Source organism: Oncorhynchus clarkii, chromosome 4 (genome assembly GCF_045791955.1).
Source record: "Oncorhynchus clarkii lewisi isolate Uvic-CL-2024 chromosome 4, UVic_Ocla_1.0, whole genome shotgun sequence".
Classification (NCBI taxonomy): Eukaryota; Metazoa; Chordata; class Actinopteri; order Salmoniformes; family Salmonidae; genus Oncorhynchus; species Oncorhynchus clarkii.
Genome location: NC_092150.1, coordinates 71,944,129 through 72,051,773, shown reverse-complemented (window position 1 = coordinate 72,051,773; position 107,645 = coordinate 71,944,129). Strand labels below are relative to the sequence as shown.

The following is a 107,645-nucleotide window of genomic DNA, read 5'->3' as shown; positions in this document are numbered from 1 at the left end:
TAATGACTAATGATCCATGCTTTCTGGGAATGCTATAAAGTCCGGGAGTTGTGGGCATAGCTAGAATGTTGGCTGTCAGAAGTATTACAATGTAAAAGTACTTTTAAGCAGTCTGTCTGCATATTTCAAGACATGGCATATGGGGATGTAGTTACATACCCAATGGACTGGACAATTCTCTTATCACTCATCTTGAAAAAAAGGTATACTAAAAACTTAGAAATCAATCAATTCACCATCATTAACACAGTGGAAATATCAAATTATTTATTTTTTACAATATTTTGAAATAGCATGGGCTGCCAAGAAAATCTAATTGATTGTCAAACAATGCAGGCACTAGGGATGCAGGCACTTGGGATGCAGGCACTAGGGATGCAGGCACTAGGGATGGGGGTGTGAGCATAGCTGTCTGGGCAGATTAGATGTAGTTATTGTTTGTGTTGTGTCTGTAAATTGTTGTTTGTATGTATACGTTTGTATATGGAGTGTGGTGAAAAAAACAATATATTTTTTTGGGGAAAAAATATGACACAAAAAAATAAGTGTGTGTGTGTGAGAGAGAAAGAGTTTATGTTTATTAACAGTAACTGTGTGTAACTGTGTGTGTTGTGACTGTGCCAAATTAAGCCTGTTAATTATATATTTCCACATACAGATATGTTGTGAGAGAGCAAGAGAAAAACTTCTCACAGCCCGGACTCTGGTCCTCCATTTCCCTGACGTCTGTCAGCATCAGACAGTGTTCCATACTAAAATGTATTTATCCCTGTGTAGACCTACACGATGACGTCTAAAATTATTGAATAACTCCTCTGACCTAGCCTATGTTCTGTTTTATTTATTCATTTCAAAGTTGGACTAATTTAATTTTGGAGGATGATGTCGGTGTATGGGCTATGCTGCATAATGCGACTTCTCTCCCCTCTCTCATCAGGTTTCTGTCTCGTTCCCAATCCCATCTGATGCTGCAAGGCGTGCCGTGGCGCACTGGCCTGGTCCATGTGATAGCGAGGGGAGGAGGGGGCCCTAAAACAGTTCGCTGACACTCTTGTTTCATCACTTAATAGCGCGACTACCCCGGAGCGGTCCTAGGACGCATTTTTGGCGCGTGGATACATACTTGGTGTCGCTTACTACCTTTTGAAGTTTTGTCGCGTTTGCGGTGGTTTCGGGGCGAGCACGAGCCAAATCAACCAAAGAGGAGATAGAAGTGCGGTTTTCACCATGGGAGCACAGACCTCAGCGCAACGTGACGAAAAGAGCCAAGAGGATGCGTCAGCCGAGGAGCTAAGCGCGGAGGTGAACGCGATTTCGGAGGGGGATAGCGTTGTCGACGCCAAGGTAAAAGTATACATACCCTAGTACAGGCCATTTTACAGCTGACAATGTCATTACCTGCAAGTTTTCCACAGAGAACACCGGGCGCATACCCACCTGGGCAGTTCCAACGAGTTTGTTTTGATATATTAACAAAGTGTAAATCTTGGGCATCAATGTCGCATTTTTTATTTATTTTTTATCATAAACGATCGCTGGTGGGATGCGCGGCAGTTTCGCTGAGTAATGCAATGTGCCTGTGCCCGCAGCAGTGAGCCTGTCTGTCTGTGGGTGGTAGCAACACCCCCGAAAATTGTCTGCGGTGGTCACGATTTACTGCTCAATACCTGGTCTCACGACATCAACAGTCCCTGAGAGCCTTTCAATATTGCAGCATGGATTTCCTGCCTGTGATGTAGAATGATAACAATAATCATAAAATAGATATTTAGTAAACATTTGTAATCATATTCATAATCATGATAATAACAAACATGCAATCACAATACAGGCTTCAAAATGTTGTTAAATTATGTAATGCAGAATATTATGGCACCCCCCCAAGTTGATTGTCTTGGTCTTCAGGTTTATACATCTAGACAGTTTCCCACACTTTTTGAAAAATATTCTAAGATACCCTGGAAAAAATGATGAAAAACATAAAAAAGATTTTGGCCACCTTTTGTCTATTTGTGTCACGTTGTCACATGATAATGCCATGTTGTTGATTACAATGTGCTTGACCTAGCTGCTCATACATAGCTAATTAATTGAGCAATGTGCTGGTCCCATGTTAGTATGTAGGGTGCATAATTGCCACATCTATGTTATATTGTGAACAATTAACCACGGATCATGTTGACAACAACAAGGTCAATATGACGCTGATTCTGCTGTGGTGGACAGTGCAGCGCTCCAGACTTAGCAGTGGGAAGGCATGTGTCTCTATTTGCACTGTATGAAAAGAAAATAACAAGAGCGCCTGGCTGGTTTTGACTTGAGATCCTTGAAACCATTGTACGGTCACACACAGACGCACACACACACACACACACACTTTCATTTAATAAGGCATAACAATTTGTGTTTTACTATGGCTGGTGTTCTAGAAGCCAGGTCGGGCACTGTGTGTGTCCAACGATCTGCTGCTGGGAGCTGCTGATAGGCATGAGGGATGTTTTTTCTACTGTAAGATGAGATGAGTTATGGATGTATTGCTGCTGTGTTAATGCTCTTGTTGGCTATGTGTGAATAATATAACTTTGGAATGACTTCTGCTAATGGCTTGGCACATTTGGCCACCTGCTGTTTTTGAGGCACCATTAAAATATATTGACCTTTCTATGGGTAGAAGGTCAAAGATCAGTTTTTAGTTTATCTTTATTCTGTTGTATTTGATAGGTCAACAGCTATATCAAAGAAGATGGAAATATTTCCCATCACTGCTGAACAGCAAATCCATAGTAAATGTCACACTTTCAAACATACATTTTCACCCAAATGTGTTGGAGAATTGGATACAGGAGCCAGCTTTAGTTTCAAGTTTTAATGTCACGAGCACAAGTACAGTGAAATGCCTTTCTTATGCAGTGATGATGAAGGTAATGATTTTCATGGTTTCCCCATCTAAAATGTTTCCCATCTAATTTCAAAGTCTGATTGGTTTAATGCCCACCTAACGAACTGGAGAGCACTCTAAACTTGATTAGATCAGGAAGAGATCAACTTCTCACTGAAGTAGCTATGACTTGAATAAACACCTATTCATTTTCAGACTGAAGTGAAGTTCATCAATGGCTTGAATGTGTCATTCAGACCTTCAGACTGACAGTTATACAGCCCTTTAGTGACTAAAGGCTCATTGACTGCATGTTTTGTGGCAGACTATATCACCTGGCCTAGGGCCTTCTATCTCAGGGCCATCATCGTCGGGATCCAGACAGCTTTTGAAGTTTGCTGTTGTCTTTAAGCCTGTCTTGTGATGTGGGGTTTGGCTTACCTCATTTGTCATATAATTCAGGTTTACCTGTATCCCAGAGATTCCATCTGACAGAGTAGTGCCTCATGGTCTGTTATTACATACAGTTGAAGTCGGAAGTTTACATACACTTAGGTTGGAATCACTAAAACTCATTTTTCAACCACTCCACAAATGTCTTGTTAACAAACTATAGTTTTGGCAAATCTACTTTGTGCGTGACACAAGTCATTTTTCCAACAATTGTTTACAGACAGATTATTTCACTTATAATTCACTGTATCACAATTCCAGTGGATCAGAAGTTAACATACACTAAATGTACTGTGCCTTTAAACAGCTTGGGAAATTCCAGGAAATGATGTCATGGCTTTAGAAGCTTCTGATAGGCTAAATTACATAATTTGAGTCAATTGGAGGTGTACCTGTGGATGTATTTCAAGGCCTACCTTCAAACTCAGTGCCTCTTTGCTTGACATCATGGGAAAATCAAAAGAAATCAGCCAAGACCTCAGAAAAATAATTGTAGACCTCCACAAGTCTGGTTCATCCTTGGTAGCAATTTCCAAATGCCTGAAGTTACCACGTTCATCTGTACAAACAATAGTATGCAAGTATAAACACCATGGGACCACGCAGCCGTCATATCGCTCAGGAAGGAGACGCGTTCTGTCTCCTAGAGATGAACGTACTTTGCTGCGAAAAGTGCAAATCAATCCCAGAACAACAGCAAAGGACCTTGTGAAGATGCTGGAGGAAACAGGTACAAAAGTATCTATATCCACAGTAAAGCGAGTCCTATATCGACATAACCCGAAAGGCCGCTCAGCAAAGAAGAAGCCACTGCTCCAAAACCGCCATAAAAAAAGTCAGACTACGGTTTGCAACTGCACATGGGGACAAAGATCGTACTTTTTGGAGAAATGTCCTCCGGTCTGATGAAACAAAAATACAACTGTTTGGCCATAATGACTATCGTTATGTTTGGAGGAAAAAGGGGGAGGCTTGCAAGCCGAAGAACACCATCCCAACCGTGAAACACGGGGGTGGCAGCATCATGTTGTGGGGGTGCTTTGCTGCAGGAGGGACTGGTGCACTTCACAAAATAGATGGCATCTTGAGGTAGGAAAATGATGTGGATATATTGAAGCAACATCTCAAGACATCAGTCAGGAAGTTAAAGCTTGTTCTCAAATGGGTCTTCCAAATGGACAATGACCCCAAGCATACTTCCAAAGTTGTGGCAAAATGGCTTATGGACAACAAAGTCAAGGTATTGGAGTGGCCATCACAAAGCCCTGACCTCAATCCTAGAGAAAATGTGTGGGCAGAACTAAAAAAGTGTCTGCGAGCAAGGAGGCCTACAAACCTGACTCAGTTACACCAGCTCTGTCAAGAGGAATGGGCCAAAATTCACCCAACCTATTGTGGGAAGCTTGTGGAAGGCTACCCAAAACATTTGACCCAAGTTAAACTATTTAAAGGCAATACTACCAAATACTAATTGAGTGTATATAAACCTCTGACCCACTGGGAATTTGATGAAATAATTAAAAGCTGAAATAAATCTTTCTACTATTATTCTGACATTTCACATTCTTAAAATAAAGTGGTGATCCTAACTGACCTAAGACAGGGCATTTTTACTAGGATTAAATGTCAGGAATTGTGAAAAACTGAGTTTAAATGTATTTGGCTAAGGTGTATGTAAACTTCCGACTTCAACTGTAGTTACAACATCTTTACCACATGTAGGATTATCACCCAGTGGTAATGGCTCTGTCACAGGTAGTGACATACAGTATGGATGTTTTTGGGAGATTAGGTGGTATGTAGATGATTTTGGTAGATGAGGTGGTATGTACAGTGGGGAGAACAAGTATTTGATACACTGCCGATTTTGCATGTTTTCCTACTTACAAAGCATTTAGAGGTCTGTAATTTGTATCATAGGTACACTTCAACTGTGAGAGATGGAATCTAAAACAAAAATCCAGAAAATCACATTGTATGATTTTTAAGTAATTAATTTGCATTTTATTGCATTAAATAAGTATTTGATGAGAGATGAGGTGGTATGTAGATGGTTTAGAGAGATGAGGTGGTATGTAGATGGTTTAGAGAGATGAGGTGGTATGTAGATGGTTTTGGGAGATGAGGTGGTATGTAGATGGTTTAGAGAGATGAGGTGGTATGTAGATGGTTTTGGGAGATGAGGTGGTATGTAGATTGTTTGGAGACATGAGGTGGTATGTAGATGGTTTAGAGAGATGAGGTGGTACGTAGATGGTTTAGAGAGATGAGGTGGTATGTAGATGGTTTAGAGAGATTAGGTGGTACGTAGATGGTTTAGAGAGATGAGGTGGTACGTAGATGGTTTAGAGAGATGATGTGGTATGTAGATGGTTTAGAGAGATGAGGTGGTATGTAGATGGTTTAGAGAGATGATGTGGTATGTAGATGGTTTAGAGAGATGAGGTGGTACGTAGATGGTTTAGAGAGATGAGGTGGTATGTAGATGGTTTAGAGAGATGAGGTGGTATGTAGATGGTTTAGAGAGATGAGGTGGTATGTAGATGGTTTAGAGAGATGAGGTGGTATGTAGATGGTTTAGAGAGATGAGGTGGTATGTAGATGGTTTAGAGAGATGAGGTGGTATGTAGATGGTTTAGAGAGATGACGTTGTTTAGAGGGGTAGATTGGCAGTAGGAAAGTGTTCCAGGGAATGCCTCTCTTCTCCCTCCACCACCTTCTCTCCTCCTATCTTCCGCCTCGCTTCCCCCTTTCCCCACCATTAGTGCTCAGAAGTAGGTCAGGGGCGGTCCAGTGCTGAGTATGTGCTCCCCTAAACACTTCCCTACCTCCAAAAACATGGCGTGTGTCAGTGTGTCGAGAGATAGCGTGTATCATGTGGGTGGAGTGTTTGGATGTGTGCGTGTTTGTGTTGTGTGTGAGAGAGTGTGAGTATGCGTGCATGCTTGCTTGTCTGTTTGTGTGTGTGTGTGTCTGTGTGTCTATGGGTGTATTTATGAGTGGAGGAACATACACCAATGGGACACTTGATCCCTCAGACACCCAAACTTTGACATTTAGTTTTTGTCCTCTTCTATGAACTTTGCTAATTATTTTGTTGTTTATTTTTTATTTATTTTCACAAAATGTTTCCTCTATTATTTCTTACAACCGACAAGAACTTGTGAACATCAGATTGGCATTTACTTACCCTACTCATCAGTTACTTACCCTAATCATCAGTTACTTACCCTAATCATCAGTTACTTACCCTAATCATCAGTTACTTACCCTACTCATCAGTTACTTACCCTAATCATCAGTTACTTACCCTAATCATCAGTTACTTACCCTAATCATCAGTTACTTACCCTAATCATCAGTTACTTACCCTAATCATCACTTACTTACCCTAATCATCACTTACTTACCCTAATCATCAGTTACTTACCCTAATCATCAGTTACTTACCCTAATCATCAGTTACTTACCCTACTCATCAGTTACTTACCCTAATCATCAGTTACTTACCCTAATCATCAGTTACTTACCCTAATCATCAGTTACTTACCCTAATCATCACTTACTTACCCTAATCATCAGTTACTTACCCTAATCATCAGTTACTTACCCTACTCATCAGTTACTTACCCTAATCATCAGTTACTTACCCTAATCATCAGTTACTTACCCTAATCATCAGTTACTTACCCTAATCATCAGCTACTTACCCTAATCATCAGTTACTTACCCTAATCATCAGTTACTTACCCTAATCATCAGTTACTTACCCTAATCATCAGTTACTTACCCTACTCATCAGTTACTTACCCTAATCATCAGTTACTTACCCTACTCATCAGTTACTTACCCTAATCATCAGTTACTTACCATAATCATCAGTTACTTACCCTAATTCCTGCATCAACTTCGACTCATCTGCTCTGGGATCTCTCAGTAATTCCGACCCAATTTTCGGGCTACCCAAGAGGAAACACCGGCATTGCAGAGGCAAGCAGGGGGATCCTGGTGAGATTAGGGCGAAGGAAAAACTGTCCACCTCTTCCCTCCATTCTACAGGCCAATCTTGATAATAAGATGGATGACCGCCGATTGCGGATTTTCTACCAACCTGACTCTTGAAACTGCGATATTCTTTGCTTTTCTGAAACATGGCTCTCGGACAAAATACCCCCCCCCCCCCCCCATGGCTATCCAACTCATTGGATTCTCCATTCACCGGGCGGACAGGACAGTGGAGTCAGGGAAATCGAGGGGGGAGGACCAGCATGTGCCACCAGCATGGTGGAAGTGTCGACCCACTGTTCACCCGTTTTCAGCTGTTATCGTGACTGTTGTATACATTCCACCTCAGGACAAGAAAAATAACACGCTGGCACTTAAATAACTATATAAGGCTATAAACAAGCAAGAAAACCTACACCCAGAGGCTTATTTTCGGGTGGCTGGCGAGACTTTAATTATGTGTTACTGAGACACGTGATGCCCAATTTCCGTCTCCAATGCCACTAGGAGTGATAAAGTCCTAGACCACTGTTATTCTACCCACAAGCAAGCGTTCAAGGTCCTCACTCGTTTGTCATTCTGCAAATCAGATCATGATTTAGATTTGATTTGATTTGATTCCGTACTCCTGCTTCCTGTTTGCAAGCAGAAACTCAAACATGAAGTACACATGACTCGCTCCATTGAGAAAGGGTCACCAGAATCAGAGATTATGCTACATGACTCCTTTGCAAACGCTGATTGGAATATGTTTCTTGACTCCACCAATAACATTGACGAGCTAACCACCTCTGTCACCGGCTTCATATAGAAAATGCAACGGCGACGTTGTCCCCACGGTGATGGTTTGCTATTCCCCAATCACCCCAGGTGGGGAGGTTAGGCAACATCACCTCCGCCACACTGACCCTCAACATAGGAGCCCCACAGGGGAGTGTGCTTCGTCCCCTCCTGTACTCCCTGTTCACCCACGACTGCGTGGCTGCGCTCGACTTCAACACCATCATCAAGTTTGCTGATGACACTACGGTGGTAGGCCTGATCACAGGCGATGATGGGTCAGCCTACTTACTGGGAGGAGGTCGGTGACCTGGCAGTGTAGTGCCAGAGCAACAACCTCTCCCTCAACGTCATTAAGACCAAGAACCTGATCTTGGACTACAGGAAACAGGGAGGTGAGCACGCCCCCATCCACATTGACGGGGTTGCAGTGGAGCAGATCAAGGGCTTCAAGTTCCTTGGTGTCCAAATCACTAAAGACTTCAAATGGTTCAAACACGTGAAGAAGGCGCGACACAGCACCTCTTCCCCCCCAAGAGGTTGAAAAAGTTTGGCATGGGCCCTTAAATCCTCAAAAGTTCTACAGCTGTACCAATGTGAGCATCTTGACTGGCTGCATCACTACCTGGTATGGCAATAGCACCACCCTCGAACGCATGGCGCTACAGAGGGTGATGCGGACAGCCCAGTACATCACAGAGGCCGAGCTCCCTGCGATCCAGGACATCTATATCAGGCAGTGAGGAAGGAAGGCCCGGAAAATTGTTAAAGACTCCAACCGCCCAAGGCATAGACTATTTTCTCTGTTTCCGCACGGCGAGCGGTTCCGGTGCATCAAGTTTGACACCAATTGGCTCTTGAACAGCTTCTATCCCCAAGCAATAAGACTAATAAATGGCTAACAAAATAGCTACACAGACTATCTGAGTTAACTGTGTATTTTTATTGACCTTTCATTTGTATTTTTGCCCTGTCTCTATGCACACTCACAGGGCCTATACACTCACACAAACCCTCACTCCATCATCTGCTCACTCACACATAATATGCACATACATTTATACTGACTCTACACACACACAGACACCCACTCACATACTCACATGTTTATCTTAAATCCTGTTTCCTAGTCATCTTACTCTATACATATCTACCTCCATCACTCCAGTATCCCTGCACATTGTAAATATGGTTTTGGAACTGACCCTGTATATAGCATGCTTGCTTACTTACCTATTGTGTTATATTTATATTTATGTTCATATTTCTTATTTCTTGTTTGTTTTTGCTAGTATAGCATTGTTATGGATTATTGCATTGTTAGGTTTTGAGTTTGCAAGAAAGACAGTTCACTGTAATTGTGCCTGTGACATTAAAAACATGAAACTTGAATCTCTCTCTCTCTCTCTCTCTCTCTCTCTCTCTCTCTCTCTCTCTCTCTCTCTCTCTCACTCTGTCCCCCCCTCTCTCTCCCTCTCTCTCTCTCTCTCTCTCACTCTCTCTCTCTCTTTCTCTCCAGCTCACTCTCCCGCTATCATTCCCTCACCCACCTCCCTTTCTCTCGCTCTAGTTGGGTGGGAGCCTACATACATTGTTTTGCTACTGACACACACAAACCAGCTGTGTCAGTCAAGGAATATATGTAGCATAAACATTCCTTGCATAGCACCATCCACCCATAAAGACATACATGCATTCATATAAACACTGTTTCCACTTTCCTGTGTCAAGCTACACGTAGCGCCCAATAGAGGATACCCACTGGCTCTCAGTGGACATGGATAATAATGTTATGTAATGTAATGAGCGGATGCATAAAGGCCCATACGTTCCTTTATAATGAGCACTGGCTGATCTGGCTCCGTTATGACACTGATTATACTGTTTAGGACTGATGGATGAGTCAGGCAGGGAGTGGAGGGGGTGAGGGGTGGGAGGGGAGCGGGGCATGAGGCCAAACAGAGGAGCCATTGAGGATGGGCTGAGGGGGACAGTGTTGAGGCCCTGTGTGTGCACCGGCCCAAAACAGCCAGGATGGAGAGACCCCAGTAAGGGGAGTGTTTTGGGTAGGCAGGGGGGGTGGAGAGAGTGCGAAGGAGATAGAGAGGAGAGTAGAGCGAGAGAGAGAGACATAGTGGAGTGAGAGAGGGACCTGCCAGGGTGACATAAAGACATGAATCAGGCGATTGTTCCTGGTCCCCTGATGACAGTAGGGGTAGAGAGTGAAATGGATTCAGGTAAAGAAAGAGTCTATAATGGGGGAACTCCCATCTCATCTTCAGCTTTGGGTTAATGGGAGAGTTTTGACTGAGTAGGAGTCTGCAGCTACATCCCAATACTCTCACAAGGCCTCCCTCTTTTTCTCGACTCATTCTCTTCATGACAACTGTTGGAAGGACTGGATAGGTTTCAACCATATAGCATTAACATAGCCAGTCCTGTCAGATCTTTGGTCACAAAGGAAAGGTGATGTGATGAGAGGTTGCTATTGAATGTTATAAGATGTTATACATTATTCCGTTAAACCATGATAGAAATAGCTTCTATGCACAAAACAGAATGCACGTGCAACACGAATACAGTTAATTTGCGATAGTCTGATACCTTCCTCATGTGCATTTCCAAAAGCGATCAGTTGTTCCCCTCCTCACATATTTTAGGTCTCTGTAAAGATCTCTGTCTTAGCTATTTATCTTCAGTAAATCCTTCTATAACTCATGGTTAGCCCTACAAAACCACACCATGCATAGATAATTGTAAGGTGATTATTAACCTTAGAGGTGTGGAGATCTATCGACATGGACACTAGAATGGTGATGTGCAATTGGGATTGGTCCATTGGGTGACAACAGGAAGGGGAATTAGGGAAAGGGAGTGTCCCAATCGTTAAAGAAAGGATAATGCAGTTTGGGAAGGGAAATAGAATTTGAATTCCCTTTATCTTATCTGATATGCTTATTTTCTCTCTGATTGAGAGTATTGTTATCATTGAACGTGTCACATTTGATGTAAGCTAGTAAAGCTATTTTGAGCAAAAATATAAACGCAGCATGTAAAGTGTTGTTTCATGAGATGAAATAAAAGATCCCAGAAATGTACCATATGCACAACAATGTGCAAAAATGTGTTTACATCCATGTTGGTGAGCATTTCTCGTTTGCCAAGATAATCCATCCACCTGACAGCTGTGTCATATCAAGAAGTTGATTAAACAGCATGATCATGACACAGGTGCAACTTGTGCTGGGGACAATAAAAGGACACTCTAAAATGTGCAGTTTTGTCAGTGAATTAATGTTAATTTCTCGACAATAAGCCACCTCCAACGTCGTTTTAGAGAATTTGGCAATACTTACAACCGACCTCACAACCGCAGACCACGTGCAACTAACCCAGCCCAGGACCTCCACATCAGGCTTCTTTACCTGCGGGATCGTCTGAGACTAGCCACCCAGATAGCTGAAACTGTGGGTTTGCGCAATCAACCAAATTTATGCACAAATTGTCAGAAACCATCTCAGGGAAGCTCATCTGCATGCTTGTCATCCTCACCAGGGTCTTGACCTGACTGCAGTGTGGCATTATAACCGACTTCAGTGGGCAAATGCTCACCTTCGATGGCCACTGGCACGCTAGAGAAATGCTCTTCATGGATGAATCCTGATTTCAACTGTATGGTGTCGTGTGGGCGAGCGGTTTGCTGAGGTCAACATTGTGAACAGAGTACCCCATGGTGGCGGTTGGGTTATGGTATGGGCAAACATAAGCTACGGACAATGAACGCAATTGCATTTTATTGTTGGCAGTTTGAATGCCATGACGAAATCCTGAGACCCATTGTCGTGCCATTCACCCGCCGCCATTACCTCATATTTCAGCAAGATAATGCACAGCCTCATGTCGCAAGGGTAGCCATCATCATAAATAAGAATGTGTTCTTAACTGAATCTGTACACAATTCCTGGAAGCTGAAAATATCCCAGTTCTTCCATGGCCTCCATACACACCACACATGTCACCCTTTGAACATGTTTGGGAAAATCTGGATCGACGTGTACGACAGCGTGTTCAGTTCCCACCAATATCCAGCAACTTCGCACAGCCATTGAAGAGGAGTGGGACAACATTCCACAGGCCACAATCAACAGCCTGATCAACTCTATGCGAAGGAGATGTGTCACGCTGCATGAGGCAAATGGTGGTCACACCAGATACTTACTGGTTTTCTGGTCCACGCCCCTAATGTTTTAGAAATATCTCTGACCAACAGATGATTAACTGTTTTTCCCAGTCATGTGAAACCCATAGATTAGGGCCTAATGAATTGATTTAAATTGACTGATTTCCTTATATGAACTGTAACTCAGTAAAATCGTAGAAATTGTTGCAAGATGTGTTTATGTTTTTGTTCAGTATACAATGTTACAATGGGAAGAGTGTCTTCTCTGTGTTGTTTTATTCTTTTATGTGGACTCACTGTTTTGTACAACCCCCCCCCCCCTCTCTTAATGGAGGCGAAATGGGAAGAAGCTTGTGTGTAATTAGAGTTTGTCCTCCCTCCATCCCCCTATCTTGGCCATATCAGATCCACCGCTAGCTCCGCTCTGAAAAGAATGGACCTGTGTATTTGGGTTTTAAAAAATGAGAGGAGGCTCTCGTTCTTTTGTCCGTTTCTCACCTCTCGCTACCTCTGACAGGGATTACAATTCCATTACATGATAATGAGTTTCTGGGAAATAAACTAAGAACATTACAATCTGAAAGATCAATTCATATGATGATATAAATTAGATTATGATCATTTTAAAGTGTTCCTGAAATAGGCTTGCCTCCTGTTTGGAGACAGTCCCATCATTGAGACAGCATGAATGTGTTTCTGTGTTTTTCTGTCAGCTATATTGAGTTATAGGGAAACATCACATGGAGGGCCGTCTGGTCTGTGGCTCTCTAATCTAATAGGTTGTCTTTTGTTCCGGGCCTGTTATATTTCACACACAGACCTGGACAGGCTTATCTGTGGATTCTCCAGTCCAGTTGACTGGTTATTCATCTGGTTATTATTGATAGATTGATCGGTATCTTTGAAATTGATGTATTGTTGTTGCCTTTTTACTGGGATTAAAAGTGAGGTGAGGCACAACATGACATAGTTACAATAAACTGCTTTGACTTGAAGTAGGCCCAAAAATGGTCTTGTAGATTAATGATTATGTAATGTACAGTAGTACGCTATCATTTAAAGCTGGCATTTTGAAGTAGGCCTTGCAGACAAGTGCACCTCTGTATGGGCACTCCGGGCTGGTTTCCCCACCGGACGCTGGAACAATTTCTATTCAAATCTTCTGGAAAACAAACACATCGCTATCCTCTTTCATTCTTGGAGAAGGGAAAAGGCAGCGCTAGGGATTCTGGTGGGTGTGGGGTATTCTATCTTGGCAGCAGGGAACTGTTAACTAATGCAATGTTCCTACACTGATGGCTGTGTGTATTTACTATAGCATATACTCTTTCCCATACCATTAGTCATGCTGTTGTTATTCAGTTAGACTACAGTATACAACTAGATATGTTATACCTTAACTTTAGCTTTGGGGTTTAACATATTGTGTTGTAAAACACAGCCATTTACAGCCATATATCTCTACATACACGGTAACCCAGTGAGCACACCGATTTTTAAAAACCTTAATTTAACCTTTATTTTGACATGGAGTCATGTTGAGACCAAGGTCTCTTTTTTCAAATGAACCCTGCAGAATATAAAATCACAACACATCATATGTACAATATGACACAGCAGCAGCATGCCCCCATGAAGAGAGGGGAGTCATGGCCAGGGAGACATGCTCATCATTCCTAGTTTCCCAGAGAGATTTGTGTGGGATATGATAAGGAAACCGTGTCCCTCTCCTCCGCTATGGTTCCAGTCCATTTAATAAGTAGGAAGAGAGGAGCTGAAATCGTCAAACCACTCAGACTCCGTGGTGAAGAAGGCACAACGGCAACTCTTCAACCTCTTGAGGCTGAAGAAATTAGTCCTGTCCCAGCGGGCCCTCACAGTGTTTTACAGTAGCACCATTGAGAGCATACTGTCGGCCTGGTACAGTAACTCCACCACCACTGACCGGAAGTGTACCACCCCAGTGTTTTACAGCAGTAGCACCATTGAGAGCATACTGTCGGCCTGGTACAGTAACTCCACCACCACTGACCGGAAGTGTACCACCCCAGTGTTTTACAGTAGCACCATTGAGAGCATACTGTCGGCCTGGTACAGTAACTCCACCACCACTGACCGGAAGCGTACCACCCCCGTGTTTTACAGTAGCACCATTGAGAGCATACTGTCGGCCTGGTACAGTAACTCCACCACCACTGACCGGAAGCGTACCACCCCCGTGTTTTACAGTAGCACCATTGAGAGCATACTGTCGGCCTGGTACAGTAACTCCACCACCACTGACCGGAAGCGTACCACCCCCGTGTTTTACAGTAGCACCATTGAGAGCATACTGTCGGCCTGGTACAGTAACTCCACCACCACTGACCGGAAGCGTACCACCCCCGTGTTTTACAGTAGCACCATTGAGAGCATACTGTCGGCCTGGTACAGTAACTCCACCACCACTGACCGGAAGTGTACCACCCCAGTGTTTTACAGTAGCACCATTGAGAGCATACTGTCGGCCTGGTACAGTAACTCCACCACCACTGACCGGAAGCGTACCACCCCCGTGTTCTACAGGAGCACCATCAAGAGCATACCCCCCCTGCTGCTCCCCCTATGGACATTCTACCCCCCCCACATATATTTATTATACCCCCACCCCCAAATTACATTTATCACTGTTATAATTGTAAATATGTATTTATTATTATTTTATTGTTTCATTCATTCACTTCTCTTTTTGACCAGCACTGTTGGAGCTTGGAGTTTAAGAATTTCACTGTACCATGCGATTACATCTGTGATAATGAGCATGTGATTAATAAACTCATCTAATTTAACCTAAAAACACACCCATTTTCCCTCTCTATCTCCTTATCTGTCTTTAAATATTAATCTACAATCCTTTCCCCCGCCACTACCTCCCTCCCCTCTCTCTCTCTCTCTCTCTCTCTCTGTCTCTCTCTGTCTCTCTCTATCTCTGTCTCTCTCTCTCTCTCTCTCTCTCTCTCTCTCTCTGTCTCTCTATCTCTGTCTCTCTGTCTCTCTCTGTCTCTCTCTCTGTCTCTCTCTCTCTGTCTCTCTGTCTGTCTCTCTCTCTCTCTGTCTCAATCTCTCTCTCTGTCTCTCTCTGTCTCTCTCTCCCTCTGTCTCTCTCTCTCTGTCTCTCTCTCTCTCTCTCTCTCTCTCTCTCTCTCTCTCTCTCTCTCTCTCTGTCTCTCTGTCTCTCTCTCTCTCTGTCTCTCTCTCTCTGTCTTTCTCTGTCTCTCTCTCTCTGTCTCTCTCTGTCTCTCTCTCGCTCTGTCTCTCTCTCTGTCTCTCTCTCTGTCTCTCTCTCTTTCTCTCTCTCTTTCTCTCTCTCTTTGTCTCTCTCTCTCTCTCTCTCTCCCAAGATGTGATGCGTTATTGAGTGGCACAGGTCTGGTCAGCGGGTTTGGGCTTTTCACGACACCCTGTGGAGTGCTAGCTAGGGCCTGTCTGGACTAATCAATCATTCTGATTGGATGCTCAACCACAGCAGGTCTGCTACTTCTGAACAATCAATTTAATGTCTGTATTAAAGTCATGGCTGGACAAGAGGCTGTGTTTTCATTTTATCTCAGCTGTTATTGCTTAAAGTTTAGTTGTAGACCAAAGTTTGACCAAATGTATGTGTTTACTAAGAGATGAATATGGAATAATATATAATATATAAATATTATCCAAATATTAACGCAACATGCAACAATTTCAAAGATTTTACTGAGTTACAGTTAATCTAAGGCAATCAGTCAATTTATATAAATTCCTCAGGACCTAATCTATGGAATTCATATGACTGGGAATACAGATATGCATCTGTTGGTTGTGCAAACCCACAGTTTCATCGGCTGTCTGGGTGGCTGGTCTCAGACGATCCCGCTGGTGAAGAAGCCTGATGTAGAGGTCCTGGGCTGGCGTGGCTCCACGCGGTCTGCGGTTGTGAGGCCTGTTGGACATACTGCCAAATTCTCTAAAACAATGTTGGGGGTGGCTTATGGTAGAGAAATTAACATTAATTTGGGTTGTGTGACAAAACTGCACATTTTAGAGTGGCCTTTTATTGTCCCCAGCACAAGGTGCACCTGCGTAATGATCATGCTGTTTAGTCAACTGTCAGGTGGATGGATTATCTTGGCAAAGAAGAAATGCTCACTAACAGGGATGTAAACAAATGTGTGCCCAGAATTTAAGAGAAATAAGCTTTTTGTCCATCAGTAAAATTTCTGGGATCTTTTATTTCAGCTCATGAAACATGGGACCAAGACTTTACATGTTGCCTTTATATTTTTGTTCAGTGCCTTAACAATCATTATTTGCATGTGTAACGCTAATACTCAAATTAATCTGCAATCATCTTCTCCTTAAGTCAGATTCACTCCAGATTTTATATTTAGACTCATTACATCAGTCTATCGGGATTTTTAGAAAGAATTGTTGCTGCATTCAAAAATGGATGTACCTATAGATGCACGTTAGCACATATGCTAATGCAAAAAATATATTTTCATGAACCATTGTTATCCAACTGATCTTTTGTCCTTTCTGTGAAACCCGTTCATTGCTGCTCTATTTGACAGTATGTTTCCTGTGTTTAGGTGTGATGTTGTGAAAATGGTTTTGCATGGATCAGGATCACAAGAGAGAGCACTGATTAATCTTGTTTGTTTGTTTGTTGTTTGCTTTACCTTGCTCTTTCTCCTGCACTTTGCACTGTTCTCTACGCATTCCATCAAATTAAAAGTATTTGACTTGTGAATGAGACATTATTGCATTTTGCAGACATCATCCTTCCTTGTTCTTTCAGTATGGTGTTTGAAACTCTCCGGTGCAGTTTTGTTGAGATGGAACAGGCCAATATTGAGGGAGTTGTTGTGCTGGAGTGGTTGTTTGTCAGGAGGTGGTTATTTCTCTCTCTTTGTCTCTCTCTCCCTCACTCTCTCTCCCCCTCCTCCCTCCCCCTGACGCAGGCGCTCTGTGTTCTCCACTGCGGCGGTCCGGCCCATCATCTGAGGCCCAGAAACTCTCATCTCCAAAAATAAACCCACACCACCATGCACTCATCGCCCCTTCTCACCCTTTCTCTCTCCCTCTTCTCTCTCTCTCCCTCGCCCCTTCTCACTTCTCTCACCCACTCTCCTCCCCTTCCTCTCTCTCTCTCTCTCTCTCTCTTTCTTTCGTGCTACCACTCTCTCTCTCTCTCTCTCTTCTTTCGTGCTACCACTCTCTCTCTCTCTCTCTCTCTCTCTCTCTCTTTCTTTCGTGCTACCACTCTCTCCATGTTCCATGCATTTTTTAGCACCATTGGTTCGGATGCAGCTCAAACTGTTCTGGTGTGATGTAAGGGTGTGTGTGGCGGGGAAGGGGGGAGGGGGGGGGTGTCTATAGGACAAACAATGATTCGTAACTCGGGACCCTCCCATGATACTGTTGTGTGGTATGTAGGGGCGTGGCGGATTTGTCCCTCTCCCTCCCTCCACTGTGAAGTCACTGGGATGTACTGTATTGATCAAACAGCCCGTTCATCTATCAGCCCACCTGTCAGTGGATCTGTCCCTAAGGGAGTGTCTGTGTAAATCCTGCCGCCTTGGAAGTGTACAGAGGAATGGGGAGACTCCCACCCTAGAGAACAACATACCAACAAGCAGTTGGTATGGCAACTGCTTGGCCTCCGACCGCAAGGCACTACAGAGGGTAGTGCGTACGGCCCAGTACATCACTGGGGCCAAGCTCCCAGCCATCCAGGACCTCTATACCAGGCGGTGTCAGAGGAAGGCCCTAAAAATTGTCAAAGACTCCAGCCATCCTAGTCATAGACTGTTGTCTCTGCTACCTCACGGCAAGCGGTACCGGAGCACCAAGTCTAGGTCCAAGAGGCTTCTAAACAGCCATAAATCTCCTGAACAGCTAATCCTGAACATCTATTTAAATGGCTACCCCAGACTATTTGCATTGCCCCCCCTCCATTCAGCGCATGTGACAAATAACATTTGATTTGATTTGATTGTGGTTATGCTTTTGCTGAGCGAGGGAAACGGATACACGTACAGTTTCTCTTATAGAATAACTTGTCTGTCTAGGACCGTTTTCACATTGCCGATAGCAACATTTTTATTTTGAGAGATTCTCGAGAGACAGTACTGTTGTGTAAACTTGTGAAAACGTTGACGTCTCGAGTTCTACCTCCAGAGGGTGAGCACAACACTTACCTGACAGTTGCCCCCATCTGAGCCGGGCATTGTAAACAGAATTGTCTCGTTGAGATCAACACTCCTACAGTATAAATGGTAATATCATGAAGAGTTGCTTGCTAGTAGCTAGCTCGTTGAATAGTTTGCAATGCTTAGCCTCCTGGCTGGTGGCTACTGTGACATTTACGGTACTTTTGAGCTGCGAAGCAAGAATGTCAACCGATCCCTCTCTCGGCTCATGACATTCCCGTCGCTAATGTGAATTGAAAAGTGTATGTCATATTATGGAAATTGACATTTCGGGATGATAAATCTATTCAGTGAGAATAAGTACTGTACACAGGTCTGTTGATACTGTCTTTGTTTGGATGAGAACACCTGACACTTGGTTTACTGTACTCTAGTTAGTTATAACTGGTAGTTTACACTAGTGATTACCGTGCAGGCTGATATTATGGCTTTAGGGAAAACAATGTGATTTGCTTTAAAGGGCAGTTTACCAATAACATTGCCAAGCCTGCTTGTAGCTTAGCTGTTTTGTTCCAGTTTCAGGTTCCCCTGTTGGATTATGCTGGATCATTATAAGTGGTGCCTCATTAGGTCTAAAATTGTCTTATGATACAATAACAACCTATTGGAGGTGTGGTTTCTCCTTTAAAGTTCTAATGTAGTATCCACCAATACTGGTCCTGGAGGGAGGGAGGGAGGGAGGGAGGGAGGGAGGGAGGGAGGGAGGGAGGGAGGGAGGGAGGGTCAGAGTGGACAGGTTTTTTGTTGTGTGACAGTGGCTCAAGACAGAATAGTACCCCTGCTCTATGCGTCCTTATTTGTACCTAGTAGTTAACGTAAGGCCCATCTGTGGACATTGAAGCTTGTTACTTGGATGAAACAGTGACTTCAGGACACTAAATGGTAAAAGAGTGTTTGGCGTAGATGGACTGAAATAAGACCCCTGCTTTCTTACTGTTGACTTCCGTCATGTCTCCAGTAATGATGTTTGGAAACGGTTAGGACGAGAAGAAAGTAAAGTAGCAGCATATGAGAAGCAAGCGCCTGACCAGCCATCCGACAAACTAAACTACCATGAAATACATTTTGTTTGTGATTTTGTATCTTTTTACGGATTGAAATTGAATCAGGGAGGACTGGCGACTGGCTGGGGAACCTGCCGTGTCTCTCTCTCTGCTTTTATTTGATCTAATGTTGCCCCTGGCCTGGCGTTTGTAGCACTGAAGGAACGGTGTGTGCCCCTGCCACGCTGGAACAATCACAGATTGTTTTCCCAAAAAACTCCTCCTTATTGGACAGTGTGTAACACAGAACACTGTAAGACTCAATGATGAGGGCTGTTCACTTGTGTTCATATTCAGAGACGATCTAAGGTTAACAAAAGGGTTATTCTACTTTTTGTCTAGATCTTCGAGATCTTTCAACATGACAACATCATTGAGATGGGGAGATACAGTGTGGAGGTCTGGTTCGTGTTACTGCCTGACTCAGATAATCACATCCATGTTTTTTGTATCTGTAGGCTTTACAAAGTCCCCCAAATCTCTTTTCTCACATATGTGTTTAAAGCCCAACCAATCCACGTCACAGGAGATGCTAATCAGAGAGGCTGAAGACCCAGGAATGGAGGAAAGGGGGAGGTTTATTATTATTTCAGGGCAGTTCTATGTTAGGTCAATGGGGTCGAGCGCTGGCCAGTGTGGCCTGTCTGTGATCCTGTCCTGGTGGGTCCTGGGGGGTCCTGGGGGGTCCTGGTGGGTCCTGGAGGGAGGGTCGTTTTTGTTTGTCCCTGTGTGTCTATCAACAGGGGCGGGCTCCACTGTAGCAGCCGTTCAGTGGAGGTGCAGGAGTGGGGGGGTGAAAAACAGACAAATCGTGGGAGGTATAGACTGACAGGGTTCATAGGTTGGTGGGGGGGTTTGATTGACACAAAGACAGGCCGCTTTCGTCTAAACATGAACCTGGTGGGACCTATTGGCCCTGTCCAGATACAGATAAAGACAGGTGTACACACAGAGAACACATACAGTATGTCCTCCCCTTCCTCCCTCAAACACACAAACAAACAACCAGGCCTAAGATACTTTCAAGCTTGGGCTTGCCGGTTTAATTCATCCGTTTGTGTAGGGGGGAGCGTGGCAGGGGTTTGGTGTCTGTGGTTTAACTCATCCGTTTGTGTAGGGGGAAGCGTGGCAGGGGTTTGGTGTCTGTGGTTTAACTCATCCGTTTGTGTAGGGGGAAGCGTGGCAGGGGTTTGGTGTCTGTGGTTTAATTCATCCGTTTGTGTAGGGGGAAGCGTGGCAGGGGTTTGGTGTCTGTGGTTTAACTCATCCGTTTGTGTAGGGGGAAGCGTGGCAGGGGTTTGGTGTCTGTGGTTTAACTCATTCGTTTGTGTAGGGGGAAGCGTGGCAGGGGTTTGGTGTCTGTGGTTTAACTCATCCGTTTGTGTAGGGGGAAGCGTGGCAGGGGCTTGGTGTCTGTGGTTTAACTCATCCGTTTGTGTAGGGGGAAGCGTGACAGGGGTTTGGTGTCTGTGGTTTAACTCATCCGTTTGTGTAGGGGGGTGTCTGTGGTTTTCTATGGCTCATGTTGGGACGTGACTTTGCTAAGTATCACAGTACTGCAGTATTATGATTTGACATTAAACAATATAAATACAACTGTTCATGAGGCATCTGGTTTCCTTCGCCTCTCGTCATGTTTAACAAAGCTCTTAATACATCTTCAGGACACTAAAGCTAATTGTCAAGTTACTCAAATCTTCTAACTTCTACTTCTTGCTGTAAACGTCCACATCCCTGCTATCTTGTACCCCAAATCATCCCAATGCTCAACATAAACTATATAATAGCTCTATTGGGTTTATGTTACCCTCTCTGTAGGCTATTGGGTTTATGTTACCCTCTCTGCAGGCTATTGGGTTTATGTTACCCTCTCTGTAGGCTATTGGGTTTATGTTACCATCTCTGTAGGCTATTGGGTTTATGTTACCCTCTCTGTAGGCTATTGGGTTTATGTTACCATCTCTGTAGGCTATTGGGTTTATGTTACCCTCTCTGTAGGCTATTGGGTTTATGTTACCCTCTCTGTAGGCTATTGGGTTTATGTTACCATCTCTGTAGGCTATTGGGTTTATGTTACCCTCTCTGTAGGCTATTGGGTTTATGTTACCATCTCTGTAGGCTATTGGGTTTATGTTACCCTCTCTGTAGGCTATTGGGTTTATGTTACCCTCTCTGTAGGCTATTGGGTTTATGTTACCCTCTCTGTAGGCTATTGGGTTTATGTTACCCTCTCCTCAGGCTATTGGGTTTATGTTACCCTCTCTGCAGGCTATTGGGTTTATGTTACCCTCTCTGTAGGCATATGGGGGTTATGTTACCCTCTCTGCAGGCTATTGGGTTTATGTTACCCTCTCTGTAGGCATATGGGGGTTATGTTACCCTCTCTGCAGGCTATTGGGTTTATGTTACCATCTCTGTAGGCCATTTGAGGCTGACCACCATTCACACATTTCAGGGTTTGTTTGAGGAGATATAAGTGATTTTCTGTAATGGTGAATTAAGTGATATTTGTGGGAGAATGAGTTACTTGTTCCATTTGTCTCAAAGCAAGAGTCTCTCTGTCTGTCTGAATGAGCTCAGTCAACATAATCAAATTGGCTGCAAAGGAGTTGGATAATGATGGACTGAACGAGGACCTTGTCTTATATAAGATGTGAATGACTTTCTGAGAGCAAACTGGATAACCCAGTAAGTTGTCTTCTCAATCTCATCTTTTTCCACTTTATCTTCTCAGTCAAAGACTTTGTTCTTGTCTTATATTTCTCTCTCCCTCTTGTTTTGTTCTTCTTATTCTTTCCTGCCCCTCCATCTCTCCATCCCTCCCTCCATCCATCCACCTTCTCTTCTCTTTCCATCATAGTTTTCCATCTTAACTCCAAATAGGTAATTTTGTCGACCTCTACCCGAGTGTGTATGTTTTGTGTTTTCCATATATGGCCAATGTTGTCTGACTACAGCTGGAGTACAGAAACAGATATGATGATAAGACTGATATGTCTTATTTAAGATACTGTTTAAGAGGTAGAGAGAGAGAGAGAGAGACAGAGAGAGAGACAGAGACAGAGAGAGAGACAGAGAGAGAGACAGAGAGAGAGACAGAGTGAGAGACAGAGTGAGAGACAGAGTGAGAGACAGAGAGAGAGAGAGACAGAGAGAGAGAGAGAGAGAGAGAGAGGTAGAGAGAGAGACAGAGAGAGAGAGAGAGAGGTGGTAGAGAGAGAGACAGAGAGAGAGAGAGAGAGGTGGTAGAGAGATAGCACAGGCTATGGGAAGCCCAGTTATGTGAAAGGACATAACTAGATCATGTAGACTGGAGAGACCTGCAGAGAGCTCAGAGAAGTACACTTGGTTATACTGCATAAAAAATGGCATTAATAAATTGAACATCAGATGAAAAGTCACAGAATAGTGACATTACAGAATCACGTTAGCTAGTTATGTTAGATGTAATTTACTGAGTTACAGCAGTTTATAGAGCTGTATTGTACTAAATAAGACGCAGAGTTTATATCATTGAGCGTCTGTTAGGTTTGCTGTTACTGAGCCATGCTAGTATAATCTAGGTTTCTTATTGATGCTCTCTGTGCCAGATTGTAACGCTGCCATAAGCAGAGGGCCAGTAGATCACACGCTACAGACAGTGTTACCACAACAAACAGGTAAACAATAGCAGGAACACACACACGTATACACACACACATGTACACATACACAACACACACACAAAACACGCACACAAAACACACACACATATACACACACACAACACACACACAAAACACGCACACAAAACACACACACCTATACACACACACAACACACACACAAAACACGCACACAAAACACACACACATATACACACATCCATGTGCACGTGCATACCTGACAGATACATTCACACACACATAAGCATGGCACGGCAAACACTCCCACACAGACACAACCAAACACACACACTCAGAGCTGGAGAGAAGGAGAAAGTGAGAGAAGAGACTAGGCCAGGGGTTCCGCTAGTCTTTGATCCCAGGTATGTTATGAATGTAAGGGTCAGGTTTAATAGACGTGTGCTGGAGGTTAGGAGACATTAATGGAGCAGGGAGGGGTGACGGCAGATTGACATGTCCACTAAGAGATGACAAACGTGGGGGAACTGAACACACAGCCCAGGACTCCAGAGTGTTCAGGTTTTTGCTTGCTTAACACAACAAAACATGCAGATCCTCTGGGGGACTCTGATTGAGATGGACTTGTCCCTTGCCGCTTTCCTCGCCTTCTGTCTCCTTGTCTCCTCTCCTTCCCCTAATCTCTCCTCTCCCCACATATCGCTTCCTCTTTCCCTCTCCTCTCCCCTCCTATCTCCTCTTCTCCTCCTCCTTTGTTCCTTTCCCATTTTTCCTCCACACCCTGTTGGTCTCTCCTCTTCTTCTCTCCTCTCTCCACTCTGGGACTCTATCCTCACCATGAGTGAGGGCACAAGGTTAGCTCTATGCTGTAGAAGCTCACCAGCTATCAGGCTATCTACTGTTCCATGGCCTGCTTCTCCAGCTGTAAGGCCTGTAGTACTTTTCCTTTAAGACATGTCTGTAAATCTCAGATTAAACAACAGTATTTGCCAGATGGGGTGAATGGTGGTTTATGGTGCAGGCTGTTCTTGTAATGTCCTCTGTGTAATGTCCTCTGTGTAGTGTCCTCTGTGTAGTGTCCTCTGTGTAGTGTCCTCTGTGTAGTGCTCTGTTACTAATTCTCCCCTGTGGTTGGATGTAATATCTAGATGTTCAATCATCAGAGCCCATCTTACGATAAAATGTCTTGTCTTAGCCTATGTTGGGTGGAGGGGTAGGAGATCTTGGTCTCGTCAGGGTCTCTTTCTCTGTCTAACTGTATGTCTTCATCATATTGACTAAAGCTGCAGGGAGATGCCTCAGGTGTGGTTACCTGTGGATTCACGTTAGCGTGTAATTGTGTTTTCTGAGGTCAGGAGTTGCTTTGAAATCAGAGGGAGGCAGTGAGGAGAGAGAAGGGTGGTTCGAAATGTGTACAGTATTTATATGAACTAATATATTATGTCTATAAAATGGGAGTTTTTTATAAAAATTATTTAAAAAATGTAATAAATACATTTTTTAGGGGTGTAATTAGACAGCTGCATCACCCACAGCCCCTCCCTCCCTCCCACACCCCCTCTCCCCTCCCTCCCACACCCCCCCCTCTCTCCCTCTCTCTATGGGGTGGAGGGGTGTCTGTAGGCTCTGTAGAGTCATTTAGGGGACAGCAGCATGTCTGTCCTGGAGTCTATGCAACAATGAGAGAGAGAGAGAGAGAGAGAGAGAGAGAGAGAGAGAGAGAGAGAGAGAGAGAGAGAGAGAGAGAGAGACAGAGAGAGAGAGAGAGAGAGAGACTTAACCCTAAATCCCTGTAAGTTGCTCCGGATAAGAGTGTCTCCTAAATGATTCAAATGTAGAGTATCGTAAAAATGGGAGCTTTTACTAAGTACCTGTGTCTTTGTGTGTACAGAGGAAAGGGGTACACAAGCCTGCTGGTCAAGACCGGTGAGTTACAGAGAGAGAGAAAGTTGAGTAAGACAGGGCTCCAGAACCCTGACCTCTTATCTACTGTCAGAGGGAAGGCATCTCAGGACCCCATGCTGTGTGGGTGTGTGTTTCTGTTGTAGTAGGCACAGTCTTATTATACAACCCCTAAACCCTCTCAGGCATCCTAAACCCTCTAGCCATCCTCACAGGAACTGTATGACTTCAGAATGACCCCTAGGAGAGCTTGTGAGGGAGAGAAACGTCTAGCCTCTGACCATGTATCTCAGAACATTGAGAATGGAGCCATGGCGTTTCTAACACACCTCAAAAGTTATGGTATTTTTATAGGGGTGAGGTAACATGAAGAATAGGGAGTGTGGGGAGTGAACCTGGAGGGGTTGAGGTGAGGTTAGAGCAAGGATTGGTGAGGTGAATGGATTGGGAAAGAGAGAGAGGGGTGTGGGTCTGGTTGCCCCTGAGGAGTCTTGTGAAGAGGGCACGGAATGCTGGGAATGCCAATCATGAGGTAGGCCAGAGGGGGCGGGGTCACTGGAGGTCAAAGGGGCACCTGCTGGTCTCTACTTAAAGCTGATCATCAGGCCCCTGAGGACTTCAGAGGCCGTGAGTTAAACTACAGGAGCGACTCCATCTCCCATTCAGCAGAGATATATTTCATCATAGTTTCCTATGAGTCTCCACATTAAACTGACCTGCCAGTTTGCTTGGCCATATTTCACAGTCTCATTCCCTTCTCATTTCTCTCTCTGGCTCTCTCTCACCTCCTTTCTCCCTATTTTCCTCTCTTTATCTCATTCTCCTTCTCATCCTGTTGCTCTTCCTTTCTCTCTTTTTTTTCTCATCTTCTCTTTGTTGTGGCCAACTTACATCAGCTTGTAAGAAAGAGCTGTTTGTGATGGCCCTCTCTCTCTCTAAGCCCTAACCCTAGCACCAGCCCCAACCCTAGCACCAGCCCCAGCCACAACCCTAGCACCAGCCCCAACCCCAGCACCAGCCCCAGCCCCAACCCTAGCACCAGCCCCAGCCTAACCCTAGCACCAGCCCCAACCCTAGCACCAGCCCCAGCACCAGCCCCAGCCCCAACCCTAGCACCAACCCCAACACCAGCCCCAACCCTAGCACCAGCCCCAACCCTAGCACCAGCACCAACCCCAGCACCAGCCCCAACCCTAGCACCAGCACCAACCCCAGCACCAGCCCCAACCCCAGCCCCAATCCTAGCACCAGCCCCAACCCTAGCACCAGCCCCAACCCTAGCACCAGCCCCAACCCCAGCACCAGCCCCAACCCCAGCACCAGCCCCAGCCCCAACCCTAACCCTAGCACCAGCCCCAACCCTAGCACCAGCCCCAACCCCAGCACCAGCCCCAGCCCCAACCCCAGCCCCAACCCTAGCACCAGCCCCAGCCTAACCCTAACCCTAGCACCAGCCCCAACCCCAGCACCAGCCCCAACACCAGCCCCAACCCTAGCACCAGCCCCAGCACCAGCCCCAGCCCCAACCCTAGCACCAACCCCAGCACCAGCCCCAACCCTAGCACCAGCCACAACCCTAGCACCAACACCAATCCAGCACCAGCCCCAACCCTAGCACCAGCACCAACCCCAGCACCAGCCCCAACCCTAGCACCAGCCCCAACCCTAGCACCAGCACCAACCCCAGCACCAGCCCCAACCCTAGCACCAGCACCAACCCCAGCACCAGCCCCAGCCCCAACCCTAACCCTAGCACCAGCCCCAACCCTAGCACCAGCCCCAACCCTAGCACCAGCCCCAACCCTAGCACCAGCACCAACCCCAGCACCAGCCCCAACCCTAGCACCAGCCCGCTGCCAAAGATCTGTTGGGACTCTGATGCCGTGATGAGGGCAGAAAGAGAAAGCGTGTCTGTCTGCTCGTGTATCTTGTTAGCGTGGTAGCATGAAACAGATGTGGGAAGGTGTGTACTGTAGCTACTCTGTTATGAATTTGACATGATGTGCCATTAGTTGAATGGAGGAAAACCCTTTTTATGGTTTGGCTGCTGTCTTGACATGACAATGAATGGATTGAATAGTGTGGGAGACTGTGTTTTGTTACTGATTAGTATCTCTGCTATAGTGTATTATTGTTGGAGCTATCTAACAGTGCTGTGTTTCCTGTCTGTCTGTCTGTCTGTCTGTCTGTCTGTCTGTCTGTCTGTCTGTCTGTCTCTCTCTCTCTCTCTATCTCTCTCCCTGTCTATCTCTCTCTCTGTCTCTCTCCCTCTCTCTCTCTGACTGTCTGTCACTCTCTCTTTCTGTCTGTCTGTCACTCTCTCTCTGTTTCTCTGTCTCTCTCTCTCTCTCTCATGCTCTCTCTCTCTCTCTCTCTCTCTCTCTCTCATGCACTCTCTCTCCTCATCAGCTCCAGCAGACGAATGGACAGATCTCCATCTCCAGTTTGATTGGGAAGGTAGACGAGCAGACAGAGCTCCATGGCCACTCAGAGGACAACACGCTAACAGAGGAAGGTAAGAGAGAGTTGTATATTCACTATATATCTATGTGAATGTGTGTTTGTCTGTGAACTAGTGTTTATGTATGGAGTGTCTGTGTGCTTTCGATGTGCAGATGTGTGGGGGTGCGTGTGTGTGTGGGTGCGTGTGTGCGTGTGTGTGTGTGTGTGTGCGTGTGAGGGAGAATGTGTGGTATGGCCCCTGACTGACACAAAAGCAACCTGCCACCCATGTTCAGCCTCTGGCCCTACAGCTATGTCCTCCTGAGAGCCTCTTGATCCTTCACTAATCTCTCTGTCAACACTGAAGGGACACCTACGCAGTCTCCTATTGTAACAGGTTGCTCACACACTCACATATCCAACATACGCAACACACATCTGGACTGCATGGAGGCTCCGAGGAGTTGTTCTAGGTAATCCAATGTAAGACTGTGTGCAGACATGCCTATCCACTTAAAGTAGCCTAACAGTAATTTGTCTGTGGGGTCTTAAAACTAAAGCCAGGTAGAATTCCTCGCTCTTAAAGCTGAGTTTCTGTGGTCGGCATCTGGAAGATAGGGAGGAGACATACAGGAGTGCGGAATGCATAATACATTTTTAAAAATCTAGATAATCAGTAACTGACCCAACATCATTGGGTTGGGGGACATGTTTTTCCTATGATATCAGATTCATTTTCCCAGCGTTGTCATGGAAACAAGCCTGAACATTCCGCCATCCTGCTCTGGTTCGCCGTCTCCCTCTGTGTGTGTTTGTTTATTTACTTTAAGGTTCCTTCGTGGTCTCCCTCTATCTGGGAGGGCTGCAGGAGCACGGCTTCCCAACCTAAATATTTAGCAGGCCGTGACCTGGCTCGGCACCGTTTAATAACTCTGTTCAGCCAGGGGAAGGAGTAACTCTATACTACTTTAAACAGACAGATATGTCACATACCACACCGTCAAAAAGAATGTTTAATAACCTATTTAATGAAGCGATTCTGTACGTTTATCGAGTAACCGAATACCCCTCAAGACAGAGAGATATGGTATGTACGTAGAGAATGATTTGATGAGCTGAGCCCTATCCTATATGAATGTACTGAAATCTGATTTAATTCTGTAGATAGTCCTGTGGAAATGAGGAGGGTTGAGGTGAAAACATTCACGATGGAAAATATACATTTTCTGAAGTTACTTTGATAGGTTTTCTCATAAGTAATAAGGATATATCAAATGTGTCTTCAACCATGATGAAGATTGAAGGAATCCTCTTAAACAAGACTGTCAAACATACGGCCTGTGGGCCGGATCTGGTTTGGGGGAAAAATCTAGAATTGACTGCTAGGAATTAGACAAACAAATCATCCGTCCTCTGGACCTCGTTGAAGACCGGACGAATCCCCTGGGGCAAAATGAGTTTGACACCCCTGCTTCAAAACATTTGGCTGAAATGATACAGCCTGTGGCCCTTCAGGCCCACCTCCTGTATGTAGTGATATACCTCTTACATACCAAGACGTTTTGCTGCCAACTTGACCATGGCTCCAACTTTTTGCCACCTTTTCTTATATCTAAAAGGTATTGCTCACAACAAAGCTTGTACTTTTATTTCCACTAACTGAGGCAGTCATGAATGCGGTGAAGTTCTGCTCGCGGTTTAGTATGAAATGTAGCCATAATGCAGAGGCGGTATCGGCACGCACTACGCTCTTAAGCTGTTGATGGTTGCAAGGCAGCGCCCGTTACAGGCTGTTACCATCATCATGGTAGTTCTAAACTTTGCCAGGCATATCACTTGGCAGCATTACTTTGAATAGCCCACCACTATGCACTGTTTTCTTAACCTCATCTGGATGGATCCGGAGATATTTCCTGTGGAAATGATTATCACTGAATGACGGAAATATTTAAATGAAGTAGGCTAATATAATTAAAGGCATGTATCAAATGATTGCTTACTGACACTCCCAAAGTTATTTGAGGCAATAGCGTACCGGTTTGTTGTCAACTACATGATAATTATCGGACAGTTTTGATTGGCACAGTGCCATCGCGTTGCTTTGTATGTGGAAACTCATCTTGATAAATCAATCAATGTCAGATCCTTGTTTTCACTGAATCTCCATTTGGAAATTTGGTCACAGTCAGGCGGGTGGAATGTTGAGCGCTGTTCAGGACCAACTTTAGTCTAGTTGGCTCATTTCTAGGCACTATGACAGCAGTCTCACTCAAGTTGTGTGGGGAAAATATCATTCATATTTTATTCTGTAATATATTTCAGTGTATTCTTAAAATACTGTATGTGTGTGTTGACTGTGATCAGGGCAGGGAAATGTGGGTCTTGTCTGTTTAATGAACAAAATAACTAACTATATTTCATTTGCATGGAGCAGCCATATAGCCTAGGCTGCACAGACCAGTAGCCTAACATAATTCAACTCAAAATATTTTATTCTGTTCTTTTGAAAATACATTTGATTAGTCTTATAATGTTTCTTAGGACCTGCCTAAACAAATAAAACATGTATTTCTTTGTGATGGTGTATATTCAATGAATTTACTTAAGTAGATGCCCACCCACATCGACACACATGTACCCCACTCTTTAACTTGCCATCATGTGCACAGAAGGTATAAAAGGCTTATGCCCGCAAGAATGTGGTCAAATTCAGCCTGCTTGAAAAGGGCTCATGTAAACATTGCCCCATTTCTTTTAACAGGCAACCTACCGTAAATCCTATGTGAGAAGTGTAATAGATAGCTCTGCTTGTAACGATACATAGATATATGTGGGTTTATCTGCTGTACTGCACCAGGCGGGAGGGAGAACCTTTGAAGTCTGAATGTTTACTCTGTGGTAGCAGGAGAGGATAGTCTGTAGTCTCTGTGGTAGCAGGAGAGGATAGTCTGTAGTCTCTGTGGTAGCAGGAGAGGATAGTCTGTCGTCTCTGTGGTAGCAGGAGAGGATAGTCTGTCGTCTCTGTGGTAGCAGGAGAGGATAGTCTGTCGTCTCTGTGGTAGCAGGAGAGAATAGTCTGTTGTCTCTGTGGTAGCAGGAGAGGATAGTCTGTCGTCTCTGTGGTAGCAGCAGAGGATAGTCTGTCGTCTCTGTGGTAGAAGGAGAGGATAGTCTGTCGTCTCTGTGGTAGCAGGAGAGAATAGTCTGTCGTCTCTGTGGTAGCAGGAGAGGATAGTCTGTCGTCTCTGTGGTAGCAGGAGAGGATAGTCTGTCGTCTCTGTGGTAGCAGGAGAGGATAGTCTGTCGTCTCTGTGGTAGCAGGAGAGGATAGTCTGTCGTCTCTGTGGTAGCAGGAGAGAATAGTCTGTCGTCTTTGTGGTAGCAGGAGAGGATAGTCTGTCGTCTCTATGGTAGCAGGAGAGAATAGTCTGTCGTCTCTGTGGTAGCAGGAGAGGATAGTCTGTCGTCTCTGTGGTAGGACTAGCAGTGTATCAATTATTTGCTTGTTATTTAATCGATCCTCTATTTTTCCTGTCTTACACAAAAGCTGCTACCTAGTCTAGAGAAAGGGAGGGAGGGAGGGAGGCCTTCACCAGGAGCTGATAAAATAGCAGAAGGTTTGAGGGAAACAGAAGCAGGCATTCCTCTGATAACACAACATCAGAGAGAACACCCCAGCTCCACACATCACATCATAGGAGACCGACTCTACTCTTTACAGACCCCACACACTCTGTCTGACCAGGCTATTTACAATGTAATCGGAGCAGCCTAATACAGACCAGCAGCACACATCTAAACTAGTATAGACCAGCACAAACCATAATTACACATACCAGCTCATACCAGTTTATTGACCAGCATCAAGCAAAGAAAATATGAAGTGATGCTTTTGTTAGCATATCTCTTGTACCCACACACTGACGTTGTGGAGTTACCTACCCCAAAACGGATCATGACAGAGACAGTTGAAACCCAGCTCAAACTAGTCAGTGGTCACTGTGACTGCTTGCAACCTCTCTCAAGTCCCTTACACTTTCAAGTCCCAGAGGAAAGACAAACTCTACATTTGTAGAGTCCTGGTTTTGTGACACAACATTTACCTCAGAGGATTACGGAGAAAGGAACTAAGTAAATATTACATGGAGCTATGGAGGACTAGGCCAAAATAGCTCTCTAGGAGAGAAAGAGAGACCAAGAGAGAGATAGAGAGAGAAAGAGAGACAGAGAGACAGAGAGACGAGGGAAGAAGGAGAGAGAGGGACAAATCCACCACACCCCTACACACCACACAATGGTATCATGGGTGGGTCCCGAGTTATGAATCATTGTTTGTCCTATAGAGAGAGAGAGAGAGAGAGACAGAGACAGAGACAGAGAGAGAGAGACAGAGACAGAGAGAGAGAGAGAGAGAGAGAGACAGAGAGAGACAGAGACAGAGACAGAGAGAGAGAGACAGAGAGAGAGAGACAGAGAGAGAGAGAGAGAGAGAGAGAGAGAGAGAGAGAAAATAGGGGAAAAAATTAGGGAGACAAAAGGACAGAAAACAGAGAAAGCGAAGCTAAAGTTGATACCCTATTATGAAAGTGTGACATATTTTAACATTTACTGATAAATCCCAGTAATACATGGGAACAGTGGGATGTCTGGTGTGTGCGTGTGTGTGTGTGAGAGTGTGTGTGTGTGAGAGTGTGTGATGTCTGTGTGAGGGCCCAGAGGATGACATCAAGCCTGACTAATTCACTGGACAGAGTCAAACCTTCTCCTCCCAGGTGGCTGGCATTGTGCTAAAGAGGACATATGAAGTATTCTGGGGGTCGGAGGGGTGCTCTTTGTACAGGAATTTCAGGCAGTGTATGTGTGTGTGTGTGTGTGTGTGTGTGTGTGCCTTAGCATGTGTGTGTTGTACGCACTGTGTGTTTTGTTGTATTCACTGCGTGTGTGTGTGTGTGTGTGTGTGTGTGTGTGTGTGTGTGTGTGTGTGTGTGTGCCTTAGCATGTGTGTGTTGTACGCACTGTGTGTTTTGTTGTATGCACTGCGAGTGTGTGTGTGTGTGTGTGTGTGTGTGTGTGTGTATGTGTGCGTGTGTGTGTTGTGCTGAGTGTGTAACTGTAGTTCCCCTCCAAGCTGGATTGACTCAGTCAGACATGGCCTGGAACGGCTGCTGTGCTGTGGGACGGATGTTAGTAGCGTTGCCAGAACGTTCCATCACCCCTCTGGAAGGGACCTCTCCCCTCGGCCCTTGCTTTAGCAATGCTTCTCCTCTGCCAATACAACCCCTGCTCTCTCCAAACTCCCTGTACACTACGACTAGCTAACACAGCAGCAATCATGCAAGCCAGCCTCCAGCCTTTTCCTGTTGTTATTTTGCCAGTTTGTTTAACTTATTTTCCAATTGATGGAACTCATTTTTGTGAGAATTTTCTGTTAAGTGGCTTTTGTTCCACCAACATCTGTTTGCACGCATGATTTTGGATGAGTATTCAGTGTTGGTTTGTGTGCTATTATATGTACAAACACTATATTCACAGATGTCCGTTATGAAGATGACTTACTACAGAAAGCCAGTGAGCTCAAAGGAAGCTGTGAGGAATACAGGGTTCAAACAGTTCAGCTCTTAAATCCCCAGAGATCATCAGACTTTAACTGAATTACCCCTTTATCTACACAGTACATTTTACACAGTCATTTGTCACATAACATTTGTATTAGTATTTATTAAGAATCCCAAAGGCAGCAGCTACTCTTCCTGGGGTCCAGCAACATTAAGGCAGTTCTAGAGTGCTTAGATATAGAGACCCACGCCTGGATTCCGTGGGCGGCAAGGTAAGGGCATGTAAAGAGAGGAAGAATCTTTTGGAATGTGACGGTGTGCTTAAATCCATTGGAGACCTCTAGACATTTTAAGATATAGTGAAGTCATCACTTGTGGCTATTGGCCCCCCAGTTATTCTCAGACCCCCCCAGCCCTTCATCGTCTCCCAAACCACTCCTCTCTCATCTGTCCCATCATCAGGGCAGCCTATCTAACCACCCTCCCTAGCCCTAAGCTGATTTAAAATGGTGTTCATTGGATAGCAGCTTACAGGGCTGACCAGTTCGGCTATTTTTTGTGCTTTGTTACGCTGATCTTACAGCTTTTTAAAACATAATGTGTCCGACATCATTTCCTATGACAGAAAACAGCTTCTGGACATCAGAACAACGTTCACTAACCTCAAATTTTGGATTAACATTTCTTCTCTGGACGATCTGCTTACTCCAGTTCAGGCCCGGATATCCGGGACTCGAAAGAGGAAGAGGCTGCGAAAGAGAGGCAGGCGAGCGGCATTTTGACAAGACTATGTCAGCGAACAAATACACCGCCATTGCCCTCTGCTCTGTTGACGATCGTGTAGTCACAGGAGAACAAACTGGAGGAGCTCCGTTCAAGACTATTCTGTCAACAGGACCTGAAAAACTATGATATCCTATGTTTCTCAGAGTCGTGGCTTAACGAAGACATGAATATGCAGTTGAAGTCGGAAGTTTACATACACTTAGGTTGGTGTCATTAAAACTCGTTTTTCAACCACTCAACACATTTCTTGTTAACAAACTATAGTTTTGGCAAGTCGGTTAGGAAATCTACTTTGTGCATGACACAAGTAATTTGTGGGGGCTGGAGGGCTGGTGCGTGGAGGTGGTACCGGATAGACCGGACCGTGCAGGCGCACTGGTGCTCCCGGTCGCCCTGCCAGTGCGGCGAGGTGGAATAGCCCGCACTGGGCTATGCAGGCGATGCGCAAGGCTGGTGCCATGTAAGCCGGCCCAAGGAGACGCACTGGAGACCAGATGCGTAGAGCCGGCTTCATGGCACTTGGCTCGATGTCCACTCTAGCCCGGCCGATACGAGGAGCTGGTATGTACCGCACCGGGCTATGCACCCGCACTGGGGACACCGTGCGCTTCACAGCATAACACGGTGCCTGCCCGGTCTCTCCAGCCCCCCGGTAAACACAGGAAGTTGGCGCAGGTCTCCTACCTGGCTTCGCCACACTTCCTGTGTGCCCCCTCCCAATACATTTTTGGGGCTGACTCTCGGGCTTCCATCCACGCTGCCGTGCTGCCTCCTTATACCAGCGCCTCACCGCCTTCGCCGCCTCCAGCTCTTCTTTGGGGCGGCGATATTCTCCAGGCTGTGCCCAGGGTCCTTTTCCATCCAACTCATCCTCCCATGTCCAGTACTCCTCACACTGCTCCTGCTGCCGCTGCCTGTTACCACGCCGCTTGGTCCTGTTGTGGTGGGTGATTCTGTAACGGGATTCTTCCGTCGAAGGAGAGGCGGACCAATACGCAGCGTGGTTGATGTTTTTTTAATAAGAAAAACTATACATGAACAAACTACAAGACAATAAATGTGAAAACCCGAAAACAGTCCCGTGTGGTACACACAACATAGAATGCCCACTCATATCACAACCTGACCAAACAAATCATACAAACATACAAAGCAAACTATGGTCAGGGTGTGACATCATTTGTAACGGTCTTCCTCCTCTTCATCTGAAGAGGAAAGGCGAGAAGGATCAGAGGACCAAAATGCGGCGTGGTATGTGTTCATAGTGAATTTTAATAAAGAAAACACTGAACACTGCAACACTATACAAAAACAATAAACCAATGACGACCGTGAAGCTACAAATGAGACCTGTGCTGACACAAGCCACTAACATAGACAATCACCCACAAACAAACAGTGCAACCCAGGCTACCTAAGTATGATTCTCAATCAGAGACAACTAATGACACCTGCCTCTGATTGAGAACCATACTAGGCCGAAACATAGAAATCCCCAAATCATAGAAAATCAAACATAGACTGCCCACCCAACTCACGCCCTGACCATACTAAATAAATACAAAACAAAGGAAATAAAGGTCCGAAAGTGACAGTACCCCCCCCCCCCCCCCCCCCCCCAAAGGTGCGGACTCCGGCCGCAAAACCTTAACCTATAGGGGAGGGTCTGGGTGGGTGTCTGTCCGCGGTGGCGGCTCTGGCGCGGGACGCGGACCCCACTTCACCATTGTCTTAGTCCGCCTCATTGTCCGCCTCCGTGGCTTCCTAACCATGGCAACTCTTCTCAATGGACAGAGGGGCAGCTCGGGACAGAGGGGGGGCAGCTCGGGACAGAGGGGCGGCAGCTCGGGACAGAGGGGCGGCAGCTCGGGACAGAAGGGCGGCAGCTCGGGACAGAGGAGCGGCAGCTCTGGCGCCTCTGGGCTGAGGGGCTCTGGCGCCTCTGGGCTGAGGGGCTCTGGCGCCTCAGACTCCGGCAGCAGCGCCGGACAGGCGGGAGACTCCGGCAGCAGCGCCGGACAGGCGGGAGACTCCGGCAGCAGCGCCGGGCAGGCGGGAGACTCCGGCAGCAGCGCCGGACAGACAGGACCACCTGCAGGGAGGAGACAGAGAGACAGCCTGGTGCGTGGGGCTGTCACAGGAACCACCAGGCTGGGGAGACCTTCAAGAGGCTTGGTGTTAGGAGGAGGCACCTGAAGGACCGGGCTGTGGGGGAGCACTGGAGCTCTGGTGCGCAACCTTGGCACCACTTCCTGAGGCTGGACAACTACTCTAGCCCGGACCCTCCAGAGTGCAGGCACAGGTTGAACCGGGCTGTGGGTAAGCACGGGAGATCTAGTGCTTACTACACGCACCTCTCCCTTAGGCTCCACTCCCACATTTTCCCGGCATGAGCGGAGCGCAGGCAGAGGACGCACTGTACCCTCCCAGCGCCCCGGAGACACAGCACGCAGAGCCGGCGCAGGATACCCTGGACCAAAACTGCGTACCGGCGACCAGACCCGCAGAGCAGGCACCATACGCCCTGGCTCGATGCCCGCGCTCGCATGACACTCTCGGGGGGCTGTCCTATAGCGCACCGGGCTATGGACACGTACTGGCGACCCCGTGCACTTAATCGCATGACACGGTGCCTGACCAGTAACGCGCTGCTTATAATAAGTACGAGGAGTGAGCTCAGGTCGGCTACCTGGCTTAGCTCCACACCTCGTGTGCCCCCCCCAAAAAATTGGGGGTCTGCATCTCGTACCTGTCGCACTGCCGTGCTGCCTCCTCATATCGCCGCCGCTCAGCTTTCGCTGCCTCCAGCTCTGCTTTGGGGCGGCGATATTCCCCAGCCTGTGCCCAGGGTCCCTCTCCGTTCAGTATCTCCTCCCATGTTCAGGAGTCCTGTGATGCCGGCCGCTGTTGTTGCTGCTGCTGCTGCTGTCGTCGCTGTCTTTTACCACGCCGCTTGGTCCTTGGTTGGTGGGTAAATCTGTCACGGTCTTCCTCCTCTTCATCTGAATATGAGAGGCGAGAAGGATCAGAGGACCAAAATGCGGCGTGGTATGTGTTCATAGTGAATTTTAATAAAGAAAACACTGAACACTGCAACACAATACAAAAACAATAAACCAATGACGACCGTGACGCTACAAATGAGACCTGTGCTGACACAAGCCACTAACATAGACAATCACCCACAAACAAACAGTGCAACCCAGGCTACCTAAGTATGATTCTCAATCAGAGACAACTAATGACACCTGCCTCTGATTGAGAACCATAGTAGGCCGAAACATAGAAATCCCCAAATCATAGAAAATCAAACAGACTGCCCACCCAACTCACGCCCTGACCATACTAAATAAATACAAAACAAAGGAAATAAAGGTCAGAGCGTGACATCATTTGAGTCAATTGGTGGTGTACCTGTGGATGTATTTCAAGGCCTACCTTCAAACTCAGTGCCTCTTTGTTTGACATCATGGGAAAATCAAAATAAATCAGCCAAGACCTCAGAAAAGAAAATTGTAGACCTCCACAGGTCTGGTTCATCCTTGAGAGCAATTTCCAAATGCCTGAAGGTACCACGTTCATCTGTACAAACAATAGTACGCAAGTATAAACACCATGGGACCACGTAGCCGTCATACCGCTCAGGAAAGAGACGCGTTCTGTCTCCTAGAGATGAAAGTACTTTGGTGCGAAAAGTGCAAATCAATACCAGAACAACAGCAAAGGACCTTGTGAAGATGCTGGAGGAAACAGGTACAAAAGTATCTATATCCACAGTAAAACGAGTCCTATATCGACATAACCTGAAAGGCCGCTCAGCAAGGAAGAAGCCACTGCTCCAAAACCGTCATAAAAAAGCCAGACTACGGTTTGCAACTCCACATGGGGACAAAGATCGTACTTTTTGGAGAAATGTCCTCTGGTCTGATGAAACAAAAATACAACTGTTTGGCCATAATGACCATCGTTATGTTTGGAACGAAAAAGGGGAGGCTTGCAAGTCGAAGAACACCATCCCAACCATGAATCACGGGGGTGGCAGCATCATGTTGTGGGGGTGCTTTGCTGCAGGAGGGACTGGTGCACTTCACAAAATAGATGGCATCATGAGGGAAGGAAAATTATGTGGATATATTGAAGCAACATTTCAAGACATCAGTCAGAAAGTTGAAGCTTGGTCGCAAATGGGTCTTCCAAATGGACAATGACCCCAAGCATACTTCCAACGTTGTGACAAAATGGCTTAAGGACAACAAAGTCAAGGTATTGGAGTGGCCATCACAAAGCCCTGACCTCAATCCTATAGAAAATGTGTGGGCAGAACTGAAAAAGTGTGTGCGACCAAGGAGGCCTACAAACCTGACTCAGTTACAGCAACTCTGCCAGGAGGAATGGGCCAAATTTCACCCAAGTTATTGTGGGAAGCTTGTGGAAGGCTACCTAAAACGTTTGACCCAAGTAAAACAATTTAAAGGCAATGCTAGCAAATACTAATCGAGTGTATGTAAACTTCTGACCCACTGGGAATGTGATGAAAGAAATAAAAGCTGAAATAAATTATTCTCTCTACTATTATTCTGACATTTCACATTCTTAAAATAAAGTGGTCATCCTAACTGACCTAAGACAGGGAATTTGTACCCTGATTAAATGTCAGAAATTGTGAAAAACTGAGTTTAAATGTATTTGGCTAAGGTGTATGTAAACTTCTGACTTCAACTGTACATCTTGCTGGTTTTTCTATGCATGATCAAGACCAGACGGCAGACTCAGGTAAGACGAAGGGAGGAGGGCTGTGTCTCTTTGTTAAAAACAGTTGGTGCGCGATCTCTAATGTTAAGGAAGTCTTGAGTTTTTGCTCACCTGAGTTTGAATACCTCGTGATAAGCTGTAGACCTTATTACAGTATTTAACAAGAGAGTTTTCATCTTTCATAGCTGAACTGAAATTTTTACCAGCATGTCACCTGTGCAAATAGAGACTACAAAACTGTAGATTAGGTTTAGGAGATATACCATTTATATCCTATGCTGGGGTATTTCGAAATATCGATGGTACAATTTTCAATCCCATTTAAAATACACTATATATACAAAAGTATGTGGACACCCATTCAAATTAGTGCGTTCAGCTATTTCAGCCACAGCCATTGCTGCCAGGTGTCTAAAATTGAGCACACAGCCATGCAATCTCCATAGACAAACATTGGCAGTAGAAGGACCTGACTGAAGACTTCAGTGACTTTCAATGTGGCATCGTCATAGGATGACACCTTTCCAGAAAGTCAGTTTGTCAAATTTCTGCCCTGCTAGAGCTGCCCCGGTCAACTGTAAGTGCTGCTATTGTGAAGTGGAAACGTCTACAACATTGGCTCAACCGCGAAGTGGTAGGCCACACAAGCTCACAGAACGGGACCGCAGAGTGCTGAAGTGCGTAACACGTAAAAATCTTCTTTCCTCGGTTGCAACACTCACATCACAACACTAAGTTCCAAAGTGCCTCTGGAAGCAATGTCAGTACAAGAACTGTTCATCGAGAGCTTCATGGAATGGGTTTCTATGGTTGAGCAGCCACACACAAGCCTTAGATCAATCATCATGCGCAATGCCAAGCGTTGGCTGGAGTGGTGTAAAGCTCGCAGCCATTGGACTCTGGAGCAGGGGAAACGTTCTCTGGAGTGATGAATCATGCTTCACCATCTGGCAGTCTGACGGACTAATCTGGGTTTGGCGGATGCCAGGAGAACGCTACCTGCCCCAATGCATAGTGCCAACTGTAAAGTTTGGTAGAGGAGGAATAATGGTCTGGGCTGTTGTTCATGGTTCGAGCTAGGCCCGTTAGTTCCAATGAAGGGAAATCTTAACGCTACAGCATACAATGACATTCTAGACGATTCTGTGCTTCCAACTTTGCGTCAAGTTTACAGAAGGCCGGCCTCCTGGGTGGCGCAGTGGTCTAGGGCACTGCATCGCAGCGCTAGCTGTGCCACCAGAGACTCTGGGTTCGTGCCCAGGGTCTGTCGTGAACGGGAGGTCCGTAGGGCGACACACAATTGACCTAGCGTCGTCCAGGTTAGGGAGGGTTTGGCCGGTAGGGATATGATTAGAAATGATTAGTCAAGATCGGCGTGGAAGAATTTGACTGGCCTGCACAGAGCCATGAATTGGATCGCTGACTGCGAGCAGGCCTAATCGCCCAACATCACTGATGCTTTTGTGGCTGAATGGAAGAAAGTCCCCGCAGCAATGTTCCAACATCTAGTGGAAAGCCTTCCCAGAAGAGTGGAGGCTGTTATAGCAGCAAAGGGGGGACCAAGTCCATATTAATGCCCATGATTTTGGAATGTTCCATAGTCACAAAAATATTATTTGTGAAAAATGGTTGCATCCCTGTTAGTGAGCATTTTTCCTTTGCCAAGATAATCCATCCACCTGACAGATGTGGCATATCAAGAATCTGATTTAACTGACAGGCCACCCCCAGGCTGTGAGGGTAGGCAACAATACATCCGCCACGCTGACCATCAACACGGGGGGGGGGGGGGGCCCTCAGGGGTGTGTGTTTAGTCCCCAGTTGTACTCCCTGTTCACCCTCTACTGCGTGGCCAAGCACAACTCCAACACCATCATTAAGTTTGCTGACAACACGGCGGTGGTAGGACTGATCACCGACGAAGACGAGGCAGCCTAAAGGGAGGAGGTCAGAGACCTGGCAGTGCGATGCCAATACAACAACCTCTTCCTCAACGTCAGCAAGGCAAAGGAGCTGATCGTGGACTACAGGAAACGGAGGGGCTAGCACGCCCCCATCCACATCGACGGGACTGTACTGGAGCCTCGGTGTCCACATCACTAAGTAATTAACATGGTCCCCACACACCCACACAACTGTGAAGAGGGCACGACAGCGCCTCTTCTCCCTCAGGAGGCTGAAAAGATTTGGCATAGACCCTCAGATCCTTATAAAGTTCTACAGCTGCACCATTGAGAGCATCTTGACTGGCTGCATCAGCGCTTGGTACGGCAACTGCAAGGCACCTGACCACAAGGCGCTAAAGAGGGTAGTAGGTACATCATTGGGGCTGAGCCCCCTACCATCCAGGATCTCAAAACCAGGCGGTGGTATTTCAGAGGAAGAAACACATTTTTTTAAAGACCGCCCCCTCTCTCCCTCTAATCTCCCCCTCTCTCCCTATAACCTCTCCCTCTCTCCCCCTAACCTCACCGTCTCTCCCTCTAACTCCCCCTCTCCCTCTAACCTCTCCCTCTAACCTCTCCCTCTCTCCCCCTAACCTCCCCCTCTCTTCCTCAAACCTCTAACCTCTCCCTCTCTCCCTCTAACCTCTCCCTCTCTCGCTCTCTCCCCCTAACCCCCCCTCTCTTCCTCAAACCTCTAACCTCCCCCTCTCTTCCTCAAACCTCTAACCTTCCCCTCTCTCCCTCTAACCTCTCCCTCTCTCCCCCTAACCTCACCGTCTCTCCCTCTAACTCCCCCTCTCTCCCTCTAAGCTCTCCCTCTCTCCCTCTAACCTCCCCCTCTCTCCCTATAACCTCCCCTTTTCTCCCTATAAACTCCCCCTCACTCCCTCTAACCTCCCCCTCTCTCGCTCTAACCTCCCTCTCTCTCCCTCTAACCTCCCCCTCTCTCCCTCTAACCTCCCCCTCTCTCCCCCTAACCTCGTTGTCTCTCCCTCTAACCCCCCTCTCTCTCCCTCTAACCTCCCCCTCTCTCCCCCTAACCTCGTTGTCTCTCCGTCTAACCTCCCCTCTCTCCCTCTAATCTCCCCCTCTCTCTCTCTAACCTCCCCCTCTCTCCTCCCCCTCTCTCCCTCTAACCTCCCTCTCTCTCCCTCTAACCTCCCTCTCTCTCCCACTAACCTCCCTCTCTCTCCCTCTAACCTCCCCCTCTCTCCCTCTAACCTCCCCGTCTCTCCCTCTAACCTCCCTCTCTCTCCCTCTAACCTCCCTCTCTCTCCCTCTAACCTCCCCCTCTCTCCCTCTAACCTCCATCTCTCTCCCTCTAACCTCTCTCTCTTTCCCTCTAACCTCCCTCTCTCTCCCTCTAACCTCCCCCTCTCTCCCTCTAACCTCCCCCTCTCTCCCTCTAACCTCCCTCTCTCTCCCTCTAACCTCCCCCTCTCTCCCTCTAACCTCCCCCTCTCTCCCTCTAACCTCCCCCTCTCTCCCTCTAACCTCCCTCTCTCTTCCTCTAACCTCCCTCCCTCTCCCTCTAACCTCCCTCTCTCTCCCTCTAACCTCCCTCTCTCTCCCTCTAACCTCCCCCTCTTTCCCTCTAACCTCCTCGTCTCTTGCTCTTACCTCCCCCTCTTTCCATCTAACCTCCCCTTCTCTTGCTCTTACCTCCCCCTCTCTCCCTATAACCTCCCTCTATCTCCCTCTAACCTCCCTCTCTCTCCCTCTAACCTCCCTCTCTCTCCCTCTAACCTCCCCCTCTTTCCCTCTAACCTCCCATTCTCTTGCTCTTACCTCCCCCTCTTTCCCTCTAACCTCCCCTTCTCTTGCTCTTACCTCCCCCTCTCTCCCTCTAACCTCCCTCCCTCTCCCTCTAACCTCCCTCTCTCTCCCTCTAACCTCCCTCTCTCTCCCTCTAACCTCCCCCTCTTTCCCTCTAACCTCCCCTTCTCTTGCTCTTACCTCCCCCTCTTCCCCTCTAACCTCCCCTTCTCTTGCTCTTACCTGCCCCTCTCTCCCTCTAACCTCCCCTTCTCTTGCTCTTACCTCCCCCTCTTTCCCTCTAACCTCCCCTTCTCTTGCTCTTACCTCCCTCTCTCAATCACTAACTCGGGCACAGAAAGCAGACAGTAGAGTGAGAATGGTAAAGTGCCCAAAGAGAGAGATGTCAGAAAGGAGATGGAGAATGGTTCTCTTTGCATCCAGGAATGGAGCACTTTCAGGGTGTCTGAAAGAGATTTGGGACTGGGCAAAGGACCACCCCACCACACCCCATAAACCCCTGGCCTCTTCACATGTTCTACCGGTCTGGGTGGGATACATACTTAACAATGTTCAATATGAACAGAAACACAACTTTAACACACACAGTATACAGTGGGGCAGAAAGGAAAATACTTATTTTCCACCATCATTTGCAAATAAATTCATTAAAAATCCTACAATGTGATTTTTTTACAGGCCTCTCTCATCTTTTTAAGTGGGAGAACTTGCACAATTGGTGGCTGACTAAATACTTTTTTGCCCCACTGTTTTCTATACATCAAAACATCCAACTGAGTCGCGAACAGAGTTGCTAACTTGTTTAGTAAGACTAACTTATTTAGTAAGACTAACTTATTTAGTAAGACTAACTTGTTGAGTGGAATTTTGCTTAGTGAAATACAATCCAAGTCAAGCATAACAGGTCCATTGATCTCAACCATTGGATTTAGCATTATTTTCTAAAGCTTGATTTAAAGACTGATTCTTAGAAACCTTTTATTATGGAGGACACCGGTTCTCTGGAGTCGTTTGTACAATGTACTGCTAATTCTGTAACAGGGAGGTCAATTGGAGATGATTCATTACAATGAAAGTATGTTGACCGAGCCCAGATGTCTTATCATTACAGAGAAAGTTCAATAGAGAGCCTCCCGAGTGGCTGCAACCGGGAGGCCCATGAGGTGGCGCACAACTGGCCCAGCTTTGTCAGAGGTTAGGGGAGAGTTTGGCGAGCCGGGATATCCTTGTCCCATCGCGCTCTAGTGACTCCTTGTGGCGGGCTGGGTGCATGCACGCTGACTACGGTCGCCAGCTTTACAGTGTTTCCTCTGACACATTGGTGCGGCCGGCTTCCGGGTTAAGCGAGCAGTGTGTCAAGAAGCAGTGTGGCTTGGCTGGGTCGTGTTTCGGACGACGCATGGCCCTCGACCTTCGCCTCTCCCGAGTCCGTACGGGAGTTGCAGCGATGGGACAAGACTGTAACTACCTCTTAGATATCACGAAAAAAAGGGTTAAAAGTACACACATTTTTTAAAGAAACTTCAATAGAGACATAGTCAGGCATAAGTAGTTATGAATACTCCTGAGACTGTCAACTAGGAGTTCAACTGAATAAGTCCAGTAAGTCAAGTCCTGAGACTGTCAGATTGCTTAGAGTTGTGTCTGATGATGTCATAATGCTGGAGAAAACCCAACCCTGCTTGCCTGTTTGATTGTATGGTACCAACTCCCTCCATCCATCTCTGCAAAGAAGTTGAGCTTCGACTGTTCCAATAAACCAAACTATTGTTCACTGCTAAACAAGGCGAGAAGATGGTTCTGATATGCCCCAAAATCAAGACGTCATTACCGTGACAGAGTATAGCTCATGGGACAGCTGTGTCACACCCTTTTTCCCATAACCCACACATACAGTACACATGCAGTCACTCTCGATTGTTACCAGAAGTGAGGTGGCGTCAGGGTTATGGGACAGAATGTGTAGAGCGGAGAATTGTGACTCGAGGAAACAGGCAGTGGAAAAGGAAGAGGTGATGTCAAGGATCGACTGGGTTTCCTGTTCGGCATTGTTATCCGTCCCCCTGGCTCACACACAAAGGGGAGGAGAGGGGGAGAGGAAAAGAGGGAAGAAGAGATGGATTAAAGAACATTTCAGTGAGATGGATAGATCTAGATACAGGAAAGACACATTGTGTTAAAAGTAGATACAGAAAGATAAAAGAGAAGAGGAAAGGAGGTGATGTAGACTGCAGAGAGAATCAGCTTCTCAGATCTGGGGCAGATACGTTCACACAGCCCACATTTCCTTTTCCTCCAATTATTTCAACATCATCCTCCCGGTCCGGCTCCAGGAATTAGTAGAGTAGAAAGAAGGGGTGTGGCGACCCTGCCGTGATGTAACACTGTATGGCTCTAAGCCTCTCTCCACCCAACCCCATCTCCCTACCCTCTTGTGTTAAAGTCCCTACCTCAACATTTCACCATTAACTTCATGATGTCCTCCAGTAATTTCAAAAAAAACTTTTACTGTTGAAAAGCGATATTCAAAGTATAATTACAGTAAAGTACACACACTAAAGGGTCAAAATATATATGTTTTACGCAAAATAGTGTTTTTTAGACACAACTGCGGAGTAGGGCAGTCAAGGAGTTGGTCTGATGGTCAAATGTGATGTCATCAGTCTCCCCCTTGCTTGAGGAACAATAGAGTAGCAATAGAGAACAAAAGAGGAACACCCCCCCTCCTTGTGCCATGTCTTGTCTGACCTGTACCAACTATTGAGATGTAGTTTGTTAAGTAAACCAGGTGTTACATGATGTGAAAAGGAGACTGGAGGAGGCATTTAAGACCTGGTTGTTTATTTATTATTTAACCTTTATTTAACTAGGCAAGTCGGTTAATAACAAGATTATATTTAAAATGACGGCCTTTCCAAAAGGCCTCCTGTGGGGACAGGGGCCGGGATTAAAAATAAAACATGTCATTCAAATATAGGACAAAACACACAAGAGAGACACCACATGGGTTGTCACTGGTATCAGCCTTGGTGGAGCCAAAATATCTATGTTCTGGTGATCTACGGCTCAGCAATTACATGCCATTGCTTCAACAGTAGTTATATAACTAGTATTTCATGTGATTTGTTGTAGCAATGCTATGAACATTTCATAGGCTTATTGTAATGATATGGTCATTATATTGACGCTTTTGCCCAGTAAACACAACACATATCGTCATTCTGAGGAGGGCTAAACCCACAGGCTTCGTGTTTTCATCTTCCTACTCCAAACAACTCAGTCATCTAGACAACATAATAAAATGGCTATGCTATGGAATGTCATTGAATGGATTCTTTATTCTACGCTATATTACACTAAACTCTATCCAATTCATCTATGCGTGATTGTGTGAGTGGTTGAGTATGTATGGAAGTCGAGGAATGTGATGGTGATGGTGAATCACACAAAGAGCGGAAGTACCGGTCCGTACCGGGGGAAAGGAAAGAGGTAGAGGACGAGCCGCCCCACCCGAGGCATTCTTCTCATCATCACACATAGTAACATTCCTCTCTCCCTGACTCACTGTCCACTCAGCATATTAACACCACTATCATACCGTAGTAATACAGTACAGCAGGGTGTTGACAGACATACACACTTTCTACTTAGTCACTGTAATAACTGAGGGCCACAGTGGTGTGTCATCACAGCCACATTCGTGGTGAATGAATGTTGGTACCACCGATTTAATAACCGTGGGTATAGCTGTGTGTAAACTCTAGTTACTCAATGGTAACCTCATTCATTGAGAGACTCCTCTTTAACTACATTAGCAAGTATGTTTATGATTGTGTAAAAAAAACGACACAATGACTTTTATATAACATCTATTCAGGACACTTTTGCTCTTGTACTTCAGTTAAAGTACTATAAGAAAATTGTTACAGTAGTCAGGCTTCAGGTGATTTTCACTGAGAAAGGCAATCCCTGTACCTCTCCGAAATAGAGAAAGATCTGTGATAGGGTCAGTGTCCCCCTCCTCCCTGCGGCGTTCCTCTCATCTCGGATGGCAACCATTTCTCTCCTTCATTTTATTTATTTCTCAAGTGAATGACTAACAGGAAGTGTTGAACGATGCGGAAAAAAAATCTGAATTGAGTTGGACTTTTTCCACTGTCTTCTACTTGACCCTGTGTGTATTTGCACCGCAACAACTTTTCTGTTCCTCTGATACGTCTGAGGTCTGGTCTGTGGATGTAGTGTTTGGATTTACTGCTCTTAACCATCTTATTTGTAGCATTAGAAAAGGGTGGGGCCTCTGATTTTGAGTTCAAAGTATACACTCACTAATAAATCACACAGCAATACTTGATTTAATGTTGATTGTTAGATTTTATATTTAATATTGATTGTTTTATTGTTAGTTTCTGGCTAATTATTGCTTATGAAGGGTGTGTGTGTGTGTGTGTGTGTGTGTGTGTGTGTGTGTGTGTGTGTGTGTGTGTGTGTGTGTGTGTGTGTGTGTGTGTGTGTGTGTGTGTGTGTGTGTGTGTGTGTGTGTGTGTGTGTGTGTGTGTGTGTGTGTGTGTGTGTGTGTGTGTGTGTGTGTGTGTGTGTGTGTGTGTGTGTGTGTTCGATCCAGACACTACTTGATTAGAGACGTTAACTCCCATTTGGGAACATTCCACATGGAATTCACACATTCCGCCAGGTCAATGTAGAGGTTTGAGGAATCTGATATGCGGTATTTACCTGAAGAATTAGCAGCATTTCTCAAAGTGTCCAGACAAAAGCTGAATTAGATGGTCTACTCTGCGTTGCCTATTTGCCTTTAATGAGAATGGGCCATTAACATTCATAGGGACAGGCAGCAACTTGTGGTCCACCTCCCGAATGATTTAGTTCCTCTAAACAAACTGGCTGAAACAACCTCAAATGGACTGCATTCATGGTCATTGTTTGGAAGTGTGTGGATCAGTAATGACGTATATTTGTGGTGCTGGTGTCTTTAAGTTGTTGTTAAGGCTCATTGACTCCATACGACTTACTTCCATTGCTAATATAGTAACCTGCTTTCGCAAGGAACTCCAAAGAGTTTGAGGCCTCTGAACTGCCTTAGCGGCATGACTCTGTCAACATTCCTTCATGACTGGTGACATAGATATTGAGCAGTGAGATGTCGACTCTCCAGAGGAAGGGAGGGAGTGAAAAGAGAGGGGCCTCAGACGCATTTCCATTTGCTTTTCTAAAGTCTGGGGGAACTGTGTATTAAGTGCAAGGGGAGAGACTGAATGGGGAAGAAAGGGGTGAGGGGTGTTGTAGAAAGACCCCCTCCCCAAAAGATCTGTCTTTAATAAGGCATTACCCAGAGCTACACTCCCCTATACCCCTCTCCCCTTACACTCCTTACCTAAGCAGGACTTCCAGGCTGCATGGGGTCTTAACACACACAATGAGGTGGGGAGGAGGGGGGTGTAACGGGGGAGAGAGGAGAGGCTGGGGGGGGGGGGACGCTTTCCTGAAAGATCACATGACAAGCACTGTCATTCTGGATGGGCGCTGAAGGGAGACAGGGGAGGAGAGAGGAGGAAAAGGCTAAATCATTCAGAACAGCTGAAGAAAAGAGAGCAAGGGGGAGGAAGGGGAGATGGGGGTGGTCCTTACATGACATGTGTGTCGGTCAGGAGCATCTGTTGAAATGTGTGTGTAGCTCTAGCTTCTACCTTCAGACTAACAGAGACGCTCTAGAGAAGAGAGACTGCTCCTGCCCCCAGACTTAGGAGGGAACCGTGTTAGAAACTAAAACCCCACAGACTTTACTGTGTGTGAGAGAAAGAAAGAGAGATAAACGTCAACGTTTTTTTTTTACAACCGCAGTTCTTAAAGAGTATTTTTTATTTACTATTTTTGTAAAAATAATTATAAAATAAGTTTTACAAATGCTTGGAACGATAACTCTCACAGGTAAGATTAAAAGTATTTCCTGTTCAGTTATGATCTCACTGTGTCAAATGTCATTGAGAAGTTGAGCATAATGTTGTTTAACTTACTTTAATTTGATGTAACGTCATCCCAATTGACAGATATGATGATGACTGAGTAACTTTAATTATCTTTTTAGTTTCTATTAGGGAGACTCCATGCTGTTTAAGTAGTGGTATAACGTACAATCCCTTCCAGATAGTTATTTAGTAATGTAATCAGCATAACATGAAGGGGTTAAACCCTAGTTTCTCCTTAGGCGACCAAGTGTAGCCAGGGGCATTGCTGTCTTGAGGGTGTGGTTGGTATTGTGGGTTGAGGCTGTCCTCGCCTGGTCTCTTTAACTAACTACATGGTCCCAGACTTTGATTTCAACTCTTATGTTTGGGATAAAAAAAAGCACCATTGTTGAGTTTGTATATTTTTTTTCCCAACATTGTGTGCTTTGGAAGTATGCAAATACTTGGTGAACCTGGCTCACTCAGATACGTTGGGTATATCCATTTATCTCTCATGACGTTAGATTGGTATTGGTATCTGTTTCAGATTGGTGACTGGGCTGTGGGTAATTCTTAGAGAGCGTCTTCCCCTCTCGCTGATGTAACTCTACTACAGTTGTAGCCAAGACCAGTCATGGTATACGATACTCTAGCTCTGCCAGCCCTTCTTCCCTGAACCTCCTAATGTATACATTCCATAGATCATTACAACTGCCTAGTAGCTTCCACCATGAAACAGCAATTTCGCACTTCGACAACTGCCAGGTATAATTATTTGATTATATTTATGTTCAAATGCTTCAAAGCCAGTTTTAAGCCAAGGTCTCATCTGGTTCTTAGAGTCCCAGCCCTGCACACCCTCATTCTTGGTAAGTATTTCAATTAGTTTAAAATGGATCTCTTCTCCCAGTGGGGTGATACTGCTTGGCCACTGAGAATGGGTAGGGAGGGGTGGGAAGGGTAGGGGACGTATGGGATTGATTATGCAGCGAGAGAGAGAGAGAGATATTCTTTAACCTTTGTAACTCAAAGTGATAGTTTAAAGGGGCTTGGTTGCTATTCTCTGCTTTATGTGTGAGAGTAGAAGTTGGCTTTCTCTGCATCAGAATAGGGAATGCCAGAAATAACCAGTGCTTATATAGTGATATGCCTGCTCTCTATTTCTAAGTGTAACTAATGGACTATATAGGATTAGTTGGGTTGTATGCTTAGGGTGTGAGCTCATATATAGTCATAAACTGTTGTCTTTAGATGGATCAGATAATAGAAGAGGCCAAATGGTTGGATAACGGTTGTTTGCTCCCCAGTGCTGATTGTGACCTCTAGCGGCTGGAGAGAAGCCCTCCGAGACAGTGGAGCCACACCTATAACAGTGGGGGAGAGAGGAGAAGAGATGGAGGAGGGGAGGGGTAGGCTGGGCCAGACTTCATGGGGGTTCTCTCTGTTTAACTGACTCTTTTTGTTCACTTTGTTTCCCACAGCAGACTACAGTAATTAGAGCAGGGATTTGCATATGTTTGTTTGGCAAAGTTTGCAAATACTGTCTGGATAGAATAGCAGGACGCCACCCAACTGACACCACCTCCCCCAAAAGCCGCCACTCCAGCATGAGTGGAGATGGAAACGCCCCCAAGCATCCCAACAACCCCCATTTACACACAAAGAGCCAGATATCTACTACAGCCACAACAGAGACTATCAAATTTCGCATCTCTTTGGAGACGCTAGGGAATAATGATAGATTTACATGGAATTTAATCTGTGCATAGTCTTAACACACACACACACAGCTAGCTAAAATAATAAGTCATTTAAACTATGATAGTGTGTCAGAGATCTGTAACACCCTCTGACTGGGCCCTCAGGCATCATTCTACCCTCACCCCCTCTTCTCTCTCCTCCTCTACCCTCACCCCATTGTCTCTCTCCTCACCCGTCTACACTCACCCCCGCCTACTCCTAGCCCCGGGCCCTCACTTTCCTCTGGTACCAGTCAGAACTGACCCTCACTCATTCCACCTTTTCATGTACCCTCCCCCTTATCCTCACCCTCTGTAGTCTAATAACCCCTGACTCCTCTTTCCCCTCTTCCCTAACCAGCCGTAGGAGCGACCCTGTTAATGGTGCTATGCCTGTAAAAAGTTGGCCATAAAACAAAGATCAAACATACCTGAAGACGCCGGTACTCTGTTAAATCATCATGGTTCCTGTGTTTTATTATCGCCATAGATACACATGGCTTAGTACAGCCCCACTAAGGATTGACTCTTTTTCACAGTATAATTGTGTCTTGGACAGAAACATGTTTATTCATATGGCTGACCGATTCACTTATACACATTGGTTTAGGACTGAGATACAGCTCTAAACTGTATTTCCAAATTCTGGGATCACTTGGGCCTTACATCAGGGGTTGGGTTTGTTTGCATGTTGTTTATGGTCTTGACATTCCCTAACAATGGAATGGCATGACAATGTAACAACTGCCCTAACAATAACAGCTATGTGAGAGAGAGCTCTCCAACCCCCCCTCCCATTCCCATCTAAAACCCCATTATTTAACCCTGCCCCCCCTCAACCCCCACCCCCTCAGGCTTCGGTTCGGCTGGCGCCTATCCGGAATCGGTTAGGCGAACCGAACGAGTGTGCTCGCATTCTCTTTTTAAAAGACCTTTGCTTGAAAAAAAACAAAAAAAACGACAATAGTTCTGTTTGTCCATCGTGAGACGCCTTAGCCAGAATAAATTTAAGAAAGTCATTAGTTTTGATGTTTTTTTTCCGGGGAAATCTTAATCGCTCAAATGTACTAAGATGTTTGGTGTATTTATCAAGTAAAAAAATATGTATTGTCGTTGAATGACAACAGCAACTTTATTGAAGAATCTCTACTGTTGACAAATGACAGACGAAGGGGCGTAGACTTCATTTTGTGTGTGCACGAACAGCCCAAGAAAGCCTTGCCAAAGACCAAAAAGAGAAAAATTACACAAACAATGCAGTCTTCATTTAGCTGTGTGTGATGGAATTCAGGTTAGAGGGATATCTTTGTTGGGTGGGGGGATAGGCCCATAGTAACATATACCACATACAGCTGAAACCAAGTATTGGGTACAAAAAAAGTATTTTTCAATGGGAAGTGGATGGCTGCTGTAGACCAGTTTATATTTACAGCATTCTAAAATAATTTAACTCCGGGTGACTCGCATAGCTCACATTCCTCACGTCAAACCCATATGTCCAAAATAGATGTTGTAAGCCTCACTCTCACAAAAGCCCCAAATGAGTAGAGTGTATATTACACAGATTTAGATTGAGTTGATGTGAAATTTGGTGAATGTTTTTTTATACTCGTGGTTATGTTGGTCAAAATTGTTTTTTTAGCCAATGAATGAAGGCAACTTTTTTCTTAGAGCAGTGATATTCCAGGAATGTCAGTCCAACATGTGAAGCTCCACCGCTGTAATGTAACAACAGGAAGTGAACAGATTAGAGAGATAAACTCTGTCCAAATGCCAGAACTGTATCATATTCATGGACAAGACAAGAGGAGCATCATCTTCACTGCTAATGTTTCTATAGTGCACATTATACTCCAATATTACATTTTTTTCTCACATTGTTTCATTCTCTTAGAGAAATTTATGAGCAAGACTATTAATTAGTTGGCTCCAAAAACATAGGATTATCAGATTTGTCATAGGGAAAATTATTCATATTGAAGTATAATCTCATACTGTTGTTTTATCTGTGTATTGTGTGTGTGGAAATGTGTGTATGTGTGTGGAAATGTGTGCGTGTGCATGGTGCACATACTGGTGTGAGTGGTTTTATCTGTCAGTCAGAGGAGAGAGGGGTGGGTCACTATGAGAATATGAGCATGTTTGCCTGGTTAAACGACTGCGTTTGTCTCCCAGCCTTGGTGTGTATCTAAAAAAAATGCTGTGAATTTGTTTTGAGAGCCCTAGGGTAGGCTGAGGACCCCCAGAGAAAAGACTCCCAGCAACAGATGTGAGATTTCCCCTGCTGTAGTGGGATGCTAGAGGAAAAGAGGCCTCAGAAGTCTAAATGGCCTGTGAACTAAGCCCAACCCCAGCCCACTACCTCCACCCACTCCTGTCAAAACACAGATAGATATGGCAGAAATGTCAGGCAGTGTGTGTGTGTGTGTGTGTGTGTGTGTGTGTGTGTGTGTGTGTGTGTGTGTGTGTGTGTGTGTGTGTGTGTGTGTGTGTGTGTGTGTGTGTGTGTGTGTGTGTGTGTGTGTTCTGTTTCTCTCACCTGTCACTTCAACAGTTGCGTCTTCTTTCTGTCAAATAGAGAAACTAGTTCTTACAGTAGATGCATGAGAGTGGATAAGGAGGTGATAGCTATAGTTTTGGAAAAAGCAACACAGCTGGGGGGGGTTTGCAATATAGATGTAGGATCTTTAAAAATAGTCATGACTAGTTAGCTTATTAGTTAGCTAATCCTGCAGCAACAGGAAATGTGAATTATGTGGATTATAATTAATGGCCATTTTTATAGGGGTTGATACATTTTTTGTGAGGGCAAATAAAGTCTTAAATGTCAAAGCAGAAATTCTCAGCAACAAAAGAGTTATGATCCTACATCTGTACACCCTTGCCTGTAAGCTTTCTTTATTTTGGGATTGGATCTTTGTCCAAGCGTTGGCAATGGAATTCATTTCATTGTTGTTGATTGGTGTCAACAATCAAACTTTATTTCTGGTCCTTGCATACTGCTTGATTAAATCCACTCGGGGTCAGCTATTGCTTTTGTGATGTGGTTTAGGTCATCTTCAAATGTTGAAGATGCTATTTGAGTTTTTAAAAATGGTTTTCTCACATTTTCCATTTGCCCTGATACAGTCTTGTCTCTGGTCTGGCTCCCCCTATGTGCCTGTGTGAGAGAAAGTGTCTATCGGTTGTTGTTTGTGGGAATGGGTATATTACCTTACTTTTTATCTCTCTGTCATTTCAGTTGATGCCGTGTCCGTGTCTCAGAAGGAGGAGGTTCCTGAAACAATGGACTCCCTCCAGGCTGAGGTGCCCCCTCAGGTGAACGGAGAGAAGGATGAGAATGAGTCACCTGACACAAACAACATCACCTCTGCAGAGGAGAAGGAGGTCGAGGAGAAACCAGGTGAAGCCAATGAGGTGGGCTTCAAAAAGATCTTTAAGTTTGTTGGCTTCAAGTTCACTGTGAAGAAGGACAAGAATGAGAAGACGGAGCCGGTGCAGCTGCTGACGGTGAAGGACAAGGACGTGGAGGAAGGAGAGACCAGCGGGTCTGAGGAAACTAAGGAGGAAGCCACCACTGCAGAGGAGGAGGTCAAATCTGAGAAGGAGAAGGCAACTGAGCCAGATACCTCCACCATTGAGACTGACGCAACTCCAGTGGATGCCCCATCTGAGACCGTGGATGGAGAGGCTGCAGAGGGAGCTGAGGCAGAAGCTACAGAGAAAGAGCCTGAGGACCCAGCTGCAACTAACCCACCTGGCCAGGAGACCACTCAGTCCCCCTTCAGAAGGTTCTTTACACAGGGAATCTTCTTCAATCTGCGCAAGAAGGCAAGCATCAAGAAGCCCAAAGAGGAGGAACCAAAAGAGAAAGCTGCCGGGGAGGAGATAAAGGAGGGAGAGGAAACAGCAGAGGCTGTGGTGGAGGAGGATGGAGAGAAAGCAAAAGAAGAGGTGGAGGGAGAGGTGAAGGAGGTGGAACCAGTGACAACACCAGAGGAGGCTAAGCCTGATTATTCCACAGAAACTGAGACAGTGGAAGCACCTGTCAAAGAGATCAAAGAGGAGGTCCAAGCCGAGGTTGCAGTAGAAATGTCAGAATCCAGTATTTCTGACAATGCCAAACCAGCGGAAGAGAAAGTTGAAGAGGCTGTGCAAGCAGACAACGCCCCAGTCGAGGTCACCACCGAGGCTGAGCTGCTATCATCCCAGGAGAAGGTCAAGGCCCAGGGAAGCCCACTGAAAAAGCTCTTCACTGGGGCCGGCCTGAAGAAGCTCTCTACCAAGAAACAGAAGAAAGACAAGAAAGACGCAGAGGCCAAGCTGACCGAGTCTGGGGAACAGGCAGCTGAACTCCAAACCTCCACAGATTCAGCAGAGGTCCAGAAACCCGACAGTGGGGCCTCGTCTCCAGAGGAGTCTGGTGAGCATGCCATCGGGGTAGAAACCGCCCAAGCTGAGGTCAGCCAAGAGGCTGATGGGGAGGTAACCAGCTCAGATGAAGGGAAGAAGAAAGAAGGTATCATGCCCTGGTCCTCCTTCAAGAAGCTGGTGACGCCCAAGAAACGCATCAAGAGGCCCTCTGAGAGTGAGGACGAGGCAACTGGTGAGAAAGCCAAGTCGGGCACCCTGTCCTCCACTGAGAGTGCCGTGTTTGTGGAGAAAGAGAAGGAGCCGGAATCCACTGAGGAGGACCCAAAAACCGAAGCCACTGAAAAGCTGGAGGGCAGCACCGAGGACTCCAAAAGGATGAAGATGGACACCTCAGTCTCATGGGAGGCCCTTATGTGTATGGGCGGCAATAAGAAAAGGACCAGGAAGACCTCTGACTCTGAAGATGAGGAGACCAAAATCGAAGAGGAGGCGCCACAAGCTGGAGAAGAACCGGCTAAGACCACAGAGTCTCCTCTTGGAAGTTCCAGAGAGGCTGATCAGGAAAACACAGTGTCGTCCCCCGAACCATCCACTAGCCCTGCCGCAGGAGAGTCCACCTGGGATACTCTCAAGCGCCTCGTCACCCATAGAAAGAAGCCCAAAGCCGAGGATAAGACAGATGAGTCCGGTGTCGAACCGGTTGTCTCAGACAGTGAAATCTCAAAAGAAGATTCCTCATTCTCTCTGAGGAAACTCATCCCTGGACGTAGAAAGAAGAAGCAGCTTTTATCCGATCTGGGGTCTGGCGAGGAAGACTCTGACACACCAGCCGTGGTCCCCCTCTCAGAGTACGACAACGAGCATGCCAAGACTAAGGAAGAGGCTGAATTTGAAATGACAGTGGAGACAGTGGATGCTAAGGAGGCAGCACCAATCACTCAGGCTCAATCCTCCACCGAAGAGAGATCCCCCTCTTGGATCTCAGCCACGGCTGTTGTGGAAGACCTCCAGGAGATTCCACACGATCAGCTGAGCGACATCCCAGAAGAGGGTGCCGCCACCCCAAAGTCTGCTGACACCACTCTCGCCGAGGACATTGTAGAGAAGACCTCAGAGGCGGTCACATGCCTGGAGCAGGAGCCTGAGCTGTCTGTTGCCGAGGTGACTACAAAGATGATTCCAGACATGTCTGGAGAAACCACCCCTGTGCCCTATGAGCCTGAGCCAGAGTCTCTGGAGGTCCTGCAGGAGGCTGTGGAGCTGGTCAATGAGCTCCCAAGCCTGACTTCCGTAGAAATCACAGAGGTCCAACTGGAGAATGTTGCGTCCATCCCAGAGCCCACACCGCCGATTGAGTTCACCGAGAGCGAATCAAAGGTTGTCTTGATGGTGCATAAAGAAACTGAGGCCACCGCCATCTGCACTGGCCTGGGCACCAAGGAGATTGCCAAGGTGGCGGTGGAGAAGCCTGTGATTCCCACCGTGGAGTGTCTAGCTGAGATCAGCGATGCTCTGTCTGCTGAGTTGCCAGTGGAGGACAAGGCTGATCCAACTGAGGCGGCTGATTATATTGAAGAGCCAATGTTTGAGGCTCAAGTGGAGCAGGTCGACAGCACATTCCTGGAGACCTCCCTAGAGAAGACTATTGAAGATATCCCAGAGCCTGAGATAGCCACTGAGGGCAAAGAGCCTGAAGTTGAAAAGCTAGCCGTGATCAATGATATCCAGACAGAGGCTGAAATCATCGAGGCCCCTGTAGTGACTGAGAACACCCCCAGAGTGGAGCTGGTGGACCCCATCACACCAACTGTCGAAGAATCCATTGCCGCTGACATTGTGGAGATCTCTGAGGCACCTGTCGTTGAGGTCAAAAGTGAGGAGATGGAGGTGGAAGAGACAGCTGCCATCAAAGACATCGCTCCTGTAGAGGAGGTGAATGAGCCCATCACAAGAGAAATGGCTACCTCGCTAACTGACTTTGATCTGGCCACAGTTACTGAGGTTTGCGAGGCAGCCATTGCTGTTGTAGCCCCTGCTGAAGAGTTCTTCATTGTCAAGGAGACTGTGTGCCTAATCAGCCCACCGTCCGTGAAAACCCAGCAAGCGGAGGTCCCGGAGGCCATGGCGGTAGAAACAGTCTCAGTGGCAGTTGCAGAGCCTGCTGGTGATTACCAAATCCAAGTGAAAGTGACTGAGGTTGGTGTCACAGAGGCCGAGGAGACGAAGGAGGCAGAGGCCATGGAGGAGACGGGCTTGGTCATTGCTCAGGTGGTCATCCTGAACGCTGTGGAGAAAGTGTCTGAAGCAGAGGCTGAACCCGAAGCACCTGCCTGCGTCACTGCCACCGTGAAGACACCTGAAGACGCACTACCAGTCCAGGCAGTAGCAATGATAGAGAAAGAGATTGAACAAATAGCAGAGGAGAAACCTGTCATTGCTGAAACTCCTGTAGTCCAAGTTAAAGCACCAGCACCAGAAACTCCTGCAGAGGAGCCTGCTGCTCCAGAGGCACAAGCCGAGGCTGAAAAACCACCAAAGGAAGTTCACGAGGCCGTTCAGGTCATTGAGACAATTCCAGTCATAGTTGAAATCACAGAGAGTATCGTGGAAGAGGTTAACAAGGAGGCGGAGGATGTTGTCAAAGAGGGAGTTGAGGAGATAAAACAGAAAGTGGAATTAAAGCAAGCAGTGGAGGTCAACATAAGTGAGGAGAAAGTTGTAGAGGTTGAAGTTGTAGTAACGGTGGAACAGACAGAGAGTGAGTCAGATGGAAAGGCAGAGGAGGAGATCCAAAAGGTAAAGAGCAACGTAGAGGCAGTAGAGGTTCAGGAAGTTCTACAAGCTGAGGTAATCAAGCTGGTTCAGGAAGTGATAGCAGAGGTTCCCGTTCCAGAGGCAGCTGATGAGAAGTCAGAAGCAGTGGTGGTGACAGAAGCGACCCCAGTACCAGAGGGGCTCACAGAGACACCGAAAGCCCCAGCCCAGCCAAAGGAGACGACTGCTGAGGTTGTGGGCCCACATACAGTACAGGTGGTCAATCAAGCGGCACAGATCGTTGAAGAGAAGGAAGCAAAGGAAATCCAGATGGAGGAGGTGGTGGAAATCGATGCCATTGTAAGCGCACCAGAGACAAAGGAAGCCCTGGCTAAAGAAGTCACGCCAGCCCCTGAATCCACACCAGACACCCCAGCTGTGACTGCCAGCCTAGAGGCTCCTGCTAACATCGTGGAAGAGGAGGTTGCCATCGCCATGGCTGTGACAGTTGCCAGACCAGCGGAGGCAGGGGCAGAGAAGGCGACGCCAGTGAAGCGTGTGGAGGTGATGGCGCAGGTGATCGAGGTGATCGAGGAGGCAGTTAGGGAGATTGAAACTGTCTCCTCCACAGAGCTCACAGCTACATCGTGAGCAGGTAAGCAGTCTGTCTTATATCTTATGTTTATGATTAAGTAATGAGTTGATGTTTATATGTCAAAGAGTCCCAAAAATATTTCCCCACAATTAAATGGATGTAGTTAATGTTAGTCATGCTACATATTTTAGAGACATCTGGTCATACCCTTGTCTTCTAACACAAGAAAATGAAAGAAAGCGATTTCTAGTATTTGACCAAGGTACCAATTCTAGACATATTATTAAGGTTATTATGTTCAACTAGCATGATGAAAAGGTGCACTATTTAAAAAATATCAAACAATCTTCTCATGGTGGCTTTTTTTAAAACATCAATGGGCACTACTTTTATCAGGGGGGAGGGGGAGACTTTCCGGCTGACCAGATGAAACAGCTTTTGTTCGAGGTACGAGTAACCTGGGGACGTTTTATATCAAAGCAGGAATGCCGTGGTTGACCCCTAGTTTGTAGACCGCGGTCTATAAAGAGAAGCGGTGTGTGAGGGGCAGATGAAATTGTGCTGACAGACTGATTATGATTCCTCCCTCATCCTCCTCCTTTTCTCCCTTCATCCCAGATTCAATATGGAGTCAAGCAAACATGTCAGAATAACCTACATGTTTTTAAGATTCAGATCACTTTATTTGTCAATTCTACACAAGGTCCACCTGAAATTTGACTTGATTAAAGGGCGTGTTCTATGTTTAATAAGCAATAACGCAGCACTGCAGCAAAAAGAGGAGTCAGTGAATTACAACGGGCTGAAAGCAGCATTGACACAGCAGTCCCACTAAGCATGCTGAGTCATAAAAACAAAACCAAGAGAAATGGATAACGGAGCAGACAGAGAAGAGGGGAGGGAGGAAGAGAGGGGAAAGTGGAGCAGAGAAAGAAAGAGAGGTATACATGAGAGAGAGACATATAGGGGGTTCTGAGTCAGCAGTACTGCAGTCTACAACATCCCAAAAAGCATTTTAGACTCAGGCGTATGAGGCACTAAGTTCTCCTGTTTCAAACTACTCTCAGATGCAAGTATCTTATTAGAACAATCCATTAGAAGAAAAAATCCACTGAATGAAGTTTTCTAAATAAATCAAGTCATTTCCTAATTGTTATCCACAGGTTGGAGACCAGTTTTTGATATGTGTTTCCAAGGATAATGGTACCCATTTACTAATAACATTTATTTATTTATACCCTAGCTGTAGATGCAAGATGGTTGTCTGGGAGACGGACTGTCCTGACCAGGAAGTGAGTGATAGTGAGAAAGTTAGCAAGAGAGAGAGAGTGAGAGGATGCACTGTGGAGACACACTGAGACTGAGTTCAACCCCACCCTGCCCAGAGCGACTGAGTGACTGAGCTCCACCCCACCCTGAGCGACTGAGTGATTTCGCTCCACCCCAACCTGCCCAGAGTGACTGAGTGACTTCGCTCCACCCCACCCCTCTCTCCTTCCCCCATGCCCCTGTCCTGCAGCACCAGCCTGTCACACAGAGGTGGCATCCCCACCCCACTGTCCCTCCATAGGTGAAGCATCGATCTCCCTACACACATACCAAGCCACAGTCCTGCACCTTTGAAGCTTCCCATCTGGCTCGTAATCAATGTGATTTACTTTTTCTGTTTTGATGACCTTGCTGTGGCTCGGGAGTCTGCTGTCCGTTTTTTGTGTGTGTGTGTGTGTGTGTGTGTGTGTGTGTGTGTGTGTGTGTGTGTGTGTGTGTGTGTGTGTGTGTGTGTGTGTGTGTGTGTGTGTGTGTGTGTGTGTGTGTGTGTGTGTGTGTGTGTGTGTGTGTGTGTGTGTGTGGTCTTAGAGTTGGAGGATTATTATCTTGTATATTGTATTTATATCTTATGCATATTCTCTCATTCCCCCATCCTTTATTTTTTTTTGTATGGAATATGTGACCCATTTTCTCAAACATATGTAAGACTTAGATTCAAAGATAATGTCTGGATTTTGCAGAAATTCTAACTAAACCATGGTACATATGTGATTTCAATGGCGGTGTCCGATATCATTGATTGCAGACGATGACTTAATGTGAAGACATGGAGTGAGGTGAAAGTCAATAGGTGTGCAACAATCTTACAAACTTTAATCTTTGACATGTTCTGTCACACTATACTTCCCTTCACCTTTCAGCCTGACAATATATTTTCAGCTCCTACTGTAGATAAAACATACTTCACTGCCTGAATGACTGTGAAAAAAAGTATTGTTACTTTCTGAAATAAGTATGTCTTTGATTATCGTGTAAAAATACAATAAAACACTATTATCTCAGCCTGGTTTGATATTGTGAGAGAGGTATTTGGTGACACTGATTTATTAATATGCAGTGTACTATGATGGACATACACTTGCATGGGGAGAGTAACATATATCTCACGTTAGATTGTCTTGTATTTCCAAGTGTATGACTTCTGTTAACGTTGTGGATAGCACTTCAAAATATGTGTAATTGCTTGATCTCTTGAAATGGTGATCTATCCGTCCATCTCTGGTGTACAGTGGACGCTCGTAGGGAGGATTGTATGCTAGTTTGGAGTGTACACCAGTTATTTGGCGCCCTCTGCTGCCGATACAGACTATCACATCTCTCAGTCGATATATTTTACCATTCCCACTGGTGAGTGCTGTTATGTATGTTTATGTTTGAATGTTGGAAATGTTTACATTTCATTGCATTTTCAAATGAACATTGTTTCCTGAAAATACATTCCACACATGCATTTCATGTTGTAACTTACTTGTGTGACAGTACAGTAAGTCATAACCTCACTGATTTGGCAACAGTGAGGTTTTTAGATGGTACAAACTACTCAATCACAAATCACATGGTACCAGACAAAGAGAACATCTTATTTTGACATTTCTATGTAGCCAAGCCAAATTGACTTAGGGTAGGTTATCCATGGTTGCTAACATGATAGAACATCAGCAGGACGAAATGTGTCCAATTTGTCTCAAATGCCTCATTCTGGGTCAGCCTGATTTACTTATCTTCAAGTCAACTTTTATTTACCAATGAAATTCAAATGCTGATTTTGGGATTAGTTAGGGTGGCTAGATGAGCCAATTCTACTGTGGGCACATACTGTGAGAATGGAGTGCTTCCTATTTATCCCTCGGATGTCAAAATGATGATTGACAATATAGCTCTAGACTTTACACCTCACAAAGCTGACTGACCAATGAGACACAAGAGAAATCCTAGCAGCCTCGACCACTATATCTGGTCACTGTTTCACTTTACTTTGACTGTGGATTTGTCACACACATCCATAATGTTTGTTTTATGTAAAATAGTACAAATAAATAATAAACAGTCTGTGTTCACTGCTTATTCTATTGCATTTGGTTTGGAAACACCTCCACCTTAGATCCGCCCGAGCTTTTTGTAACACAATCTAACTGTGAACCTGGTAACATCTGTACAAATTGTATACCTATGCACTTCAAAAAAATTATATTGTAATAACCTATAAGCATATAATGTATCTGTAGCATGGACTTAATTCTGTCTTTTACATTTTCCAAGCTGTTAATAGTAGATAGAGAAACCTGTCTATATTTCATTCAAAAATAAAGCTAGCAATATAAAAATGTGTACCTGAGTTTCTGTTTCTATCTGGTTCTGAACTACATTTAGTGTATTAATTATCACACATGAAACTGATACCATCATACTGTAAAAAGATTTGGAGAATGATGTCCAAGGTGAGGATGTCACGAAATCTTGCAGAAGTCATATTGGCAAGACACCATTGCATATGATCCTCAAGATGTTTAAATGTTTGAAAGATCACAAAATAAACTGGCTTACTTATGGCTTACTTTTGCCTCTGTAGTACGGATTAGTCATTTGTTACAGCTTTTTCAAAACATGGGCAAATATACGCTAACGGGATCGGTGTCCAGTCCACGGGACGGTTGAGCTAACGTAGGCTAATGCGATTAGCATGAGGTTGTAAGTAACAAGAACATTTCCCAGGACATAGACATATCTGATATTGGTAGAAAGCTTAAATTCTTGTCAATCTAACTGCACTGTCCAGTTTACAGTAGTTATTACAGTGAAAGAATACCATGCTATTGCTTGAGGAAAGTGCACAATTTTGAACATGAAAAGTTAATAAACAAATTAGGCACATTTGGGCAGCCTTGATACAAATGTTTTAACAAATGCAATGGTTCATTGGATCAGTCTAAAACGTTGCACATACACTGCTGCCATCTAGTGCCAAAATCTAAATTGCACCTGGGCTGGAATAATACATTATGGCCTTTCTCTTGCATTTCAAAGATGATGGTACAAAAATATATAAAAGAACGGTTGTTTTTTTCTTTGTATTATCTTTTACCTGATCCATTGTGTTATATTCTCCTACATGGCTTTTACATTTCCACAAACTTCAAAGTGTTTCCTTTGAAATGGTACCAATAATATGCAAATCCTTACTTCAGGGCCTGAGCTACAGGCAGTTAGATTTGGGTATGTCATTTTAGGTGAAAATTGGAAAAAAAGGGGCGGATCCTTAAGAAGTTTTAAGGTCCAACGCAGCCGTTTTTATCTCAATAAACATTTTTTTTCCTAGCTAACAATTAAGTACCTTACTGTGATTGTTTTAAATTAAAATGGTCAAATAGCAATTTCTCAAACAGAATCTATCTTGGACTGTCTGGGTGGGGAGGGGAAATCTGAAAACTTGCTATTATTGGCAGAGAGGTTTGGAACTCTCTTTGTTATTGGTCTATTAACTAATTTACTGCCTGGTGACCAAAACTCCATCCCCCAAAAACTGGTTGTAATTTCAAGTGGTCTTTTCAAACACTAAACTGCATTTGGCCTTTACACTTCCGTCCCACTGCTCTATCTAGTATAACTTGCCTGGGCCAAGTTGTCATGGAACAAGCCAGTTAAAACGGTGAACAGCTCTGTAAATCATGAATGTTTTAGAGTCTGTTGTGAGTTATTAACTAGAAAAGTCTGGAGTAAAACTCTGAATTTGAATTGAATGCAGAAATGAGATTACAGACCCAAGTCTTCCCCACCCTACAGAGTAATACAACAACGCCACTGTCCTATAAGGAGGGAGAGGAGCCAAAACCCTTTATGAAGTGGAGACATCTTGTAACATCTTCAGGATCAACTAATTCCCATACATTGACATTAGCCCAACACCAATCCACGATTTAATCAACAACCACGTGTTCATTTGGATGGGGTTGATGAAAGACTGGGAAACCCTCCGTAGCGATGTCTAGAGTTTATTTAACCAAAGCCAAAAGATGAGTAAAACATCTGAAATCAAACATGCATGTATTCTTGGGATGAATACAGCTGAATAAGAAATAATTAATCATGCCATAATTCTGCAAAACATCTCTTTAATTGTTCATTCTTCACTGTGAAAATGTAAAATAGTTTTCTTTATTATTTACACAGAAGACTAACTCACGTTCCTGAGAACACAGAGATATCACAGTACATGTTCAACTGAGCTTTGGGAGGGCAGCAGTGTGAACGCTCCAGGATCACAGGTCGGGGACTTCCCCTCGCCCAGCTTCCCCATTACCACTGAAACTTGTTTCCAAAAATATCCCAACACAGAAAAGACCAACCGCTTGCATAAATACACATTTTATAATTGACACAGGGAAAGACGTTAAGCTGTTAGTTTACACCTACGACCAATGTGGTTGAACATTGTACAACTTGAGCTCAGCAGGGAGAATCCAGAGACTAACTGATGAGGAGAAACGTGCTATATGTTGACCTCTGAGAAGTACACTTCAGTAGTATTCACTTCACAATGCCTGAATATACTATAACACAGCGTGAGTCACGAGATAAATAGGAGTCCTTCCCCCATGTAACACTCACTTTTATATTGTGTCTTTAAGCCAATGGAAATGTGACTGAACTATGTCTAATTTGCTCAGCATGAAGACTCCATTTGTGCGAAAGTAGTATGGAACCCCAGTCCCAGTTGGCCCCACCCTGGATAGAGTCTAGATAGGATAGGCATAAACCATAAAGCCATATTTACTATATGGATGGCCATTTTTCTTTCAGCTAGTCTAGGAGATCCAAAAGGATAGAACGAAGCTAGAGGAGACTGGGCTAGGGGTCAAAATGGAACTGAGCCTGACCCTCCCTGCCACCAAACCGTACTGTACAAACAGAGGGAAAGAGTAACTGCAAATGAAGCCGCAGCAGATGAAGATAAATATCATACTAGAATTTTGTCAGTAACACCAAGGCCTTGAATGGAAAGAGATTGACAACAAATATACATACACCTTCACTATACTAAATCAATTGTTTTCTAGATTGGAAACCAATTAGTAATATACAAACTTTGCAATAAAAAATATGATTTGTAAATATAGCATTGTATATAAAATTAGAAAGGTATATCCAACACAAAATAAGGTCTTTAAGAACAAATTCAAGCAAATGATCATCAATTGGCAAGGTGTACAATATTGTACAGAATTGAAAACTCCCTTCAATACATGTAGGCATCAAAATATGATAACATAAATGTGTTTAAAATCCACAGATAGTAGCTATTTAAAATAAACAAAGGTTTATAAAAATGGCACGACTGTAAACATCACCTATAAAGCTACAGTGCTTGCTTCTGCTTTGAGGCCTCTGTTGGAGTAACCAACACAATCCTTAATTTGGGCCTAGATTGCCCTGTTTCGTCTATGGCAATTGTGCTTCTTTTCATACCCACAGTTGGCACACGTTGCACAAAAAGTAACAAAATGGCTGTTCAAAAACAATGTACAGAAGGGAATTTATACCACGGAATTATGAAATGTCATGGTACATGTTCTGCTTACAAGGTTACTGAAAACTGCCAAAGGAAGACACAGCCTACTGGACTGGACCTAATAGGCCATGGAATGAGGTTGATTCTGGACTGGACCTAATAGGCCATGGAATGAGGTTGATTCTGGACTGGACCTAATAGGCCATGGAATGAGGTTGATTCCGGACTGGGCATATACTTATTTCATCAGTATACTGCAGGAGATAACACTTTGGAAAAGGAGATACGTTTTCTTTTACAGCAGATGTGTTGAGACCCCCATTCGGTCTGCACCTGCCTGCCTGTTGCTTCCCCTGGTATCTCCTGCACCATTTGATTATAGAGAAACATCACTTCCTCCGGAACTCTCTCTCAACTTCCTGTTCCTGTCTGGAGCTAAAAGCCGAGTGAGAGGCTCGACCACAGCCAACGGCCACTTTAAATTAAGTAACAGAAACCAATGTGACAGACCTATGTAAATGAAGCACCAGAAAGAGACTGAGAATACGACAAAGCCCTAGTCATAATTACACCACGAACTCAACTGTAGCACATATTTTGAGAAACATATAGCAACATACTACTTTGCCAATTGGTCAGTGACATATGCATAGGAGAACAAATGGGCGAACAAATGCAACGTCATGTTGGAAAGAAGACTTAGTACAGTGTGTGGTTTTCACATGGACACTTAATAGACAGTTTCTACTGAAACAAGTCCAAGTCTCTGGCTTTGCTGTTAAATAAACCTGAGGAAGCATTTTCAGTAGATATAAAACCCCTCCTATATACCTCTAACTAAATCTTTAGCTTAACTACTGACCATCATTTACCAAAGGAAATAATAAACATACTGTATATAAGAGAATAAAAATATAAGACTGGTTCTGGTGCTGTGGACCTACTCCACCAAGATCTGCTCAGTTTTTATGGCCGTAATGAGGGTGGCGGCGCCGGACGAATCAGAGCCCTCGTCTTTGGGAAACTCCTCCCCCTGCAGCAGCCGCACCCCTGACTGCCCCTGCAGGCCAGCTAGAGCCCCTTGGCTGAAGCACAGGTGCTTGATGACCTCGTTGGGGCTGGAGAAGGTGGTCTCACAGACATTACACTTGTAGGGCCTGGCCGAGCCTAGGAACAGCGCCTCCATCTGGCTGGTGTCGTCCCCTGCGGCACACAGCTCCATGCTCTGCCGGTCCACCATGGTGTAGGCGTCGGCACCCTGGGTCAGGCACACGTGGCGAGCCGCCTGGTTGGCACGACAGAAGCTCTTGCCGCAGGCGCTGCACTTGTAGGGCTTTCCCGTGTGGATGTACATGTGCTCTCGCCAGTGGCTCTTCTGGATGAACTTGCGTCCGCAGGTGGCGCACTCGTACTTCCTGCGCTTCACCTCGCGGTCCAGGTCAGCACTTTCCAAGTTGTCGATATCCGCAATGTCCGATGGAGGTGGGGTGTCGGCCTGGGACTGACACCCGGTCGCCCACCCCGACAACTCTGCTCTGGGAGAGTCCATGCTGAAACCAGAGGGCGGTGCTTGCTCGCTGTCACTAAGCATCTCAACTGTCATGGCAGCAGACCGTTCTCCAACTCCCCTTAGCAGGACCTCCTCTACCTCTGGTGTGGTGGCTGCTCCTCCTCCTGGGAGGACAGGTGAGTGTGCACCGCTGGGCTTGGCCACCAGAGGGAGCCGGGCCAGGCTGTGCTGCAGGAGGTGCTCCCTCAACAGGCTCCTCTGGTTGAAGCGGCTGCCACACAGGTGGCAGGAGTAGTGCTTCCTGAAGGAGGCATTCCTCTTCATGATGCTCGGCTTCACATGGAGAATGGTGTTGGAGCTACCCAAGGAGGGCGCCTCTCCTGTCGGGGTGTTCCCTCCATGCTCCTCATACGAGGCCCGTTGACCGCTGGTCGAAGCCTCCACCATTTCCTGAAACGAAGAGTCCAGCTTGGACGCATGGTTGGTGAATGCCGCTGTTACAGCAGACGTGGACGGATACTTCCTGTCAGGGAGGCTGTCCAGGTCAAAAGGCGAGGAGAGCTGGCGCCGGATGGGCAGCCTGCCGGACAGCGCAACCTGCTTGTCGGAGATCTGGATGCCAAAGAGGGAAGTAGAGAGGGGCAGGCTGGGCTCTGGGTGGGAGAAGGATGTCTGGCTGGCCAGGCTGGCCTCCTGGAGGAGGGGGTAGGCGTGGAGGAACTTGACCCCCTGCTCCAGCCTGGCTGGGTCGATGAGCTGAGGGGCCAGCTTCCCTGTGTACATCAGGTTGAGGAGGTAGCTGAAGATGTCTGGCTGGATGTCGGCAGCCTTCAGGCGGACACAGTCACTGAAAAGAGAATTCATGGTATAAATAATAATTTATTTATCAGCCACATCAAAACATCTTGGAAATTGAAAACAAAAGCTTTTATTGATCACCATACATAAACATGGTCCTTTCCTTATTGAGTTGCACATATTCTACTACAACCTTTAGGTGAACTTGTTTGAACAGTCCAAGCAGGGCTATATTAAGCTTTCAGTTGTAAATCATTAGTAAACGTAATGTTAGCCTAGCTTAATGTAGCCTACAGATAGAGCCCATGCCGTGTTGTTTACCATACCTGTCCTGGTGTATGAAGAGCATTCTGAAGTAGTTTGAGAAGGCGGCCAGCACGGCCTTGTGGGCTTTGAAGAAGACGTCTCCGATGGCGATGGTACAGTCACACAGGAAGCCAAACTCCCTCTGAGCGTTGAGCTGCTGCAGGAGGATAAGACCATGGTTGGCCAACTCCATTCTTCAACCTGCACATAGAAAGACACAAAGACGAAGGCAAGTCAGTCAGTTGGTTAGTTTCCTGTCTGGAAGAGGACTACAATGCCACCAAAGAAAGAAGTCTGAGAGGGCCACTGACAGCTGTAACACCACAACAAACTCCAATGTAGGCTAACAAAACAAACGCTGTTGTTGAATAGAGGCAATTTAATGGCTTATTTTCTGATACATAATGTATGAGCATACTATTTTAATCATCTTTTTCATCAAATGTATTTCAAAGCAGGGAAGGGCTCTTGTCCTAAACATAGCCTAACAGCTCAATGTCCAATGAGTACAAGGAGCTGTTTAACATCAGATGACCTGATCTCAGAGATTCTGAGGTTCGCAGAGCTATTGACTGGATAGTTTTTCCACAAGGCTGGCTATAACCACATTAGCAAAAGCGTTCGATGGGAAAGGAGACAGAATGGGTGGTTTCCTTATTGACCTCTAGGCTGCAGCTTCCGGAGGACTACTCACACAACCCTACAAGCTGCCTCAGGGGACAGGATGCAGAGGAGGGGTTAACCTCCCGTATATTTAGGCTAGAAGAATATCCATTTGGAAGAAAGAGCACACCACATTGAATGTATTTTTCCTTGCAGTTATGTCAGTTGAACAAAAACTACTGTATAAAACAAACTGGATGATGTGGAATAAGACACCTAAAAGTTACTCCGATATAGACCTCAGTCACCTCACCATCTCCAGAGGGAGTGCAAATACCGCCTTGGAATTCCAGCCAATCAGAAGTGTCAGATAGAAACTGACAGATCCATGGAATAAAGGTGTATGCTTAGGTAAGTAGCCTAATCTCTTCAGGCACAATCTGCTCTCAGTCCTTTGACGGGATTCCAACCCCCTCGCATGCCTACGCCCTTTGAACCCTTACTCATATAGGGAGTGTGCTCTCTGCTCTGGCCACCAAGACAGCTGCAGTTGACCCCTAAAGGTCACCACAGGATTGGAGGCTTTTGGGCGTCACATGATCAGGTTTGTGTATATCTACACATTCCTGAGGCAAGACTGACTGGTTCCACCCCTCCACCAATGGGAATGGAACATGCAGGGTATAACACCCATTCTCTCACTATACCACACAGGAACACCACAACACTCAAGTCAAAACCCTGGGCAGTAGGCACTAGGCTGACACAGGAGCCTTCTCTTTGCATGTACATAAGAAGGAGGGCTGCCCAGTGGCGATTCGTCATTCAGGGCAGGTGGGGCAGAGCCCCATCTGTTTTGAGCCACACAATTTTTGAACAAATAACTTTTTTTTTTTTGGGGGGGGGGGGGGGGGGGGGGGGGGCTTTCCTGTTTTGCATGTTATTTTGGCATTAACACATCAGTTTACAAACAATGTAAAATAATTATATATACAGTGCCTTGCGAAAGTATTCGGCCCCCTTGAACTTTGCGACCTTTTGCCACATTTCAGGCTTCAAACATAAAGATATAAAACTGTATTTTTTTGTGAAGAATCAACAACAAGTGGGACACAATCATGAAGTGGAACGACATTTATTGGATATTTCAAACTTTTTTAACAAATCAAAAACTGAAAAATTGGGCGTGCAAAATTATTCAGCCCCCTTACTTTCAGTGCAGCAAACTCTCTCCAGAAGTTCAGTGAGGATCTCTGAATGATCCAATGTTGACCTAAATGACTAATGATGATAAATACAATCCACCTGTGTGTAATCAAGTCTCCGTATAAATGCACCTGCACTGTGATAGTCTCAGAGGTCCGTTAAAAGCGCAGAGAGCATCATGAAGAACAAGGAACACACCAGGCAGGTCCGAGATACTGTTGTGAAGAAGTTTAAAGCCGGATTTGGATACAAAAAGATTTCCCAAGCTTTAAACATCCCAAGGAGCACTGTGCAAGCGATAATATTGAAATGGAAGGAGTATCAGACCACTGCAAATCTACCAAGACCTGGCCGTCCCCTCTAAACTTTCAGCTCATACAAGGAGAAGACTGATCAGAGATGCAGCCAAGAGGCCCATGATCACTCTGGATGAACTGCAGAGATCTACAGCTGAGGTGGGAGACTCTGTCCATAGGACAACAATCAGTTGTATATTGCACAAATCTGGCCTTTATGGAAGAGTGGCAAGAAGAAAGCCATTTCTTAAAGATATCCATAAAAAGTGTTGTTTAAAGTTTGCCACAAGCCACCTGGGAGACACACCAAACATGTGGAAGAAGGTGCTCTGGTCAGATTAAACCAAAATTGAACTTTTTGGCAACAATGCAAAACGTTATGTTTGGCGTAAAAGCAACACAGCTGAACACACCATCCCCACTGTCAAACATGGTGGTGGCAGCATCATGGTTTGGGCCTGCTTTTCTTCAGCAGGGACAGGGAAGATGGTTAAAATTGATGGGAAGATGGATGGAGCCAAATACAGGACCATTCTGGAAGAAAACCTGATGGAGTCTGCAAAAGACCTGAGACTGGGACGGAGATTTGTCTTCCAACAAGACAATGATCCAAAACATAAAGCAAAATCTACAATGGAATGGTTCAAAAATAAACATATCTAGGTGTTAGAATGGCCAAGTCAAAGTCCAGACCTGAATCCAATAGAGAATCTGTGGAAAGAACTGAAAACTGCTGTTCACAAATGCTCTCCATCCAACCTCACTGAGCTCGAGCTGTTTTGCAAGGAGGAATGGGAAAAAATGTCAGTCTCTCAATGTGCAAAACTGATAGACATACCCCAAGCGACTTACAGCTGTAATCGCAGCAAAAGGTGGCACTACAAAGTATTAACTTAAGGGGGCTGAATAATTTTGCACACCCAATTTTTCAGTTTTTGATTTGTTAAAAAAGTTTGAAATATCCAATAAATGTCGTTCCACTTCATGATTGTGTCCCACTTGTTGTTGATTCTTCACAAAAAAACAGTTTTATATCTTTATGTTTGAAGCCTGAAATGTGACAAAAGGTCGCAAAGTTCAAGGGGGGCGAATACTTTCGCAAGGCACTGTATATCATTGAGTTAATAAAGCCGCATACAAACATGGTCTCTTTTTGTTTTCTTGGGTGTGCAGGTGTTTCAGCCTAGCTCAGTGCTTTATGTGGTGGTGGGGAAAGCCAGCAGAAAATATGGAGTGTTGCACAGTGATTGGCTCAGTGTTCTGTCACTCATGGGAACTTTACATCACTGCCAAGTGTAAGAGCAGACCTTGAAAATTCTAGCCCTTCGACTGCTGCCATAGAAGTGCCCATCCAAGAAGGCTCAAGGTCATTGGCCAAAGATAAAAGGATGTCAAATCACGTTATATGTACAGTAGCTTTGATTGGACTGATCATGTCAACATCATACTTTCACCATCTTAGCTAGCAGTAATCATGAATCAAGTCGACAATCTGGCAAATCCTTTTAAATCCTTGTCATATGAAGAGAAATAATGAAGAGAAATTATAGATAAAACGTATCGGTGCTCATCGGCCGTTGGACATAAACATTACACAACAAGTTGGAAATAGCAAATTCAACGAGTGGTTTGGAAGGAATCGGTGACAGTGGCTGTGTGGTCCCAAATCTGGGATTAAGGGGCTCTTTTCCAAGTTTAAAATTATAAACATTCAACATTGGCCATGCTGTCAATGAAGCATGAATTGTGCCACGCTCAAAACAACCTAACTCAGAGGACCGCCACGCCACCTTCCTGTTCAAGTGAGCTGAGCACAACAAGGTGAGTCCAAAAATGTATTGTGTGCTGCTTCATAAATGATGTAATATGCCAGGGAGATATGTATATGGTAGCTAAAAAAGTAATACGAAGTGTATGTTGTGTAGTTTAGGGCTCCCAAGTGGCGCAGCGGCTAAGGCACTGCATCTCAGTGCGAGAGGTGTCACTACAGACTCTGATTAGATTCCAGGATGTATCACAACCGGACGTGATTGGGAGTCCCATAGGGCGGCGCACAATTGGCCCAGCGTTGTCCGGGTCAGGGTTTGGCCGGGGTAGGCCGTCATTGTAAATAAGAATTTGTTTATAACTGACTCGCCTAGTTAAATAAAGCTTAAAAAGATGTTAGTAGCCCACGTACCTCAACCTAAAAATGTGGTCTATTTACCCCTCTTAATTTCACCTACTGTTCTACTGTAGCCTATAACCTGCTTTAGAGAAATGTAATCATTGAATATTGTAATAGCTTTCATTGTCTGCTTAGATGCCCCTTTTATTTATCCTACGGTTCTAACTTGGTGTACAGGGAGAGCACTGTAAGATTGGCCCATGTTCTGAATTCTGTTGCTGTACATTTCAAAAGTGCTAAACAAATGGTTATATTGACTAACGATACATCCATCCTAGATCGCTCTTTGTCTCAATCGAAATTACGGATTGCCTCTTATCTGCTTGTCATCCCCTTATGTCATAGTTTGTACATCTCAATTGTCATTAGAAACATCATTTGTTTAAGCAAGTCAGCCATATCAGCTATGTTTTTAAGGCAGTAAATGAGGCTGAATGAACTGTTTCACTGCCAGACAAGGCTCCGCTGATAGCCAGGTGTAGCAGTGGTAAGGTGTTGAGACTGCTGTTGGGACAGATTTATGTAGGCCCTAATAGTTTGCGGGCACTGTTTGTCACCGTTATAGTGCAATTAATGTATTGTTTAGTGTTGTGGCTTTGCTGACATGCATCCCACTTTTTTCATTTTGCCCCACCAAGGTTTACATGCTAAAATCGCCACCTAATCTGGAATTGTCTAAAGAGATGAAGAGAGCAACTCTCAATCTGGTCCAGACACAATAGTCTACTAATACTGCTGGAAAACACTGCAGGCTAATGTTGCAGCATTGGTGGTGATTAAACAATATTGACAAATATGTTTATTAAATCCATTCTGGCAAATAAAGTAGCCTGCCTTACATTATCAGAAAATACCATCATGATATTTTGTGTAGAGGCAGACATCCAGCAGTCAATTGTTGAGACCTGTGACACTCAATAATTATGAATGAGTCATTTAGTAATAGTAAACCTTTGAGCAGTCACTCAAGAATTAGGAATCTAGCAGTAAAGTACCATGTGTTCATAGTAGTCCTATGTGTTTGTAAGAAAGCGCCGCCCCTATTGTAGACACGTGGAACGGCCCGATATCCCGCAGAGAAACCACTTCCGCAGTACGTTTTCATCCTAAACAAAAAAATAGCCCTTACAAAACCTATAGGTGAACGCCTATGCTGCTGGCATGTCTAGTTTAGCTATAGACCCACGCATCGGCAAGTAACAAAATAATTGTAATCGGTTTCATTTAGGAGCTGAAACGGTGTGTTCGAGCGCGCCACGAAGGCTCAGGCGCCAGCCTCTGCTTTGCCCCCCCGACTAGAGGAGCGGTGTAGCGAAAATAAACGGAGCCTCATGAAATGGACAAGGGGTGGTCGCCGAATACATTTCTTAAACTTCAAAGTGACCGATTTATTGAACCCGTATATAAATTACATCAGTCGGTATACAAAATGTAATTAAGTGCGGGTAGACTTACCTTTCTACTCTGCTTGCCTTGAATCCGTGGAGTTAGTCGTGTTGTTGTTTGTTACCGGAGGACTTGTCCGTTGGGCTTGCAGCTGCTCTGTTCCTCTCAAGAAGCATTGGTAGCGATGGTCGTCGGTGTTTTCCGGTCGGGTTACGTTACAATCACATGACTATGTAGGGCACTTAAAAACAGCAGTTCGCTTAACGGACGAATTCTCTTTGGGAAGGGAACCGTAACCGCCGTGTGTCACTGTGAATAGAGAATTGTATCCACCTCGTTACAGCTAAACGAAAAGGACTATAGAGGGCGAGCACTGTATGATAATTTATTCAATCTCCGGTTGGGGCACGTCAAACAAACCGATGTAGGGGAAAATAGCCGTAGGTCGCCCACCCCACCCCCACACAAACAGATAACGTTTAACGTAGTCTACAATCGTGACTGCATTTGCATTTTCGGTTGGTAGCAAACAAGAGCTTCCTGTAAACAAACGAATTTACCGCCGCGGTGAGTCTCTGGCAACTGTCGCGAGGCAGACGTTGGTACCCAGATTGTTGGCTGCTTTTGGTTCAATTTGTAAATTAGAATTCTGGGGTTCTCAAAGTGCGGGAGGGCAATGAACTAGTTAACTTTTTAATTTAATTTCAGTATATTTTGTTAGGCCTAATCTAGTCCCCCATGAATTCGTTTAATTCGGCTATGTTGGTTACAAATGTCAAAATGTGTTTCAGATTATAGGATAAATTGCATTCCACGTTTCATGGTGCAGAACATGTATGATTTGCAAGAAATTACTTTGGGGCATTTATGTATGATTATGTGTGTGTTTTTCTCTATTTGTCATTGGCAAATACTTCAGAAAATCCTCCTGGCTATTTCAAGCCTAAAAGGACCACTACAGTTGTCATCTGAGGTGTTTGCTGTGCTACAGTTGATTAACAGGGTAATTTTATATTTTCAAAAGGAGGAGTCAAATACAATTCAAGAGGATCTTGATCCAGGACATGAACCACCAGCAGCCACTTGGAACCTGATAAAACATTAAAGAAACACCACTGTACAACACTCCTTATGGCTGCTTATTACATGGTTATATGCTGCTTATGACTGTGTAAGAGGCTTTGTTACAGGGTTCATTATAAGTGTTACTGCTACCCATATTCCTCATGGTCAGAATTCTGGCCATATCAACAGACTTCTGTATCATTTTCAACAGGATGTGAGCTAGCATGACCAAGGAGAGAGAAAACACACACACATCGCCTGCCAGGAAACTCAGGAAGTGTGGGGGGGGGGGGGGGGACTACACACACACAAATACACACACACACACAGATGAACTAGTAGGCATACAGACACACAAATACACACAGGAGTACACACCCATAGTCATAGAGGGCACAAACTTAGACACCCACACACCAACTTTGTCATTGGATACACAGGAGTCTCTGGGGCACAGTGACCTGTGAAACTCATTGGAATGGATAGATGTTGCCTAATGCAAACACAGAAGCAGAGCTATCCTCAGGGCTGAGTTTCAGGTTTTAAAGCAGACATATGAAACACTGTAGAACTCCGATCTTATTAATAGACCGGACAGAGAGTTTAAGAGCAAATTGGTTGAAGGAGAATCTCCCCTAGACACAGAGATGGAGTAAAAAAAGAAAAGGGATAAAAAGGGAGAGGGTATAAAAGAAGGAAACAAAAACAATAATATGAGCTTTTAGAACTGGTGCTGCCTGGCTCTGCTAGATGCTACTACTGTGGGAGATGTTAATATGACTGTCATTGCCATTAATATATAGGGGCTCTATAGCGAGATAAAAGAGGTTTAACCATAAGCGAAACTCAAGCTGATGCTAGAAAAAGGGTAACGGAAACTAAAGCATGTTTAAAGTGTTTGGGGGTTGATTGAAAGAGGCAGACTAGATAAATGCTATGTTCAGAGCTCCACTCTGATTCACACTTGAAATCATTAATTTTTTATCAATATAATTTCCCCCCAGACCATAGGAGAGCTGCCATCTGGGCAAAGTTCATGCACAGTGAACACATGTCCAGTGAACAGGCCATTCAAATGAGACGCTGGAATTTCACATAACTGCCCACAACACTGATTTGCACTAAATATATTTTTCCATACAGGGTAAATAACACACTATCAATATTGAATCTTCATTAAACATATCACTTCAATTTCTGTTTTACAGCATATGAGAGAATAGGCTACAAAATGTGATTACAATAATCAGTCACTCGGACAAGCAAATCTGAAGAGCTCAAAGCTCATCAAACGCACACAACCTACTCATGTTACCATGATCACTACAACATCCACATGAGAGAAAACTATGTGTTAGTGGAATCTATTCTTTATTAGAAATGCAATTTAGTGGAGGTATGGTATGGGTAAGCAGAACCACCTTTTCAAACACAGCATTGATGTTAACCCCTCTGGCCGTGGTCTATTTTGAAAAAGGAGTGTTTCTGAGTCACTCCACGTGTCCCCCTCACTCTCCGGTTTAGGAAAACAGATCTGGAAGTGGGGAGCGCTGCAACACCGGAGATTGACAGCTTGATACACCCACTCCATGGAACTACATGTGGGTCTCCACATCCTGCCAATGGGATGCCTGCTCCCATGTTCCCATGGTGATTGGTGACCTATTATACTGCCACTACCGAGTGGCGCAGCGGTCTAAGGCACTGCATCTCAGTGCTAGAGGCATCACCACAGACTGGTTTGATTCCAGGCTGTATCACAACCAGACGGGATTGGGAATCCCATAGGGCGGCGCACAATTGACTGTCTGTTTTGTATCTGACCCATACTTTATGTTTTCTATCTGATTTGGATCAATACTTCTCTGCAGGGAGATACGTGGATGTGCAGGAGTAGATTCAATAAAACACTATGGTCTAGCTCTAGCCTTTTGGGGACCCTAAGCGAGATTTGGTATTGCAGTTTTACAGATAATTTCCTACAATTCTACACATTTTGCCATGTTAATGATATCTGAGTAAGATTGACTAACAAAATCAATGGGTTCCCCCTGGAAGTCAGGGCCCCTGGACACATGCCCTGCGTGACAAGTTGGTATTCTGCCATGATTGCTACAAGTTTATTTGCTAAAATTGTCAGCTGACATGGCTAATTAAGTGGCTATAAGTGACTGACATAACAAGAGAAAAACTGCTGATGCACAACCACACCTTGTGCGGTTGCACCTTGTGCATTCTACTATTCTAACTCTTAACAGTAAGTTAAGACCCCAACTGAGTTACAAAAAAATAACAAAACGTTGGGCCCTTATGCTTGGAGTCAGCCCTGACTATGGTCACTGCACTGCATTGCATTCTCTACCAATGCAAAGTTAGCCTATGTGCTCTGTGAGGTGCAGTCTCTTGACACTATGGGGTGCAGAACATATAACAACGTCATAGCCTATTCTTTTGCATAGATTCTGAGATGTTAGGTAGAGATCAGTGAGGATTGAAAGAGTAAGGTTGCTGATTCACACACAATTTTGCTGGTAAAAGAGGTTTAGCACCAGCGGTCTTTGTAAAAGCCTACAGCTACATTCTAGAATGACAATTTCAAGATAGGATAAACTGTCCTACACATATTCATGATAAAACCAAAAGGCAGCCTATCCTATTTGCTCAGACACCTTAAAAGCAGGCTTCAGAGGGCGGTCCCTAGTCACAGGACTCTTATCCAAATTCCTCCCCCTTCCCCCTCACTCACTCACACACACATTCTGTCTCTCCCCTCCCAAACCCTCTGAGGGCCTTTGGGGATCTGCGGTTTCGCGATAGAGTGGCTTAATGTCTCCATGGCAACCATTGCCCTGAACTACAGAAGATGCCCCAAAGGATGCCGTCACAATTGAGTACCCCCCGGGGCGAAACGAAGTTCCGCACACAGCAGTGAGATAAGATGTCTCTATTGCAGAAAGCCCCCAGGTGGGCGCCGAACTCACTCACTGCTCTCTGATCTTAAAAACCGCACAGCACAGTGAGAACACCAAAGCAGTCCTGACCAGATCAAGGCAAGCAGTAACAAATTCTACTGCAACTGAGACCAGCCTCAACTTGACACTATAGCTCTACATTCATTATGTAGAAATAGTCACAATGTTTTGGCCTACAAGTGCATCCAGTAGACTACTGACGTGGTTTAAAGGGGAACAGCTTGGGAGGAGTCTGAACCAGCAGCCCTGTGGATATAGGGCAAGCGCACTAGAAGCACCAGTGCCATAAAAGGTCAAGACCTCTACGCAGAGACACAGCATGCTTACATTACATTCTGTATGTAGTACACTACAGTTTTAGAATGGCAGCATAGCCAACAAAATGAAACCGATTAATTTTGCCAATACATTTCCTATATACTTTCACAGATAATGTTTTTTGATATTGTCTAAAGTATCGGTTTAGATGAGTAACATTCAGTCACCACTGGATGGTGGCATTGTGTAGTTTAATATAAACTACAATAGTAGATGTGGAGGGGTAGAATAGGCCTGCTTTAAAAATGCATAAAACCTTCCCAATGTCCTAAAAGCAGTGGCATCAATTGATTGTATTGCATGGAGAGGAGAGGGCATCTGTTATTGTTGATATTCAGCATATTTTCTTTACACATGTTAATTGCCTGCATATTAGTAGGATAACCCATGGGGTAAATGGGGGAAAAGCACTGAAATATATATGAAGTTATATTCTATTGATCGTGGACTTTAGGAAACAGCAGAGGGAGCACACCCCTATCCACATCGATGGGACCGCAGTGGAGAAGGTGAAAAGCTTCAGGTTCCTCGGCGTACACATCACGGACAATCTGAAATGGTCCACCCACACAGACAGTGTGGTGAAGAAGGCGCAACAGCGCCTCTTCAACCTTAGGAGGCTGAATAAATTCTGCTAAAACCATATTCTTTCACCACAGGAATGGCTGAACGAACCAGAGGCAAATCATTTCCTGGTTTTAGGACTAAAATCTGGCGAGCTATATGAATAACCAACTCTCAAAACAAAACCCTTGTTTTGGGAGTTGCTATGAATAAAGTTTTTCAATTTGAATGTTGTCATAGAAAGAACCACAAGGGTTGAATGGATGTCGAGATGTAGAACTTGAGGCCTTGTTCAGGAAAGTGGATTGTGTGTGGAGTTTGTTGCCGACAAGAAAAGTTATTTTATGACATGGGCTTTTGTATACCACTTGGTAAGGGAACCATGTCGAAGTCAAAGAGAGGACGTTGGATAAATCACAACAAAACTGAATCTGAGTTAGGATGAATTACATGCGGAGGCAGGTGTGGTGAAGATGGCCAAGGTCGAGCCTCATCCCAATGATGAAAAGATGATTCTGGCTCGGTGGGAATTCGATTTTTGGGAGAATGTATCCTTGCCTTCTGGTGGATCCATACATGGTAAAAGTAACTTGAAGTGGAGTTGTGAGGATTTATTGCGTTTTTTTCCATCCAGAGCCTAAGCACAAAAACTATGACTTACATTGCTCTCCGGAGAAAGATGCCATTGAATGGAGTGATAACTGTGGTGTTAAGTGTTGAGGAGGATCATCTGAAATGGAAGATTCCCAGTGTATGTGATACCCTCCGTTTGGTGCAATGCAGACCCAGTGGAGAGCGTGGTGAAACAGAGAAGACAATGTCTGTTCTGCTGAGTTTTGTATGCAGTCTTCACCCGACAAATTCAAGTTAGGATGTGTCAGTTATCCTGTGAGAGCTTTTGTCCCAAACCCATTACAGTGTTTTAGGTGCCTAGGTTATGGTCAGGTAGCAGCAGTGTGTAGGAAAAAAAAGTTTTGTGTGTTAACTGTAGGGGTACCTATGGTTCTGGAGATCAGAAGTGTCCGGTTAGAGGAAGATAGGTTGCGGTTGCAAGGATCAGAGTAGTACAGAAGGTGTTGTATGCTGAGGCAGTGAAGAAAGTAGTAGAGGAAGATGGGTACAGGGCGAGGATCCCTGTGAGTAGGCTGAGGCCAATGGAAAATGGATTGGAATAATATGTGCTTCAGTAAGGTTGGTTTCTTAGCCATTGTTATCAACTCTACCTCAAAAGTGTAAATCACAGAAAATCTATTTTGTGAGTGCAGCTGCAGAGAAGTACTTCAGATTACGAGATTTTACCGCAGAAGAGTTACAGGGGGTGCTGAACGGTAGTGTTCTGTCCTCCCAGGCTGTTGACTGCAATATGTAACTTTTTGGGCAACTGATCAAATTAACATAGAAATGTGAGTTAAAGATTTGTCATCTGTTTTGAAAGCAAGCGTAAGATGCGGTAGATATGTTCTATGTGCGCTATTTCTATACCTCCTGTTTTTAAGGTTAGTTTTTGCTTCTTTTACATTCGGTTTTGTACACCAGCTTCAAACAGCTGAACATACAATATTTTTGGTTATGTGAAATATATTTTACAGTGGTTTAGATGGTACAATGATTATCTACACAATTACTACTTGTTTTCTCATATAAACTGAAATTAGGCAAACTATTAGGAAATGGCGGAGCACATTTTGCATATTGCTCCTTTAATAGTTGGCAGGGTAATTTTTCTTTTACCAAGTATAATGGATTGTACAGAAGGTGGCGGCATGCACCACAAACGTTTGTTTGCGGACCGCCATAATAATATAGAAGAAGAATGTTGTCATATTCTCTTCCTGGTTGAAAAGATGGCGGCTAATCAAGCTTTGCGCCAATTAGTCCCTCCATCCCTGTCTGCTAAAGTTGAAGGGTATGTTGACAGCTATGTTTAGTACTCTTGTGATCCGCGTTTTAACTATATCTAAGCTATACAATCAAATAGACAGTTCAACATAATTGTGTTGGGTCAGGAAGGGGGCAGCGTGGTACGTAGGCTAGCAGTACTAGCAAACGTAAGCTAGCTGGTAAGCAATAGCACATTTTACAGTTAGCTAGCTAAATTAGCTACGGAATGTAGGCTAGTGTGATTAAGTTTATCGCTCTGTATTGGCACCTGATACTTGCTTGGCTCCTGGTCAATCAAATCAGATTAACTTTTGTTAGCTACATCATCCAACGTTATAGACGATGCGTTTGTTTTTCTAATGCTAATCAGACCAGATCAGTTCTGAATGAAGTGGTATCAATACATGTTAACGTTATATCTCTGGTCTACCAGTAAAAAAAAAGGTCTAGCCATGGCCCTTCTTCTTAGTTGCCTAAGATGCTAAACTGTGAGGATTCATAACTTAGTTGTGGTCAGCAACATGTCAAGAAATTGCATGAGCTGAGTCAGACATCCCCTTAGAGTGATCTGCACCCATCCTGAATTGTAAATTCAAAATGTTGCTTCTAATTTGTCATGTGTTTCTTCCTCACACAGCTCATTTGCATATCTCACAGTGAGAGACAGGTTGCCGACCATCCTGACAAGAGTCATTGACACCATCCATCGCAACAAAAACAAGTTCTTTGAGGAGTTTGGAGAGGTAAGAATAACCACCATCACTTGTCCATCCTAAGCCACTGTGCTATAATCATCCAAATGTTGGACATTTTTTATTTCCTGACACATCCTGATCTTGGATCAGCTTCTCCTCCCCCAAATCCTTACAATTAACACTTGCGTAAAAAACACAAAATTTACCTTGGATCAGAATCTATGGTTCAACTTCATCCTACTCCTCTTCAATATCAAATTGTATTGGTCACATACACATATTAAGCAGATGATATTGTATTGGTCACATACACATATTAAGCAGATGATATTGCGAGTGTAGCGAAATGCTTATGTTTCCATAGGAGGGAGTCCAGGCAGAGAAGAGGACCATTGGGTTTCTTTCTAAGCTGAGAAATGAGCTGCTGACAGACAAGCCTGTCCTGGTTCTGTGTGATGGCCTGGAGGACACAGACAGCTGGAACCAGTACCTCCAGAGACAGCAGAGGCTACTGGGGGAGCGGGACCCCGTCAGCTGGTTCAAGTCCCCCTGGCTCTACATAGAGTGCTACATGTACCGCAGGATACAGGAGGCCATCTGGCTCAAGTGCGAACTAGTGCTGCTAAATGTTAGCATTAGCTTAGACTTGAGAAGGGAATGCATAGATCAGGGTTTCCTGGTCCTAGGGACCCCACGTTTAGATTGTTGCCCTAGCACTACACAGCTGATTCAAATAACGAATCATCAAGTTTTGATAGTTTGAATCAGCTGTGTTGTGTTAGGGCAAAAACCAAAATGAGTTTGGGAAAATAATCCCATTTGAACCAATGTTATAACTGATTTATCAAGTATTAAGCTACCTATAAACCGTTTATACATGATACACTAACTGGATAACTCATTAGGGTATGTGTCTTTTAACCTATCCTTTCTCTCTTTGTGTCTGTGCCAGTCCCCCCATCAGCGACTTTGATGTGTTTAATGAAAGCAAGACGCAGAGTTTCTTTGAGTCCCAGCAGGCTGTGATATCCCTGTGTACATATCTACAGGGATTCAACAGGAACATGGACGACCTCTCAGAGACACAGCTCATGGAGCAGTTCCACAAACTACTACAGGTGAATATTGCCAACAATCTTAAATCAAATTGTATTTGTCACAAGCGCCGAATACAACAGGTGTAGGTAGACCTTAGTGAAATGTTTACTTACAAGCCCTTAACCAACAATGCAGTTTTAAGAAAAAAAGTGTTAAAGTATTTACTAAAATAAAAAGTAATAAATATAAGAAAAATAACAAATAATTAAGGAGCAACAATAAAATAACAGTAGAGATGCTATAAACAGGGGGTTCTGGTACAGAGTCAATGTGCGTGGGAACCGGTTAGTCAAGGTAATTGAGGTAATATGTACATGTAGGTAGAGGTAAAGTTACTATGCATGGATAATAAACAAAGCAGCGTAAAAATGGGGGGTGGGGTTCATGCAAATAGTCCGGATAGCTGTTTGATTAGCTGTTCAGGAGTCTTATGGCTTGGGGGTAGACGCTGTTAAGAAGCCTTTTGGACCTAGATTTGGCGCTCTGGTACCACTTGCCGTGCGGTAGCAGAGAGAACAGTCTATGACTAGGGTAGCAGGAGTCTTTGACAATTTTTTGGGCCTTCCTCTCACACCGCTTGGTATAGAGGTCCTGGATGGCAGGAAGCTTGGCCCCAGTGATGTACTGGGCCAAACGCACTCCCCTCTGTAGTCCCTTGAGGTCAGAAGCTGAGAAGTTGCCATACCAGGTGGTGATGCAACCGGTCAGGATGATGGTGCAACTGTAGAACATTTTTCATTAGTCCACAATCATCTCTTTTGTCTTGCTCACGTTGAAGGAGAGGTTGTTGTCCTGGCACCACGCGGCCAGGTCTCTGACCTCCTCACTATAGGCTGTCTCATCGTTGTCTGTGATCAGGCCTCGGCAAACTTAATGATGGTGTTGGAGTTAAGCTTGGCCATTCAGGTATGGGTGAACAGGGAGTTCAGGAGGGGACTGAGCATGCACCCCTGAGGGGCCCCTGTGTTGAGGATCAGCGAGGCAGATGTGTTGTTACCTACCCTTACCACCTGGGGGCGGCCCATCAGGAAGTCCACAATCCAGTTGCAGTGGGAGGTGTTTAGTTTCAGGGTTCTTAGCTTGATGATGAGCTTTGAGGGTACTATGGTGTTGAATGCTGAGCTGCAGTCAATGAATAGCAAAAGGTGTTCCTTTTGAAAGGGCAGTGTGGAGTGCAATAGAGATTGCAACATCTGTGGATCTGTTGGGGCGGTATGCAAATTGGAGTGGGTCTAGGGTTTCTGGGATAATGGTGTTGATGTGAGCCATTACCAGCCTTTCAAAGCACTTCATGGCTACATATGTGAGTGCTACGGGTCGGTAGTCATTTAAGCGTTGTTACCTTGGTGTTCTTGGGCACAGTTCTATGGTGGTCTACTTGAAACATGTTGGTGTTACAGACTCGGTCAGGGACAGGTTGAAAACGTCAGTGAAGACACTCGCCAATTGCATGCTCAGAGTACAAGTTCTGGTAATCCGTCTGGCCCTCTGGCCTTGTGAATGTTGACCTATTTAAAGGTCTTACTCACATCGGCTATGGAGAGCATGATCATACAGTCGTTCGGAACAGCTGATGCTCTCATGCATGCTACAGTGTTGCTTGCCTCAAAGCAAGCATGGAAGTTATTTAGCTTGTCTGGTAGGCTTGTGTCACTGGGCAGCTCGTGGCTGTGCTTCCCTTTTGTAGTCCGTAATAGTTTGCAGGCCCTGCCACATCCAATGAGCGTCGGAGCCGGTGTAGTACAATTCAATCTTAGTCCTGTATTGACGCTTTGCCTGTTTGATGGTTCATCAGAGGACATAGCAGGATTTCTTATATCCGGGTTAGAGTCCCGCTCCTTGAAAGCGGCAGCTCTAGCCTTTAGCTCAGTGGGGAGGTTGCCTGTAATCCATGACTGCTGTTGGAGTATGTATGTACGGTCACTGTGGGGACGACGTCATCAATGCACTTATTGGCGAAGCCAGTGACTGATGTGGTGTACTCCTTAATGCATTCGGAAGAATCCCGGAACATATTCCAGTCTGTGCTAGCAAAACAGTCCTGTAGCTTAACATCTGTGTCATCTGACCACTTCCTTATTGAGCAAGTCACTGGTACTTCCTGCTTTAGTTTTTGCTTGTAAGCAGGAATCAGGAGGATAGCGTTATGGTCAGATTTGTCAAATGGAGGGCGATGGAGAGCTTTGTACACGTCTCTGTGTGTGGAGTAAAGGTCGTCTAGAGTTTTTTTTCCCCCGCTGGCTGCACATTTAACAAGCTGCTAGAAATGAGGTAAAACTGATTTAAGTTTCCCTGTATTAAAGTCCCCGGCCACTAGGAGCGCCGCCTCTGGATTAGCATTTTCTTGTTTGCTTATGGCCTTATACAGCTCATTGAGAGCCGTCTTAGTGCCAGCATCGGTTTGTAGTGGTAAATAGACAGCTACGAAAAATATAGATGTAATTATCTTGGTAAATAGTGTGGTCTACAGCTTATCATGAGATACTTTACCTCGGGACTTCCTTAATATTAGATTTCATGCATCAGCTGTTATTTTCAAACAGACACAGGCCGCCACCCCTTGTCTTACCGGAGGCAGCTGTTCTATCTTGCCGATGGACAGAAAACCCAGCCAGTTATCCATGTTGTTGTTTAGCCACGACTCAGTGAAACATAAGATATTACATTTGTCCTTTTGGTAGCATAGTCTTGATCGGAATTTGTTATCCATTGATTGCACGTCGGCTAATAGTACTGATGGTAGAACAATCCTTACAAGGCACCCCGACCTACGTCCCCGATATCTCCGTCTCTTCTTCATGTGAATGACGGGGATGTGGGCCTTGTCGGGTGTCCGAAGTAAATTCTTTGCGTCGACTCGTTAATGAAAAAGTCTTCGTCCAGTTCGAAGTGCGTAGTCACTGTCCTGATATCCAGAAGCTCTTTTCGGTCAGAGACGGTGGCAGAAACATTATGTATAAAATAAGTTCAAAATAACGCGAAACACGCACAATTAGTACAATTAGTTAGGAGCCCGTAAAACGGCAGCCATCTCCTCCGGCGCCATCTCACAGGTGAAGCTGTGCAAACTTCAGGGGTTTATTATAAGAGGCCAGCTAAATGTTGATTGTTGAAAATGAAAGTGAAGTCGCATTACCAAAGATAATATGATGTTATGGCTGTTTTGGCAATTAATCCCAAATGTTACGATCACAGTTTCTGTGAGTTAATGTCTCTGTTCCTGCTCTTAGGTGTCTCTGTGGGGTAACAGGTGTGACCTGTCCATCTCTGCTGGCATGGAGAACTCTCAGAAGGCCAGTCCGATTGACTCCCTGTCTGACCTGAAGTCTTTTATCCTGGTGGACGACTCCAACATGGTGTGGTCTGCTCTGACCTCTGCCCAGAGACCAGGGGAGGATGGCAAAATCACCCCAGGGAGGGTGGACATCGTCCTGGACAACGCTGGCTTCGAGCTGGTCACAGACCTGGTCCTCGCTAACTTCCTGGTGTCCGCTGGTCTGGCCAGGGAGGTCCGCTTCCATGGCAAGTCCATCCCCTGGTTTGTCTCCGACGTCACCTCGCACGACTTCCAGTGGACCATCCGCCAGACCCTGGCGGCCAATCACAAGTGGATGTCCAAGAGCGGTGTCCAGTGGCAGAGCTACGTACGGGAGGGCGTGTGGTCCTATCACGACCACCCGTTCTGGACAATGCCTCATGAGTACTGTGACATGGCGGGCGACGCGCCTGACCTCTACGCGACACTGCAGGGAGCCGACCTGATTCTGTTTAAAGGAGACCTGAACTACAGGAAGCTGACTGGGGACAGGGAGTGGGATCACATGGTGCCGTTTGATAGGGCACTGAGGGGATTCGGCCCAGCTCCCCTGTGCAGTCTGAGGACTCTGAAGGCTAACATCCAGGTGGGGCTCCAGCCGGGGCAGGGGGAGAACCTCAACACCCAGGACCCCAGCTGGATGACCAGCGGGAAGTACGCTGTGGTCCAGTTCTCCAGCCCTCACAGGGAACAGTAGACCTGTATGGGACAGGAAATGACGTCAATATGTTCATAATAAGTGGTGTCATCATAATCAGAGGAAGTAAGGGCGTGAGCAGGGCCATTTTACTTGTAACCATATGCCAGGTTAGAGGTGTAGTTTGTTTTGTCGTAGAACTACCTAATGTATTTAAATGAGGAGAGTGGTTTAAAGGAGGATGATAGAGGATACTTTAAAAAGAGGAGGGTAGTTAAATAGGGAGTGGCTGCAGATCCGACTTCTCTGGACCCGTCGTCCCGACAGCTAAAGGTTCACAGCTTCTGTGAATGTGTGGTAATCTCTACTTTACACACCATCTCTGTTCTATTTGTTCAGCTGCCCAGAGAAGAAGCTACTCTGGCGAAAGGTGCTTGTTTAATAAAGTTAGATCAAACTCGAATCATTGTAAGATTACATAAAGATAATATTCTACAGAACCAAATAAAATAGCATAGTATAACATTACTGTATGACAAAAAACACCTAATTTCTTATATTTTAGGATGATTGTGCTCATCGTCACATTTTTCTCTCATGCAGTCTAAACTCAACAGTGCACGCCACTCAGCAAAGGTATGCTACAGTTTAATACCATCTGCAAAAAAATGTGCTAAGGTACATAACTAATTCAAAACACTGTAGCCTACTTCAAAACAACACTGTAGCCTACACTCAATCATATTTAAATGCATATGCCCATGAAACTGATTGCAAATGGTTGGCGTGCAGATTCTGCATGGATGTTTCACCGGTAAAACTTGGAAGAATTATCATTCACGATTGACAGTGAGAAATGCGAAGGGAGGGTGACCAGAAGTTTGGGTGTGCGTAGAGTTAAAGAAACACATGCACAGAACGTGAGTGGGATCTTCAGCTCTGGGGAAAGGGATCCAGTGGGATGGGGCTGTGACCTCCGGATCCCCAGCCTCTGCCATTTAAATAATGATCAACTGCTGGTTAGCAATCCATCCTGGCATAACTACAAAACAATGACGTTTACTTCTCCCATTTAACAAATGTGTTGACGGTTGTTTACCATCATTCAGTACTAGGGTCGGGCTCTACCTCGATTCCAGTTCAAATCAGTTAATTTAGAAGCATTGAAATTCCAAGTCATGAATTGAAACATGCTTATCTGATCTTAAGTGACTTTTTTATGTAATGTTTTTGTCTCCCCAACAGCGACTACACAAAATATAGATTTGAGACACATTTCATTCATAATCAGAGGCAATAAGATGCAAGGTGCAATTTGAACATTTACATGTTAAGTTGGCCTGTCGTGAATAGTTTAGAATTGTTATTTTAAGTTGAGACCTTATGTAACACCCAAAGCCAGCGGCTATTTTTTAGCCATTTATTTTGCATGAGCTTGGCAAGACATTACAGAGTTAACTTGTGGTTGCTGGTATTTTCTGGGTCTTAATCAACGTCATCAGTTTGTCTTGTCAATTTATTGCATGCATTTTTGTTTGCATACATCGGGGTTTGCACAGTGACCACAGTCCTGGAGTTTACATTTTCATAGTTAAATACCTGAAGTTGAACGACAAGGTAATGTTCCCACTCTGGGAAACTATAGATAAATCATAGTCTTTGGGGCAGTGCAATCACACGTACAAGGTGTGTGTTGTTAAACACCTGTCTTAACGATGTATTTCTGTTTGTTTGATAGTACAAAATGTTATTTCCGACTCATTAGAATGCCTCTGTAACCAGTGCAGGTGCTGTTGTGATCCTAAATGACTGGATTGTTCTCTTTGCAGAAATCTGGAACAAAAATTGTTATATTATGATGGACTTGGTTTAAATAAAGAACTTCAATGACTGGTCTTATCTCATACTGTTATATAAATGAATGACATTAAGAAAAGAGCAACCGAGGCTTGACCTAGAAAGATGATTCCCTTTCACTCATTCTACCCATACTCTTATTACGCTCTTCAATTTATCCTGGGAACATGTATAAAAAATAGAGTTATAATCAGACTGCTTGTTTAGCACTTGACATCACATGTCTGAATCTGGGCTGTTTACTGAGTGAAGAGACGTTGTAGAGAGTGGAGCTTCTCTAGGCAGCAGGTCAAACAGGAGGCCATTTTCTCCCAGTTTGCAGAGATAGAGGTTAATGAACCATCACTTTAATAAGCAAAAAGTTTACTTTCCCCCCTAAAATCCAGCTGTCAATTTGTCAAGAAAGTTTGGAAAAATCAGAATCCCCAGTATGATCTCACTGAATTGTTTGTGGAAATGAAGACACTCATCTTCATACTGTAATATGGGGAGCTGATCTGTCCATTTTTATGTACTGAGAATTCTTGCACACGTTGAGGACTGGAAATACTAGTAGTCTTAAGTTAGTAATAACAGTGTTGTGCTAGGCACACCCTGCATTTCAACAAGTGACACCGTTATTCCTTTAGAGAAACAGAGTTATCTTCCTGTGTAGGTTGAAGGTCAAGAGTTGTCCTTGTACGCCCTTGAAACTTACCTAAAGGAATGGGGAAGACATTAAATGACTTTTCAAACATTGGTTGAATTTCATCATGATGCAGCATGTACTTGAAACCCCTTTGTTTGCTGCTTTGGCGGGATAATAGTTTATATTTGATCAGTGAATATCGTTGATAAGGTATTCCTCTTGAAAGGCCCAATGATAGCAAGAAAATGTACTTTAAATTAGTAGCTATTCCTTGGTCACAGTAGAGAGTGATTTAGTCAGTGTAGTTTGGTGATCTTACTGCAATGCTGTATTCTGTTTTCCTGAATAGATTTAGGCTATGAAAAGGGGGAACATATAAGAACATGCATTGCCTGATGTCTGAATCCTCTCATCTTTTCCCCACTGGGAGTTGCATAATGTTGGCATCAGAAGGGTGTTGACCTCACATACTGTTTGCTGTGTCATGTTGACCTGCTCTAGAGATACACTATCAATATCGATCCGGCTGCGTTCATTTGTTTCTACCTTTTTTAAATCTCTTTTTTTCTCATTGTGATGCGAAGCCAGATCTCAGAAAGAGGGATGAGAGCGAGAGGACAGGGAGAAAGAGGAACCACTCAACACAACAATGCTCATGATTAGACCCAAAGAGCTGAATATTGATCCATAACGTCATTAAGGTAAGTACTGTATATATGACGTCTTTGTGTGTATTTCATGTAATGGGTTCCTATTTTATTGCTTCCTTCTCGTGGAATTGTTTTGTATAATTTTGCCATATTTGCACATAAATCCACTGATAGACACATTTAATAATGATTTAACTTCTTAGAAGAGTGAGTCAGAAAGGAGTGATATTCTGGGCCACGGCAGTACATGTAACTAAATGACTGATAAGCATTCAGAGAGGAAGTCACACCAGGGTGTAACTCTCCTTGGAGCCTAGCAGCGTCCTCTAAAAGCTTTTCAGGGAAGAGAAAAATAAGCTGCATTTTAGAAAAAAATGTAAGGGGACAGGGGAGTTGTTGGAGTGGTTGCCTCTTTCTTTCGTTCTCTCACTCTCCTTCTCTCTCTTGCTCTCTATCTCGAAATATCTGTCACTTGTTGTCCTTTCCTCTACCCCTCTCTCCCACAGCAGTGTCGATAGTTAAGGGAAAGAGAAAAGCTCTGCCTCTCAAAAATAAGTGGGAGGGAGGAATGTTTTTGGGCTGTCTCCAGGCGGAACCTGGGAGGGAAAGAGAGAGCAAGGAGGGACGAGAAAAGAGAGAGAGAGAACCTTGTGAATGCCTCTTCCCTTCCTCTTCCCAACAGCCAGTATTGAGTTGCTTAGCACGGGCTGTTAAGGAAGAAACAGAGCAAGAGAGGGACGAGAGAAAAGAGAGAGAGAAGACAGAACAGAGCCCTTCTCCCCTCCCACCCTTAGTGAGCCAGTCTAAACCAAGCTGCTTGTCACTGCTGTTGTTCTGTGAATGTGATGCTGGTCAGACAGTCCCATACGCAGATTTCCAAACCTCTCGGAGCTCCTCTCAGATCCCGAACGACCCTGGAGAGCCACGTCATCTCCCCCCCAAAACTCTCACCACAGCAGCCGACCACCCCCAACAGCAACATGTACCCTGAGGAGACACGCGGAGGTGGTGGGGCGGCCGCCTTTAACTACCTGGACGGAGGGTATGACTACACAGCCCCTGCCCAAGGCCCGGCCCCTCTCTATTACTCCACCACCCCCCAGGATGCCCACGGACCCCCTTCGGATGGCAGCATGCAGTCCCTGGGCAGCAGTCCCACCGGCCCACTGGTGTTTGTGTCCTCCAGCCCCCAGCTCAGCCCCCAGCTCAGCCCCTTCCTCCACCCCCCAAGCCACCATGGTCTCCCCAGCCAGTCATACTACCTGGAGACCTCGTCCACACCCTTATATAGGTGAGTGATCTAAGCTGTCGTTGAGCCTTAGTATATGGGAATCAGCTGTTCTGGCTGAACATGTGTTGTTGTAATGTAAGTAGATGAGTGTGAGAGAGAGAGTGAGATCAGTGATGTGATGTTTATTTGATCATTGTTATTTGGACAGTGTATGTTGCTGACTATGGAGTATCTTTCAACAGCTGCCATGTCCCTGTAAGTCTGGTACACCAGACCACTGATTATGTAATTATGACAGAGCATTTCAATAAAGATATGGCATGTCCTGACCCATATGATATTTTTGCTCAGAGAGAGAGAATGATAACCTACATTGAGTGAATATATACTGTAGATATAGAGGTTTGGGCTTTTTTTATTGTTGCTTTCATTGTTTGACTGTTCTTATCCCACATTAACAGTAATATTTTTTTCAGTCTTTAGGGGATACCATTTTGTTATTTTGTGTACTTTTGTTTCTCTAGCATCTTTTTAGTAGATTGTCTGGCCAACAAATAATGATAGTCACCCAAAATAGACTCTTTAAAACTAAACATATACCCAGGACTTAGTTTTATTACATATTTTCAATCATGTTTAGTCCTCAAAGTTGGGTATTATGCTCATTATATAAATACTGTATATGTAACATTACTGTACTAGGTTATCGTCATTAAAAATGAAAGATCATTAATTCATTATCAGAAGAGAAATATTTAGGCTATTGTGAGCGTTTATAAAGCCGTAGCAACGGAGCTTTAATCCCTCCGATTAACGACTTTGCTGGAGACCTTGAGAAAAGAACAATACGTAAGAACAACAGAAGTACACACGCACATTTCATTTTCAGAATGAGATGGACACAGGTCTAGTTGCTCAGGGATAGCAGATTCATCTAAGATGCTGCTGTTAGCTATAATTGGCTCAATTTGTCCTTTGAGGGATTGAAAGGCTCAATGGTGTGAACCTCTATTACACCTTTCACTCTCTATTGAATCAGAAAAGATCATTGTCTGACAGTTGTGAGATTTTTATCAGAGAAATTGATGTTGGTTGTTCCATGTTTTCTAAGCACTTAGATTGAAACCAAGGCAGAGGTCATTAGAGAAGTATGCTTTTAAAGACAACCAGCACACTATTAAAAGGAGAAAACCAATTCAATCGTATTTATTTTATGTTGCCCAAAAGGCACATTTGAATTAACGAGTTTGTAAAAAAGCTTTCAGTTCTGTCATCTTGAAAAAATTATGTCACAAAGTACAACTCCAGGTTGACTCATCCAGAGAGGCGAAGCGAGAGGTTTCCACGAAAAATAAGACCATAATTTATGGATTTTTTTTATGGAAGTAAATAAAAAATGTTTTATTGCTAAATCGCTATGTGAGGCTCATTTATCTCATATAAGTTACGTAATGGTTAGGTTGTTACGAATGCACTGATATAAGTGGCATTTCAGCAATTAAAAAAACAACGACTTTATATTGGAGTTGTGCCCTTTGTCATAGAGATAGATAGAGAACCCATCATGGATATAACCCATGTTAACCAATTTAATATAGTCAACTTGGTGGGGATTCATATGAGTTGGGAGCAATCAGCCAATGATGAAGAAAATTGACTACTTTAAAATGGAGATACCCTCAATGGTACTGCCCATACTGTCACAGACGCTATAATGGGTACAGATACAAAGATGAGTTCTTTATCTATCTCCATGACCTGTTGTTCACACACGTATCTGCCCTCTAATTGGCTTGAATGGTCCCATCTGATTTCGCCTCCTCTCGCCTGCCTTCCATCTTTGAGGACATGTACTGTATTTCCATTGTTAGAGCGGTCAATGAACTATCTTGTCAATTTATTTGACAATCTTTGACTCATCCCAGCAAAGACAATCATCTGACAAACCCTGTGTTGCAGGTCGAGTGTGGTAACCAATCAGCTGTCAGCGTCAGAGGAGAAGCTCTGCATCCCCTCCGATAGGCAGCAGACGTACAGTGCAGCAGGGTCAGGGGTCAGGTTGTTTGAGATGGCCAACGAGACGAGGTACTGTGCGGTCTGCAGCGACTTTGCCTCTGGGTACCACTACGGAGTTTGGTCCTGCGAGGGCTGCAAAGCCTTCTTCAAAAGGAGCATCCAAGGTAAGTCTCTTCTCATCCCTACTACTATATCCCACTCCACTTCCCAACATCTGTGTCAATGCAATGTGTGTGTGTGCACATGCATGTGGTCATGCATCTGTGTGTATGTGTGTGTGCGTGTGTGTGTGTGTGTGTGTGTGTGTGTGTGTGTGTGTGTGTGTGTGTGTGTGTGTGTGTGTGTGTGTGTGTGTGTGTATGTGTGTGTGTGTGTGCGTGTGTGTTGGGAGTATGTAGGAGGCCGTTGGTTGACATTTTCCCGGAGAATCTGATGCTCTCATTGGTTCTGCCACTACCAAATCACAAGCCAATCACCACAGATTTTTTTTTTTTATCCAAAGCATATCATTGGTGCCACATGGGGATGGAGTGGGGAAAGACAGCGCATGTCAGTATGGAGCACAGTTCACAATAGAGTACCACAGTATGAGTCATACTACACATAAAACCTGTCGAACAAGGAAACGGTTCCAATTGTTTTTCCACCATTATTTTTTAGAAACATTTAAAATAAGGGCTGTGTTTTGTGACATTTTGATAACCGTGTAAATCTCTCCAGGACAAGGTGAGTTTTACCAATATATTCGCCTGGACTGGAATGAAATTAGAATTAATGAATGTGGCTATCATAAAGAACTTTAAATGCCAGGATGATCTGAACAAGACTGCTGAATCATCTGGATTAACTATCTAATGTTTGCTCAATTTAGTAATTGAATGGTGGAAAAACAATTGGAACCATTTCCCTGCTTGACTGCTAGGTTTTATGGGTGTTTATGACACCTCCACTATGCATGTTTCATCTCACCAACTGGTCACTTTTTTTCTTGTGACAGGTACATTTGTTGCAGCATAGCTAATGCCACAGTAATTATAGGCCTAATATATCTGAATAATATTGGGTATGGAGTGTGATCATAGGTACACATACAATTTGGTGTCAAATGAAAGCTGGGAGTCTACAGTATATACAGTACCAGTCAAAAGTCTGGACACACCTACACCTTCCATTTGTTTTTCTTTATTTTTACTATTTTCTATATGGTAGAATAATAGTGAAGACATCACAACTATGAAATAACACATGGAATCATATAGTAACTGTCACGCCCTGACCTTAGATATCCTTTTTATGTCTCTATTTGGTTTGGTCAGGTTGTGATTTGGGGTGGGTATTCTATGTTCTATTATTTGTATTTCTATGTTTTGACCGTGGTAGGGTTCTCAATCAGGGACAGCTGTCTATCGTTGTTTCTGATTGAGAACCATACTTAGGTAGCCCTTTTCCCACCTGTCTTTGTGGGAAGTTGTCTTTGTTTGTTGGCACTATAGCGTCACGGTTGGTTTTTGGATAATTGTTTTTGTTGGCTTACACTCACCACGCTGCACCTTGGTCCAGTTCATTCGACAGCCGTGACAGTAACCAAAAAAGTGTTAAACAAATCAAAATATATTTTATATTTGAGATTCTTCAAAGGGATTCGTCACCCTTTGCCTTGATGACAGCTTTGCACACTCCTGGCATTCTCTCAACCAGCTTCATGACGTAGTCAGCTGAAATGCATTTTAATTAACAGGTGTGCCTTGTTAAAAGTTCATTTGTGGAATTTCTTTCCTTCTTAATGCATTTGAGCCAATCAGTTGTGTTGTGACAAGGTAGGGTTGGTATACAGAAGATAGCCCTATTTGGTAAAAGACCAAGTCCATATTATGGCAAGAACAGCTCAAATAAGCAAAGAAAAACAACAGTCCATCATTACTTTAAGACATGAAGGTCAGTCAATCTCGAAAATTTCAAGAACTTTGAAAGTTTCTTAAATTGCAGTTGCAAAAACCCTTAAGCGCTATGATGAAACTGGCTCTCATGAGGACTGCCACAGGAAAGGAAGACCCAGAGTTACCTCTGCTGCAGAGGATAAGTTAATTAGTGTTACCAGCCTCAGAAATTACAGCCCAAATAAATGCTTCACAGAGTTCAACAGACACATCTCAACATCAACTGTTCAGAGGAGACTGCATGAATCAGGCCTTCATGGTCGAATTGCTGCAGAGAAACCACTACTAAAGGAACCAAATAAGAAGAAGAGACTTGCTTGGCCCAAGAAACACAAGCAATGGACATTAGACCGGTGGAAATCTGTCCTTTGGTCTGATGAGTCCAAATATGACATTTTTGGTTCTAACCGCTGTGTCTTTGTGACATGCAGAGTAGGTGAATGGATTATCTCCGCATGTGTAATTCTCACTGGCTTCTCCCTTTCGGCACAGAGCAAATTTCAGGTTTCCTGAGTGCAAACTTGAACGTTGTGAAAATTCCTTACAAATTCCTGTGAACACTGAGGCTGTACCCACTTTAAGTTACAGTTTTAACAGTGGCCAAGTAGGCTACTGTGGCTATTTGATCATAATGTAGGCCTACCAGAGTGGCCTACCATCAAAAACAATGGAGAAAATGCATCCCATAACAAATGCATCCCATAACAGCCAATGTGTGGTGTTCAATGTAGGCCTACATTCCATGAGACTTTTGAAAAAAAACATGCAGAGCTTGACATTAACCTGTTCATCCACTTGTCCTTCAGTCAAGGAGATGTGTCTGTGATATTAAAAAAATATATTGTTGTGTTGTTTGATCAAATCAAATCAAATCAAATTTATTTATATAGCCCTTCGTACATCAGCTGATATCTCAAAGTGCTGTACAGAAACCCAGCCTAAAACCCCAAACAGCAAGCAATGCAGGTGTAGAAGCACGGTGGCTAGGAAAAACTCCCTAGAAAGGCCAAAACCTAGGAAGAAACCTAGAGAGGAACCAGGCTATGTGGGGTGGCCAGTCCTCTTCTGGCTGTGCCGGGTGGAGATTATAACAAAACATGGTCAAGATGTTCAAATGTTCATAAATGACCAGCATGGTCGAATAATAATAAGGCAGAATAGTTGAAACTGGAGCAGCAGCACAGTCAGGTGGACTGGGGACAGCAAGGAGTCATCATGTCAGGTATTCCTGGGGCATGGTCCTATGGCTCAGGTCAGTTGAAACTGGAGCAGCAGCACAGCCAGGTGGACTGGGGACAGCAAGGAGTCATCATGTCAGGTAGTCCTGGAGCATGGTCCTAGGGCTCAGGTCCTCCGAGAGAGAGAAAGAGAGAAGGAGAGAATTAGAGAACGCACACTTAGATTCACACAGGACACCGAATAGGACAGGAGAAGTACTCCAGATATAACAAACTGACCCTAGCCCCCCGACACATAAACTACTGCAGCATAAATACTGGAGGCTGAGACAGGAGGGGTCAGGAGACACTGTGGCCCCATCCGAGGACACCCCCGGACAGGGCCAAACAGGAAGGATATAACCCCACCCACTTTGCCAAAGCACAGCCCCCACAACACTAGAGGGATATCTTCAACCACCAACTTACCATCCTGAGACAAGGCTGAGTATAGCCCACAAAGACCTCCGCCACGGCACAACCCAAGGGGGGGGGGGGGGGGGCGCCAACCCAGACAGGATGACCACATCAGTGACTCAACCCACTCAGGTGACGCACCCCCTCCAGGGACGGCATGAGAGAGCCCCAGTAAAGCCAGTGACTCAGCCCCTGTAATAGGGTTAGAGGCAGAGAATCCCAGTGGAAAGAGGGGAACCGGCCAGGCAGAGACAGCAAGGGCGGTTCGTTGCTCCAGAGCCTTTCCGTTCACCCTCCCACTCCTGGGCCAGACTACACTCAATCATATGACCCACTGAAGAGATGAGTCTTCAGTAGAGACTTAAAGGTTGAGACCGAGTTTGCGTCTCTGACATGGGTAGGCAGACCGTTCCATAAAAATGGAGCTCTATAGGAGAAAGCCCTGCCTCCAGCTGTTTGCTTAAAAATTCTAGGGACAATTAGGAGGCCTGCGTCTTGTGACCGTAGCGTACGTGTAGGTATGTACGGCAGGACCAAATCAGAGAGATAGGTAGGAGCAAGCCCATGTAATGCTTTGTAGGTTAGCAGTAAAACCTTGAAATCAGCCCTTGCTTTGACAGGAAGCCAGTGTAGAGAGGCTAGCACTGGAGTAATATGATCAAATTTTTTGGTTCTAGTCAGGATTCTAGCAGCCGTATTTAGCACTAACTGAAGTTTATTTAGTGCTTTATCCGGGTAGCCGGAAAGTAGAGCATTGCAGTAGTCTAACCTGGAAGTGACAAAAGCATGGATTAATTTTTCTGCATCATTTTTGGACAGAAAGTTTCTGATTTTTGCAATGTTACGTAGATGGAAAAAAGCTGTCCTTGAAATGGTCTTGATATGTTCTTCAAAAGAGAGATCAGAGTCCAGAGTAACGCCGAGGTCCTTCACAGTTTTATTTGAGACAACTGTACAACCATTAAGATTAATTGTCAGATTCAACAGAAGATCTCTTTGTTTCTTGGGACCTAGAACAAGCATCTCTGTTTTGTCCGAGTTTAAAAGTAGAAAGTTTGCAGCCATCCACTTCCTTATGTCTGAAACACATTCTTCTAGCAAGGGCAATTTTGGGGCTTCACCATGTTTAATTGAAATGTACAGCTGTGTGTCATCCGCATAGCAGTGAAAGTTAACATTATGTTTTCGAATGACATCCCCAAGAGGTAAAATATATAGTGAAAACAATAGTGGTCCTAAAACGGAACCTTGAGGAACACCGAAATTTACAGTTGATTTGTCAGAGGACAAACCATTCACAGAGACAAACTGATATCTTTCCGACAGATAAGATCTAAACCAGGCCAGAACTTGTCCGTGTAGACCAATTTGGGTTTCCAATCTCTCCAAAAGAATGTGGTGATCGATGGTATCAAAAGCAGCACTAAGGTCTAGGAGCACGAGGACAGATGCAGAGCCTCGGTCCGATGCCATTAAAATGTCATTTACCACCTTCACAAGTGCCGTCTCAGTGCTATGATGGGGTCTAAAACCAGACTGAAGCATTTCGTATACATTGTTTGTCTTCAGGAAGGCAGTGAGTTGTTGCGCAACAGCCTTTTCTAAAATTTTTGAGAGGAATGGAAGATTCGATATAGGCCGATAGTTTTTTATATTTTCTGGGTCAAGGTTTGGCTTTTTCAAGAGAGGCTTTATTACTGCCACTTTTAGTGAGTTTGGTACACATCCGGTGGATAGAGAGCCGTTTATTATGTTCAACATAGGAGGGCCAAGCACAGGAAGCAGCTCTTTCAGTAGTTTAGTTGGAATAGGGTCCAGTATGCAGCTTGAAGGTTTAGAGGCCATGATTATTTTCATCATTGTGTCAAGAGATATAGTACTAAAACACTTGAGCGTCTCTCTTGATCCTAGGTCCTGGCAGAGTTGTGCAGACTCAGGACAACTGAGCTTTGAAGGAATACGCAGATTTAAGGAGGAGTCCGTAATTTGCTTTCTAATAATCATAATCTTTTCCTCAAAGAAGTTCATGAATTTATCACTGCTAAAGTGAAAGTCATCCTCTCTTGGGGAATGCTGCTTTTTAGTTAGCTTTGCGACAGTATCAAAAAGGAATTTCGGATTGTTCTTATTTTCCTCAATTAAGTTAGAAAAATAGGATGATCGAGCAGCAGTAAGGGCTCTTCGGTACTGCACAGTACTGTCTTTCCAAGCTAGTCGGAAGACTTCCAGTTTGGTGTGGCGCCATTTCCGTTCCAATTTTCTGGAAGCTTGCTTCAGAGCTCGGGTATTTTCTGTGTACCAGGGAGCTAGTTTCTTATGAGAAATGTTTTTAGTTTTTAGGGGTGCAACTGCATCTAGGGTATTGCGCAAGGTTAAGTTGAGTTCCTCAGTTAGGTGGTTAACTGATTTTTGTCCTCTGGCGTCCTTGGGTAGACAGAGGGAATCTGGAAGGACATCAAGGAATCTTTGTGTTGTCTGTGAATTTATAGCACGACTTTTGATGATCCTTGGTTGGGGTCTGAGCAGATTATTTGTTGCAATTGCAAACGTAATAAAATGGTGGTCTGATAGTCCAGGATTATGAGGAAAAACATTAAGATCCACAACATTTATTCCATGGGACAAAACTAGGTCCAGCGTATGACTGTGACAGTGAGTGGGTCCAGAGACATGTTGGACAAAACCCACTGAGTCGATGATGGCTCCGAAAGCCTTTTGGAGTGGGTCTGTGGACTTTTCCATTTGAATATTAAAGTCACCAAAGATTAGAATATTATCCGCTATGACTACAAGGTCCGATAGGAATTCAGGGAACTCAGTGAGGAACGCTGTATATGGCCCAGGAGGCCTGTAAACAGTAGCTATAAAAAGTGATTGAGTAGGCTGCATAGATTTCATGACTAGAAGCTCAAAAGACGAAAACGTCATTTTTTTTTTTGTAAATTGAAATTTGCTATCGTAAATGTTAGCAACACCTCCGCCTTTGCGGGATGCACGGGGGATATGGTCACTAGTGTAGCCAGGAGGTGAGGCCTCATTTAACACAGTAAATTCATCAGGCTTAAGCCATGTTTCAGTCAGGCCAATCACATCAAGATTATGATCAGTGATTAGTTCATTGACTATAATTGCCTTTGAAGTAAGGGATCTAACATTAAGTAGCCCTATTTTGAGATGTGAGGTATCATGATCTCTTTCAATAATGACAGGAATGGAGGTGGTCTTTATCCTAGTGAGATTGCTAAGGCGAACACCGCCATGTTTAGTTTTGCCCAACCCAGGTCGAGGCACAGACACGGTCTCAATGGTGATAGCTGAGCTGACTACACTGACTGTGCTAGTGGCAGACTCCACTATGCTGGCAGGCTGGCTAACAGCCTGCTGCCTGGCCTGCACCCTATTTCATTGTGGAGCTAGAGGAGTTAGAGCCCTGTCTATGTTGGTAGATAAAATGAGAGCACCCCTCCAGCTAGGATGGAGTCCGTCACTCCTCAGCAGGTCAGGCTTGGTCCTGTTTGTGGGTGAGTCCCAGAAAGAGGGCCAATTATCTACAAATTCTATCTTTTGGGAGGGGCAGAAAACAGTTTTCAACCAGCGATTGAGTTGTAATGTGATGCAAGAAACCACTTTACAAAATAAAATGCATTATTATTCCCATACCATTAATACAGACAATCAGGCAAATTATGCTATCCTCTGTCTATTGGTTACTTAGTTTATTCAAGCCTGTCTCAAAATACACACTACCCCTTTAAGACAAAAACAAGCTCTTTACCTGACTCGCTTTTCAAAGCAATCAATCCTTTATTGCTGACTACAAATGATTTATAACTGGGCTATTAACTAACTTACTAGCAAAGGATATGAACTAAATGTGCACACGTGGCTACATGAAGTTCTGTAATGCAGTCCACTTCAAAGTGAATGGCACAGATCTATACATGGCAATGTGCTATTTGCATATAGGCCAACTGCAGCTCTGATTGGTTATGTCGCTCCAGTCTGTGTACAGTACAGGCTGAGTCGTGCGTGTCAGTGAAATAGAATCCTACTCCTATGCGTTCTTCCTACAACAAAATATCTTGCATAGTTTGTTTTGTTTTGGTATGATGCATTGAAAGTGGCTAATATTGCGCTGATTCAATCACAATTGCCACAGTGGTCACTTTCTGGATCAAAATGCAAGCCGAGATCACAGTATCCATTTTACTGTATATTTATTTTATGCCTGTTACGTTACTGTAGACACGGTCATCTGAGCAATCTTGGCCATATAGTGCACTTGATATGCTCTCTGGCCCGCTGGAAAGGCTGAGTTTGTACCTTCAGACACATTAAATGGTTCAAAATGGCAACAGTTCGCCCACCTGGCATGCAGGGCAGCTGAATCAGGTGCACCTACCGCCAACAGCCCAAGACAAATAAAATAAATAGGAACACAAGGCTTTATTGTTCGTTTTTTATAGAACTGTTTGTCGATAGACTAGGAATGCCTTGGGGATCGACCAGTTGGTGACCACTGCTCTAGAAAGTTGAATGAAATTAAATCTCGTGCTCCTCTCTGTTGGCTGATATACATTTTTTCTGTGCGGCAGTCCTGGGGGAGCTGCACGGCAGTCTCGGGGCTATTGCGCGCACCCCTACCAAGATGGGCTTGCCTGGTTTTGTGATAGGCTGAGCTGAGCTCATGCAAACTCATATTCAAACGCTGTCATCAGTTAGACAGCCAAGATCATAGACATCCGAGATCATAGACAGCAAGATCGCTGTAAAGGGTGCCTTTAAACATAGAAAGAGCACATTCTATGTTGTAACCTCACTCAAAACGTCCTATTTTTTGGGATGCTAAAACCATGATTTGGTCAAACAGTAAAGTGCATTATTCTCATGATTCCTGTAATGAAAGTGTCTGCTCTGCTACTGTGCATGTGTTCTCGTGGAGGCCTGCTACTGTGATGAGCGAAAATGTGTTCTATAACAATGTGTTCTGATCCTATAACACAGCTCTGGAAGCTTCATCCCCTTGTCCTTGTTGAAGACAGGAGGGCCTCAGCTTTCTGTAGATTACATTTTTCTTTCTCCATATTCACCTCAATAGCAACTATTTTACAACCAAGATACTTGACATGGCTTTGAGATGTGGAGCGGTGCATGTGCACAATTTGCACCGGTCATTGAGAGGGCATTTGCCTATTAGGTCTGCAAAGTTTTCTTAGGACATTGAATTTACTGTTGGATGAATACATGGCTACAAGCAGTGGCTATTATATTTAGAGTTAAATGTGATGTGTTTTGAGTTTCCACTTTCTCAGGTATGGTACCCCAAATGATTAGCCTATGATATTAGTTAGTGCCAGTGGCGCAACATTGGTTTTGGAAGTGGGGGAGGACATCATTTTTTATTTTTTTTATCCAGTCAGATAAACACTCCAAATAGCCTACCCAAACGCTCAGATGCGTCTGCATGGTCCTAAAGCACGCCATTGGCTCATTTTGTATCACATTCTATGATAAAACTGGGCGGTATAAAAATGCAATTTCAGAATGTGGGGGGGACATGTCCCCCCGTCCCCAGTGAATATTGAGCCCCTGGTTACTGCACATGAAGATGTATGTAATTAATCTCTATTGAACCCCCCAAAAAATCTATCCTATTTTAACAGTAAAATATAGCAACTACACTCAGTGTACAAAACATTATGAACACATGCTCTTTCTGTAGCATGGACTGACCAGGTGAATCCTGGTGAATGTTTATTGATGTCACCTATTAAATCCAATTCCATTTTTAAGCCTTAAGACATGGATTGTGTATGTGTGCCATTCAGAGGGTGAATGGGCAAGACAAAATATTTAAGTGTCTCAAAGAACGTCCAGGCAATTTGGGCAGAATTGGAATCAACATGGGCCATCATCCCTGTGGAACACATTCAACACATGTAGAGTCCATGTCATCTTGAATCATGCATTCCTGCTTGGATGTGTTAGATTAAATCATGTATTTCTTTTCCTCAGTAGTACAGTATATGTATTATACTTCTTAATAAAGCACTATGAATTACTTTATAAGATGATTACTCATGATTTTGGCTCGACCAAATCAAGGGCTGTTGCCACCAAATGTAAAACTTAATGACACCACTGACACCAGGGTAAATGTTGGTCTGGGGCTCTGTGGAGTTGGCAGCACGCACTGTGATGTGGGCTGGTGTGGATAAAATGCCAAGGCCAAATTATTGTCCCAGTTCCAACCTGGGCTATAGCAGTTATTTATTCAGACCCATAACCATTCAATGCTCCATTCAAAGCAGTGTGCATCTTATTCTAGTCGTATATTATTCAAGCATGTCATTAAAATTATGCAGAGAAGGACAACAAAACATATTTTATGTAGACCTTTCCTGCAGTCAAATGACCAAATCGCCCTCTAGTGGCCTCGTGGGTGGAATGATATGAATATTTTTCATATTTTTATTGAGATATTTGATGTACCGAGTCCATGGTACAGGGTGTATGAGTTTATATATAACGCAAGATTCAAGACTTGTGCTTTTCAGCTAAAATTATTATGTAGAATTCTTGCCACCATCAAAATGTTGAATATTTGGGGCATAAAATCATCGAAGCTCTGCAGATTTTGTTGTGAGGATACAATCAATGACCATTTATTTTGGTGTTGCCCTCAGGTAGCTGGTCTCAGGTTCAGGAATGGCTGAAAATGCATAGCATTGATCTAAAATTGACCCTAGGAATAGTACTGTTAGGAGATCTGGAGAGACCGGGTCAGTCAATTACTAATATACTAATACTTTTAGTAAAAGTATTTATCTTCAACTCGCAATCTGTGGATTCTATTCGATTAGATAGATTGAAATTGTACATTAAACATCACCGCATAGTTGAAAGATATGTGTTGCATAGAAACCCGGAGTGGGTGGGGTGAGGGAAGCTGAGGGTTGGGATGTGGAATTGGACTGGAGTTGCTGTGTGAGAGATAGAATGATGGTCAAAGATAAAAGTACATTTGAATGACACTAAGTGGCAGTGTTTTTACAACTAATGCCGGTTTGCCTGAGGCTGATGCCGTGCAGGTGTTTGTACACATGCATATACACACACTCTCATTCAAATAAACACATACAAGAACACACACATACATGTAATAGTGCCAGACATGCACACAAACATATACAGTTGGTATTGCTGTTATGATTTGAGTTGTCCTTGATGTCCTTTGTTTTAAATGTATTATTTAAAAATACATTATCTTGGTTGTTGGTGCATTGGGGGGGTTAGTTGAGGGACAGCTATTGGGGAACTGTGTGGTGATCTTGGAAGGTTCGGGTTCATGTTTTTTGGACTGGTGATAGATCGGTCAACATGCCCTTGAGCAGGACATTGACCCTGGATGCTTCTGTGTGTCGCTCTGAATGGGAGTCTGTTGGATGACTGGTATGATGTAGTTGTTGAGCGGCTTTATTACAAGTATATTGTATGTTTCGAATATTCAATAAATAATTATTTCAAAATATATATATATATATATTTTTTTTCTTCATATTTTCATAATTAATAAATCTAGATAGATCTACCAAAAAATCTGGTGTTTCTATGTCAAACGGTTTTGTTATAGTTGAGTCTTCTGTGTTGTTTATAAAGTGTAATATTGAGATGCAAACTCAAAATTGAATACATTTAAACACAATACGTTTTTTGGGTTTAGGCTCATAAAATGTCTAGGGCTCATCAGGCTAAGGTAGCATCAGGCTAATGTAGCATCAGGCTAATGTAGCATCAGGCTAAGGTAGCATCAGGCTAATGTAGCATCAGGCTAATGTAGCATCAGGCTAAGGTAGCATCAGGCTTGAATCTCTAACCCGACATATTTAGTTCCAATCCATCAGGGCCACATCAAAGCTAGTTGTCATGGAGCGGGGTTATTCTGATGAGTCTGGGGGTGTCTGGACCAAGTCTGGTTCACTTTAATAGGACCTTACCTACATACAGAGAGAAGAACTTCGAGGTGTAACTGTCATTTACCAGGACCACTTTAGTGCTATTGCTAATGGTGGGCTTACACTGGGTGTAGAGAAAGAACACTAGTCAAAAGACAACAGAACGACTGAAAGGGAGTGTCTGGTATAGTAGGTCGTATGCCATAAACACCACAATACTGAAAGGGAGTGTCTGGTATAGTAGGTCGTATGCCATAAACACCACAATACTGAAAGGGAGTGTCTGGTATAGTAGGTCGTATGCCATAAACACCACAATACTGAAAGGGAGTGTCTGGTATAGTAGGTCGTATGCCATAAACACCACAATACTGAAAGGGAGTGTCTGGTATAGTAGGTCGTATGCCATAAACACCACAATACTGAAAGGGAGTGTCTGGTATAGTAGGTCGTATGCCATAAACACCACAATACTGAAAGTGAACATGTTTTAAAACCATAACCTAATGTTCTTTCAGTCTAAAGATAAAGTGCAATATGTTGTCCTGGGTAACTGAGTTAATTTGACCTTGTAAGGAAGAGGAATCTGAAATGACATACAAAATATTTCGAGGGGATGGTGGACATCCCACAGCAAAATACACATAATCAGAACGCAGCTGGTCTCCATGGTAATCATACATTTTAATTCCCTCTATGCCAAAGATACATGAAAAATCAACATGTGCGGCAGTCCTTGTGATTGGAATGGGGGGGTCTCAGCCCAGTTTTTTTTTTTTTTTCAGGTCACAATGACTACATGTGCCCTGCGACTAACCAGTGTACAATGGACAGGAATCGTAGGAAGAGCTGCCAGGCATGCCGCCTCAGAAAGTGTTATGAAGTGGGGATGGTGAAAGGAGGTGAGTAAGGGAACACAGTGGTACTCACAATGGACACACACACACAGCTTACAGTTTGTCTTGGTTTGGCTTGCCCCAGTAGTCTGAAACGGGTAGCATCAGTTAAAACGACAGATTAACACCGGTAACCGGGACACCGAGACCACTCGGTATCCCAAAAATGTAATGACATGACCATGGAAATTACAACATTTCCCCCCAATGTAGCACTAATGCAATTCTACAAAATACACAACATGCACAGCAGATTGGTAAAACATGTAATAGCACATTATCCAAACATGGAGGCCTTCAGCATAGTTTATTCATTTCTCACAAGCGTGGGGGACTCCTCTAGATAAATCAATCCATGTTCAATTTTTGGTTTCACTGAATCTCCGTTTGGATATCTGGTAAGGATTAGGCTGGGGAAATGTTAGCTAATTTGAGGCTAATAATCATCTTTATTCTAAATCCCTCATATATTAGATGATCAGAACATTTTGCTAGTGGATTTTTCTCTTTACTCATATAGTAAGTAGCCTGTCCTACTCCAGACCAAAAGCATGTGACTTGTCTGATAATCAATCAATGTGATTTTGTTTCACTGAATCTCTGTCTGTGTATTTGGTTAATTGATCTCTGGCTGGACAAGTGGAAGTGGTAGATCATTTATTTGTTTGCCCATCTTTCACTGATTAGAAACATTTAGCATGCAATAGTGTTGTGAAGCTGGTTGAGAGAATGCTAAGAGTGTGCCACGTTGTCATCAAGGCAAAGGGTGGCTACTTTGAAGAATCTCAAATGTAAAATTTTGATTTGTTCAACACTTTTTTTTCCTTGGTTGCTACATGATTCCATATGTGTATTTCATAGTTTTGATGTCTTCACTATTATTCTACAATGTAGAATATACTAATAATAAGGAAAAACCCTGGATTGATTAGGTGTGTCCAAACGTTTGACAGGTACTGTATGTATATGTTTGTGTGTGTGTGTGTGTGTGTGTGTGTGTGTGTGTGTACGTGCTTGTTCTTTACTAACTCTACTCTATACCCCAGGCTTGCGTAAGGACCGCGGTGGGCGGGTTCTCAGGAAGGATAAGCGGTATTGTGGCCCTGCTGGTGACAGAGAGAAACCCTACGGTGACCTGGAGCACAGGACTGCGCCCCCTCAGGACGGGGGTAGGAACAGCAGCAGCAGTCTCAATGGTGGTGGAGGATGGCGTGGGCCCAGAATCACCATGCCTCCTGAACAGGTCTGAACATGTCATAGATCTCTAAGCAACAGCAGTAAAGAAGTCAGTTAGTATAAATAAATATGTACGTGGAAACACAAAGTAACACACAAATTATTATTACACTTACTCACATACATACTCCAGGGGTACAATTGGAATTGAATAAGTGGTGCCCCCCCCCAAGGTGCTGATCTTTTCTAACTCTGTCATAACCTCCTGCTCTTCCCCCAAGGTGCTGTTCCTGCTGCAGGGGGCAGAGCCTCCGGCCCTGTGTTCTCGTCAGAAGGTGGCCCGCCCCTACACAGAGGTCACCATGATGACCCTGCTCACCAGCATGGCTGACAAGGAGCTGGTGCACATGATCGCTTGGGCTAAGAAAGTACCAGGCAAGAACCTAACACGGCACAGAAATGATAGATGATGTCATAATGTCACATACTGTCATTACAAACCTAAAAAATACACCAGCTAGATTTTTACTATCCAGATAGGTTAAATCACTCCAACAAGGCTTGAATAGGACTCATTTTCTCTCTCACTCACACTGACGGACACACACACACACACAGACACACACACACACAAAGCAGACCATACGCACTCGCTATGTGTCCTAGACTATGGCCTTGTCTAATCACACAGCTGCTTACGCAACCTCTCTCCTCCTGTGGTGTCAGGCCTTGGTAGTGGCAGTGACCGGGTGCTTTCAAAATAGGGGTGCCAACATGTGGTTTTGCACCGCCACTTATTAACCAGAAAATTATGATGATCCATTGGGTAATTTGTCATTTTAAAAGTTCATATGAATAAATAAAAATAGATTTTATATGTTTGCGTTTTACACCCCCTCCCCCATCACCTCAAGATAAATGGCGTTGACCACTTGAAAGTTTGCTTTGCTCCCTTGTCATTGTGTTGGTTCAGTGCAGTTAAAAAGCACTAGTTGCTCCACTGGTGTTTAAAATGAAGACACCTGCAAAATATAATTGTTTATCTATTTTGTTGCGCGCTGTTGTTACATTTGTATCGTTGTTTCATGTCCAGTGGTGTTGTCACATGTCATTTGAGCTGCATGAACCACAAGAAAATTCATTGTATCATTTCACTTTGCCTGTTAGAACCCAGATGAGAACGGGCATGTCTGATTGGGCTAGCTGTAGCTCAGCCTCTGACTCGGAGTGACCTTTCATCAGCCTACCAAAGGTTGCACCTTAGCAGAAAACTGCATGTCCGGTAGCTCGCAGGCTGTCAATGAGTAGCTCGCAAGTAGAGTGAAAAATATAAATCTGTTAAATAATCCCCTCCAAGCTGTTTACCGGCATTTAACACCATTTGCATTTTTGCCATCTGTTTTCCCAACTTCAATCGGTTAAATCACATTGTGCTAGGCCACGCACACGGACCTTAGTTTCTTCTCAGCAATGAGTCTGGATCTAATTACCTTTCTGACCCTCCACCAGATGCGAACACATTCGGAGCTGTCTGATTGGTCCAGAATCTGATGCGTTGGGCCAAAGCCAGAACACATGTGGGTAATGTGGTAGTTTGGAAATTCGTCATTGGCTTTGATACTGTAACTGGTTAGAGATGACACAATCAATGATGACTTTGTTTTTTACAACGCCCCTTGTGCCCCACATCACCACAAACTACTTCAATGATGGCAGTCTCAGACTAAAGTGTGTACAAATTAGCGAACTACAGAGCAGCTGAAGAATTTAGTGTGTCGTCAGACTAGAACCCCATGTCCGCTTCGCAGTTACAATGTATCCAAGCATGTATCCAAGCATGTATCCAAGCATGTATCCAAGCATGTAGCCAAGCATGTATCCAAGCATGTAGCCAAGCTGTGTCTGTGTGTGCCAAATGAAATACAGGATACTTGTATCTTAATAAAACAGCTCTGGATTGGTAAGTAATATCGACCAAATAAGCTATTTATACCCTGTTTTTATCAAATATGTATGCTGCTGAGACAAGTCAATTAAAAAAGAAATATGTCAACAGTGCAACAACGGGCGCCAAAAAAAGTCAATGTCTGAGGAAAAGCTGAACGGTCAATTAATGTGATTGCTGAGATTACACTTTTATTGTTCCTCATACAGTTCATGATGATTCCGTTTCTTTACAATGTGTTGTCAAATATGTAACTTGTGGTTGTTGTTCCAAAGGACACTATTAAACAGAATG

The 107,645-nt window shown here is 44.5% G+C and overlaps 4 protein-coding genes across 12 annotated transcripts in view; 3 read left to right on the top strand and 1 right to left on the bottom strand.

Moving 5' to 3' along the window:
• The first annotated feature begins 1,007 nt into the window (after nucleotides 1-1,007).
• Nucleotides 1,008-61,437, top strand: LOC139407241 (A kinase (PRKA) anchor protein 12b). Of its 2 annotated transcripts, XM_071150839.1 has the most exons (4): nucleotides 1,008-1,344; nucleotides 27,501-27,606; nucleotides 53,292-57,833; nucleotides 59,017-61,437. In XM_071150839.1, exons 1-3 carry the CDS (start codon nucleotides 1,228-1,230, stop codon nucleotides 57,827-57,829), a joined length of 4,761 nt encoding a protein of 1,586 aa, XP_071006940.1. In that variant the 5' UTR covers nucleotides 1,008-1,227; the 3' UTR covers nucleotides 57,830-57,833; nucleotides 59,017-61,437. The 2 variants fall into 2 exon arrangements, with proteins under 2 accessions (XP_071006940.1, XP_071006941.1); XM_071150840.1 differs by lacking the exons at nucleotides 1,008-1,344; nucleotides 27,501-27,606 and adding an exon at nucleotides 47,912-48,294.
• Nucleotides 61,438-63,194: 1,757 nt separating this feature from the next.
• On the bottom strand, nucleotides 63,195-73,744 carry LOC139407240 (zinc finger and BTB domain containing 2b). Its single transcript, XM_071150838.1, has 3 exons — nucleotides 72,950-73,744; nucleotides 67,243-67,423; nucleotides 63,195-66,965 (listed from the first exon to the last, which is right to left on the bottom strand). Exons 2-3 carry the CDS (start codon nucleotides 67,413-67,415, stop codon nucleotides 65,549-65,551), a joined length of 1,590 nt encoding a protein of 529 aa, XP_071006939.1. The 5' UTR covers nucleotides 67,416-67,423; nucleotides 72,950-73,744; the 3' UTR covers nucleotides 63,195-65,548.
• Nucleotides 73,745-79,604: 5,860 nt separating this feature from the next.
• Nucleotides 79,605-87,327, top strand: LOC139407239 (acidic residue methyltransferase 1). The gene is made up of 5 exons (XM_071150837.1): nucleotides 79,605-79,705; nucleotides 80,318-80,423; nucleotides 80,740-80,981; nucleotides 81,328-81,493; nucleotides 84,704-87,327. The coding sequence occupies exons 1-5, from the start codon at nucleotides 79,644-79,646 to the stop codon at nucleotides 85,484-85,486; spliced, it is 1,359 nt and encodes a 452-aa protein (XP_071006938.1). The 5' UTR covers nucleotides 79,605-79,643; the 3' UTR covers nucleotides 85,487-87,327.
• Nucleotides 87,328-88,376: 1,049 nt separating this feature from the next.
• LOC139407236 (estrogen receptor 1) overlaps nucleotides 88,377-107,645 on the top strand; it is a 26,712-nt gene continuing 7,443 nt past the window's right edge. Inside the window, exons 1-6 of one of the 8 annotated variants that reach the window (XM_071150827.1) lie at nucleotides 88,377-88,612; nucleotides 89,244-89,852; nucleotides 91,752-91,972; nucleotides 104,120-104,236; nucleotides 105,277-105,473; nucleotides 105,688-105,841. In XM_071150827.1, coding sequence (XP_071006928.1) covers nucleotides 89,407-89,852; nucleotides 91,752-91,972; nucleotides 104,120-104,236; nucleotides 105,277-105,473; nucleotides 105,688-105,841 — 1,135 coding nt within the window. In that variant the 5' untranslated portion in view covers nucleotides 88,377-88,612; nucleotides 89,244-89,406. The remainder of the gene's footprint in view (nucleotides 88,613-89,243; nucleotides 89,853-91,751; nucleotides 91,973-104,119; nucleotides 104,237-105,276; nucleotides 105,474-105,687; nucleotides 105,842-107,645) is intronic. The other 7 variants (XM_071150829.1, XM_071150831.1, XM_071150830.1 and 4 more) reach the window with 7 other exon arrangements.

Excerpts from the sequence above, each read along its gene's own strand:
- LOC139407240 (XM_071150838.1), bottom strand. The coding sequence starts at position 67,415 with ATGGAGTTGGCCAACCATGGTCTTATCCTCCTGCAGCAGCTCAACGCT. Across the intron at positions 66,966-67,242 it reads CTCTTCATACACCAGGACAG|TGACTGTGTCCGCCTGAAGG; the intron begins GTATGGTAAACA and ends TTCTCTTTTCAG.
- LOC139407241 (XM_071150839.1), top strand. The coding sequence starts at position 1,228 with ATGGGAGCACAGACCTCAGCGCAACGTGACGAAAAGAGCCAAGAGGAT. Across the intron at positions 1,345-27,500 it reads ATAGCGTTGTCGACGCCAAG|CTCCAGCAGACGAATGGACA; the intron begins GTAAAAGTATAC and ends TCTCCTCATCAG. Across the intron at positions 27,607-53,291 it reads CAACACGCTAACAGAGGAAG|TTGATGCCGTGTCCGTGTCT; the intron begins GTAAGAGAGAGT and ends CTGTCATTTCAG.
- LOC139407239 (XM_071150837.1), top strand. The coding sequence starts at position 79,644 with ATGGCGGCTAATCAAGCTTTGCGCCAATTAGTCCCTCCATCCCTGTCT. Across the intron at positions 80,982-81,327 it reads CAGGAGGCCATCTGGCTCAA|TCCCCCCATCAGCGACTTTG; the intron begins GTGCGAACTAGT and ends TGTCTGTGCCAG. Across the intron at positions 81,494-84,703 it reads AGTTCCACAAACTACTACAG|GTGTCTCTGTGGGGTAACAG; the intron begins GTGAATATTGCC and ends TCCTGCTCTTAG.